Source organism: Thermobia domestica, chromosome 6 (genome assembly GCF_964235325.1).
Source record: "Thermobia domestica chromosome 6, izTheDome1.hap1.1, whole genome shotgun sequence".
NCBI lineage: Eukaryota > Metazoa > Arthropoda > Insecta > Zygentoma > Lepismatidae > Thermobia > Thermobia domestica.
Genome location: NC_137459.1, coordinates 18,080,859 through 18,225,037, shown reverse-complemented (window position 1 = coordinate 18,225,037; position 144,179 = coordinate 18,080,859). Strand labels below are relative to the sequence as shown.

Sequence of the window (144,179 nt, the reverse complement as noted above, 5' to 3'; positions counted from 1 at the left end):
CAATTCCAGTCTGCTCAAGTGACCTTTGGGGTTCATGAATTTTTTTGCGAGTGTTCCGACTTTGGATTCTCTGTTTATACCCTCTGTTTATGCATCGAATATCTTTTCAAGAACATAAATGACATTCTGTATTATGAATATTGAGAATTACTCTCTATATGACAAATAGCTGCAAATAAATACACTACATGATTTATTTATTGCTATTGAACGAGTTTCTTAACTTGTATTTACATCCTCATATATAATACCGACCTACTGTGAAAATTATCTCAGATGTTATATTTTAAACATAATAATTACTATGTTCTGCAATGATTATGTTATATATAAACAACTTATGTATTTTAATGTAATTATTTTATATAATTTTTCATGCATTGCGGAAAATATAATTTTAAAAGAAGTATTGACCCAGATGGGATTCGAACCCACAACCTTATGTGTTGAAATCCGACAGCTTACCAATGAGCTAACACAAGGATTTCTAGAAATAAGCTTCTAGCGATGTATAACGGATCTCAAGATAATTATGACATTCATATTCATTACAAACGCTGTTTCTGTTTTACTTTGACTTTTATTTTAGTACTCAGGCGATAATTATGTTCTATTTCTTAATTTTGAGCATTCTTTTACATATGGAAAGATTCTTTAACGTATTTAAATGTTCCATTACGTATAGAGAGCTAAATGACAAACAAGCATGTGCTCTCATTAATAAAAGGTTTCGAAATATTGTATCATTAAGTATTTCAATCAATGTTGCTTTTTTAAACACTTGGTAATAAGTCTTATTATATTTAAAAGAAGAAAAACACATCTGCAAACTTTTTCCCGATTGCAAAGGCTGGCTTGGAAGTTCGAACCTGGCTTACTTTTTCCCGAAGATACCCGAAGCTGGACTTAGAAAATTTTTGCCTCAAAACACCAATAAAGAATGCGCTCAACCTTTTTGAGACAAGGTGTACATAAGATAAGGATAGATAAAGGAGTCTCTTTCCACCAGAGGTCACCACTCATTCCATTGGCAGTAAGATCGCAAATTGATTTGCAAATTAAACAACTTTTAGAGGCCAATATCATTAAAGAGACTAGTGACAGTTCCAATACCTCGCCACTTCTTATAGTGAGAAAACCAAATAGTTCAGAGTTCCGTCAAGTTCTGAAGCTATAGGTTTGCAACAAATTTACACAGTATTTGAGCATTTCATTCCAGTCCACAGAAGACATTTTACATGTACTTAGAGGCAAATCTTCCATCTCAACTATCGACATAAAGTCTAGTTATTTTCAACAATTATTGCATCCTAAAAGTCAAAAATACATGACTTTTGAGCTTAATCATACTAGGAAGGCGTATAAATTCCAACGCTGCGTAAAGGGGCACACCACGTCGGCGGCAGCCCTGACTATAGCAGTACGCATGCTTTGAGAAGGTTTATCACCTCGCATAACTGTTTTTGCAGATGACCTCGTAATAGGGAGCAAAAATTGGAAACAACAACTATCAGACTTGGAATTGCTCTTTAAAAGACTAAGGAAACATGATTTTAGAGAGAGCCCGAATAAGACCCAGCTATTATACTCGGAATTGGATGTTTTGAGATTTACAGTTAGCGGCAATGATATCAAAATTGCCAATAAAATACAAAATTTTAAGAGACCAACCTCTAAAAGAACGTTGAAGAGTTTCCTTGGATTCTGTTATTTGAGGGCCCATATCAAAAATTTCACGGAAAAGGTGGAACCCTTTAAAATTCTTTTGGACAAGAATTCAAAATTTAAAGGGACAACTCAGCATGACGAGCTATTTGAAAAACTTAAAACGGATATTATACAAGCTCCATCTTTGTTTCATTTTGAACCATCGTTGGAAACCCGAGCATATTCAGATGCATCATCAAACTCCGCAGGCGGCATATTGACATGTTATGATAATAAAACTAATCAGGAACGTGTTGTTCCCTATTTCAGTCGTCGTTTAACCAAAACCGAGGGAAAGGCCTCAACATCGCAAAAGGAACTATATGCACTGATATATGTCCTGCGAAAATTCCGATATTTCTTATTGAATAAAAAATTTAAATTATTTATAGATGCTAAATGCTTAACATCACTCAATACCCAGCCGAACAAAGTAGGGAAATTTAGCCGTTATAAAATATTCTTGGAGAATTACAAGTTTGAAATTCAACACATTAAAAGTCAGCAACATCCTGCAGACATTTTTAGCCGTTTAGAAGACAAGCAAGATATACAACGTGAGGAAAATCAAAAAGTTGATAACTTCTCGGATACAGAGGATGCTAAAGTCTTTGATTCCCACTCATTGGAGCACACCTTTCAAATTGACAGTCCATTATGTTACCCAATTTAGCAGTTGAACAAAGGAAGGACCCTTCATTTTCGGACATTATTACTGTATTGGAAAATAAAGAACCTAACAAGTTACCTACACTCCGTGCGGCGAAATACTTTTCTCTTAGAAATGGACTATTATATAAAACTCAGAAATATCCTCAATTAAAGCCTGTGAAAAACATCTTGGCATTTCAACTAAACGAATAAAATGCAAGCTCTGACGCGACGTTGCTGAGTGGTAAGGGGCGTGGCTATGGGTAAGCAGACAAACTACAGCGTGATCAGGTGGCAGGGGATAGACGTGGATGTGTACAAAATAAACGTGGCAATACCGCTAGCCTTTCATTTGCTAGCAGCATTTAAAAGGAACTTGGAGCGCCGCCTTCAAATGCCAAGATGTTTGTCACGCCGTTTAGGACTGCTGTATTTACTTTGTGTACCGATATCTTTATTGGGCAAATGGTTTGAGGCTATTCATAACAACCCCATGGCACCAAATTTTGGGTATACTAAGACATACCAGTCGGCACTCAGAAAATACTATTTTCCTAATATGAAAGCTTACATAGCAAATAGAATCAAGACATGCAATCTTTGTCAAAGATTCAAGAAGTTTCCAGCTAAGCCGGCAGGCCAATTGCTGCATCACCCATCTAAACTCATTACCACTGCCTGGCAGTATGATTAAATTGTTAAAATCCCAATCGGGCAAGGAAATTTCAGACATGCTAGTTACCATTGAAATGTCTACGCGATACTGTGTGACCAGGATTGTAGACAATATTAGAACAGTCTGCAGAAGAAATTGAACAATTTCTTATATATGACATTATTCAAAAATACGGATCTCTTTCATACCTGTATTTGGACAGAAACCCTGTACATAACGCTAAGAGGCTGCAGAACTTCGAATTTAAATTTTGTCTAGCGTATGACCACAAAACTCTGGGTGTAGTGGAAACATTCCACAAAATCATACAGAACGCTCTTAAATTTTTTGTACAGGAAAATCAAAATCGTTGGCCAAAACTAATTCCGTATATAAAATTCGCAATTAATACATTTGTACAAGCTGGAACTAAATATTCAAGTATTTTTCTTATGTACGGATACAAACCTAAGACTATTTCTGATATAGCATTAGCATCAACTTCGACGTTATGCGTCGACAAAGAACACCTGAATAAGATACGTGGGATCGTACAGGATAATTTAATTGCAAGTTATAACAAACAGAAAAGATATTTCGACCGTAAACATCAACAAACTAATTTTGAAAAGGGCCAGAAAGTACCTGTATTTTTACCAATCGACAAATTGGATTATTTTATTGAAATATATATCTTTCGTGCACATATTTTAGAAACTTTACACCTTATACAAGGTGACCAAGAAATCACGCCGTTCGCATAACGAACTTTCCAATATAAATTATCTTTAATCCCTGTGATAATCGCAACCTTTTTAGTATTGGTAACTTATTATTTTATACAAGCTATGTATCCGTCTTCGCTCAATACCAAAAATATCCAAGAGACCTCCTCCAGTTCCAATGCACACATTTAATACAATTCATACAACTAAAGAGCGACCGAGTCCACATACTCCAAAACACCTCACTATAAGTGAATATATATATATATATATATATATATATATATATATATATATATATATATATATATATATATATCAACGCCAACGCTAAAAACAGCCTTACCTCGAGGGAAATGAAGTGACATAAAAATGCACCGATCCTGCCTGTAATTAGGGAACAACTGTTTAGTGCTTTCTTCGCTACCTTCAAGTGCTCCGATAGGTGTTTTTTTTAGTGTTGCCAGTGTTGATAATGTTTTCAGTGATTTTTTGTGTGATCCCTCAATGTTGCAAACTTCTACAAGAAGAAAAATAACCCTTCGGCTTATTTTCTAAACAAGCCAAGAGGTGCAATATCCCATGTGATGTAAACAAACCATTCCACATGTCAGTGTTTACAAACACCACCACGTACTTCGGCAAAAAGACTTCACACCAGATGAATCTACAATCACTTGCAGACGACGGCTTCTAGCCCCTTCCACGAAACAGAAGACGACATCGGAGCAGCAGCACCACCGCCACCCAAGGAACCCTATAAATTGGATGGACAAAGGCAATTCAGTACCAGTTTTCTGGTGACCTTCCTACTGTCTACTTCGGGACTTTAGGAGTAACCTAACCCCAGGGCCTCTAGTCTGTTTTGGGACTACTCCTATCCTTTCTCCTGGCTTAGCCTGCTCGGGGCTCTGTTGGCCCACTAACCTACCCACTGCTTGCTTCGGAGCTTTGGGCACCTAATTCCACTCCGCTTAGCCTGCACGGGGCTCTGCAGAGATCCTGTCTGCGAGCTTACGGTCAAAGACCACCTATAATTAACCTTTGAAATTAGAGAGATTAATTTATACAGTATTTTTGAAAATACTTTTTATAGAGAAATTTTATAATAAAATTGGTGGTGGGAGATCGATTCCGGACACTCTTTTTATTAACGCTCTACCTATACCTATATGGCACAAAGTTTTACAATATATATAGTTCTATTTTAGAAGAGCACAGACTAAAGGGCGAGGACAGAAATGCTCGAGTCAAAAATGCTCCGCGTCAAAAGGGCCCGAGTCGAAATGGCACTGCAACAAACAGCCCCAAGTCAAAAGGGCCGGGTAAATACAATTCCACGGTTAAAAAACTTGAGATCAAGAGTGGAAATCAGTAGAAAGAGATATGACTAGTGGTGTAACTAATTTTACTGTGCCCTGATCGTTGATCATCTATTTACTCATACCAGTCCCTCCCCCCAAATTTCAGCTGGTGAATGTAGTTCTATGTCAGAAGGGCACGGACAAAATGGCGAACACAGAGATGGCCGAGTCAACAGGTACCGGCGACAAAAGTGCCCAAGTCAAAGAGTTGTCGCGACAAAAGGGCCTTATCTCAAAAATGCCCGGGTCAAAGAGGACCCCGCCTCAAAAGGGCACGGGTCAAAATCGTCCCGTGTCGAAAGGGTACCGCGTTAAAAGGGGAAGTCAAAAGGGCCCGGCAAATACAATTCCACGGCTAAAAAGCCTGAGATCAGGAGTGGAAATCAGGAGAAAGAAAGATATGATCAGTGGCTTAACTAGTTTTACTGCGCTCTGGATCGCCGATTATATGTTTACTCATACCTTCCCCCTGCCCCACACTTTTCAGCTGATGAATATATATTCTATGTCAGAATTGTACGGACAAAAGGGCGAGGACCGAAATGCCTGAGTCAAAAGGGCACCGCAACAAAAGTGCCCGAGTCAAAAACGACCCCGCATCTGAAAGGCTCGACGACAAAACGGTCCAAGACAAAACGGCCCCGCGTCAAAAGAGCCCGTGTGAGAAGGGCTCGGTGACAAAAGGGCCAGAGTCAAAACGGCCCCGCGTCAATAGGGTTCGAGTCGAAAGTACCCCGCGTAAAATAGGCCTGAGCGAAAAAGGGCCCGGTAAATATGGTTCCCTGGGTAAAAAGCAAGAGTGGAAATCAGGCATGCACAAAGGGATAGTGTCCTCTTGGTAAGTCGAACTGTTTGTGCAAAAGAAGGAAGAATATCTGTAGTTATTAGTAACAAATAGGAAATTTGAATGATGATAATAGTTTTGTTTGGTTGTTGATTGTTCTGCAACAATCGCTATTGCTTAAGTCGTTCTCCGTGAAAGTTTGCTTGCACTCCCGTCTTTCTGAATTTGTATTCTCGTGACATAGCCCAATCAAACTTTATCTATTATTGACTTTCCCGTTAGTTCTAAAATTCCATTTCTACCCCTGGATCAAAGTATAGCATGAAAAATATTCTGTGGAAAAGATTAGTTTAATTTTGCTGTGAGAAGACACATGTGGATCTGTATACAGGTTTAGTTAAAAGTATTGGGACAGAACGATAATAAAGACATGCGTGGACAGATGAAATATAAATGTCACAATTGGTATTATTGCAAAAACTGCATTGATTTGGAGTGTGGTCACCATGGAAGCCATCTTGAATTCAGCCATATTGCATATCACACTGTAGCTTTTAAATGTTAAAGTTTACGATTTTACATTTCAACCTAGGCTTGAATATTTCCACAAATGAGAATGTGAACTGATTTTTGAGATAATCTGTTTGAGACAGGGTGTGCTATTTTTGACATATGTATCTAATAGGAATTTATCATGACAAGGCACTAACAGAGACGCATGGACGGAGGAAAAGCAAATTTTACAATTAGCATTGGTGTAGAAACTGCGTTAAATGATTTAGTGTACATCATGGCAGTCATCTTGAATTCCGCATATTGTATACCACACAATATTTTTGAATAGAAAGAGGTGTGTCACATAAATTGATGCTAGAATTTTCCTACTAACGATAATATAAATTGATTTTTGACAGACCATCATTCGTTTACGAGATAGCATATGCTACGTGTGACATTTTTCTAGTAGAAAAATTGTCGGGACAGGCAAGTAATAAAGACAGCGTTCCTCGTGTTTTTCACGTTTCTGTTCGTATACTTGCCTTTGTAAAATATTGTAGAGTAGGGAGGGGCAAAAAGTCAGCTGATACAAATTTAATGAAGATCATTGCTCTTGTATGTGCTAAGCAAAGTTTCAGTAAAATCCCTAAGAAAATCGCACTTCTACGGGTCGCAACTGGTAATTGATGCAGTGATTTTATAATTTTGTGACTTTTGGATTTCTCGCTAGACTGCATCAACATAAGTTATGTAGTTTGATGAAACAAAAGATGACGCGTATAGCTACGGAATTTTCTTGCTGCACATTTTAATTATAATTTTTGCGTTTTTATTTCTCTTTTGTTTTGCATAAAATTTAATTTCTGTTCAATGCAGTATTAACGGTTTTATCTCTACACTCACAACAATTTTTTTACCCAACCTTGTTTTAACATTTACAATATTGTTATATCAAATACAACGAGAAATTGTAAAACATATGGTATCTGGCTGAAAGTGACTATGGCTTCAGCATCTTCAAAGGGGCAGTAACTCGATCAGTATCTGATCATTCTATACAGGGTGGCCCAAAAGTAAGTATACACCCCTCAATTGATCAAGTATAACATTCTAGTTTATGGGTTTATTTGCTACGGCTCTTCCGAACTTAAGATGTAAGTAAAAGCACATTAAGAACAAATAATAAAGAAACTAAGTCTACCTGATTGATAACAATAAGAAATGATATAAAATGCGATGAGCTGATCAGTACGTTACCGTATACCTACTTTTGAACCACCCTGTATTTGGTAAGCCTGAGAACTCCCAACGAAGGAAGAAGTAAAATGCTACCTGTTTTACAGAAAAATGGTACCTGAAGAGGGGAAAGAAACACCTTCTACAAGAGATATTTTAAAATATTTGGCTAATGATCTTGTCATTATTTGGAACAAAGTTAACATTCCAGTCATTGGATATTCCAGTGCTTTGGGTAAACTTCAAAAGCTCATACAGCTTGCCCAACAGCTCCAAAAGTATCCACCAACAAAGCGCGCTACACTTACATTCAAAGTGGACTTTCATGGAGGTATTTGACATCTGTACTTGAAAGTGTATCAGAAACAAAATAGTCGACAGATATTTGTATAAATGCGCTCTAAAAGTACCGCAAATCGAGTGGAACTCCTGGGTAGATCAGGCTTTGCTTCGAAAAATGATAATCGGTCCGATTGATGAGATTGTTTGGAGTTCGCTTCAGAAATTAGCACAGAGGAAGTACCGGGAAGAGCGGTTTAGGAAAAAAGTATTTGCAAAGTTTAACAACCAGTACAACTAGGGCTTGTCAGTTGAGTTTAACGGGAGAAAATGAAGCAAGTGGTGTAGCCTTGGAAGATGAACCACTTTATCAACCAAACACACCAGACTCAGAAAAGACAGATTCTGAAACATCGTTAGTAGAAAACAGATATCACTATCCAAACTTAAGCCAAATTATGGAAAGAACTGGCGTTAATAACCAAGATGCATGCAAGTTAATAAATGCATGCCTGAAAGACCTGAAACTGGATAAACTGTAAAATATACTAGAATCAACAAAGTAGCAGACACACCGAATTTATTGGAGAGGTAAAGGAACAGAATCTCGTATTAATTTGATTTGTGCAAGCTAGTTTGTGTTGGTTTTGATAGGCACTTAGATGAAAGCAGACTTTTTGGACCGGACGGAGGTCAATTAATAAAGAAAGAGGATCACTACGCTATTATAGCATCCTAGTGAGCAATATGTGAATCATATTGTTGCACAAAGTGGTAAGCAGAAGATATTTCAAAGGAAATGTCCTCAGTTATACCTGACACGGATTCGGCTGATACATTGTGTGCTGTAATATGTGATGGAACAAACATAAACACCAGTAAACATTCTGGAATTGTACGTCGACTGGAAACAACTTTAAATCGAATTTTACAGTTTCTCATTTGTATATTGCATCTCAAAGAGCTTCCACTGAGAAAACTTTTTAGGAATATTGATGGAAAAACAACTAGTCCAAAGGGATTTTCTGGGCCTCTCAGAAAAATGCTAAGTTTTGATCCACGAGATTTACCAATAGTTGATTTCCAACCTGTCACTGGAAATGTCAAGGAACTTTGTGTAAATATCACAAAAGATTTTAGTGCTGATCAAAAGTATTTCCTGAAGGCATCTACCGCAATACAGAAGGAAAAGAACTGTGATGATGATCTAAAATTTTTACAAACTGCTTCTCCAGATGCTCTTAATCACGCCAGAGGGGGCGCGGTGGCTCAGTGGTAGAGCGTTCACCTCTGGTGCTTAGGGTCCCGGGTTCGAACCCAGCCCCCGCCAAGTGAACTTTGTGGTGGACAAACACCGTGCTCGTGGGTTTTCTCGGGGTTCTCCCGTTTCCTCTCACTTTCTTCATTCCACCATTTCACTCATCTCTCATCATCACCGTCTCCTTTAGCCTCACCGGCATAACCGTGAGACGTAAAACTTAAAGATTTCATTTCATTTTTTTAATCACGCCAGGTGGTTGACGCTCTCCAATCGAACACTTTGTTTATTTATGGGTACAAAAAGTCCATCGAAAAACCTACTATAGCTTGTAACTTACATTGTTAGAGTGCATGCTCCAAGTTGGTTCGAAATAAAAGCATTCCAACTGCACTGATGGATCACGCAACTTCCACTTTATTTTGGAGAGAGTTCGGAATCTACCCGATAAAGAGATGCAGGAAGTTGTAATAAAATCTCTTAAGTTAAACTGTTATTTTGCCCACAGTTCTTCTTGCAGCTCTTGCAGATCCAGACATTGAGGTGAAAAGAGATGAAGTGAACAAAATTGTTGTCGCAAGGACGATCAATCAAGCTAGAGTGAGAAAATTTTGTAAATCAAATATTATGATCAATCGTGAAGCTGAAACCTACTACATGATTGATTGGGATGCTTCAGCTATAACGCCAGCTCCACTTGTAAACTCAATGTCAGACGAAGAAATATTGGCAAAGATTGAAATAGAACCACTGGAATTTATAGGAATTCAGTTTCATTCACAAGCAGTTGAACAAGTCGTAAAAGGAGTATCCAGGGTTTCCACCAAAGTTTTTGGTCATAAAGCCAGGCATGGAATTATTGTTTCATCAGAGGAATCAAGAAGGAAATTTGGAATCCTGGACACTAAGCATGCGTTTCTTAAAACAGATAATTGTAACAATACACTTACTGAAGAGAAAAGCTATTTTCTGTCATATGTCTGTGTTGGGTTCATTGTTAACCATAGTTGGGACCCTTAAAATAAAACAAAAAATAATTGTCTTCCTCAGTGTAATGCCCGAACCTCATCTCTGTTGTTTGAGATCGGTGGTGTGTTTCAGGGTTAAGTCACACACACACACACACACACACATATATATATATATATATATATATATATATATATATATATATATATATATATATTAAAATGCTTAGAGGATCTATCTATTAAAATGCTACAATAGCAGTAAAAGCACGGTCACGGTAATTTTGTGGTTATGTATAGAGTATCGGGCCGGAGCCTCTGACTTCACGAGTAATATGGTATAAAGAATATATCAAGATGTGCTGGTAGTTTGTTTGGTATTACTATTGTTTTGTTATGTGTGGGAGTCTACATCTGCAACTGTCGCAGAGTACTTGATTATGACTTCTTTATCAGTTCTGGAAAGATGCTAAATGCGTGATGTTCGATGAACGTTCAGTCCCGCAACCAGAGAAGGCTAGGGGGCCTGGTCCCCCTTAAATTTTTCGTGGCCCCTACAGACCTTAATACAAAATGCAATTATTAGTACAAAAACACAATTTAGCTACTTGTAAGAGAATTTTTAATGACTTGGCCCTCCCAAACCTCTGTGGCTGGTTGCGGGCCTATGGATGTTCCGCAGAGTGCATTCGGTGCCGATGTTAGCAATAGCTGAATTTATATGTCTGGGTAAAGTATGCCAGAACTTATTGTGGAAATGCCCTAGAACGTCTCTGACAGTGGGTAGCTCTAAATCTTCCAGGACCTGGCTGTATCGTGTATGTCTGTCTGACCAGTGATTATACCACCAGCTCGAGTTTGCACACTTTCGAGAGTTTGTATGTGATTATGTGAAGCGGCGTTGCCAGGCAGGGCACGCATAAGAGACTGTAGACAGGACTATTATCTTGAAGATGTGAACTCGGACCTCGTGAGAAAGGAAGCTAAAGCGCAAGATGGGGTACAGCGCTGAGACTTTTCGTAATGCTCCTGTTTTATGTCTCTGATGTGGGCGGCGAACTTTAGACCACGATCTAAAGTCACACTCAAGTATTTGGCGTGCAAGCATGAGGAATGCGCGCGTTATCATAAGTTAGATTTCGAGGGGCGTGAATGCGTCTCGGACTGTGGATGACAGCAGTTTTTTTCTGAATTGATTTTGACGTGTTGCCGATTCCTGAAAACCTATGAGTTCACGTTGCATGTAGATGTAAAACTGTGCAGGTGAGCTACTGGTCGTGAAAAAGGCAATATCGTCGACGTACTTTGCAAAAAAGCACTGTGGTAAAGTCGGGAGATCTGCTGTGTACAGATTATATAAAAGCGGTGAAAGTACAGCGCCCTGTGGAACACCTGCTTTAATAGATCTAGACTTGGATTTTACACCGTCAATAGACACATGAAATTTTCTGCCAATGAGGTAGGAACGCAGTAAATGCCATCTGGAAAACCTTTCGTGTATATTTTATATAATAGTCCAGGTAACCAGACTTTATCACTCGCTCTGCTAGATATGGATGTAAGCGTTTGACGAGAATGCGTTCGAATATCTTGCTGAAAGTGGAGGTTAACTGAATCGGTCTGTAGGATGAAGTTTGGGATGGTGGTTTATTCGGTTTTGGAAACATAAGGGTTTTTGATACCTTCCAATCTATCGGAAAAAAGCCAGTGCGAAGTATAAAGGTGTATATCAGTGATAGAAGCATGAGTAGTGTGATGGGTCTCTCTTTAATATGGCGATAGGTGATACGATCGAATCCTGGAGCTGTGTTGCGTTTTCGCCGGACAACAGAAGTAATTTCTTCGACTGTAATCGGAGCAGTGAGAACATGTTCAGAAAGTCTATGAGTCACAGCAGTTTGAAGGGATTTAGATTGAGTATTTACTGCCTCAGCAGGATGAGGGTGGAACATATGATCAGGTGGAGATGGTGTAAAGATAGCTTGAAGATGATTGGCGAAAGCGTTCGCTTTATCCTTGTCGGAATGAATGGCTGTACTATCTAGTAGAAGGGGGTAAGGAGTCTTAGTGAGTTTTCCACAGAGTGCATTAAAGCGTTTCCAGTATAGCGTGGGATGCGATGTTTCAGCAAGATGATTACATGTTTTGATCCATTGACGTTGTTTATAAGCTGTAATATATTTGCGAACAGTTCTCTTTAATTGATAGTGAAATATCGGCCTTGTAACCTTAGTTTCTGATCCTCCCTCGTATATATATCAGCAAAAGGGTTATCAAATCGCAGTTTGCTACATAAAACGATAGAAATTACATCGAAAAATGCGATACATGTATCTATGATCATAATTTATTGTCGAAGTGAGCCACTTTTATGAAAATAATGTCATCTCTTAATGACAACAGTTCTCTTCTCACGTCTCGTATAGTTAAAGTTGAGTCATAAATGCCACTCAAAAAAGCAATGTTTCTCCTGATACTCTCAATAACACAGACCAATCAACTATATAAGTAATGAATTTCCCGACAACGAGACAATGTATCCTCTGACAATTTATTAAATCTGAAAATAAAGCGCCTCAATGGGCTTTCGAGATCCAAGACCGCAACTTACTTTTCGGAATGTAGATCACTAGGAGCATCCATCATAAAAATCTACCCTCTCGTATGCCTATCTATCTGGCGTCCTACTTTCCTTTCTTTCCAGATTTTTTTTTTAAAATCAAAGTTTATTCTTGTATTGCCTAATTTTATACAAATCAAAGAGTTAATACGCTTCGAAAATAAAAAGAAAAATCCCACACGCACTTAAGCATTTTAATATATGAAGTTCTAGACTATGTATACCTGGAAGTGGACACAATTTAGCTTAGGCCTCTTTGACATGATTATGTACAGGGTTATTACAAAAAATTAACCCGATTTCATAAATTCATTGTAGCTTTATTAGTGGACATATTATCACAAAACTTTGCAGATAGATTGAAAAACTCAAAAAATATTTTTTTTTTATTTTGTAGTTTCGGTCTTGATTTCTGCCACGAGAGCCCAGCAAAGTACTTATTCAAGATGGTGACAGGCGCAGAAAAAGCTTATGTTGTGCTCAAGTTTCATTCACATTAATCTGTTCTAACAGTGCAACGACACTTTCAAACGAAGTTCAACAAGGATCCACCAACTGCCAAGTCCATTCGGCGATGGTATGCACAGTTTACAGCTTCAAGATGCCTCTGTAAGGGGAAATCAATGTTCATGAATTCCTAAAGAGGAGACTGAAAAACCGATGGATGATCATGGTGGGAATGACGATCAGCAACTTCTGTCATGGTCTCCACCACTCCACACGCGATTTTTTTTTGTATGAGGTTATATAAAAAAACAGTGTTTACGCCTCATCTACCAACGTAGAACTGAGAGCTCGCATCAACAGTGCTTTCCAGCGGATTAATAGGGGGGCACATATAGAGCACTTGTAATGTGACTATGAAACTTTTCGAGTTTTTCAATACTTCTGCAAGGATTTGTGACAAAATGTCCAATAAAGCTATAGTGAATTCATGAAATCGCATCAATCATTTGCAATAACCCTGTATATTGTATCAATAATTTCATCAAACTAAAGATTGAACGTGCACTATGCTGAGTTGTATGAACGTTAAACTATGTACTTTCTAAAGCTTGAAGCATGTTCTTTCCAGATGTGGCAGGAAAAAGTAGAATTCGGGAGGATACAGTTGAAATATATTTCCCTACAAAGATAACCAAAATTTTGCATCTGCGAGGTTTTGACCAAGTCTGCAAGTGCATGTCTTTGAATGTAGCTGGTGTGTTCAATATGAATTGTGAAAATTGTGCAATTCTGTAGAAACTTTTTTTTTTTTTTTTTTTTGCCAAATTTCAAGAGTTGTATCTACATTGAGATATGCTTAAGCAGCTAATTAACAATATATTCTGAATCAGCGTCAAAAGTTGTCCAAGTGTACAAAGGACAAGTTCTGAAGTGCAAGGGTTCGGAAAAAACATGCTTTTTTTTAAAAAAAAAATCTGCTTTTTCTGTTTCGCTTTTTTGCATGGGAAATTTTGAGCTTTTTTCAAAATTCTGCTTTAAATTGATAAAGTAGACTTTGTTTCGCTTCTCTGCAACACTAAAACTCATTTAATTAGGGTTGATGCAGATAATAATATAAAATCTCGAAAATAAACCATGAATTTCGAAAAGATTTTTCAAACAATTTTAATTCTTAACATATTTACATTATGAATCCCAAAGGATTAACCAATGTATATAATAATTATTTAACCTACTATATACAAAAGTATTTTTTTTTAAAGATATAAAATAACTAGCAAAATTGTATGTAGTATTTTTACTTCAAAATATCCCACACATCTTATGAAACAAAATAAAATTAAAAAATGACAGAAACACATTTATATGATAATCTTAAAGGTTGCAAATTAAGATTTTCGTTTTGGGTGGTTCTGTACATTCTTGAAATTTTGCAGTTTTAACTTCCTGATCACATAATAATTTGTTACCACCTATTAGGTGCTTCGAACCTGCAAAATCGGTGAAGTCCCGAATTCTGAAATCCACTGACTGTTCCTTAAGTTTGTTTAGAATCGAGAAAGTACCGAATTTTCTGTTCAAGATCATATATGTAATAGTCTGTTCATCTGAGCGTGTGGTTTCCAAAGGTCTAGAAAATATAACCACCATCACGGTTTTCCCAGTCCTGAAGGTTTCTGAACTTTTAACAAGAGGAATTCAAACGGAATACATTTAAGAGGAGTGGAAAAAATCAATCATTGTTCTAATTCGCAAGAAATACGACAAAACTGATTGTATTAATTATCGAGGTATTTCTCTTGTCAACATCCTATAAAATCCTTTCAAATATTCTATTAGCAAGATTGACCCCATACGCAGATGAAATTATTGGAGATTATCAGTGCGGATTTAGACGAAATCGATCAACTATCAACCAAATATTTACCATTCGCCAAATACTCGAAAAAAAGTGCTAATACAATACCCCGGTACATCAATTATTTATTCATTTTTGAAAGGCGTACGACTCGGTTAGGAGGGAAGCATTGTACAACATTCTTGCAGAATTTGAAATACCAAAAAAACTAATTAGATTAATCAAGATATGTTTAAATGAATCCCAAAGTAAAGTCCGGGTAGGAAACATTTTGTCCACGAGCTTTCACGTCAAGAATGGCTTGAAACAAGGAGATGCGCAATCACCATTATTATTCAACTTTCTTCTGGAACACGCTATAAGGAAAATAGCAACCAGGGCCTAGAGCTGAATGGTATTTCACCAAGTTATAACGTATGCTGATTATGTAAATCTGATAGGGGATGATTGGAGAACAATCGAAAGAATTGCAGAGACCTTACTAAATGCTTGGAGCGACATTGGTTTAGAAGTAAATTCAGAGAAAACTAAATACATAGAAGTTCACCGGGATCGTAATACGACAAATTAGGGATGCGTCAAAATTACGGTGACCACATGTACTGATTTTCTCAGTACAGTACAGTATTTCAGTCCTGCCTATTGCGAAGACGCCTAGAAAATCGAGAAATGTCCTATTTTAAAATGTCCTGAGTTAACTTATTTCCAATAATTTAATGTTTCATTCTTTATGCACAAAATTTTGAATCACAGGCACTCTTTCTGTGAATGATGAACCGCTGTGTTTATTTTTTTAACACTTCTCAAAAGATTAGGGAAGGAGAACAATCAACAAGCCATTGTTTTGCAATACATTGTTTTTAATGAGAAGGGCTTGTTGAGATATCGGTAAGGTAGGAAAGGTTTCTTTTTCAACTTATGACAGTGGTGTTAACCAAGTTAAGTAGAAGTTCCCTCGTGCCAGTCTATTTTTTTTCTCATTCCTTAAAATAATACCACGCTCCTGAAAATCGATAATAAAAAATATTTAGCCCAACACGAATTTTCACTGTACGTTCATAAAAATAAACCACTTTGTCATTCATCAAAGCATTTAGAGTTGGTTGAATTCCTTCAATACTTTTGTTCAGTATTTCTCTTTTTAACAAAAATGAATGATTAACTTAAGGTTAACGTTAAATTACCTTAAATATAAATAAAAGGATAACGTTAAATAAAAAGGACTTGCGTATTGCCGATGCAGTAAACTATCATATAATATTATATATGTGTCCTACTTTTCGCTTGTCAGTAAGTAGGACACAAATCTGGTCACCCTATTCAAAATATCAAATAATACTTTCGACAAAAAGGATAAATTACTTTCAAATATCTAGTTCAATATTAACAGACCAAAATCATATCCACGAAGAAATCAAATGCCAAATGAAAGCTGGAAATTCGTGTTATTATTCAAGTTCAAAACATTTTGTAGTCGCGAATTCTGTCGAGGAATTTAAAGCTTAAAATGTATAAAACAATAATCATGCCTGTTGTTGTGAAACCTGGTCGCTTACGCTGAGGGAAGAACGCAGGCTGAAAGTATTTGAGAATAAAATCCTGAGACGAATATTTGGACCCAAAAGGAATGGAATAGGGTATGGCGGAAACTTTATAACGAAGAACTGCATAATTTATATGGTTTACTCAACATCGTTAGGGTCATCAAGTCTAGGAGGCTTAGATGGACAGGTCATGTAACGAGAATGGAAGAAAGAAGGAACGCTTTCAAAGTTTTTAACTGGAAATCCAATCGGAAAACGCCCATTAGGAAGGACCTAGGCGTAGATGGGAGGATATTAAGATGGCTCTCGCAGAAATTGGAATACGAAGTAGAAACTGGATCGAATTGGGTAAGGATGGAAGTCAATGGAGAGCTTTCGTGAACGCGGCATTGAACCTTCGGGTTCCATAGGAAGAGAGAGAGAGAGACAATACATTTAAGTCAAGCACAACTAGACAATAAACATGAGTGATTGGTTAGCTTTCCGCTTCTATCGGGAAGTCCGGGATTCAACCCCCATTTGACCATTCTGATCAAAGTTTTTCTTAATTTCATCTGTGAATGTAGAGATAGTGCGTATACTGAGACTCCTGGCCGACTTCGCTTCTTTTTAAATTGTTATTACTAATTACCAGCAGTGACGGATTTGCGAAAGGGATTAGGGTGTATTTCAGATTGAAGCCTGCACTGCGAAATTACGGAATTTCTAAAACAAACGAAATATTAGCTACACCTTTACAAATAAACTTCAAGCTCCTCCCAAATATAAATATAAATATATATATATATATAAAATACATTAATAAGGGAAACCCCTTTCAAAATACTTTTCTAAAGCCGCTACAACCACTATTATTTTTATAAAATACTAGCATTAATTACCCGCTTCGCTGGGTTAAATTAAGAAAAAACAGTAATATGTTTCGTTAGTCAGTCATTTACTTTTTACTATTACTAAAGCGCTCTTTGATATCGGTCATTTTCGATTACTTTTATATATCCCCTCTCCTTCCCGGGTTGCGGGTCACGGCATCGGAAGTGTACTTGTTCATCTCAGCGACCCCGAAAAGTATAAATTCGACACTGATATTGGTCATTTTGACTATATATATATATATATATCCCTCCCACAATTTTTGCGGGGTTTAATTTGGATTTAAATGGCATCAGAACTGTCACTGTTTATCTTAGCGACCTCATGAACTATAGATTCGACACTAATATCGGTCATTTTCGATTATTTGTAAATGTCTATCCTCTCCTTTAAGTTACGTCGTCAAAGTGATATGACAAAAATCATCTCATGTTCGAACTTAATCTAGGTTGGAAATTTGATCGAGATTGGTCAGGTTGTTCAAGAGTAAAGTCACATAGACAGTCACTTTCATTTTTATTTTATTTTAATTTTTTTTACATATATCTCCACCTCCTCCTCCTACTCCCCTACGTTGCGCCGTCAAAGTTAAATGATAAAGATTATCCCAAACCTGAACGTCATCTATGTTGAAAATTTGATAGAGATCGGTTGGGTGGTTCAAGAGTTATTAAGTTTTATTTATTTTTATAGATTTTCCCCTCCCCTAAGTTCTACCGTTAAAGTGATATGATAGAAACCATCTCAGGTTAGAATCTCATCTATGTTGAATTTTTTTTTTTTTAAGATCGCACAGTGGGGCGAAAACGCAAAAAGCTGGCCAAAATATGATAACTATATTCAAATTGAATGAAATTTAGTATTAAGGGGTTGTTGAGATTGCTGATTACGATTCTGCAACTAAAGTTGAAAAAAACAAAATGGCGGAATAAAAAGAATATCAACATATTTCGTAATTTTCACAATGTATCTTTAACAACATTCACTTTTTTCACATATTTTGATGAACAATTACTTGTTACTTACGTTCTTATTTATTAGAAATGTATTATTACTTAAATGACACAAATTATTGGTATTTGATTCGGTTATGATAACTGCAACGGCTTGTCACTAACATTAAATGAACAATAATTAACATCAACACGCTTCGTAATTGGCACGTTTTTGTCGATAGCATTAATTAATATTCAGACTACCATTCTACAAAATATTAACGTGGTGCACGAGGGCGCACACAATGTTTTCAACGCTTTAAGTTAATAAAATATATAAACAATGTGAAAATTTTGTCTGACTTACGATTCAAATTATAAATTATTACATCATTATTATTAATTTTTCACTTCATACACTTATTCTACTTGCCAGTACGATATAGGAAAACTTTACAGATTTAAAAACTATGAACGCGTTCAAAAGTTACAACCGTTTCAACGGACGCGTCACAATTCTTCTATTGTTCTCTACGCATTTGACCTGCTGAAGGGTCTACTTAAGAGTGGTTCAGGTAGTCGGAATAAAGTAAAAACCCTATTCTATTTATGGATTTGGGCCCTTCTAACGTCACTCTAGCCAACTACCTAAAAAAAATTCCTATATTACTAACTTTCGTTTTTTTACTTTTGGCCAGCTTTTTGCGTTTTCGCTAACTGTGGATTGGTCGCGTGTTTTAGGCGTGATGAAGTCAGAAAGGCAGTCACTTTTATTTTGCATCTCTGCTTTATATTTACAGCAACATTCAAAAACATTGGGCAAATTTAGCACCTTTGGACCTCTGCATGCGGAGTGAAGGTGAGTACTCTCTTTGAAAGGTCATATACATGCAATCAAAGCAAATGTTCAACTGACATTTAACAACCATTAAAGACAGTATAGAACCTTCGCAACAGAATCAGAAGAAAAACTCTGGAAGAAACAAATACATAATCATCGGCAGTTTTGCTCCATTGAAAGTTTAGGTGACCCGTATGTGTGTATACTACATGGAATCATAACCAAAGTGGGCTAAAAATTTAATTTCAACTTTGAACCTCCGGAACCATCAGACTTGTCGGAATGAAACTTTCATCTCTTGAGTAGTATTCAAACTTCTCTACATTCACTGTGTCGGTGAGTATTCCTACTTCCCCAAGTCACTTTTCATACAAAATCTTGTTGATTCCGAAGAACAGAGTCGACTTTTAGCTCATCGGTTAATACTTAAAGCCATCTATTGGTGAAGAGAGTACTATCTCACATCCGTTTTACTAAATTACTTCCAGTTTTTAGCTCACTTTGGGATTGAACAATTTCAGCTGATTGTGCTTTGAACCTCTCAATTCACTGAAAATTAGGAAACTTTTTCTTACTATACAGGAAGGCCCAAAAGTAGGTATACCCCCTGCATTGATCAAGTATAACATTCTAGTTTATGGGTTTATTTGCTTCAGCTGTTCCGAGCTTAAGGTGTAAGTAAAAACACATTTAATACAAATAATAAAGAAACTAAGTCTACCTGATGGATAACAATAAGAAATGATATAAAATGCAATGAGCTGATCAGTACGGTACTGTATAGCTACTTTTGGGCCACCCTGTATTAGCATTGAATCTTGTGCTATTTTCCGTATCCTATCTGGTCGTAGTCTTCCAAAAATTCTAGTATCTAGTGGCCATCCACTGCACTTTGATAAAATTAAGAGACTTTACGTAGAGAAGTGTTTGGGTGAGTTACTTTAATACATTAATGAATAAAATCAAGCCCTTCTAAGCAACAGCTCACTAGCATGGATATTTCTGGTACAGAGCCTCTGCTTCGATTGTAGGCCTTGTGAGTAAACGTATCCATGCAAATGGGAGTGCTTTGAGAAAACGGGTTTTGTCCACATGAAGTTCCTTGGGTCGAATCACGGTGTGATCGCTCTAACCACTCGTGCTGTTGAGAACAATGTATGTAGCTAGATACAATTGGGGAGAAGACAACGGGAAATGAAGTAACTCGAGGTGGTCTTGTTCACCTTGGTGGGAAGTACGGAAATTTTAAAACTCTTCTCTCCCTTGGGAGAACTCTGATAAGGTTTCTTCTTCGTAACTGCATATAGATATTCTATCTTTGATGGTTCTCTCTCTTCCTGGTTTTCCTTCTGCCTGTCCCTCTACCAGCACGGTGATCCAATCGGAGTGCCGAATAAGATGACCAAGCATACTGTTTCTCCTTTTCCTATTATCCTCATGATCTGTCGTCCTTCATTAGTTTCCTTTAGTACGTCTTTATTCCTTTTCCTTTTGGTCCATGATATGCGCAGCATTCTGCGCCAACATCACATTTCGAATGCTTGTAGCTTGGACATTTCAGCTTTTCTCAATGTCCACGTCTCTGATCCGTAAAGCACCACGCTCCATACCAGGGTTTTAATAAATCGTTTACGAACGTCCAACTACACATTTCTTGATGTTAGCAGTCCTCTTTTCTTATTGAATGCTTGTTTACCCTATACTATTCTGGAACTTACGTATTTCACTTCTTCCGTCCGAGGACATTAGATTTCCTAAATAGGGGAAAGTCTTCGATTTTCTCTCCATTTAGCCATACGTTTGCCTCTTCCTGCTCTGTTGTTGTGCACGTATCACTTTGGTTTTCTTCTTATTTATCTTCATTTTGCATGTTTTTTCCAGTGGGTTGTTCAAGTTTGAAAGTGTTTCCTGCACGTCCTCTTCGTTCTCCGCTATCAGTGCTGTGTCATCAGCAAACCTCATTGTGCTGAAAACATGGCCATTTACTTGTATGCCTTTCTCGTTTTTATCAAAGAATTCTTTCATAGCCTCTTCTATATACACGTTAACAAGGAGATGGGAAAGTCCACATCCTTGCCTTACTCCTTTACTTAGAGTTGGTATATTAATCTTCTGTCTCTGTAATCCACTTTCAGATTCTTCAACGCACTGAACATGATATTCCAATCTACGTTGTCAAAAGGTTTTTGTATATCTACAAATGCTATTCACAATTGGTTTGTTTATTCTGATCTACTGTTCCATGATCAACCGTAGACTTAGTATTGCTTCTCTTGTTCCCCTTTTCTTCCTGAATCCAAACTGGTCCTCCGATAGCCGATTCGTTGTGCGATCATTTTGCACAGTATTTTTGATGCATGGGAAAGCAAAATATTTTGCCCATTCCTGGGGCTTTACCATGTTGCAGTTTCTCCAAAGCATTGTCAAATTCGCACAGTAAAATTGATGGTCTTAATTCATTTTCATCGACGTCTTCTTTCTTCTCTATCTCTTCTTCGTTCATTCTGTCTCCTTTGTAGAGTTCTTCAATGTGTTCCTTCTATCTTATCTGCACTCTTCTATTAGCGGCGTTTCTTTTTCTCACTGAACTGTTTTCTAACCTTTCTATATGCCGTTTCTGTACTGCCTTTGACTATATTTTCGTCAATTTCCTTGCACAAATGTTTAACCAGTTTTATCTGGTCTTTACTTCTCTGTTGATGTGATTTCTGCACCTTCTGCATTCCTCTCCTTTGGTTAAATTTTTTACTCACTCTCGTAATACTAAAGTTTTTTTTCTTTGCTTCCATTTAATATAATTCAAACGCAGACACAGAAATAAGTTGTTAATTAAAAGTGTGTGTATTGAAAGTTAAATGTAGGTGATGAAAATATTTACGACTTTGAAGGATTATCTAATTTTTCTATCAAATTTAGTTTTCCTCTTATTTGCAGCTCTATCGTAAACTTAAATATTAATTAAAAAGAATACAATTGCTATAGGCGCATGCATCATATCTTACCTTGCAGTTATACCAACAGATCTTTAGCTGTCCAGTAACTTTTACAGTAATCCCTTAGAGGTCAGCACATGTCCGAACATAAACAATACGCAGGAATGACTAACTGCTATACCTTTGCGAGTAAAAGTGGGGAAAGTTTCTCAATCTCCACCCCGTGTACCCTTACACAACCATTAATATTTATAATATTCTATTATCTTTTCTTTGTTTATTTCATAGTTCTACATTTCCTTCATTTCTTCATCGCTTCACGTCGCACGCGGTAGTGAAAAAATGAAATCTTTAAGTTTTACGTCCCAAGATTATGCCGGTTAGGCTAAAGGAGATGGTGATGATAAGAGATGAATGAAATGAAGAAAGTGGGAGGAAACGGGAGAACCCCGGGAAAACCCACGAGCACGGTGTCCACACGACGCGAGCTGGGATCGAACCAGGGACCCCAAGCACCGGAGGCGAACGCTCTACCACTAAGCCACCGCGCCCCCTTCACACGCGGTAGTATCCAATGTTAGTTTCTTCCGTGATTAAATTGTAAGCGTTCTAATTTTCGATGCAGGAGATCTAAGTTGCATTTCATATCGGAGTACCTGGAATTCAGTCCCACGTTAAACTTCTCATACACCTTCGTTGCTAAGGAAAGACGTTATACACAAAACATTTGAGACAGGTTGTCATGTTTGAAAAAAATAAAAATCTTTTAAGAAGATACTTCTCATATTTAGCACCATCAGTGAAAATTTGTTTTGACAATTCGGACATTTTATGTACGAAAAAAAAAATAATTTCAATTTCACTGAAGATGATAAACTCGAACAGCTGTAATGTGCAATTAAAAGAAACCACAGATATCAAAGATTCACTATTTATTCTTATAGCCATTTGATAAATTACATTCAATAATTTGTTATCTAAAATCTGAAAAAGGCATTAAATGATTTTAACAGAGAATTTAAGGTTTGCTATAATTTTATCATTGAAATTAAAATTATCATATTTTAGATCTTCAAGAATTTTCAATACAGAACAACAAGTTTGAAACAATTGTAACACAAAACCAATTTCTTAATTCGAAAAATTAAAGAGATACTTAGATGAACTTATTCCGTATAAAGCTAAAAATTTACCTCACCATCAGTGGTTTCATAAAATGCTTATTTTAAATACAAACCCCCCATCTCAATCTTGCAGAAATAGGTAATAACAGAAAACCAACACCAGATCTAGGTAACTTTTAGAATCAGCTGCAAAACTGTATAGATCGTGTGATTATTTCTTTCAAATCTCCAGTCCTTGCGCGAAGCAAGTTATACGTTATACATATATGTGTATATTACGACTTTGTAGCTTAAAAAAAATGCAGGTTACTCTATGAAAATGACAAGACTTATTTCTAATTTAGAACAAAAAGTTTCCACAAGTTTTTTTAAAAATATAAATATATGTATAAAACAGAATTTACAGTTATTATCAATTAAATAAGAAGTTACCCCTATATTTTTATGGTCTATAATTGCATTTGTCATCATCCAACAATCTCTCACAGTTGTCATTGTTGACGTATATCATACAACTCACATACATTAATTCACAAACGTATTGGACCCAAACTATAACTTTCGTACAATAAAAAAAACAAACTCCAACAGTACAATGAAAATACCAACATACAAATTGTACTGCGCGTTTCCATACCCTTCAATTGTCACAAATTCAACGTTTTTTTTCTTCAATTTATTAACACAAAATAGAAAGAGTTCAACGACTTAAAATTAACATTGAAAGAATTAACAGTATGATTGTTTAAGATACGGGGTTCAAAATGCACTAATTTGTTCTAAGTTGATAGTCCCCATTCTGTGTTATGTACCTCACCCATGGTAGTACTTGATATCCACTCTTTTTCAAATAACGAACCTGAAAGACAAAAATAGAATGAATTATACTTGACTATAGTAGCGAAAGTGTGTTGGGCATCATCAATATAGATTGCTTAATATACATTAATCATAACTAAAGGCGACTTTCCTGAAACGAAATATATTTCTGCAGCGTCTGAACAATATATAACGTATCCTTAACATGTGTGTAAGTTTCAAGTACAAAGTCGATAAAACAAAGGGAATATACCATTATTTGTGTATTGTGTATAATTAATATTCTGTAAAGTGAGAATTTAGAATCAGAAATATGATAATGTATTAATCTTGAACAAGTGTAATCTCCAACGGAGTTCTTTTCTGAACTTAACTTTTGTACACTCCTCCAAAATATAATTGCGTGCCTGAATTTTTCTAAGTCCCTTAAAATTGAGACTTTGGCAAGAACGCACCCCAAGTAATAGAAGGTGAAGTCGTAAGAAAAAATAAGGTAATAGAAGGGGAAGTCGTAAGAAAAAAATAGGTAATGAAGCCTTCCCGACATCCCTTGCTGTTTTCTGTTCGAAATATTCAAGTCCTATTCCATTACTTAATGCAATGTAAGCTTCAGAACAAAATAGAATCTTGGCAAATGCAGAAAACTGTTATTTAAAGCACACACACATATATATATATATTATATATATATATATATATATATATATATATGCGTTTAACCCAAAGAAAACAGTAAAAAAGACGATTTTAATGAGTTCCCTCGCTATCAACACAACTGAAGGACAGTTTGACAGCCGTCATGTGTTTCATTCTTTGTTTCGGTTGGGGTTTAGAACATTTGAACATGTCCAAATCCCACTGGGTGCTTCTATTTATTTTTAAAGAAGTTTTTCCGCTATTCTTAGTTTAGTTTCTGATTTTGATTCCCTAGCGTCAATTAGCCGCTTTGCTGGGTTAAAATAAGGAAAATAATTAATATGTTCCGTTAGTCAGACACCTTTTACTATTACTGAAACGCTCTGATATCGGTCATTTTCGATCATATATCCCCCCTCCCCATTGTGAGGCTGAATTTGGATTTAAACGGCGTCGGAAATGTCACTGTCATCTCAGCGACCCAGAAAACTATGCATTCGGCACTAATATCGGTCATTTACTATAATTTTTAAATATTTCTCCCACCCCTAAGTTGCATCGTCAAAGTGAAATAATAATAAACACTCCAGGCCCAAACCTCGTCTATGTTGAAAATTTGATCGAGATCAGTCGAGTGGTTCAAGAGTTAAGTCACATAGTCACTTTCATTTTTATAGATTCCCGTTTATCTTTCTTTACGAGAAATCATACTTTAGAGAGTTCCTAACTGACTGCCGTTTGTATTCGTCAATTTCCCAAATACCAAGGAAATGAATAATTTGAATATTTTTTTTTCTAAGGGTACGTAGATGCTACTAAATTGTTACTGAAATGAGTTAAAGCATTTACTTTTCCCAGTGTGCGTATTGACGGGGCAATGCAACGGATTTTCCCCTGACAAAAATGTATGCACCTTTGAAAAAGAACATTTTCATCCCTGGCACGGATAACTTTTTCTCCCTGTAGAATTTTTTCGGACCTTCATGAGGAGAGGAACAGAGAAAAACTTTTATTTTGTAGACGAAAGTACTACAAAGATAATCAAGAAAGTTCTGTTGCTTTTTGTGAACGTCTGTGTTCAATTAGCTGTCACATCGTGAGTTGAGTGCGAATGGAGATAAGGCGACGGCCAGTTGTTGGTGTGGGTATATCCAACATTCTACCTGCTTGTGGCAGTTCAGTTATATCGTTAACTTGCGTAAGGAAAGAGTGAACATGGGACCTCCACAGAGCGTCATAAGGACGTGTATGCTGCAGGTAGCGAAACTTATTGATTCAAAAATCTTCAAGCATCGTTTATTCTCCGTTCGCTCTGGGCACTGAAACAGTTGTTTGTTCCGAGCCACCAGCTGTTACATAACAGTTGTTTCTGTGTTCATAGGAAGCCACGCCCCTTAAAGAACTCGTGCGTGCTTCACACGATGACTTAATCTGCCACTCAGCTGCCCGGCTGCTACGAATGTCTCTCGTAGTGCAATACAGGTAATCGTTAGGGAAAGTAAGAAAGGAAGCATTTGTGAACCCATGTTGGTCTATACTTTTCGTTTCATCTTGATGTCAGGAATCACCTCCCAAACTTTGCCGGTGTTGTTTTGAAACACCCTGTACTTTAACTAGTCAGTTCTATACTCAAAGATTTCATAATTTACAACAGCGGTATTCCGTCTCGTTGTCTGGATTATCAAGTGTAAAACAATTCAAATAAAACATTTTCTTACACCAGGAACAGTGAATACGTGCAAGTGTCTCACAATGACAAGTGCCGATTGCAAAGTGGAAAGCAAATTAGCTCGAAGAATTGAAATGACGATGTACACCAGTTTTCAATCAAACTTTTATGAAACCATATTGGTAAAAATGATATGCTGCTCGACTCCCCTTGCCATTTGAAAATTTTCAGTAGAACCCCGTCTTAAAACTCTGCGGAGGACCCAGGGACAAATTTTAAGTTTCAATCACTGTACTTTCGAAATAACATACTTGTTTTCCTGTATTGACAGCTGTCTCGCCGTTTCAGATTTATGGGGGTGGCCATAGACTTTACAATGACGTGTTTGCCGAAATTTTGACCGGCCGCCATTTTGCACAGGGTAATTTTAGAAAGTTGTGACTTGTTCCGTCTTCTTTCATTTCCCAATAGCTTTCCAACGATATGCTACTTGACCCCATTACCATTGGAAATTTTTGAGTTGGAACCCGCCTGGAACCCTGCGGCTGGCTCTGAGACGATACTTATTGCTTTGATACGTTGTAGTTTTAAAATGATTGAACACGTGTTTTCCTGTTTTGGATCTGTTTCACCGTTTGCGATTTCTAGGGGTGGAAACGAATTTTCTAGACACCCTGTATATTCATATAACTCGCACAATATATGCATTCGGAAATTTTTTATTACAGTTTCATAATAGGAGTCATTAGTGCTTTAGATTGGTGTATAAACCATCTTCCACTTCGATATATAATCTCCCTCTCCTCCCTTGTTAGAGTAATACATATTCAAGTTACCTGTATTGCAGTTAGGTAACCAAGGTTAAATGGTTTTACTATAATATTAGATTTGAGTGTTGTTATATAAAAGTACAAGTCAGGCGGCACTACAAATATCAGGCATGCACTCAACTAAATTTCACACACTCTCAATAGTCAAGCACTCCTCTTTGCGAGGAATGGACGGATTAGCGTGAGTCTAGTGTAAACAAGTAACTTAAAAAATAAAATCTGAACGAAACACACAATAATAAACCGAAGACATCTAATTGAAGTAAACTGGAAACGCTGAAACCAATATTAATTTTGGTTATCCACTTCTTTCCTTACCTGGATGCCTGACATAGTGAAGTATGGAATTTCAAATCTAACTTGGATCGGAGGCTTCCCTTCTGTATCTTCACCTTCAACACTGGGTAATCCAAAATGAGCTCGCATCAAATACTCCTTTCCTCCCTGCAACATGGTATTAGAACAATAAGTGCGTAACATATACAGTATCGTCCCTTAAAATACTACAATACAAAGACGTAAGTAAAAAAGACACCTTGTAATACAATGAAATGTAATCATTTGAAGGTCATTAATGACTGCAATTTGTTTATTATTCCAGCTGTGGATAGAGCGAAGGATCCACAACAGAAACGCGATCCAAAGAGTTGAGTGATTTGTAACATGGCCGGATAGTGGGACAATGCGACCAAATCGAAGACAAACTTACCGAAACCTTCAGATTATATTGTCCACCATCAATCAGGTTATTACCCACTTTAAAAGGCATCATGAAGAAAGTGTGAGTCCACGCTCTGATCAACGGTCACTGTCAAAATGTGTGGGAAAAAATCCCAAGTGCAAGGCTGCAGAACATCAGAGCCAGATTACAGTTGTCAGATATCTGAATCACACTATCATGGAAGAGCTGCAAGACGTAAACTCTTGCTTACCACAACAACCAATATTGCTGAGCGAAAACAATGGGCAAAAACATAGTGCGTCATGATGTTAACTTTTCGCGCTAGATAATATTCTCTGATGAGTCCATATTGTAATCTTGTAAGAATTTTGATTACTTAATGTTTGTTAGAATTTCTATGTAAAAAAGAAAGAAAAAAGTAACTGAGTTAATGCTATTGTATTTCAGTTGGATATACTCTAAGTTACCAGAATAATCCGACCAGTCAGTCGGAGGAGTGTACCGGTATAGCAAGAAGTAGGACGATCGTGTTATTGTAGTAATTAGTGTACCTAATAAGAACAAAATATACTCATTAAACATATTCTAAGCTATATTAATTTGACATGTACACTCATGTCCAAAATGATTGTCGCATATTTATAACTGTCTTCTTTTAAGAATATAATTTGATAATTTTGCAGGGTACTTTTAATTATGATACTATGTATATAATCGGGAAATAAGTATTTGTGGTAAGTTCATAGGAAAAGAATTATAAATACGAAAACTAGAATGAGTAACAAAATGTTGCTAAATGGACAAGAAAGTTTTATTTTCGTTTTACTGTTCTTTTGACATGAAATTTGCCACATACAAGTCTGTCGATTATACACATACTAACATTATAAGAAATACCGAGCGAATTCGTTGTCAAATTATATCCGTACAACATATTTATAGACATGCGACAATAATTTTGGACATGAGGTACATTAACATATCAACCCGTTCATGTGAACTGTTGTCATAGTGCGCGATCGGGAGAGACAGAATGAGGTATATAGGTATTTTTTTTGTAGAGTCAGATTTGTGAAGACATTACTACAGCCTCTCGTTAAAACAGAAGGCATGAAATAATGCAATATTTTCTCAATTTTCATCCAGGGGACGCAGACTGGTCTGGACAACCCCTTTAAGAATTCTACTTGGACTACTCACAACCAACAGTCAAACATGGAGCCATTTGGATAATGGTGTTGGAAGCCATTCGGAGCTCTGGGACGTTCCGGGTTACCGGAATGTATTAGTACGCTCGAAAGCACTGGATATATTGACATTTTGCAAAAGAATAGGCTATCAATATTTTCCACTGGATTGCTTCCAAAAACCTGGCAGACAGAAAATACCAACCAAAATATGTAATTACAAAATTCTCACAGCATTAGCATAACAACGATAATAATAGCACAAGCTAGTAATCTACCACCAAACAACAAAAGAGCACACAAATCGACTCTGCCATATTGCAGTTTACATCATCACTATTTGATGTTTAACCGGTATACTTGATACCATGTTTTCCAGCAGAGCTCTTCTCTTAGCAAGTCCGTTCCATTTTATTCCCTGATGTTTTTATTTTTCTTCTTCCTGTTTTTGGATCCACAGATCCAATATGTTTCAATAAACATTTTCTTGTAGGCCTTATGTCTGGGGAGCTACATATAGTGTAGCCAAACCCAAACTATCACTTAACTCAGTGTGCTTACTTATTCCGTACAAAATCGAAAACTCGATTTAGTGGTCGTTCAAAAATTTTGGCTCCTGATCCAAAAACTTACTATTAGGAAAGATCGCAATCTTTTGATCTATTTTTAAGTTTCCTAAAATTCTTGTTATGCTCCGTAAACAAGACTCCAGGGGAGAGTCGAAGGCTCGGAAGTAAAATAACATTGAGAAATTATACAAATCTGTAAGTAGAATGATAAGTTGGAATTGCTGAGCGTGATTTTACATTCTCTAAATTGCACTACTCCATCGCTCTCTGAAAAACTAATCGCTATCACCTTCAAAGAAAGCACAATTTTTCTTTTGCTCCGGAAAATTGGAGTACTTGGACTTTCCACGTGACGATTCAACTGAACTCAGTAACTCCTATATGAAAACAAAGTGTTTACTGATGATAGAAGCTTCTCAATTTGCTATTATAATAAAATTTTAATAAATTAATGTAAAATAACCACTATCACGAATACTCACGGGAAATGACTCAATAGTCCATATGATGGCATTCTGTTCAGGAGCATATTTCACACTTCCTATTGTTGTTTTGAATTTCGGCAAGTCAGCGTCTGCAGGAACTGGAATCACTATCTCTACATTGTTTGCTGTTGACCTTCTCTCAAACTGTGACTTCGCTTTAATCATGTATTCAACTCTACTGTGAGCATGGCGCTCTATTACAGATTCAATCCAAATAAGAGGTTTCACCTGAGGAAAAAGAAAAGTAAACACTCAGTCACATACAAATTCCTTCCATTATACGATAGTTTCTTATGCTTAATTAAATTTAAGGAGGTAATAATGGAATCTTCTCTGTGGCTATAATAATAATTATTATTTAAGCTTTTAACCATAAACAAATACCATACATGTTCAAGTAATTTGCGCCACTGAGTATTTGTGCACTTTTTAAGTATAATATGAATTTTTCATCCGAAAATATATGACTATTGTGCATTTATTGCGATAAAACAAAGGGTATGATAAGGTTATTCTTCACGAAATTATTTAAAAAATGCTTATATAACAAGGTTATGTATACGGGCATACCAGCAGTGACTAGAGCTTCCATATTTCTAGACTAAAGAACCGGGCCATCCTGAGTATCTGCGGATAGGGCTATTATGGACGAGCACGGATGCGATTTTTCGTATTCGCGCAGACCTCTAACAATAGACTCGCATTTAATTACGTACATTTTGAACTTCATAAAACATTTATCATGCCTGAATTTATTATCTTTCAGAGACAATGAAAGGGAAGGAACAGAAGAATATAGGAAATTACGTGAGACTATAACTAATGAAGAGACCGGAAACAAACATAAGATTCAAAACTGCAATTGAAGACTTACGTCACAGAAAGAACATAATCATAGCAACTTTGTAACTCTTTGCTTTTGTTACATTAAAAAAAAAAAAAATAAAAAAATAAAAAAAAATAAAAAATAAAATAAAATAAAAATTAAGGACTACATTTTGCGTTTTATTGTTGGTTTTCTTTAACACCTTAGCATTACTAATTTCAGGCATATCTTTAGGCTGGTTGAAATCACATAGAGTAAACAAACTATTGTACTTATTGCTTACATGCTAACACCCTCCAAAGTTTTACACGTAGATACAGTTTCCGAATGTGAAAAATGGTTACCGGTTACGATTTTATTACTGTGTTTTATAATCCCAAAATTCAGTAACTTTTAGTTTTATCTTTAATTTCTTATTAGAGTCATAGAGAATCAATGGTGTCATTTTTTTCTTCTTGTGATAAGAGTGTAACGGACCTTCTCAAGATTTTATTATAGCTACAACAGTTAAGTCAATTGCAAGTTTTATAGTATAAAAGACCCTCAACTGATGAGTCGATATGAGTTATAGAATTAATCGCTTATCTTCAATAAAGATTACGTTTTCAAATTAGACTGTACATATAAGTCCGGATTACACGACTGAAAAAAAAAAAAAAAGTAGAGCAATGATACAATAAGTAAATGCTAATAATTATGGAAAACAGAAATAAGAACTTACATGTGTATTTAGTCGATAAGACATTAATTCAAACTCTCCATCAGGAGGTATGAAAGATATAGTTCGATCATTTTCAAACCTGTGAAAAGAATTACAACAATGCATTTTAACAAATCTGTTGAACAGAAGTACATTTCTTCCTTTACTTGTAATTCATCATACTTCTTGTTAATTTTATATCAAAAGTAAGTATTTCTCTCAAATAACACAATCGGTATATACACAAAATTAATTATAAGAAAATATTAGAAACAATCACAAAAGAAAACAAAGTACTGTTTTTTACGAACACCTTCATAGAGCTAGAGACAAAAACTGAGGAAATAAAAAAAATGAACAGAAAGAAAGCTGAGAATCGTTCAGATTAACATAATAATAATAATAATAATAATAATAATAATAATAATAATAATAATAATAATAATAATAATAATAATAATAATAATTAGCTCAAGTGGTAGAGCGTTGGCTTCGCATTCGGGAGGTCGCGGGTTCGATTCCCGCTGCCGACCATCCTGATTGAGGTTTTCCAGGGTTTCCCTCAATCCTACCAGGCAAATGCCGGGATGGTACCTACTAAAACAGGCCCTGGCCGATACCTTCCCAAATCCTTTCCATTGTTGTTGTTATTGTTATATATCCAGTATAAAATGGCCTCAGAGCTGTATCTGGTAATTGTTAAATAAATAAATAAATAAATAATAATAATAATAATAATTTTAAGAACAGCGTTTACAAGAAGTATTTACCTGGATAATCTAACACACTGATGGAATTTCACGTCTTCCAGTTCAACAGATTTGGATTTACCACGACCTGTGCTTTCAAACAATACTTTATCGTTTAGACTTAGTCTCAATTCTGGCATCCCAGACAAATACACACGCATCTTTATAGCACCAACTATCTGACTCCAAATGACATTTCCATCTTCATTGGCCTGAAAACAATCAGAGATTAATCACTTAAAAAATGCACAATTTTCAGTGGTATGACATTTGTGAGTATTCTGAATTCCTATAAATGTATGTTCGTATAAGTGGATAGATTATAACTGTATGACTGCGAAGATACGACAAAGGCTTTCGGCAGTGGAAATTATGAACACTGGAAAATCTGATGAGCGAATATTTCCTTCGTAATAAGTTTGAACTTCATAATGGACTAAAAGGGACGTGAATGAAACCTGGAAAAGCCTCTATGAACTGAAGGGAGAAAAAAAAAAAAAAATGAAAATAATAATAATCGCAGGGAAGTATAGGACACGTGTAAGCAGAAAACTTACGGAACTAAACAGAATGTAGTATGAGAACGGAACTGAAATGTTTTTTAACCTATTTCTACCGATCCTGGAAATACTTCTGACAATTTTTAATTCCAAGCACTGAGGACTATGAAAAATCCTCAAAGAAAAATATTCACATATTCTAAGAGAATCGAAAAATTTTCACGAAACTTATCCAAAAACTTTTTAAAGAAATGGAGGAGGAGGGGAGGCTAATCCATTCTCTGCTCTTCCTTGATGTTAGGTTCATTCAGAGGGTATGATTCAGATGCCTCAATAAAATTTTCGGCATATTGCATCAAAACCAAAGACCTTTCAAAAATAAAATTTTCGTGGCTCACACTTCTTAAATCTCGGGGGAGGGATTCACTTTTTCAATTCTGGCAGATTTAACTCCAAGCTATGAAGGTCATCGGAATCCCCTAAAAACTGTACAATACGTTTTGTCGACATCGAATAATTTGCGCGTAGATTATCCTGAAAAATTATCTTTCTATCCAAATGTGAAAACTTCCAACATGGGGTTGATTTTACCCCCTTTGACACTTTATTCTTCGTGGATTGGAATTTCAAAGAATAGGATTATTTCTGCATGTTTGAAGGAAGGCACATAGTACGTTTCGTTAAAATCGGGCAAGTTTGCGAGTTTATCGTGCAACAGACGGACGGACACATACACAAATGAAGAATCGAGTCGAATGAAAGCAGCTTTGCTAACGCTAGCTTCAATAAAGTAGTGAAAACAAGAAAAGTTAGATTAATTAAAATAGATTACTGGCAATAAATGCTATTACCTATACAAAGCCTGTAAAAGATAATTAAGAACTTAAAACTCTATAAAACTATAATTCTATCTTAAAGTCAAGGATAAGGAAGTTGGCCATTAGCATGCAAGAAGAAAGTGTTGAGGAGAATTTCAGGAACGGTGAAGTGCAGACTATAAAGGAATCATCATTATTAGATCGAGACGTCTAAGGATGGAAAATGCACTTCCTGTGAGATACAAGGGAAGTGTATAGGACATAGGTTGAATAAAATCGGTAAAAGGCTTTCAGGTAGGCCAAGATAGGCGGATAACGTAAGGCAAGTTCGGTAAAAGGTGAGTAAGGAACAATCGTAACAGGGGTGGTTTAGGTAGGGGTTTTGTGGGGTGCTGAACCTGAATCTAGTATTTATCAAATTATGTTCCGCGTACCGTAAGTGGTCCTCGATGTCTGCCCTTGTGGTCCTTTTAGATTCAACATTTGTCTAAAAAATAGAAAAAAAAAAAAAGATAAATAAATAAAATGCAGGTGAATCGCTTACCACACACTACAGTTGAGAACGTCAAACAGGTATAGATTATACAAATAACATACTATACACAGTGTTCTTATATTTTTTTTTATTTTTTTATCTTTTTTTCCTGACCTTTCCCTGATTTCCAAGTCCCAGACCACCCATTTTCTCTGACCCGCTGCACTTAAAAAGATATTGGTCCACTAATGAAAAAAAACAAAAACTAAGAGCTAAACAAAGCTTGGTTAATAAATAGAGAAGAAAGACGAAAGCTAATCAAAGAATTTTTATTTGAGCTACTGCATAAATATTTTAAGACATTTTCAAGTTAATACACAAGTTTGAGCTATCAGTTTATCTCAATAAATAAGAGAAAAAATCATTTTCAACACGTGTATCCAATACCAAGAGTGAATGTAATAGATTGTTTCATCTTTAATTATGTCTCCTTCGCAATCCTGTTTAATGTTTTCATTCTACCAGTATTCAATGTATAATTAGTTCCATTATTACACAACCAACTTTATCTATGTACTGTCATAAGCAATCTTTTGACTTCCTTTCTCTCTTGAACTTTCAGAATCACTGATTTTTATACGATCCTCTACAAATCTTTCGTCTCCAAGAAACCATAGTATAATAATAATAATAACTAACTAACTAACTCTATGGCCTATGGAACCCGGAGGTTCAGTGCCGCGTTCACAAAAGCTCTCCACTGACTTCTATCCTTAGCTAATTGCATCCAGTTTCTACTTTGTATTCCTATCTCTGCGAGATCCATCTTAATATTATCCTCCCATCTGCGCCTAGGTCTTCCTAATGGTCGTTTTCCTATGGGTCTACCAGTCAAGACTTTGAAAGCGTTTCTACTTTCTTCCATTCTAGCTACATGACCTGCCCACCTAAGCCTCCTAGACTTGACGACCCTAACACTGTTGGGTAAACCGTATAAACTATGTAGTTCCTCGTTATGAAGCTTCCGCCATTCCCCATTCTCGTTCCTCTTGGGTCCGAATATTCTTCTCAGGATCCTGTTCTCAAATACTTTCAGTCTATGTTCTTCCCTCAGAGTAAGCGACCATGTTTCGCAACCATACAGAACAACAGGCACGATTATCGTTTTATATATTTTAAGCTTCAAATTCCTCGACAGAATTCGTGACGATAATAATAATAATAATAATAATAATAAAATCAAACATAACAAAACGTTCAACCATAACCTTTCTTAATCGATTCTTACCAGGAGATTCACAGATTCTATGACCTCCAGAAACACTTCGTTCTTCCTGTACTTTATTCCCTCTGATCGCCAAGATACAGCATTTGTCACTGCCATGGGTGAACGTGGCTGAACTCCCGAACATCTAAAATTCAAAAATTCACTGTAGAATAGGATACTAGCTGGTAAACAATGGAACTACAGCTACAGTACTGCACAGGATACAACTCATAAAAATGAAATTTCAGGTCTCAGAATGCAATTTTGCAATCTTTTCGTGCGACCAGTTTAAATATAATTGAGGTTTGAACTCGCTGTCAATGTAAATCCCTTGCACTTTAATAACTTGTAACGACGCACGTAATTTTGAAGAAACCGAAACGATCTATTAAGATGTTACAATAAAATAAAATAAAATTGCCTGAGCTCCAACCTCTTAACTTTTGATTTCAAACCTTTAATTTACGGGTCTTGTGATTTCACGTTTAAAAGAACACAAATATTTTAAAGTATGTATAATTTAAATAAATTATTTATTAAATATATCTTTTTTCATTAAGTTTATTTTCTAAAATTATTGAAGCCTTCTCCAAAATCAATGCAAATGAATTGTGCTGCCATCTTTGGAGTTCTTTTATACTATACTTTTGTGGGCTTTATATGTTTGTAGCCAATCCTTTCAACAATGAGATTTCTGAAACTGCAGGCTTTAGAAAGGTGACATTTTCACTAATCGATTGCAAATTTTGCGTAGATTCTAATTGAATATTTAAAAAACCTGTCCATTATTTCTTTATTACATTTTTACGGGTACACTGGCAGTGTTGAAATTAAAAAAAAAAAAAAAAAAAAAAAAAAAAAAAAAAAAAGTAAAGCATCATATCCTACGCATTATACATTCCAACACCAAATAATTGTACACAGGAGTTGCATGTCAGGCGTTTGTTTCATGGCTAAATGACAATGAAAAACGAAGGATAACCATTTCTTCAGTCTAAGAAGAATCTTTATTGTTTGGAATGTTTTGCCCAATGAACACCATATATCATCTACATTATAATTAATTGTGTGTCCAATGTATTTGCTTATTACATACTGCATGCAAGAAGAAAGAAAACAGTGATCATACATGAATTAAAAACTCCGACCAGAAGTAGGCTTAAATCTTGCAAATGGTGCGAGATATTGAAAAACTAATCGAAAAAAAAATCTCCCCTTTACGGTACATGTTGCTGATTTTTATCAAGACGTCTTCCACTTGTGTCTGTAAAGGGACATGTACAGATGTGAGGAATAACAAGGAGATTTATGCTCATATGTGAATGATGCGCTGTGTAGAGAGCGCAGGTTCAGCTAGTTACTCTGAAAGAAATCACTAACCTTTCACGGTCATGTTCTGTCTGCTAACTAAGTGATAGATGATAAGTAAGTGAACCGATAGAACACAGTGGAAAAAATCGGGAGGGCCTCAAGAAAACCAACCACTGGAATCATCCATTAACATACCATTATCATATGTATTCTGCCATTGCTGACAGTTCACTTGCAGCAAACTGAGAAACTATGATCTTTACCAAATTCATTATCCTACATTTGCTGAGTTTCGGTAAGTTCCCGCACTCAAAAACGCAGGTATCCATACACATCAAAATGCAGTTTTCTGCAAACCAAGTCTTCTACGGATGATATGAAAGCAAGTGTTCGCAAACCGATGCCCTTTCAGGTACTCTTGGAAACAACTGTTAGTTTCACGTTTTTTTTTTTTCTACTAATATTCTTTAAATAGTAACGATCTGCGGAAAACAAAGTAAAGTTTGAGTCTAAATAGTTTCTTCAGAGCTAAATTGCTATAATTAAGTATATTTAAATTAATATTAATATTCTTCTCATTTACTAATTATGAAAATTCAAGTTTTTGAGTTAATGTAGTAACCGCTCAGGTAAAATTGATCCCTAAAATCAAGCTTAACATCTTAGCGGCGCACTGTATTGATTGTTGACGGAACTGATCAATCATACTCCAGTGCAGTGAAGAAATCAGCGATTGGGATAAAATTCTTCTCTGTCTCTGGATTCTCGTTATTTGAAGTTAGTAAGTGCTGAGACAAAATAGTTTATGTAGTTGTAGAACTTGGTAGAACTAGTAGGAATGTACTTCGTTTTCGAGAACAACCTTAAATTAAAATTTAAATCATTGATCGTACTTAGACAGATTAAGGGACTACCTTAATTATAAAGATTGTAAGAGACTACTACGAATTGGAACTGTTCTCTTTTGCCTATCTACGAAAGAGTAAGAATTTTACAATTAAGAAGCTGAATTTAAACATAAATCTGGTTGAATAATTCAAATTTATATTCACATTCCTTTCGAAGTAATACTTACACTGTCTAATTAAATGGTAATTGCATCATCGAGTTTCAGTGTTGCCAAATTTTAAAATATCAGATTTATTTTTGAATTTTCAGAAATTTATGTTGTATTTTACTGAAGATTTCATTAAAACTTGTTTTCCATTCAACTTCGAAATGCATTCATTTTTTGTACTATTTACCTTATTTATTTATTTATTCGAAAGGTATATAGGACCATACTTGTGGTTACTGGCTGCCAATGTATACCATAATCTCAAAAAAATTGGCCTTGGCCTTCCGACAAAACACACTGTCGAAGTTCAATCTGAAAAGCGGGGTTAAGAATTGTGACAAGTGGGAGTGCGTGCAAGATCACTAACTAAAACACGTGGGGTTTTGGAGTCGGGACATGTGTATCGGGAACATGGTCCGTCTAGGTAGAAACGTAGAATGTCTGAGTTGCGAATGTTTTCCGTGAAGTAGAGCCTACAAATGCACACGAGGCAAAGAGAGAAGCTAGAATGTTGTCTTTGAGGCGACGCTTGACATGTACTACGGAAATCTTCAACAATCATCAGTTCACGGACACGTTTCTTTCCTTGAAAGATTGGACAGTCCCTTGATAAGCAGAATGATATCTCTTGCAGTTGACTCACAGAGGTTTGGTTCCTGTACAGGCTTCCGTACCATCGCTACCCTGCCCACGATTAGCACAAATAGCAGCACCCACATTACATGACATGCTGGTGCGCTCAAAATGTTAACATTTGAAACAGTACAGGGAACTTGGAATATATTATATATATATAAAGGCTTTAAGATGATGATAACCAACCTTCACGTATTCCGGAATAGTAGGCAAACACAAGTACAAATCAGTGACTGAGTAGTAAATAGTTCACCTGACTTCTTACTTTTGATGCAAGCTACGTCTACATCTTGGTCAGCCAGCTCCAATTAATCTCCTCCTCGGTAACATTTAGGGGATCCTAACATTTCGCTCCTCAAAAAACATCCAGTAAACTCTGGAGTTCCATTGACACGTTCACTGGTCCAAGAGCAGTCAATTCGAGGAGATTCGCTGTTTCCTTTCCGTCGACAGTTTTCACCAATAAAGTGCCGTTCATTAGTATATTTTATCTGTCCGGCGTTGTAATCACTTTATTAATAAGAAAAGGATAGAACTCGGATGTTTAGCTTGGATATTGGTACTATCACCGTCTACGTCCTTAATTACAAGATATCGGATTACAAGAATCGCGATATTTCTTTTCCACGTTCTTTACTTGAAGACTGTTTTTGTCTCACTCTCACCTGGTTTGGGCTTTTAGGAGGGGGTGAGCTTGAGCATGTTTTCAAAGTATTTTTCTCCATAAGAGAGAGATTTTAATGTACAGTTATGAATAGAAAAGTGTGTGAACACCGCAAGTTCACACTGGACCTCTTGCGAGAATTTGCGCTACTCACCTGGCAATGCCATAGGAACGCCCTCACCTAAGAATCAGTGTGAGACCGACGCGATCCATGAAAACCATTCCCATCAGCAAAAGCACGCAGCCCCAGAAAAGGAAGGAATAAACTAAAAAGAACCTCGCCAAATAAAATGATGCAAAAAGTTTATATATAGTCTTTTTCGTTTGAAACGTGTTTTACTGTCAACTGCAACAGTACACAATAGTACAGGGCAGGAACACGTACCTGTGACATCTTAGAGAGTCCCTGCTCTTGTGGATTCTTGAGGAGACTTGATGCCATGGAATGCACATTATTTATGTACTATTGTATACAGCTGCAATTAAACACTTTTGGAACGACAAAATTTTTTCGTCATTTTTCTCGTGCTATATCTTTATGGTGGTGTGTATATTTATCCATCTCCCTACATGTGATGGTCGTCGTATACATCGTATATCGTGTATATATATTATAGGGTGTCAAAAAATTCTACCGACAAACTTCGGGGGGTAAATCCTCTCATACGAAGAAACAAAAAAGCTCAGTAAACATGGGTCCGGAAACGCGTTGTGTCGAAGATATAAGGCGCCGAAACCGTGGGAAATGAATCTTCAAATGCGTATATTTCAGAAACTATTCAACGTAGAGGGTGCGGTTTAAAAACTCACCAACGAAGTCATACCTGCTCTTGTTAAACATGCATGTTTCATAATCTTGCAATGCCTGCGGAAGGGATTCCCCAAAGGAGCATAGGGATTCCCGGATAATCTGCCGAGTGAAGATGGCTCGAAAGGGGTATGAATGGACGACTTCCTCACCTGTTAACAGTACTTCCTTGTACCAAGACGATAACTCAAACGGATACAAAATGGTGGACACTTGTATACCTGCTGTGTGTGGTTGCATAACCGCCACATACGGATGGTGCCCAATAATGAAGTTCGGAATATGAAGTACTGTGAATATGCAGTCGAAGGTTCGTAGTGAGGCACGTGCAGTGTTGCTACAGCATAACACACCAGGCAGAGTGATTGAAATTGTGAAAACACTTAATGCAAAGGAAAACCCCAAATAGCACGATAGCGAATACAGTCAGCACATTTCCAGATATGAGTAATGTTTAGCAATGGCTAGAAATATCGTTATGTCTAGTGAACTGAGTGAATGTCACTAATGAACGAGACCCAATATTAAGTACATTACATGAATGATCTGATTAAATGTATAAGAGATTTGTGATTTGAAATCATATGCATTATCTTAATAAGTCTGCAACCGTCTACCTGATTTTAATGGTACTTGTTCCTTTCAGTTGTTGCACCGTTACGTGGATAAGCAAGGAAGCAACAGAAAGCAAGGTTGCACGTTGACGCGCCGTGTCGCGGGGTCAATCCCCACTAAGAGTCCAAGCTTTGGACTCAACAACCAAGAGATGGATCGGATCGCATTTGAAACTTTAGGTCCCGTCTCCATATAGCGCCGCTGCTGAAAAGGAACGTTGAACATCTTAACAAATAAACGATCAAACAATAAACAATTGAATGATACTGTAGTGCGCGAATATGATATCTAAATGAATTGGTTTAGCTCGTTAAATTAAATGTAAGTCCTGCTACGGTTTCGATTTTTCTTCGGGTACCCAAGCCGCTCGTGTTAACTGATTCCAAAATATGTAAACAGAATAATAAACTACCTTCATATTTTATACCTTGTCTTTATTCCTACATTTAAAGTTACATCAAGATTGTCTTCGTGTCCATTTTGTTAGGTCTATAAGGCGGGGACGTTATTACAAAATAATAATCATAACGTCATACTCTTCACGTTTATTTTTGCTTACAATGCAACTGCTGGAGCCTCAAATCTATACGCCTATTCCAATTTAGCACACCAGAGTAGATTAAGTGTAGAGAGAACCGGGTACGATCCTGGTGTTCAGTAGCCGATCTTGAAAGTAAAAACTGGAGGGGGAAGGGGTGTCAGTATTTTGCTATGTAAAATACGTAATTTGGACTGCGTTTTGGTATTTAGGACATTAGTGATTTTCTAGTAACGCAGCAAAATTGGGGGACCAAGGCCCCCCCGACCCCAGCCTAGATTCGCCACTCTTTGTTCAACCATTCTGAGTGGCTTTCTTCAGTTTCACAAGTCGAATGCCAAGATGGTACCTCTATAAACGCTCTGGCCGCAAGATCGCCTGCATTTGTGTCTGAACTTTAGTCGCCGGATGTAATTAACTCTCATAACGTAAACAGATTTATGCTGCATTCAAATGCACACGCAGGCGAACTCTGGAGAGTATTGTCGATCTTTAAAAACAAAAACAACATTGATTATCATTTTACTGTGTGTAAGGAAATTGGTTTCTGGTCTTCTTTAAATATTAAAACATGTAAAAGGTATTTCAGTTTCACACAATAATTTTAACTGAGTCCAAAATATTCAACAAAAAGACATTGTCCTTGAAATGACAGTACATAGCGTTTTTCTTACGTCCAAAACTGTTTATAGGAACAAAAATACGATAGAAGAGATAAAATAAACACTGACTAACAGAGCCATGCTGTTAGTGGGATTCGGCTCTAAGCCATATGACAGACGAGCACCTAAAGAAGCTAGTCTACCGAAGACTGACGTGTATTCTGGAAGCGACTGTGCTTGTGTGCAGTGCTTACTGTCTGTGCTTTATAAAACACCGTAGTGGGAAATGGAGTTTACTTGGGCAGAATTAAGTGATATGCATCTGGCATATGGTGCAGCTTTGGGAAATGCAAGGGAGGCACAAAGACTGTATAGAGAACGTTTTCCAGAACGACGGTGCCCCCATCACACTACATTTACGTCAATTAATAAGCAGCTGCGAGAATCAGGTTCCTTACATATTCACCGGCCTGATGCAGGAAGACCACGAACAGTGAGAACACCAGCATTCGAAGAGAATGTGTTGGACCAATTTGAACAAAATCCCTCAACAAGCACGCGGGCCGTTGGACATGTGTTGCATGTTCAGCACCAGCAAAGTGTGGAACGTCCTACATAAAGAATACCTCTATCCATATCATCCTCAAAGAGTACAAGTTTTGCGTCCTACAGACTATCCCAAACGTGTGCGATTTGCCCGATGGTACCTGCGGCAGTGTGTGGACAATCCGCAGTTCGCGCGGCATGTTTTGTTCACGGATGAGAGTAGTTTTACTCGTGACGGATGTTACAATGCTCATAATAGGTATGTGTGGGCAGCAAACAATCCGTATGCAATGTTTCGCCGAGGTCATCAAGAACGATTCACAGTTAATGTGTGGGCCGGTTTAGTGGATAATGTCTTAGTAGGACCTTATGTATTACCTCCACGACTGAACATGCATACTTACAGTGTGTTTTTGTTTCAGAGATACTCCCGGAACTGCTAGAAAATGTCATCCTTGCAGTCCGGCGACAAATGTGGTTCCAGCATGACGGAGCTCCACCCCATCGGCCGCGACGTGTTCAAAATGTACTTTCTGATATGTTTGGGAATCGATGGATCGGGCATGGTGGTCCTGTATCATGGCCTCCTAGATCACCGGATGTGACACCTATGGACTTTTACCTATGGGGACACATGAAGGAGTTGGTCTACCAGACACTAGTGGAGAATGAATTTGACCTTGTGGGCTCCATTGTCGAGGCTTCCGCAAGAATTCGTGTTAACCACGACGTTTTTTCTCGTGTGCGAGACGAAGTGCTTCGACGCTATCTCTTGTGCATTGAAGTCGATGGTTCACATTTTTAGTAGATTTCGTGACGTTGTAAGGTACAAGTGAATTACAAACACCATTTCCTGTATTGACTCGTCTTCTTCTGTCTTTGTGCTTTGTGTATTTTATTTGTGTGCCTGCAGGTTATACTTTACAGCATTGCACGCCATCAACTATGCCACTAATATGCGAATCACATTATCGCTGTTCCCAGGAGGTCATTTGTCAGCTGCTTCTTACGTATGTTAATACTATACTCTACAATGCTGAATATGTTAAAACACATTTGTCCACGATAATTTATGTACATTTTGATAGCGGGTTTGCATCTAGTTTCAACAGCTCTCAATCACTCTGCTTTGTGTGTTATGCTGTAGCAACACCGCACGTGCCTCACTACGAACCTTCGATTGCATATTCACAGTACTTCATATTCCGAACTTCATTATTGGGCACCATCCGTATGTGGCGGTTATGCAACCACACACAGCAGGTATACAAGTGTCCACCATTTTGTATCCGTTTGAGTTATCGTCTTGGTACAAGGAAGTACTGTTAAGAGGTGAGAAAGTCGTCCATTCATACCCCTTTCGAACCATCTTCACTCGGCAGATTATCCGGGAATCCCTATGCTCCTTTGGGGAATCCCTTCCGCAGGCATTGCAAGATTATGAAACATGCATGTTTAACAAGAGCAGGTATGACTTCGTTGGTGAGTTTTCAAACCGCACCGTCTACGTTGAATAGTTTCTGAAATATACGCATTTGAAGATTCATTTCCCACGGTTTCGGCGCCTTATATCTTCGACACAACGCGTTTCCGGACCCATGTTTACTGAGCTTTTTTGTTTCTTCGTATGAGAGGATTTACCTCCCGAAGTTTGTCGGTGGAATTTTTTGACACCCAGTCACCCAGTAAATATATATATATATATATATATATCTCACGGCATTTCGCGTCCTCAGGTTGCGGATCGAGAAGAAGGCCTCTAGATATACAGCTTAGCTGCGAATATACTGAAATATACTGAATAAGCAGTTGCGGACAGCCGACTAGGAGTAGTCCTCCAGCTTGGGGGTTTGGGTAAGGCTAACAACCTCTTCCTGTAAAAAACACTTGTTCAGAAACATTCACAAAAGCCTCGGACAAGGACTGATAACTTGGCACGACCTCAGCAAAAGAAAATGGACATGAGATTTAGAACAAGGAATATTAGAAGTCTTTATATAGGGCAGCGCGTTAAAATCCTTAATGAGTGAGTTAGAGAAATACAGGATGGACCTAGTAGGAGTTCAGGAATTTAGATGGGAAGGAAATGGATCTGTGAATTCCGGAAATTTTACGTTCTTTTACGGGGAGGGAAATAAAAATCACCAATTAGGGGTTTTTCGTTCACAAACGAATATTACCAGCAATTAAACGGGTTAAATTTGTTAATTAAAGACTTTCTTTTATTACTCTTAAGGGACGGTGGTGTGATATTGTTTTAAATGTACATGCCCTAACTGAAGATAAGGATGACGATATAAAAGATAGTTTTTACGAAGAAGTGGAACATCTATTTGACCAACTCCCGCGATACCATATGAAAATTCTATTAGGGGATTTCAATGCGAAGGTAGGACGAGAGGATATTTTCAAACCGATTATAGGGAACGAAAGTCTGCATAAGGAAAGTAATGACAACGGTATTAAACTCGTGAACTTCTCAACATCCAAAAACCTAATCGTGAAGAGTACAAAATTCCCACATCGCGACGTTCATAAATACACTTGGACAACACCAGATGGGAAAACACAATCAAATTGATCACGTTTTAGTAGATAGAAGAAGGCAATCTAGCATAACTGATGTCCGGTCGTTTAGAGGGGCTGATTGTGACACTGATCACTACCTGGTAGCAGCGATAATATGAGAGAGGGAGACAGATTATCGTTGAATAAAGGTAATATTCATTGTCCGAAAACGGAGAGATTCAATTTAAAGAAATTAGAAATGAGCCAGGTAAGAGAGGAATACCAGATTAAAGTTTCGAATAGATTCTCGGCTTTAGAAGATTCGGAGTGCACTAGTGTTGAGGATACCTGGATTGAAATTAGAGATAGCATTAAAATTTCAGCAAAAGAAAAACTGGGACACGCGGAAATACGTAGGAACAAACCATGGTTCGACCAGGAACGCATAAAACTAGCAAAGAGAAAACAGGCAAAATTACGCTGGCTACAAAATCCGAATGAAATAACTACACAAAATTTCGAAGATATCAGGGGGAAACTTCCAAAACTTTTAGAACAAAAAAACGCGATTTTCTGAGAGCTAAAATTAAGGAACTTGAAGATAATAGTAAAAATAAAAACATCCGGGACATGTATAAGGGGATCAGCGAATTTAAGAAAGACTATCAACCTCGTGCTTATATATTAAAGAAATCTGACGGTACAGTTCTCACTGATACGGATAGCATCTTAAATAGATGGAAAGATTTCTTTGACGATTTGCTTAACACGCAACCAAAACGTAGTGTGTGTGGAGAAAAGGAGATACACACCGCAGAACCGTATATTCCAGAACCCAACCGAATAGAAGTAGAAACCTCTATAAAGAAATTAAAGAAACACAAATATCCGGGTGTAGATGAAATTCCGGCTGAGTTAATTTTAGCTGGAGGCGAAAAATTGTGGAACAAGATACACAAACTCATTCTCCTTATCTGGAACAAGGAAAAATTGCCACAAGAGTGGAAAGAATCAATCATTGTTCCAATTCACAAGAAAGGCGACAAAACTGACTGCAATAATTATCGAGGCATTTATCTTCTGTCAACATCCTATAAAATCCTTTCAAATATTCTATTAGCAAGACTGACCTCATACGCAGATGAAATTATTGGAGATCATCAGTGCGGATTTAGACGAAATCGATCAACTATTGACCAAATATTTACCATTCGCCAAATACTCGAAAAAAAGTGGGAATACAATACCCCGGTACATCAACGATTTATTGATTTTAAAAAGGCGTACGACTCGGTTACGAGAGGAACATTATACAACGTTCTTACAGAACTTGGAATACCGAGAAAGCTAATTAGATTAATTAAGATATGTTTAAATGAATCCCAAAGTAAAGTCCGGGTAGGAAAATTTTTGTCCACGAGCTTTCACGTCGAATATGGCCTGAAACAAGGAGATGCGTTGTCGCCATTATTATTTAACTTCGTTCTGGAGTACGCTATAAGGAAAATCAAAGATAGCAACCAGGGCCTAGAGTTGAACGGTATTCACCAGGTTATGGCATATGCTGATGATGTAAATTTAGTAGGGGAAGATAGGAGAACAATAGAAAGAAATGCAGAGATCTTATTAAACGTTGCAGGGACATGGGCTTAGAAGTAAATGCAGAGAAAACTAAATAGATGGAAGTGCGTCGGGACCGGAATACAGCAAATTATGGATGCGTTAAAATATTAAATAATAGTTTTGATAAAGTGGATAATTTCAAATATCTAGGATCAATATTAACAGAGGAAAATCATATTCACGGAGAAATTAAATGTAGACTAAAACCAGGGAATTCGTGTTACTATTAGGATCAAAATCTCTTGTTGAGGAATTTGAAGCTTAAAATATACAAAACGATAATCATGCCTGTTGTTCTGTATGGTTGCGAAACATGGTCAGTTACTCTGAGGGAAGAACATAGACGAAGTATTTGAGAACAAGATCCTAAGGCGAATATTCGGACCCAAGAGGAACGGGAATGGCGGAAACTTCATAACGAGAACTACATACTTTATATGGTTTACCCAACAGTGTTAGGGTCGTCAAGCCTAAGAGGCTTAGGTGGGCGGGTCATGTAGCTAGAATGGAAGAAAGTAGAAACGCTTTCAGTCTTGACTGGAAGACCTAGGCGCAGATGGGAGGACAATATTAAGATGGATCTCGCAGATATTGGAATACAAGGTAGAAACTGGACGCAGTTAGCTAAGGATAGAAGTCATTGGAGAGCTTTTGTGAACGCGGCATTGAACCTCCTGGTTCCATAGGCCATAGTTAGTTTACATATAAATATTATCCATAGTCTCAGGAGACACAACAGAAGGCCGGAACGGGTACATGTCTACTTCGGATGAAGACCTCCACTGAGCGTCCACTTCCGAAAACTCCCACCAACTATTCGCGAGTCCGGTAGTGGTATTCGCGGCTAGGTGCGCATGTGCAAACATGCAGATGAACAGATGATAAATGCATGATAAATGAAGCCGCCCTCTCAGCTCCAACTACTCCTTGACAATCCGCTACATGAAGGGAAAAAAAAGAAAGAATTCCCTCTCCCTTTTTATATGCTTTATTATTATTATTATTATTATTATTATTATTATTTCGTTCTCAAAAAATGAACTTGGTTTTGTACAGATAGTTTTAATACTTTTCGACATATCGGTCAAGTTTAGATATTTTATCGATATCGATTTTCGAAATCAAATTTTGGATATTACATAGCTCTAACGTTTTCCTAAATTTCTGCTAACTACTTTTAATAAGCAATCATGAATCACTGTCTTCACATGTTTTAAGTTCATGATAATTTATCGCATAGGCGGCTTTAGCGGGTAGGCCCGGTAGGCACGGGCCTACCTAAAAATTTTGAAAAATGTATAAACACTAAAAGATACAATAAAGAGTAAATATATTTTCCACTATTAAATATTTTTATATTAATGGTAGATAATTATTAAACAAATAGTATCAACAACTACTGTAAAAATAATTTCTTACTGTTATTAATCAATCAAATGTGTATATGTACAGGCACGTAGCCAAGGTGTGGGTCCCGGGGGTCCGGACCTATCTTCGAAACCATAAATGAAAAAAACTTAAGGCATGATGAAAGAAAAAGAAGAATTAGAGTTAAAAATAAAAAACTACAGAATGCGTTTGATTACTTTTCCTTCTGAGGAGTTTTTCTGCAGGAAATGAAGGGGGAGGGGGATAAAGTTAAAAATTGATATTATTGTAACGGAACATTTCGAATTCCATCTAGCTCCATGCTAATTCTATGGACTACAAATGACGATCAACAAATTGTTGCGGTAAGATAAACTGTCAGGTAGAACTTAAGAAATGCCCACAATTACCAATAGTATGAGCCTGGTATCATGGATTTCAGTTACACTTGTTAAAGAATTTTTCAATTTCGCGGCAACATTAATCCATTTTATGGGATGTCTTTACTGCCGAAAGAGATTTCGTTGCTATCTTTGACGGCATTAAACGAAGATAAAAAGAAGAAAGAAGACAAGAAGAACCGAATTCGAATGACCTCGGAAGACTATGGGCCTTATGCAGAGTTGTTTTGACGTATGATTAGCGTCATACTAAAGGCCTGACTACTACAGGAAACATTGGTCGAACTCTTTAGTATGGCACTAATCACGCGTCAGAACGACTCTGCATAAGGCCCTATATCTTTTTCAATACCTTTATTTATTCTTTTACTTTAGATTTCTTCATAGCCTAAAGGACATAATCGTGGGACGTTAAAACTGAAAGATTTCATTTGCATACATTACTATACTTTTTATAGACAAGCACTATGATCCTTTTTACCTGCAAAGTATGCACGGAAATTAAACCTGAAGTACTTCTCCATTTTCTCGAAAACTATTCTCATCCAATTTGTGGAGCTTTATCTTAATCTATTGATTGGTCTCATGTTTGGATATTTATTTCTCTATTCCGTTAAATGCTAATAGTAATAATAATTTCAGGATTTACTCCAACTTTCTTACCTTTTTGCGGCGGAGTCCGAGCATTCGTGAATAACTGAAATAATATTTTTCAGCTGCTTTACGGAAAGACCTCCCTCCACATCAAAAATATTTCGCCACCTTGCGCTGATGAAACTTACATCTGCAGAAGAAAGATAACACCTACATTTACTTGTACAGTTAACACGAAAAAGAAAGAAAAAAAAACCTAAAGAGCTTTTGTAGCCATAAGAAAAGCAACAAATAAATAATAAATAAATTTTAAAGCAGTAGAGAGAAAAAGATGGTATCGAGATCATAAAACATGGACTATCGATGGTTGAAAGACAATATGGTATGATGAGTCACGTTTCTTCTTATTTCTAAAAAGAATATGAGTTAATGCATGCCAGACACCCGAAGACATGTATGCTCCGGAACAAAGCTTTGATCTGATGTGAGCCTCAACTTCATGGTATTTCGTTAGCCTTATTATTCCTCTAAAACAATAAATTATTGCCACTGATTTTGAGGACATTTTAGGTTGCCAAATCCTTCATAAATTTGTAACGTCATGTTAAATTTATTCTTTATTACTGTGTGCTACATTCAGCGATTTGAAGTGGCAAGTGCATGAGTTAAAATGACCAATTGAAAAATAAACATGAAAATCTCATTAATTTCTACAATGGTATCGCTTCACTAGTACGAAATAACATTTGCTATTAATGCAGTGACCTCTAATAGTCTCAATAGAAAAGAATAGAGACTTTTGCCCCATTCTTAGACACAATTCTTCGTCTTGTGCAGTAATTCTCTTTCTGTGCGCTATTTTAACCCAACCTCACACACAAGGGACTACCACATACTAAATTTTATTCTTGAGCACCAAAGATCATTAACCTCTTACAGATGATGAACATTTATCAAACATGGTGTCTACTAAAATTCCAAAATGAAATTTTGTGGCTTTTTCGTGACCTTTTCTTTACCAAATCACACAATTTTCTAAAATTTTCAAGAGCGAATTTGGGTGCGAAATAGGCCGAATTTTCATCCATGCGATAGAAACGTACTTTGCTTGCGATTTGGTAGCGTCTAAAGCCGACCACAGACATTTCTGGTGGTGAATTTTGACGTTTTATAGAACCAAATTTTCCAATCTGTACTTACATTTGTAGTTAAAAAAAATCGTGACCCAAAAACTAAATTTCATGGCCTTTTCGTGACATTCATGACCGTTTTCTGATTTCGTGTCATTCGTGACCGATAGACACCCTGTCAAAGTTTAAAGATACGTAAATCAGTACACAATACATTTCAATAATAAATATGGTTTAAATGTAGTTATATCACACCCTTCGTTGTGTTCTGACACTGAAGGATTTCGATAAACTTTTAGATTAAATTAAAAGGAAAATTTGGGGAAAATCCTAACTATATATAAAATTACATGAACTGACAAAATAAAGAGGTACTTCCGGTTGACGTGGAAAGTTTAAATTTGGCATGTTTGTAGCTTTCCGGGACTAACCCAGAAAAATTGCGAAAAGTGAATTTTTTTAATTTTTAGGGAGTCTAAAAGGGCGATGAAGAAATTCCCCATATTGTTTAAATAGGTCTTTTTTTTAACCTATTATCTCGTATTTCTCATATTTTAGGTACTTGGAATAAAACTAGAAATTCTGTATGCTTGTAAGTTTTCGTTAACGTTATCTAAGTAAATCACGAAAAATAAAAATTTCCAACTGTAGAGTGGTTTTATGGGGAACTGAAAGATCTTTTCCATGTTATTTACATGGGACATCTACACCCCAAAATGTTTAGGCACTTCCGGCAGGATTAGAATAATGAAATTTGGCATGATTATAGCCTTTCGGGATTAACCCACAGGGAAATTGGCAAAAGTGAATATTTTAGTTTTTAAGGGGTCTAAAGGGGGATGATGAAATTTCCATGTTATTTAAATGGACCTTTTCTTGGGATACAAAAGCTTACTGTTTTAGATGGTTGAAGTACGAAAAGAAACTTGAAATCTGGTAGAACTGTGAGTTTAAGAGGTGCGAGGCCGTACGTCAAGTAAACGCGGGGGTCAGGGGACGAAGCCACCAGCTGGCCGAATTCAGGAAATATTAAGAGCAAATGTACGAAAAATACACTCTTCATGCAAAGGCTGATACATAAGAAATGCGAAGCCGTAGGCCGAGCAAACAAGGGGTCTGGGGACCGAGTCCCCAGCTAGGCAAAGGCTAGTTTTTGTATAAAACGAGACAAGAAGAGCTTTCTGAGAACCGAGAGAAGACGAGAATTTGACAACAATTTAGGAGACAAACTTATTTCTCGCCTCGTGGACAACGCTAATTGTACGTTACGATTAACTAGTTTTTCCGACGAACTTCATTGAAGTAGAGAAATTCACGTAAACTTCTAAAACAATCAGTTGGGAAACTGCGAATGTAAAAGCTATATTAGGTTGTAATGTCCAGAGAAAGATTTCTGTTTCGTTCTCCTGGGAGCCCAACATCGGAAACTGTTTCTTCATATAGCGCTTGAAAACTGTTTCTACGAGATTTCACAGTATTTTGCATTCTATTATCTCCCTTCTGCAATAAGCAATATCGAATGAACTTATTGCATTAAGGACACTAAGGAAATCATCAGATCGAGAAAAGTTGCAAGAAGAAACCAAAATTCAAAGTTTTCTAAATAAGTGTTCTTAAATAACAAATATTCCAGTTCTGCTGATGCTCCAACATGGTACGAAAAACTAAGCATATTTTTTTTCTTTTTTCGTAAATATTGACGTGATGACTAATTCCATCCTATTGGATAAACTTGTGGTGGGCGTCGACCTAAAAGTCCATCAAGAAATTTTGTGCGCTTTGCTGATTTGGAGTAAAACATTGCACGTCCACTAAGAGTAGCAAAAGAGATAACGCATTCAGGATTACTTCAAGCACTTTGAGTAGTATTAAATTTAAGCAGTACGCACAGAAGTGAAGAAAGAGCTTCTGGCACAATGCAATGAAGAGACCATTACTGCACTTCCACCGTACCTCTATGTGAAGACTTTCACCATAATTTGAAAAAGTCTTGAATATGCCTTAAAATAAGATTAGAAAGTGCTGTCATGTTTTTGGTCTTCACATCTTTGAAGCATACAAATCTCTTTACCATCATTCCTTCAATCATATATCGATAAACAAAGGAAAACTAATTTATTCGAGACGTTAGTTGTCTGAAGTTAGTATGGCAAGAAGCCAGATTTTTCCAATCACTGTTTAATTTTCTTATTAAGTGCGCCGGGAACAGATTCAATTAAATCATCTTGAATACGGTTTGACACACCTTTAATTAGTGTAAGTTTTCAAATGACTCTTTAGAAGGCAGTCGTACTGGGTAGTGTGCAAAAGATCTAAATAATTACAACGGCCGTTGAACATCTTGAACTCATCGTCTCTTATGAAGGGAAGTTTTACTCCTGCAAGTAAACAAACTATGTTTATAAATAGTATTTTCAAAAGGTCTCGTATTCCGTTTTACCTTTCCCATGTTTAAATTATTGTTCATTAGACAACTACTGCACCCAGGTTCATAATTCAATAATCGAACAGAACATGTACGAAGAGCAACGCTGTTTTGAGAAAAGAAATACAGCTCAACAACAGATCCCATACTGTCACAGAAACAACTACTTGCAAAAAACTAGAAATACGATTAGCACTGAAGAGTTCATAGATCTAGAGAAAGTATATGAACATGTACAGGGTGGTCCGGAAGTTGACGCACACCTAATTGGTGTTTTCTGACGGTTTTAAGTTTTACCCACATTTGTTTGGTAACTGCTTGGCATACCGATGTTTATGACTCCAAGCTAACTGTTATGCTAAAGACTTCAAGCTAACTGTATACAGACATTCTACCATAACTAACACTATACTGTTAAATAAAGGAGGGGGGTACGCCCACTTCCGGACCACCCTGTACTTAAGAACATACGGAAATAACTTTAGCAACTAAGCGAAATGAGAGAAACACGCTAAAATCTAATAGTTCGAAGTGAAGTGTGGTTTGAAACAAGGCAGTATGATGTCTCCCGTATTATTTACTGTAATTATGTGAGACATACTTAGGAAGGTAAAAGAGGGGTAGAAACACATTATGCAGAGATTTGGAGAGAAATCGAAGTAACGACAACTGGATACTCGGGGTTAATGGATCAAAGAATATGGCCTAAGAATAAATCAAGAGAAAAATCGAATTTTGAATATTTCAAGAAACATGGAACAACAAGGAAAACAAATATAACTATGAGGAAACTAATGAAGGAACTTCCAAATATCTGTGTTCACAAGTTAGCAGAATGAGGCAAAAGATTACGACGACGAAGATTTTACCAAAAAGTGAAACAACTGATATCACATACCTAGGAAAGCTGACAATGCCATAATACAAAATATGCTTCATATTATGTTGCAGGAACGTGGAGAATGGGAGAATAGAGCAGAACCCAAGCAACGGAGATAGAATTTCCATGAAGCGATCTAAGAAAATCGAACAAGAAATGAAATCAGGAGGTGCCTTCCATTTCAATTCAGGCAGAGCATGTACCCACATAAAAAAAAAAAAAAAAAAAGCGTATATTGTAACTCACGATTTTTCGCATTTGTTCCATTTTCCTTACGTTTACGAGTAAAATTCAGTTAGTAGTATGTGGAGATGATAGAAAGCTATCCATCTAAGGATATATTTCCAAAAAATATAATAAAATAATAAAAATATAAGCAAAAAACAAAATTACGCTCGGTTTTGTATACACTGGCAATCATGCTTTCGAGGGACTTTTAGTAGCAGAGCACGATTGCGAAGGGAAATTGACAATAGGCAGTGAACGAGGGGCGATAGGCGAAGGGAGGAACTGGAAAGTGGAGTAAAATATTGAATTTATTGGTTTAAACCTAGTTGAGTTGAGTTGATTTTTTAGTTTAGCGTCCCTTTCAGCAGCGAGGCTATATGAGACGTGGACCTACTGATTAACGTGGAATCCGAACCACATGAGCTCCCGCCGGGAATCGAACCCGGGTCTCAGTTTAAACCTAGTGTCTAGATGGTTTGCCAAATATAAATTAGTTTCTGTAACGAAGATGTACGAAAATATAGAATTAAACAGAAAAACTCTTATTTTAAGGTTCGAAGCGATAGGCACCATGGTTATGAGAACTATTTGTTAAGAAAAGAGAGCAAACAAAACGTGAGTGAGTGATCTTGAGTTTTACGTCCCGTTCAGCAGCGAGGCTATATGAGACGTGGACCTACTGATTAACGTGGAATCCGAACCACATGAGCTCCCGCCGGGAATCGAACCCGGGTCTCCCGCGCCAAAGGCGCGTACGGTAACCGCTTAGCCACGGAGGAGCTCACAGCAAACAAAACGTAGTCTCCGTGGTTAGGTGGATAGAGTGGCGGACTAGCAGTTATTTTATTATTTTGACATGAGATCGAATCCCATCCAGTCCCATATATTTTACAAAACATTATAGGAAGTGTATAATTTTGATGTTAAGAACCGAAACAATATAATAAGGAATTAACTTATTGATAGTATCCTTTAATCGACGTATTTATTCAATATTAGAATACGTGTAGGCCTACTATTGGAAACAGCGATTGCTTTCAGTTTACGGTCTTGTATGTTATACTTCCCCTGCCCGTTCTTGAACAGCAGACAACTCACTTCGGATTTGTGTGTCAGGAACAGGAAAAAGAACATATGTGACCTCGACAGTCTTACCCCTTGTTACATCGAACTGATGTCAAATTATCGTTTGTGTGTGTGTGTGCTTGTGGTTTTTGCTTTTTAGAGTATTGACTTTCTCTTTTTTTCATATCCACAAGTGCAAGAATGCTTTCGTTGAATGTAACTAAATTATACAGATCTATGTATGCGGAACACGAATATTTCCAAAATATAGCATGAATATGAACGATAATCATGCCATATTTCTACATTATATAGTAACGTGAAAAACTGATATTAAAATAATATAACAAACAGGCATAAGCTTTTTTTTTCTAGCATGGCAACACATTAAACGTAAATCACTCAATTTTGGGGATTACAAATTATCACCTTACGTGTCGTTGTGTTCCTATTAGTTTTCACGTTCGAGCGACGAAAGAAGAAATTGTAGTGATATTGATAAAAATCGAATTCGAGATTTCAATGAATTCAAGTTTCACGCCCCCACATATCGAAAAAGTGATTTTGATGTCTGTCCATTTGTTCGTCTGTCTGTTCGTCACGCTTTTACATGCATTCAAATAGAGGCCATATTGTTCGACGTATCTGGACCAAATTCTATATCCTCCGACACCTAAAAATAAGGGTAGTTTACTGAAGGATGAAAATTTAAAATATTTAAATTGTTTCAAAAACAGCTGTAAATATTTTGCTTATTTTTTACAAATATATATTTTATTAATAACCCTTCATTGTAGTATGAATCATTGCTTTGAAAAAATATATGAGGTGTAATTTACTGTATGGGACGCGTTTTTTCAAACAATTTTCTCAATCACATTTCGTAAATAAATGTAGCATTAATAACCTAACAATATGACAACTCGTTCATCCTGTAAACATTCAGAAGGGATAGTTTACTCTTCTTCGACGATTTTCTCATTAACGCCTGACGCAATTTTGTTCATATTTCATAAATAAATGTTACATAAATAACCTAACGATATGTTATAATTCCATCATCCTAAAAAGCTAGAACTGGTATATTACTTTTCGGAGTAAGTTTTACCATACAATTTTGTCGAGAACGACTCAGGTATTTTGTTCGTATTTCATAAATAGCATAACTCGTTTGTCCTGAAAAGATATACAAGGGATATTTTATTCTTGGGGATGACTTTTTTAACGATTTTCTCAGAAAGTACTCAGACGCTTTTGCTCATAGTTCACATACAATAATTTCCTTATTAATTCTAATATATGGCATAAGTTATTTCTAACAGAAATATGACCAATGGGTACTTTACTTTTGGACATAAGTTGCTTCGTACAAAGTTTTCCAAAACACATTATTTTCTTCACATTTCCCAAATAAATGTTTCAGTAATAGCTGCAGCCTAACACGAGTCAGTTTAAGAAATTCGAGCGAGAAAATTCAGTGCGTTTCATCCATACTCATTCTTAAATATATTTTTAAATCACAATTTTCCTAACAAAATCGAAACTTGTTTTTAAATGTGCCTCGTTGTGGCCAAATGGTTCAAGTGCATTGGTTCCCGGTGAGAGCTAGTGTATTTTTATCCAACGTTAAGGTATAGGTAATAAGTAGGTGCAAAGAGAAAAGTGTTTAAACAAGCCTAACCAAGCTAATGAATAATACAAAGAAATAATACAATATTACGAAGTTATAGAAGAAACGTTGTTAATATTAGATATTTGCGTGTGAAATTTCCAACCAATGACTGTCAACTCCAAAGGTAAGAAAGTGAAATATCCAATACCAGGTTAATCAGTGGTCTCTAGGTAAAGCTATCCTACTAGGAAGTGATTGAGGTACCAAAAAATATTGTAATCGCTGGGAGACATGTTAGGATAATACAGTGGGTGAGAGTTTAATGCTGCAACTCATGAATAGTCTGCACCTTCGTTGAGTATTGAAGTGTGTAGGCCTATGTAGGTTTGCACTGAAATGAGCATTAATACACAATATCTGTTGAACATTACGGGGGGCTTGCAGACAGAAATGAAATCTTTGAGTTTTACGTCCCACGTTTATGCCGGTTAGGCTAAAGGAGACGGTGATGAAAGATGAGTGAAATGGTGGAATGAATAAAGTGGGAGGAAACGGGAGAATCACGAGAAAACCCACGAGCACGGTGTTTGTCCACCACAAAGTTCACTTGGCGGGGGCTGGAATCGAACCCGGGACCCCAAGCACCAGAGGTGAACGCTCTACCACTGAGCCACCGCGCCCCCCAAGCTTGCAGACAGGTTCGCAGTGCATTTCACGGGGTTCGATATTGTAACGATCCTAGCGAACTCCTGAGCCTTCCCCACTGTACACTAAGTTAAATTCGTGCTTAATTAAAACTATTTGTTTAAATTTAACACTGTTAACCGTCATCACCTGTGCACTATGAGCAACAATCCGCCAGTAATTCTTTATTTTTTTCCCCTCTGTTTTAGCGCCATAAATGTCTTTGTTCATAAATTTCTTTGTCTATGGTTTTGCATATACGTAGCGTGGACATTCAATTTTGACTTCTACGCCATATGCATCTAATTACAAACACACCTATAACACGAACACAACAAACTTGGAATATATAGTTTGTGTATGGAAAATCATACACGAGGCGCTGCACGGGGGAGCCGTGTGTATACATATGGCAGTCAACTTCCTAAGAAATTAATAATAATAATAATAAACAGAAAACGAAACAGTTATTTACATAATTTATTTATTTAAGCATGGAAGTGCAATTGACTTAAGTTCTCTCTCTCTCTCTCTCTTTGAAGGCAACAACCCTTAGGGTGCCAAGACGTAGAAAAGGACTTGTTGCACTCACGACTATAGGGTGGTGTGTGGTTGGCACATCGGGTTCCTTTGTTGTTAGTTCCAGCTTTCTAGACCGGATGCAGTTATTCTCGGTAGAAAACACAAGAAAATATACCTTTCTATTACTATTAAACTAAATAATTACACTCATTCCCTCAATGTAATACTTGTTTAACTGTATACAGACAACTGATCCGTGGAAGAATCGTTGATAATAATAAATAAAATGAACTCGACAAATATTCTTGTAAATAATAGGTAAAAGTTTGCGTCACACTGTTCATTTTGATGGGCACGCCAATGTGCCGTGTTATCCTGTTGTGGCACACTGGAATATAGGGCATGGCTTTCTAATTTTTCCCAGTTATTTTAACTGCTTCAATTGAAATGAATCTATAATAATAAGAGTGAATTTAATCTTCTTACCCTTCGATTTAGCAATAAGGTCCGCTAGAATTGTATATATAAAAATAATAATACTCAGAATTTTATAGAGTAGTTTGTTTTATTCGAAATGACATACTTCCTGCAACTGTTTGGGTTGGAATTATTTGAAATCAAATCTTTAAGTTTTACGACCCACGGTTATACCGGCTAGGCTAAAGGAGACAGTGATGATGAGAAATGAATGAAACGGAATGAAGAAAGTGGGAGAACCCCGAGAAAACCATGCACATGGTGTTTGTCCATCAAAAAATTCACTCATGTGGGCCTCCTTTGTATTTATGAATATACAATATTTGGCATAATTTGAGTGCAATTTGTCTTAAAGTCCTCATATATATATATATATATATATATATATATATATATATATATCTTCTGCATTTGAGTGCACCCCCTCCAAATTTACAGATAAATTGGCGCCCTTGGAAAAAGGTCTAGTGAAATGAATAAAAATGTGATAACGTAATACTTGAACAACTCTATCTAATGGAGGAAAGTAAATTAGTATTCAACACTTCTTTCAATTTTAAGCATTTCAAACATTCTCGTAATTTAGTAGCATCCCGGATTTGCGTTTTTGAAATATGGTAACTCTATCTATACCTTAACGTGGGAATTGGTTTCGGACCATGAACTTAAGCCACTTTGCCACAAGAGGCACATAGGAGTTTTTCTTTCGATTTCCTCAGAAATATTGCGAATGGTATGACTTTTAAAACTATGTTTAAAAAAGAATACACATCGACTCAATAAGATGATAATCTGATACCTAGGAAATATATTGAATTGTTTTTAATTTGTTCTCACGCTACCACAACAGTACTTATGCTTTTTTTTTTTTTATTCCAGCCTTTTAATATAAGCATTTCACACTATTGTCTGTTCTAGGACGATACAATTCTAGTTCATGTATATTCTAGCTTTGGAAATACAGTAGACTTTCGCTTATCCGACATAAAGAGGCAGGCAGAACGCCGGATAATATGAATGTGTTAAGAAAAGAGCTATTAAAAGTAAAACTTGTGATAGAATTCTACATATTACGCATCTAATAATCATGTTTTATAACAAATAAATGCACTGCACTGAATCAGGGACGTATCCAGCGTGAAGGCCTGAGGGCTGTCCCCCTCCGAAACTCAAGCACTTTTTAATAAACTTGCTTTTACCCTTTTGAGGTTCTTTTATATCAGTTTACTTGGAGTCAGTGTCCAAACTTTGGGCAATGTGCTGATGTCTTCTTATAATTCTAAGAATATACCATAATGCTATTATATCAGGTGGATTTAAAGAAGTTTTAAATAGGATTAACATTTCGTTTCCGCTCTGTTTTTAACTTTAATATATTAGAACGATACACTCAATGTCTTCTTACTATTTTTGTTATGTGATATACGTAGCAGACAGTTCTTTAGTTACATTTCTCTCGAAAGTATGTTTCATTTTGTTTGTGCTATAATGCAGTTTCCAAAGTAAACCGGTTTATAAATGAAAAGTAGGAAAAAGTTTAAGAGGAATACAGAACTGTTGCATTATTATTATTATTATTATTATTGATATTTTTTAAAACATTAGAATTACGTGCTTACGAGGATTCATGTTGGGCCCCCTCCGAATAGAAAACCTGGATACGTGTCTGTACTGAATGATAGATATATGAGTCAAGGTGTAGACGGGCGCGCTAGGCGATAGACACCAGAGCATAAAAAAAAAAAAAAAAAAAAAAAAAAAAAAAAAAAAAAAAGACCACAACTTGCAGTTCTTCTTGTCGATTGGTGCTATCTGCAATATGTCGGATCATACGGTATGTGGAACAAAGGAAGGTCAGATAAGCGAGACCATGGTGTATTGGTGTTTTCACGCACCTAAATCTGTAAAATGTTTGTATAAACAATTATCTTTCACTCCCTAGCTAAATTTGTGAGTATGATCACACACCTTGTCTTATAAAGTATAGTCTTACAAAGAAAAAAAATATTTTTAGCTAAAAGCTAGAGAAGCCAACTTCAATAATTTACTTAGTTTTTTTTTTTTTTTTTTTTTTTAAATAATGACAAACTAGTCACGATAAATCACGTTTGGTACTAAGATGTCTTTTTCTGTCCGTATATATCCTTTACACTTTGTTGGAGACAAAATTGTTCTTTTCCCAAGGAAACAGGATGAGAGAAGCTATACAACAGCATGAACTGAAAACAATAGCTATTACCAATAGTACTCTAATACTGGATAAATACGTCATTACAGCAAAATATCAATAAGTTATGTCCTTATTATATTGCTTCGGTTCTTATTAACATGAAAATTATAATTTGTAAGAAAAAAAAAAAAGATGGGATGGGATTCGATCTAGTGTCAAAATAGTGTAAGAACTGCTAATCCACCACGCTACCCACATAACCACGGAAACTGCTTTTTGCTTGCTCTCTTTTTCTTAAGTTTATTTATATCCCTATCTACATACCACAACAAGAATTATAAGTCTACCTGTCTTCATAGCTGAATGGCGGGGCTCCGAAGTTGACCATTTTCCATGCCTTCTACAATTCATAAATTGTACTCCTCGTCTTTGGTGGCCCATTACTTGGCGGGAATTTTTTTTCTCGACAAAACAAAAAAAATATGGGTCTCAAAATCACATCTAGTTGGTATAAAAAAAGTTTCAACAATACCTGAGATGATGGTACAATTTTACTTTTTTTTTTTTTTTTTTTTTTTGCCTGAGTTGAAATGGAAGGCACCAGGAATAAACTCAAAGTGTCCGAAAAAAATGTACAAAAATCTAAGCTACTGCGTTATGAATATATATAAAGAATGGAGAACCTTACTTAAGAAGTTCTTACTCATGAATATAATGGGAAAGCCCATTGAACAGATAGTAGTATGAATTACAAAAGGAAAAGGAAGGGGATAAGTTGGGAAAAAGTTCAGAACGAAAAATGATAATGAAAAAACGGGTTGGAGAGGACCCAGAAGTAACGAAGTACTGAAATGGGGAATTTATTATGATAATGGCTTATTATTTTTTTCTCATTATCAACAGTTAGTCTGTCAGTCAAAAATCAGTGTCCACTAAAATGATAGGCACTGATTTACAGGTGATGAATGTTTCTCAGGTGTGAATATTGGGTCATTTTAAAAGTTCTGTCGTTCCTAACAACTACGGTAAACAACAGAGTAGTGAAGCGTATCCGCCAGCGACAGCAGTAAGAAAGATTAAAAACTTCTGAAGTAACGATTTCTCTTTAGAGGAGGCTACAATGTCGAGACGACCTTTCCATGACGCTTTAGTGTAGTTTCAAGCTATAATGGAAAACAATAAGCAACGGACGTTGGATGAAATCGAAGGAAAATCAGAAGTAAATCGCGTCTAACAGTTTTTCGGTATTTGCATGAAATAGAAAGGGCAATTAAGCTGGAAAATGGGTTCTGCATGCGTTGGAGGAGGACAAGCATTGCGTTAATATTTATGCATACCTTTTGTCTCGACACCAAAAGCACTTTTCTCGATCGCATCATTACATTACAAGTAATGAAAAGTAGGTGTTGTAGCGCAATCCTATGCATAAAACACAGAATTTAACATCTAGTGACACACTGAAAACAGCCACAAAGTCTGATCCGTCTGGTGGGGACGATAGGATTTAATACATCATATGCCTCTTAACCCTGGAAGGACAGTAAGCTCTCAAGTCTACTGTGCAAAATCCATGATCTTACAACAGGAAGACCAGCTCAATTACCTGCACTAGTCAACAGAAAAGGGATTTTATTACCGCGCCTCATGAAGTACAGGAAAAAAGTCAGAATTGCTTGTGAGGTCCAAGCTAGCCTTCGTCATAGCCGAGATATACCGCCGTCTGATTACATTTGCCTCGCTCTATGCAAAAACACTTAGCTGCGAAACTTCCAAACTTCCCTAGCTACGACAGAACAGGGCAGCCTCCTCCAGAGGTCTACCAGAAAGATCTTCACTTAGGGATAATTTTATATTTACTGAGGAATTAGGTAGTTTTGTAGTTACGTTTTATGGAACGGTGCATTTTGCCTGGCACGAGAGGTTAGGCTGGAGACACACCCACGTTTGACTCTGTGATCAATACGTACAAATGATTGTTTAATTTGAAGAAAGAAAAAAGATGGAGATATTCTGACAGCTTAATACACTTACAGGAAGAGCAGTGGTTCGTGTTCCGGTCTAAATCTTTAATACTCTCGGTTTCTTAAGTTTCGTGTTCTTACACTCACAACACACGAAGATGCTTCAGGGCCTTGTAAGGTGCGGAAGACTCCGACAATTGGTGAGTATGTGAACTTTCATTTGTTTTATTTACTTAAATTAAAGCAAACATCTGAACGTAGTTTGTTCCCTCCGAATTTTCCATCTGCCTCCAAGGTAATTCGATTCTGACAAGCAATCACTTGCTTGTCTGAGATTATTTTCTCCGCTCGTGGTAATTTATTTATATATATAGGGTGTTTCAAAACAACACTGACACCAAAATAAGACAAAGAATATAGACTAACCTGGGTGCACAAATGCTTCCTTTCGGAGTTATAGGCTGCCGAAAACGTGAAAAAAATGAACTTTAAAGGTCCATAGCTCCTAAACTATGGGGTCTACCTACCGTAGTCGAACTAATATGTGCTCTATCCAAAAATAGATGCTTCAGAATCCTGCAGTACTTGCGCAACAATTTTTATAGAGGTAGTTAGTGAGTACTTCAGATTATATGTCCGTAACCAAACTGCCTGTACAAGAATTGTTGCGTGAGTACCTTAGGATTCTGAAACATGTATTTTTAGATAAAGTACATGTTAGTTCCTAAGTAGGCCCCATAGTTTTGGAGATATGGACCTTTAAAGTTAATTTTTTGTTTACGGCAGCCTATAATTCCGAAACGAAGCATTTGTGCACCAAGATTGGTGTATACTTTTCATCTTATTTTGGTGTCAGGAATCACCTCCCAAACGTTGTCGGTGTTGTTTTGAAACCACTGTATAAAAGTAATTTTTTGACCCAAACGATTACGATAAAACAGAAGTTAACAGAAACAAGCACGGTTTGATTGAGTAGCTCTACTTTTGCTTTTATTTGTATTTTACTTTATTCTAACCAATAAATTACACATCAAGGTTGCCTCTTCGTACCATTGTCTTTCAAAAGGTAATAGCAGACGCAAAGCAAATCCAAGCTACGGTGAGTTTGGGGTGGACTGAAACACGCGTATTTTTTGGCTCGATTCCGGGGTCGAAACACTCAGTCCTGTGGGTCTACCTTAAAGTGATGTCATAAATGAGGTTGTTAAGACTATGGAACAGTATTCGATTTCCAAATCCCCCCTCTTCCCTCAACGCATTTTTTCAACATAGTATCAACAGCCTGGATGACCCAATAATTTCCAGTTTGCTCACTCCATCGATGCTGCTGTTAACTCTGAACTGAACGTGAATGATAAATACTTCGGAAATTCTACCTATTGTTAACCCCTTGCACTGAAATGACGAGTCTAGCTCGTCATGGCCTCCCGGTGTCAAATCGCACAATGACGAGCTACACTCGTCATAAAATTTAAACTATTGTAGCATCACGTAGGGTTACTATATTGATGTTTTGAAAGTTACATAATTATAAACCATCTATAATACACTTTTATACTTCAACTAGCAGCGTTCACCCCGCTTCGCTGCGGTCACCCCGGAACGCAATAAACTTTGTTACTTAGATAATTTTTACTTTTTCGCTTTCAAGTGATATGATAAAAACCATAGAAGATTGCAGTAAATGTTAACATTATATCGCCTGTCATTTATGTTAACCCGCCCCGCTTCGCTGCGGTCACCCCGGAACGCAATAAACTTTGTTACTTAGATAATTTTTACTTTTTCGCTTTCAAGTGATATGATAAAAACCATAGTAGATTGCAGTAAATGTTAACATTATATCGCCTGTCATTTATGTTAACCCGCCGAGTGACACGGTCATGCGGGTTGCATATAAATACGTTTATTTTTACCTATGATGAACTAACAAAGGATTTGTACGTTATGGACACTTGAATGGTCAATTATCTCAAGACACTGGTAATTAAAAATTAAAGTGATATGATAAAAACCATCTAGGGTCCAAATCCTAATAACCCCCCAAAAATGAAAGAAATTGGTTCAGCCATATTAGCGTGATGAGGGAACAAAGGATTTGTGCGTTCTCTTTTATATATATAGATTGACAGAATTCAGAAAATAAATCGTAGTGGAAGGGGTTAATAGTACAAATAGTGAACAGCTTAGAAAGTGTGAACTAAGACGATTTTAGTGTAAATATTAATTAAATTTGTATTAACCTTCCATTACACATCAACGAAAATGGTGCCAACTACATCAAACAAAACAATCGAATTAACTTACCTCTCCTCATCAAATTTTCAATTTTTTTCTCCAAAATCTCTATCGACGACTGAAAATCATGTACAGCTTCATTGTATTGTTTATCTAAAACTTTTGCTGTCCCTAACATATAATATGTGCGTGCCAAAACTACGTCATCTTTCTGCAGAAAGCTCTTTTGAATACGCAGGCAAGCATGTAGATCACGTATCGCTCTTTTATAGTCCTCACATTCCAAATCGATTTCTCCTAGGGACAGTAGTTTCTCTGCAGATTGCATGGCGAATAAAAATGATTTATTCCTGTACCAGAAATTAAAGAAACATATTAACACTTTATACACTGTGGACCATTTATCGCGAAACGCATTTCTACTGTTAAATTAACACAAAAAACACTACGACTTGCAGATTCGATCTAGTCAGCTTAGCAATGTTTCCAACATAAGTTGTTTTTCAAATATCATTACCTCAAATACATATTATAAATTTACATGTTAAACGAATACGTACAATACCAGGTTTATTACAAACTTAGGACGCTACAATATCACAAAAATTCAAATTTTTCAAAGCTCTTACATTCAGGTAACAGACAATTGGGACAATGCATATCTAAAGTACTTTACTGTCAAATACTAAGGTCGCGATATGACACATTTCAAAAAAAGTTGGCAACAACTGATTTAGGGTATCGATGGGTAGTTTACGACTGTACAATATCATGTACATGTATTGTGGAAGATAGTAGATTTCTACTGACAAGGGTTAGACTCATTACGTGAACGGCACTTTTGCTTATGCACAGAGGCAGTGATAAGAAATTGTGAAATAAAGAAAGTGGGAGGAAACGGAAGAACCCAGAGGAAACTCACGCATACGCTATTTGTCCACCACAAAACCCACTTAACGCGAGGTGGGATCGAACCAGGGATCCCACTCACGAGAGGTGAACAGTCTACCAGTGAGTCACTGCGGCTCCTTGAAAGACAAGAAAGAAAACGATACAACAGTGTAAACAGAGAAAAATATTCCAAACTTCTAGCAATGAGGCATTCATACTATTTACATATTTTTTTTCAACATGAAATGAAATCTTTAAGTTTAACGTCCCACGGTTATGCCGGTTAGGCTAAAGGAGACGGTGATAATGAGAAATGAGTGAAATGGTGGAATGAAGAAAGTGGGAGGAGACGGGAGAACCCCGAGAAAACCCACGAGTACGGTGTTTGTCCACCACAAAGTCCACTTTTTTCAACATGAGACTTACAGATATTAATATAATATAAGCAATGTGGCATGTCCCATCTCTATAGGTCAGGGATCTATTTAAAATTAATTTTCATACTTAAAATAAATTTCTTCCGTTGATCCTACTACTTTCCATCAACAGCATCGAAATAAGAAAACCTACATCAGACGTATAAGATCAATATGAAATACTTTCAAAGTAGTTTCTTTAATACGAAATATCGCGGAGGTACTACAGTATTATTTCACTTCTATTATTCATTAACAGAAGTGCCAGTTCTTTGCACGGAAAGAATAATATTTATGCAAAAATATCTCAAATATACCAACTTCGTTTTTTCTTCTTTCAGGATACTTATTAATGAAAGTTGGATTTCATTTAAGTTACGTAAGTCCTTACATGTTTCCTTATTCGTTATTATATATGATTTTACACATCCAACTTAAGCGAATCCTTACATTGGACATTTTCTGTATAAAGAATCGGCCACCTCAGTGTTGACCCTTTTTGCCTTTAGGAGTGGAATTTAGGAGAACTTATGACCTTGAGTTCTTTCTATTGTTATTAATATCACGTCACGAAATAAAGGAAGGTTTTTATTATTTCACTCTGATTAAAGGGCATATCCTAAGATTGAAAGGGTTTGTTAAAATTTTATGGCAATAAAGAGAGTATCATATGAGTTTTTATCATTCCACTTTAATTGAAATATGTATCCTTAGGGGAAAGGAAAGCATTGGAATATTTTTTCTTAAAACCCTTTCTCTCCGTGCGAAGACCGGACATTTCAGCTAGTATAATATAAATTCAACGGTCAAAAGTGTTGTAATGTAGACACTTAGTTTCGTTCCTGCATATCATGAATGTGGTCTGGGTAGCTGAGCACTGACTTCAAGAGTCGTAGAACGTATGGGTGTTCAGGAAACGGAGTAGGCACCGTAGTGCTTATTGTATCTACACAGGACCTAGGTTTGAATATCGTTTCCAGTCCAGCCGTGCTTTTATTTAAAGGGGGGGCACCCACCCTAGCCCCCCCCCGCGAGGATACGGGCCTGACTTAACACAAATAAAAGTTTTATTTCAATTTCTGAATATATGTATATTAAAAAAAATGTTATGATATTAAAATTTGTCATATCTCGTAGGAAATCCTACCCTTTTGTGCCATAGACGTGCAGATTTTTATCTGTCTGACCTGATTACGTGTATTTGCATTTCTCACACGCATGCAAGTTCAACATGCATTTCTCACGAAATATTAAACTCACAGGTGCAGTGCCCAGATATTTGGATTTCTTGCGAAATATTCTTTCAAAATTATATTATACATTTCTTCCATACACAAATTTGCGAAATCTAAAATACGATAGCACCAGGATAACTACGCCCATGTATGTCAATTGTTAAACTGCACACATCCAAAAAAGCGTACTTTCTCTCACCTGATGTTGCTTAAATCGAAATCGTACGAATTCTCTTTCCGAAAGAGCGTGCTCTTAACAAGAGAAATCTCATAGGATCATTCAGAACATAGGAAATGACATGAAATCTGATGCCATACACGCTGAGATTTTGACTCTAGAAACATTCGTAAGAGATTTTCTAACATCTATCCTATAGTACATAGCAGGTCTTACTTACCTGATTGCTTGTGTTCCCTCCGAAGCTAAAAGACGGTTTAGATCATCATCATCATAACTTCCCCAAATTTGCTGATTACCTAAGAAACGCAATACATATAAATAAAAGATGTACGTGACATTAATCATACAGAAACGTTATACAATGCTTTCGCAATTAATAAAAATGCCTAGTAAGTTCTCCTATAGACGAAAATATCGTTATTCATTGATTTCTAAAAAAATATTTTTTTATAAATACCCACAACAAATTCCTTAAATTCAAATTTGAACTTTGACGTCCATAACTCGAGAACGATAGGTTTCCACTTGACCAAATTTAAAATGTTGTGGGAGGGAGCGGTGGCTGAGTGGTCGAGTGCTTACTTCTCGTGCGTTGAGTCTCTGGTTTGATTCAAGCTCGTTTCAAATGAATTTCGCGCTGGACAAACACCACGTGGATGGGTGTTCTCGGCTTCTTCCGTTTTCTCATTCCATTCATCACCACAGTCCCCTTTAGCCTCGGAACATATACGTGAGACGTTAAACTAAAGATGTTATTTGATTTCATTTGAAATATTGGTAGGCTACACATACGATATATAATGGTGTGCGGATCTTTGGTTCTTGAGTTACTGACTACTATCCATTTCATAAAGATAGGCCCCTGACTTCGCGGTGGTGCCGTGACGTCCAGTCAAAACTTATATTGCATTGGCGTACCTCGTTAGAATTGTTGGAATGTTGTCTTTTCAATACTTAAGACATACAAATTTTCTTTGTACTGTGTAGTAAGAAAAAAATATAAATTAATGAAAAAGTGCGTATTTTTTCGTACTTTTTTGGTAAATCAATGTTTATAGGACTAGGAGAGGAGAAAACATGAAATAATTTTCTGTGCACGATCTGTAGATGCATATATTACCTGTAAGTTCTGAAAATTTCATTACTCAACACGTAGTAATTTTCTTGTTATTCACTAAAAAGTGAGACATCATTATCTCTGAATTGCTGCAGTGTATTAACAATCTGAAAAAACTTAGGAAGATCTTAAAGTAGCTTTTTTAACCAAACTGTTTTGACTTGTTTTAAAAGATAAACAATCATAAATATGACATTATGATTTTCTCTGTTTTGCGCCCTTCGCTATCACAGTTTATACGGAGTGCTACGTTGCCACATTTTCCTGGCGCGTATACACTCAGCCGGACGGGTATTTAAACTTGTCACGCACACTGTCCGGCACTTTTTAGAGATATTTTTAAAATTTAGTGTCTCCACAGATTTTAAACCAATTTCTTAGAAATTAACAGGATATACAGTAAATGTGCCAAATGTTCAAAATTATCTTGTTTGGATTTGCATGCGATGGTCTTCGAAAATGTGTTGCTTTTTGTCAGTTTTTCACTTACTGCACGCAGTACAAAATACACTTGCACAGAAACAAATACACGCACAAAGTTTATTATATGATACAACCTTAGTTGATATGTAATATTGAGTTTACACTTCACAGAAAATCTGTTTTCAGATCTAGGAGTCCCAGTACTTCTCTTTAGTGTTGTACATTTCGAAGCACTTTCCCACCCAAAGTCCAACTTTATATATCAGACAATAAACCAGGGATGCAAATAAACAACAAAAGTTTACTCGCCCAAGAAAAAAGTTACTAGCTCACATCATATAATAAAAATAATTTACTTAACTTCCGTATATTAAACACTCGCCCGCACCGATGAATCACATGCCCCAGGCGAGTGGTTATTTGCATCCCTGCAATGAACGCTAATATTTATTGAAAATTTCCTTTCACCGTGCAGATGCTACGCACTTTGCATCTCCTTTGTCCTACTCTGTTAGAATTTGCAGATATTGGGGGGAAACTCTCTATAGGTAATGGCCCCTTGCTACCAGCCTTCTACCGGGTGAAGGTCTTTGTACTTCAATGCCTGCTGAGTGCAGCATTTTATCTGCTACATTCGCATAAAAAGTTCGAAGTGCGATATGTTTTCCTGCTTTCTTCCTGTACAGCATTGACATGTGTGATAAGTCAAACAGCAGAAAAAACAGCTTCTTCTACCACTTGACAGACATACTAATCGCTCTTGCATAGTTGATTTGTAAAAATCGCGTAAAGCTGGCTTCCGTACAAGACATATGTGAATAATTAGTGAAAAAAGTTCCTCGTTTTTAATTGAAGTAATACGCTTTCATTTAAAAAACAAAGATTTTTGTTTTAGTAATTTTTCTTTTTCTCAATCTGCTGTTTTGCGTATTGATTCATTTCTTTTACTACTATTCCTGGCCGGAGCTCATGTAGTTTGGATTCCACGTTAATCAGTAGGTCCACGTCTCATATAGCCTCGCTGCTGAACAGGACGTTAAACTCAAAATCAACTCAACTTTTCTTTTTACTATAAAACTTCATCGGTAAAAACAGCTGAAATATTTTATATGCGGAATATTCTGTAATCCCAGCATTTTGATCAATTCCCGGAACACCACTAAACAGGGGTTTTGCATTTACTTGAATTTTATCGCTCCAAGCTACATCAGAATCTGCCTTTTGAATAGGAACGACGCGTTTTTTTCTCTCTTTCCCGGTGCAGCCTCAGGTTTACTTGAAACAGAGTTACTATCTTGTTCACTCCCGGATACGCCACTGAGCACAGAATAATCAATGCCATTACTATTAATTACTAACTCATAACCGTCTGACTCGGAGTCACTCATCAGTTCTGCAATTTCATCATCGCTAAACATTTTGCCTCTTCTTTTTGTAATACCGCCGCTCGTAAAGGAATATCCATATTTTCTTTTCAATCAAAAAGTGCGAGATATACTCAGGAAAATATAAATGCCCATTCGTCCGTCTCATTGCAATGAACCCATATGATGTTGAATGCGTGTGTAAGTTTTTGACGCCTACGAACCGAAGGGAAGTGTTGAAGACGTAATCAGTGCGACGTGATTACACGCAAATACAGCCCTCGTCACCTACTCATTGCTTTGTTTTCTTTCGTTGAAAAAAAAACAACAAAACAAAACAAAAACAAAAACAAATGACACATTCTGTGTTACTGTACATTCGGCAGGGGAATTGATCGCAAAACTTGGGTGAACACGTGATTGCCAAGGCTACAATACATTTCTTTTTAACCTTTAACATGTTCGTAATCTGAAAAGTGTGTATACTGATAGATCTAGAGGTAGAAATGGAGCCATTGTTAATAAGTATTCAGGAAGATAGCAGGAGCAGCGATGAGTCAACAAAGCTATGACGAAAGTGAATGAAGTAAATAGATTAAGAGATGAGTTTTTGGATGTGTTACTTTAATGTTTTATTTCAATTACATTGAGATGTGCACACTCATGTTAAAAATTATTGTCGCATATCTATAACTGTCTTCTTGTAAGAATATAATTTGATAATGATTTTGCAGGGTACTTTTAATACTGATACTATATGTAGAGTCGGGAAATGTATATTTGTGGTAAATTTCATAGGAAAAGAACTATAAATACGAAAATTAGCACGAGTAAAACAAAATGTTGCTAAATGGGTAAGAAAATTTTATTTTTGTTTTATTGTTCTTATTTACTGCTCTTTTGACATGAAATTTGCCACATACATGTCTTTGCCGATTATACACATACTAACATTATAAGAAATACCAGGCGAATTCGTTATCAAATTATATTCCTACAATAACATATTTATAGACATGCGACAATAATTTTGGACATGAGTGTACATGCATTATTATTATTTTTATGATGTTGTGAAAGGTTAGAATAAATACTTTTCCCTAATACATTCTTATGAAGTAGGCTTCGCGCTACGAACTTCCTGAACGCGACAACACTGCACGACAGCGTTGCCGCACTTCCAATTACTGTATGCTGTTTCTTCATATAAGCGCGGGGAATTTAAAGATTGGGCTGCAACATGGCTCACCGCTTAACGCAGAGAATATGTTGAAGTAAACATTTTTTTTTAAAAAACAAATACTCTAGCAACTAAACCCTTTTTTGTTAATAGTTCCAAATATTTGGAACACTAGACTTCCAAATTTTCGGACAGTGTTTTGTACGTTTCTCTACCTACCATGGTAAAGGAGATCAGAGCGTCGTGCATTTGTTTTAATTACACAAAAAGTATCAAGTGATGAAAATTGAACTTTTCACAACTTACAGTTAATGGATGCATCTACATATTGTACACAGGAAATTATTTCACGTGATCTCTTTTCTGAGATACAGTCCTATAAACATTGATTTACCAAAAAAGTACGAAAAAATACGCACTTTTTCATTAATTTTTATTTTTTTCTCACTACGTAGTACAAAGAAAATTTTTATGTCTTAAGTATTGAAAAGACAACATTCCAACAATTCCAACGAGGTACGCCAATGCAATATAAGTTTTGACTGGACGTCACGGCAGCACCGCGAAGTCAGGGGCCTATCTTTATGAAATGGATAGTAGTACACATGGTCGTGGGCGAAATTTCCGGTGCGAAAAAAAAAAAAAAAAAAAAAAAAAAAAAAAAATCATGATATCCACTTGACCATTCTGAAATGGTAGTATGCTTTAATGAACGTAGTGGATAAACGATTATGTTGTTTTGCAGGTTTTTGATTACGGAATTATTGGACATCAAAGTTGAGGATTAGATTTAGTAAAAATCTGGAGTTCCAGTGTTGAAAAGTTTCTTCGATTTTTAAAAAATGTTTTTTAAAAGTTTAAAAGCTTTTCGAAATAACCGGTTGACCTCTCTTTAACCCTATTTTCACCGGTAAGCACAAATTCTGGGTTATTTTTCCTTTGTTTAATATGAGTTATTGCCTTCTCTAGCTTTTGCTAACCAGTATAGTTTCTTTACTCCACCTGTTGTCTCAAGTTCATCCTAGGCTTGCGCTTTTGCTCTAGCCACTGCCCTCTTTCCTGCCTTATTAGCCACAATTATCCCCTTTTCCAGAAGCATTCCACTTTCTTCGCTTCTTCCACTGTCTTGTCCCATTTCCTGCATGAGGACTCTTCCCTCAAGTTCTACGCGAAGTTTTCTCTGTGGTCATTAGTATAATGTAGTGTTTACGCTCCTCCATTCATGTACATCATCATCTTGCAGATTTACTCCTTATATAAAACTATCTGAACAATCTCCTTGATTGCTTCTCCTTCAATCGCCACCACCTGTTTTTTACCCCCCTTCCCCCTTTTACGGCCTCCTATTTATTAAGTCACCACTCACAATTACTATATTCTCTACCGGGATGCTGCAAAGTTCGTGGTCCAAATCCTCCCAGAATTCTGTATTTTCTTCCTCCTCGCAGCTTACCTGCGGAGCATATGCGCACACTAAATTGATAATTTCGCATGCATACCCATCACTCTGTCACTTCTTTTAATTCACACCTACCACACTCAGATCACTAGAAAGAAGAATTCTCACGCCGTTTCTTCCTTATTAGTTTGCTACACTATATAGCAACTTAATCAACCATATGTTTAAAAAGACTGAAGTTGAATCTTCTCTGAATTGTGAGTACCGAATCTTCATCTTTCTTCTCGTTTACTCTTCAACTGTTTAAAACTATTTTAATTTTCAGCACAGAGTTACATGAGAAGTGGTCCTAAGTTCAATGTGACGTTCACTGAGCCTTGCACACTAAAAATGACAACGCTAACAATGTAGCTTCGAAAGGGTTCTTAATTTTATTTTCTTTCTTTCCTAACTATACAGTATGTTTCAAAACAACACCGACAACGTTAGAAAGCATATTCCTGACACCCACATAAGACAAAAAGCATTGACTAACCTCGGTGCACAAATGCTTTCTTTCGGAGTTATAGGTTCCAGAAAACATGAAAAAATGAAATTTTAAGGTCCATAGATCCAATATTATCGGACCTACCGTAGTCGGGTCAAGACTTACTTAGGAACTAGTATGAGCCCTATCCAAATATCCAAGTTTCAGAATCCTGTGGTACTTCGGCAATAATTTTTTGGAGGTAATTTGTGAGTATTTCAAATTATATGCTCGTAGCCGAACTCCTTGTATAAAAATTGTTGCATGAGTATCTTAGGATTCGGAAACATGTCTTTTTGGATACCGTACATATTAACAGGAAAATTACCAAAAGTGAATATTTTTTAATTCTGAGGGGGTCTAAAGGGTAAATGAAGAAATTCCCCACGTTATTAAATGGGCCTTGTTTTCGGACCTATAATCTCAAATTTTAGGTACTTGGAACTGGAATAAAATTTTGAAATTCTATATGCTTGTATGTTGTCTTACAAGTTGGCCAAAGGCTAGTATATGTTTATAAAGGTTCAACGCAAGTTAAGTTCTTCCGCAAACAATAAAGCCTGTGCCTACTTTTTATATGCGGAGAAAGATAGACATACACACGTAGTATATTGTATAATTTTGAAATGCTGAAGGTACAATACAACCATGGAATAACGAGAGCTTGAATATTTTCAGTCTCATTAGAAATATACATAGGGAGAGAAAAAGAAACTTTGGAAATTATGAAAAGTCTACTTTGTGCAAGCTTTCACAATAAGAGAGAAGTTCACCGTACCTTCAAGAATTATAACTTTGATTAGATACGGAGAATTTTTTTTCTTTCTTTTTTCACTATAGCATATTAGGTGAATTATTTGTATTAGTTCAGTGCTTGTTAGTGTAAAGAACAGATAGTTTGATAGACATTTTTCCTACACATGAAATGATGAACTCTCTCTTACAACTACGCAAGACAAAGATTTAACTTATGAAACGTCTTTTACAAAGGTAACAAAGAAAGTTCTGTCGCTTTTTGCGGAGGACTGTGTTCAAGGTATCGTTCATGTCTGTGACACTTAGAACGGGTACTAGGGCCGCCAACGTAAAGTTCTACGATTTTCTTGAAATCTCTATCCGTCCTGTAAAGGATAATGATCCTGATAGCGCAACTGACATATTCTATCCTATGGAATTTAGTAACGTGCTTCAAGAACAAGTCACATTTTATGTGGAAGCAAACGCCGAGCACGTATTTACGTCACATTCATAAGTTTTCACAACGTTCATATTTCAAAGACTTCTCCGTTCAAAATAGTAAAGAAAGAGTTAAGTTCTATGAACACAATAAGTTGTCAGCGTACTTACAACAGTTCATTTTGTTAATTTCGAAAACGGAACTAGTTTGTTTCATAAACCGAATATTTGAGAGCTCACAGAAAAATGTATTGCTCTGAGATCATGATATAAACCTGAAATCGTACGTTTAGTTCTGGGGGACGAAAAAGAGAAAGCATGAAAGAAAGAACGAACGAAAGAAAAAGAAAGAAAAAAAGGATATCTGGTTTTCGTGTTTTTCTATATATATTTGTTGTGTTCAAACTAGTACTGTTTTCCTTACAAGTTTGAGGATAAGCAAACCAAGAAACCCAAATAATAAGATGTAAATTTCAGGTATTGGTAAGGTTGAAGTTATTACAATCCAATCGAATTTAACCTCACAAGGCAATGCTACTTTCACAACCAAAGCAATCAAGAAAAGTGTTCCCGCATACAAACCAGAAGTTGTCAGTACTGTACATACTAAGCCTGTGTTAATTTACGACCACCTGGTAGCTGAATAATGAAAATTTTCCTTTTGTTAATAACTGTACAAACGTTCTCTGTTTAGTGCTAAGGTTTTAAGCATTATACAGTAGTGAATGATGCATTATTTTCAGGTTAGTCAACACATTTGCAATTACAGGGAGAGACAAAGTAAGATGCTATAAAACTCACAAGCTGCGCTCAAAGTAAAACCGCCACCCACGTTACACCTCAGAAAACACAAAATAAAAAGTACTTCATAACATAAGGAGACAGGAAGCTACATGCTATGAAATTTACAAGCTGCGCCATTCAGTTTTTTTTCTTCTTATCAAATTAAGTAAAACCGCCACCAACATACACATCAGAAAAAAATAAATAGCTCACAACATAACATCATAAGCATTAAAGGCCTGCTAGATCTATATCTACTAGAGCACAGTCATTAAAAAGGAAAAAAAAATCACAAAAGGAAAAATAGTTTAGAACATAAAATCATAAGGATTAAAGATTTGTTAAGATCTATACCTACTACTGTAAAGTCATGTTAAAAAAAGAGCTTTTTTTCTTTTTTGTTTATTCGTCGTAAAATAGTATAAAACAATGCTAACATCTTTATATTTATTTTCGTTATTTCAAGTGAACTTCTCTTAACTTTTTAGCTTAGGATTTCTGAGTACCACTTTCTCCCTTCTGCTCCTCTTTTTTCAAGTTTCTATACTCACGTTCAAAATTGGAATTCTTCACTTAAAACTTTCTTTACCAATTACTTCGAATGAATAAGCTAATTTCAGTACAAGTTAACTGCAAACGCTGTATTAATTGATCAAAATTCCGTGAAATAAATTTTAAAATAGTTTGTCCCTGTACTTCAAAATTAAAACCAAGCTGAAAAAGGTTACATCTGTTTATATTAACAACATATTGTACAGAGTGATTCAAGTAACAGAAATAGGTATAAAGTAACAGGTAATTCTCACACAGGTCATAGCTGAAAAAGGTCGAGCGCGTTTCGTAATAATCGGGATCAGCTCTAGACAATACTGACGGAATGCAATTCTTTTCTACAGTTACAAAACCATATATTGGTCACATGGAACAATCAAATGCAAATATTGAAGAAAAAAAAAAAAAAAAAAAAAATAGAATGTTCACTATTTTCGTTAAAGCAAACTGAATATTACAGTGAAGTTTAGCAACATTAAGTAATCATTAATCAAACGAAGCCACTATTACTTAAATGAAATCTTAAGTTTTACATTCTCCACGCTTATGCTGGCTAGACTAAAGAAGACGGCGATGATGAGAAATGAATGAAATGGTGGAATGAAGAAAGTGGGAGGAAACGGGAGAACCCCGAGAAAACCCACACACAAGTCCCCACCACAAAACTCACTTGGCGCGAGCTATGATCGAACCAAAATCAAAGATAAATGCTAACTGTCTATGAGCATGGAATCCCGGTATTTCACATAAAGGACAACAGAGCTCGCCATTTAGCCACGAGTAGATACCGAGTAGGTACAACTAAGGTGATAACATTGAAAGTGATTTATCAGATTTTGGACTTCCCTTGGGTGAATTAGATGCTTTTATGTTAGAGTATACAGCAACATATAATGTTAAACCTATATAAAGTTCTGAATGCACTGAATGAATAAAAAAAACGAGATAATTATAAGAAGAAATTAATGTATAGATTGTGTTTATAGCTTATTTGAAGTAAATTACGCAATTTTGTATTTTAGAAAATATTTTCCGTGAATACTGTGCTCGGCGACGCCGTGGGATGTTATCCCTCATACATTTGACGAGTTTAAGGCTATAGGTGCCTGTACCACCAGTACATATGTAAATACATTAGTAAAGCTATTCGTATTATTTCATACATTAGATGGTAACACAAGTATTCTTACGTAAAATTTTGTTTTCCAACAACAACAGTTTAGTTCAGTCATTAAATGCTACTCTTTAAATAAGCATTCTGGAGGATCAACACCAGGAACAGCATAAAAATTCTTGCCAGATTTAAGAAGCTTAACGCTTGGAGTTCCGAAGACTATGTAACCCTACTATTTTAGGTGCTGAATTTAAACTTCCGTACTAGTGGAAGTGTCGATGTACAGTCAAGAAAGTTGCATTTTCGGGGAAAACCCGTTATGAAAAAAGTGCACGGAAAATTCCTGTAATTGAACGCACAAAACAATGGAAGTGGATACTTGCACAATAGAACTATTTTAAGTTGGAAGATATTTAATTTCGTTTAAGACATTTACCTTATAAAATAGGAATTACTTCTTTGTTAATTGTTTTAAATTCATTTTTGAGAAAGAAGAGTCTTGTTAGTGCTAGGGAAGTTCCCGTAATTGAACATGCAAAGTATCGGAAGTGAACTTCAACAATAAAACCATTTACTTTACGATGGAAAATATTTGCCATATAAGATATTTTGAAACCTTTATTTTATAATACGTGAATTATATCTGTTTTAAATTAATATATTTGGTATTCATACTGTATTTGGCGAACGTTACTGAGGCTCCTGGAATGATTCGATCTACATTTGTTCGTTTGTCTGCCACTACCACACACAAACATTACAGAGTACAACTTTCGGTCTTTTAAGTTTAAATTTTCAGGGTATAAGCACGAGATACACTAAATTTCCTGCATAGATTTTGGCGGCATACCAACGTAAAATTTCAAAATGGCGGCTTTTTTTCTTCAAAATAGCGGGTATTCACGCTACAAAGCGCGATTTTCGGTCTTTTTTTAAAAACACATTTTCAGAGAGAAGCACAAAACACTAAATTAGCTTGGCGGCGATCCAACGTAAAATTTCAAAATGGTGGCCATTTTTCAACTAGCGTGTATCCACGCTACAGAGTGCAATTTTCGGACTTGCAAGTTAAAATTTTGAGGGTAGAAGCACGAGACATTCTAACTTTGCTGTATAGATTTTCTCGGCGATTCAATATAAAATTTCAAAATGGCGGCCATTTTTTCAAAACAGTAGTGAACAGAGAATTCTTGCAAGTTGCGACAATGATAGTCTTAAAATATAAATCACATTTTAACGCTTTTACCCCAAAGACATTGAAATATTTCGGGGAAAAAAACGAATAATAATAATAATAATAAAACCCATATGGGCCCAGGTGGTTGCGTTTTGTCAAACCCTGCGCTTAGCCACTTTGTAATAATAGTAGAACAAATAGTAGTAGTGGTAGTAGTAGTAGTAGTAGAACAAACAGTAGTAGTAGTTAGTGGTGCTATTATTGTACAAATAGTAGTAGTAGCAGCTCGGATTTGGTTTGGTTAGGTTAGGTTAGGTTCTGTTGTCTGGCTCCCATCATCTAGACATAACCCCACCATTTTTCTTTCAAAACATTAAATAGGTTGAGAAGAACCTGAGCATAATGATACCTGTAGACTTTAATAAAAATGACCCCCTATTCTTAATGTGTACTTTTCTAGTGGTGCACATTCTAGAACGTTTTCGAACTTATAGGAAAACAATATAATATGCTGGCACATTCTACAACAATTTCGAACATTGTGGAACATTCTAGAGCATCCTGAAAATTCTCGAACCTTTGGGAAACTTCTATAAGTCTAACATTTTCCAAGATTGTTGATAGTTCTAGAACATTCTGGAATATTCGATCAATAATAATTTGTGTAGAAAGAAAAGTAACATTGAAATTGAAAATAAAGAAATGCACGCATTGTCGGTTTTTTTTTTTTTTTTTTTTTAAAGCACAGTAACACCGTTGCTAGGGCGTTTTCTCCCTCTAGGACCCCTGCTGGTCCAAACCGAAACCACCTTCATGGATGGGAAATACAGGGCTACAATACCATATAACTCCCATGGGGCTACGGGTCTTGGTTTCGGAGCCTTTGTGGTACGCACGGACAAACCACACTTTATATATATATATAGGAAACCTTAACGCCGAAGGGTATCTTGACATGTTGAAAAATGACATCTTCATGTCAATCTTGGATGAGAGTGGGGGCTTCTCTGCATTTTTTCAGCAGGATAGAGCACCACCCCACTACGGCATTGAAGTGCGCCGATGGCTGGACCAGCAGTTCCCTGGGCATTGGATCGGTCGACGTGGTCCTGTGGAGTGGCCACCAAGGTCACCAGACCTCACTCCCATGGATTTTCATTTGTGGGGCCACCTGAAATCGACTGTGTACCAGGAGAAAATTCGGGATTTGGATCATCTTAAACAAAGAATCAGTGCAGCTTGCAAACAAGTAACAAGTGCAACATTGACAAATGTTCGTCGGAATTGGTTGGAGCGCCTGTCATTTTGTCTCGACATGCAAGGGAAATATGTGAAACATATTTTATAACTGTAGTGTAGTATTATCATCATTCGTATGGAGACTTATGACTCACCTTGTATATTGATTATTCACTTACTCGAAGCCCTCTGAAACTGTTATAGAACTCAGATAGCAGACGTTAAGTAACCGATGTACGGCCAAGCCCATGCCACCGGTTTTCTTGACAGAAAATCACACAATTCCTCGTGATAAGTGTGTCAAGATGAGATGTGTGCGCGCACACACACACACACAAAGGAAGGAATGGACTTTCTGAATCACTCTGTACAATGGTAATAAAAATCATGTGTTACTCACTTGTCACTTTTGATCACGAATATCCTTTCCAATGTTAAAGCAAAGAAAACTTCCTTCCCACCCCACTAGGAAAAGCCTTCTACCTACAATCGCACGCGAAATATTTTAATACTAAAATATTCGACTGAAGGTTTGAAGAGGTCAAAAATAATGTACCTCTGTCCAATAAAATTTTAAATATGGGCAAGAGTACATGGTTTTTCCAAAAATGAAGTGTGGAGAAGTTTTAAAAAATATACAGTCGGCTGTACTCGTCCCCATATATTAAAGCTCAACCAGTCATTTTTTATTAGTGTAATTCTCAGTTTATTGTTACGACGTTAGTATATCCTGAAAGTTCTTCAAATTGATAGGGAATTGAAAGAAAAAAAAAATGTACAACCAACAAGGCATGTGGATTTTCTTCTTCACAGGCACTACAAATGATACGGGCCCAGAGTTGAAATGAGATCCGAAATGCTCTCGTGGGGTACCGAAGCCAGGAAACTAGTATCGTACTAGCCTCTCGATTACTCGAGGACCTAGTAAGGACTTTTGTTGCCGACTGTACATTTGTCACCCAAAATAAACAAAAAGTAACAGAAAAAAATACTTACCACGTGTAGGTGATAAAACAGTTGGGGAAGAAGCAGTAACGTTATCGCTAACAGGAACTTGGACTTGCGGTGTAGAACCGTAAGGCCTTCCAGGGGTTGGCACTGATATAGGACTCGGAGAAGTAGTGGTCAACGTAGGCCTTACGACAGGTGTTGCTGGAGATACTCCAGGCAATGCAGTCATAGCTGCTGTCGGTGGCATGTCGTACTTCTGAATTTGCAAGAGATAACCTTCCGCTGAGGACACACCAGTGCAACAAACTTCCAATGAATGTGTCGACGCTCTAACTAACTGAAATCTTCCAGGAGCGGGAGGTTTCTCCACTTCTAAGTACCATAAGTCTTTGCAGCAAACCTACAATATTTGAAGAATACGCTGATTATAAGGAAAGAGAACACTTTATATTTAAAAGAATAAACTGGAACGCGTAAGCTAGTGGTTAGTGTTTTTGCATCGCAATCGGGAAGTCTAGTGACCGTCCATCCTGACAGGTTTTTCCAGGACTTTTCCTCATTTCTGCCAGACGAATGCCGTGACGGTATCTTTACATATAGGCCTTGGCCAGTTTCCTTTTACTTCCTTTCCCATTGTTGTAGGTTTATACAATTCCAGATGAAATTGGATTTGGAAGTTCTATCTGGAACGTAGTTTTATTTTATTATTTTTTTTCTTAAAAAAAAAAAGCCTTCTACTGTTAGTCCTATAGTCAGGTTTGTTGAAATTTTTCCTAGTCCAAAAGTTTTTTTTTGGTAAAACGCTTAAAAAACCCCACGATAAAAAAATCTCCAAATACATACTTCCCAACTTTGGATTGCAATAATAATCTTAACGTGATAATTCTTTCTTTAATCGTGGTTTTCAGTATACGCCTAGTTTCAGAATTGGCTTAAAATATGTATTTATCAAGAGATTAACACCACAAGAACAGAATACCATTGAAACAAATATAACGAATTTTGTTCGCCTCATCCAATTCGCTGCAACGATATTCAACTGTACCCTGGAACAAAAGCCAATGCAACTATATTCCCTTTATTTTTTTATTTTATTTTATTTATTTATTTATTTTTTTTTATAATACATACTCAAGTATTACCAAAAACAAATCGAAAACGCTTCACTTAAGAAAGGAAATTACTAAAGATATAGCTTTATCTTCTCAACACTAACGGCAATCAGATCGGAAAGCTCCTGAATTATTCTTGCATATCTGGAGTATTTGACGTATAGTACGATTATCGCACGTTACAAAGACCCTTTACTCGTAAAATATACGAAAGCAAATTGGCGACTGGAAGTGAAGGTTTCCAACATTTCAGTTCTTCCAAAAAAAAGCCTACAAGCCGTTTCTCTCTGGCCCCAGAGCTTGAGGTACTATCCCAGTATTTGAATGGTGTGTTTTGAGGAATCTTCAGTCAGGCAAGCTGACTCAGGTATTTTAATCCTGGGTGTAATAGGTGCCTTTATTTCTATTCCACATTATTTAGAATTAGCCACCTCTTTATTACTCTACAAAATTGTCTATTTCTTTCTAGAAATTGAAATATAAGCGAGTGTTAATGGTGCGAAGTGTGTCCCACGAAACGCAGATATGGCTTCACGGATTTTCTTTCCACGATTTTTTCTATTTTCAGATTAGTTCAATATCTCACGATGACAGTGATGATGAGACGGACGATAATAGTGACATGAATAAAGTGAGAGAAAACAGGAAAACCCTTATAAAACCTATGCACACTGTGTTTGTCCACTGCAAAGCCCACTTGGTGGGAGCTGGGATCGGACCAAGGACTCTACATGCCAGAAGTGCGCGCTCTACCACTAAGCCATGGCGCCCCTAAAAGCGAGTTTAATAATTTCATGTGTACGATAGAATATGAATACTTAAATCATATTTACATATGAACATGGATTTAAATGCACATATAAAATACATCCAAATTCTGACCAATAAAATCCATTTTTACCCAATTAAAATAAACTTTTAAAAAACTGAGTTTTGGTTATACTGCTACGAGTATTATCTGAAGACAGGATCATTGTGCAAATGAATTCACTTACTCAAACTGTTTCTGGAGTTCCTCTATATAAAATACTTATTCGTTAGTTGTGAGAAGTTAGCGAAAATGAGTACTCTAATTAGACACATACCTTTTACATTTTAAACTTTTAACACTTCCAACTCATCCAGCTTATGCAAATGTAACAGAGTTGAAAAACTTATACCATACTACACTATCAGATACAACCATTCTGCTGACTCCTATAGCAAAGCTTCACGTTAATTAAACTGTCAACTATACGCAAAGTATATGTTAAACTAATATGGAGCGATACACAATTCAACCAGACGAAGTAAGTTGCCACACAGCTCGTCCAACTGTATTTACTGCACGAAAGGTTCCTAGGAAGCGTTCTGTCGAGAAATTGGGTTGAGTTGATTTTAACGTCCCTTTCAGCAGCGAGGCTATATGAGACGGGACCTACTGATTAACGTGGAATCCGAACCACATGAGCTGCCCGGAATCAAACCCGGGTCTCCCACGCCAAAGGCGTGTACGTTAACCGCTTATGTCGAGAAATTGGTGCGAAATGTCCGCCTGGATCATGTGATTTCTCTGGGTTCCCCTGGATTATTATCTATGGGGTGATTTCAAGTCTCAGGTTTATGAGAATAAGTCACGAACAATTCATGCACTGGAGAGGAACACTGAACGCACCATTGTGAATTCACAGCCCAATATGTGCGTGAATGTGCTGCAAAATTGGATCTTCAGAAGCCACTGCACCCACCAAAGCAGAGGACATTTGAACATCTTCAAAACATAGTACAATTGACTGATTTTCGCAATAATAATATATTTCATTTTCACTTGTAGCTTTCATTCTCCCGTAATTTAAAAGTTTTGGCGTTCTCATTTGGTACAGCTTTTATTATCGTTAATGTATAGCCTTCTTTACAAAGAAACCAAAAGTAAAAAAAATGTATTGAAAAGGTCATATTCTCGCACCCATCGAAAGGAAATGTTATGCTTTAGCTTGAAATAAGATCTAAATTGCAGGAAGGGCACTCACAATTACTTGATTTAATTTTATTTATGGGAAATATCGAGTTCTCCAAGAAAGACAAATGTCCAGGATTTCTCTGAACACGACTATATAAAGGTACAAGTTTACGAGAAAGCTCCCAGCGTCAAGGCACCATTCAGGCTTATCCCTGACACCTATCCCTAAATTCCTATGAAACGGGAATTCAAGAAGTATACTCTCCGAATTTCCTCAAACTGCAAATCACAGAACTTCTTGCTTCGACTTCTTTTCATTTGTTTCCTCTGATATTTAGTGACAAAGTATACGAAGAAGGTTATTTTACGCTGTGAAAATATTCGAGGAAACAGAAAAGAATTCGGTCAGTCCTACATATTACTGGTACATTCAGGGATCCGCATCTTAAGACAGACCAATTCTGAAAAAGGCGGTCAAGGTGTCCATCATGTGACCTCCCGATTCCTAGGCGACACAACTAACCTTTCACATACGCAGGATCGTGTTATCGTAGGAAGTTTCTATTAGGCTTACGCCTATTGTCTTACATCCAGTGGTGTAATTCAGGCGGTTCGCCGAACCGGTTAATATTTTCCAGGTTCCTGGAACCGGTTGTTAAAATTGCCTCTCCATTTCTAGATCCAGTGCGTACGAATCTTGTACATACATTTTTCTTTTCCAGCTGTTGAAGAGACAAAGTAAGACATGCTGCAATTAATAATTTTATACAGCGTTTCATCAATGGAAATGTAATTCTGCTGATGTGCATTTAATTTCTGTAACAAATGTTACAATTTATATCAGATAGAAATTCAAATTTTGCATTGCGCGACACAAACCGACATACATTGGGCCTCTAACGTCTGATTAGGAAGTAAGCAACCCCAAGTTGAGTTGAGTTGATTTTGAGCTTAACGTCCCTTTCAGCAGCGAGGCTATATGAGACGGGACCTACTGATTAACGTGGAATAGGAACCACGTGAGCTCCCGTCGGGAATCAAACCTGGGTCTCCCACGCCAACGGGGCGTACGCTAACCGCTTAGCAACCCCCAAGTATTCTAAACAAACTAGACTTTTAGTTTCTATAATTCTAGGCATATTTCAACACTTGCTGAGTTTTGCCAACGAAGTGTTAATATAAGCATGCACCACTTTCCCCATTAGTAACGTTATTAGCACAAATAAGACTAATATATTCATTACAGCAACCCGAAAGTACAAAAAACAGATACAGAATAATTCTTGGAAAATTAATTGTTAGTCTAATTATTGTAAGCAAAAATTACATTTATCATTTTACTTCATTTTTATTGCCAGTAATAAAAATCTAAGCATTTCACCAATGGATATTTTAAAAGATATCTACATATCTGTATTGAAGTTTCAAACTTAATTTAAAGATATTACTGCAGTTCTGTAAGGAACAGGAAATCAATTAACATTACAGTATGTAAACTTCAATGATTTCATGGGCAATGACTTTGGGTCACAGCAATTAATCATCTGCTTGAGTTAAAGCAAGCTTATCTACGCTCAACTGGATTTTGAATTCTAAAACGTTGTGACAGAAGAAAATATCGACTCACCTAGTGGCGCAGATGAAGTAAATGTATGTCGCATGTATCTCATGTGACATACAGATGACTAGAATGTCATTCTTTAGCACTGCTTTATTATTATTGCCATGTATACTTGGATAACATTATATCGATATTATCTTACAAACTTACTTTACTGACACAAAATTTCAATTCATAATATTGATAAGCAGTATTTTATAAGGCATTTACAATAAGGTTTGCATTGCATTATTTATGTAATAAACAAACTTAAGAGGCCCCATCACGGCAGGGTTTGCCCAAATGGGTCCAGCCCGAAAAAACCCACCGGTTTTTTCGGGTTGGACCCACCTGAAAAAACCTACTTTAAAACCCACCTGGGTTTTTGAGCTTTTTGTTAGTATATTATTGGTACAACTAAGGTGATCACATTGAAAGTGATTTTTATCAGATTTTAGACTTTCCTTGGGCGAATTAGATGCTTTCATGTTAGAGTATACAACAGCATTCAACATTAAGACCTTTACAAAGTTCTGAATGCACTGAATGAATTAAAAAAAAAAAAAAAAGAAAAAACATACCTTAGCTTGAGATAGTTATAGAACAAATTAGTATATGGATTATGCTTATAGCCTATTTGAAGTAAAATATGCAATTTTGTACTTTAGAAAATACTTTCCGAGAATAGTGTGCTCGTCGACACGGCGACACCGAGGGACATTATCCCTCATACGTTTGACGGGTTTAAGGCAATAGATGTTGGTACTAATAGTAAATATGTAAATACATTAGTAAAACTATTAGAATTACAGAGGTTGTTCAGCCTACGTTTGGCCGATTTCGTTCCTTCCCCCTCCCGGGCAGAATGGACTCACCCGACCTGGCTCGTGGCGTCCTGCAATGTTATGCAGTGGCTTCATGGGAACAGAGTTGTTTTTTCGCTCGGACGACAATAACGCACAAAACAGGACCTTTGTTGTGAGTGTTGTGTTACATTTGTTTCCAAGTGTGTGGGTTTTCGCTCTGTGACCAAAATGCCGCCCAAACTAAGCCGGTTTTGGGAAGGCTATGTTGCGGCTCTTTATGACGCGCACTTTAGTGTTTCTGTCATTAGAAAACAGTGCAAGAAGAATGGTTGAAACATCACTTTAAGTGGAATAAAAAATGTTATTAAAAAGTACAAGGACAACGAAGCTGCACCATTTGGATCACCAACGAAGTTGCCTAGGAAGCGGGAATGCACCAAGGTCACCTCCACCATGCAGAGGAAACTTCGCAAAGTGCCAATGCAAGAAAATCCACCAATACAAAGGTGTATGGCTAATCGTCTTGACGTGTCTTTGGGGACTGTGAGCCGGACGTTACACCATCAACTCAAGCTGGAAAAAGTCATGAAAGCTCGCAGTCATCTTCTCACGGATGCCCACCAAAAGGAATGAAAGTGTAACGCCCGGAAGCTGTACGAACGGCATCTGGCAAAACAAAGTTGGATGTACGTCGTAACGCTCGATGAAGCATGGATTTAAATTTCCGACTACGGCAAACCGAGAGCCATCATGTACCAAGAGAAAGGCGCCAAGAACTTCAGAAGGTGGGTCCGTGTCTGTAAAGAATCCTTCCGAAAAGGATGCATGATCGTTACTGGCTACTGTTACCGAGGCAAACTGAAGACTTGTAGGGTGTCGAAGAACTGCAAAATAAATTCGCAGTATTTTCAGGAGCAGATCATGCGAGCATGAGATTCCAACAATGTACAGAAATGACGCCAATCTGGTGCGCATTCACATGGACAAGGCCTCATCACATACCTCACGATCGTCCCTCGCATTCTACAGGGAGATGGGGCAGGCAAGTGGTATACAGGTTATATCTTTCAATGAGGTACCTGTTAAATCTCCAGACGCAAGTCCTATGGACTATTGTGGATTTGGATTGCTTCTTTTAAGTTTTACGTCCCACGGTTATGCCGGTTAGGCTAAAGGAGACGGTGATGATGAGTAATGAATGAAATGGTGGAATGAAGAAAGTGGGAGGAAACGGGAGAACCCCGAGAAAACCCACGCACACTGTGTTTGTCCACCACAAAGTTCACTTGGCGGGGGCTGGGATCGAACCCGGGACCCCAAGCACCAGAGGTGAGATTTGGATTGCTGAAGCGGGTTTTGTGAAAACTGCGTGTGACAACTGTGGAAGGACTTTGGAAAGCTGTGCAAAGGGAATGGGACAAGATTCCCGTCCCAGTTCTTCAGAGAAGCCTATTACAGTGGAAATTACGCTGTCGGGCTATTGTTAGAAACCAAGGAAAACACATCGAACACTTACGGACCTGGCGCAATGAATTCTTCTAAATTTTTAGATGAGTCGAAATTAGCCAAATGTAGACTGAACAACCTCTGTATTTCTTACCTCTGATGTAAAACACAAGTATTCTTCAGTAAAATTTGGTTTTCCAACAAGAACAGTTTAATTCAGTCATTTGTTGCTTCTCTTCAAACAAGCATTCTGTAGAATCAACACCAGCAATAAGCGTAAAAATTCTTGTCTAATTTAAGATGGTTAATGCTCGGAGTTCCGAAGACTATGTTACGCTTACTATTTCAAGTGCTGAACTGAAATTTCAGCACTAATGGAAGTTTCGATATAAAGAAACCTGTATTTTTGGAAAAAAATTGCCGTGAAAGAAGTGCTCGGGAAATTCCCGTAATTGAACGCAGAAGCATCAGAGATGAATACTTCAACTATAAAACTATTTATTTAACGATGGAAGATATTTAATTTCATTAAGACATTTTGAAACAATTACTTTATAAAATATGAATTATATCTTTGTTAATTGTTTTAAATTAATTTTGGGGAAAGGATAGTCTTGCAACAGGTGCTCGGGAAATTTCCATAATTGAGTGCACAAAGTATCGGGAGTGAACTTCAACAATAAAGCCATTTATTTTACACTGGAAGATGTTTATTTTATATAAAACATTTTGAAATATTTATTTCATACAACATGAATTGTATCTTTGTTTTAAATAAATAGACCCCTTTTGGTATTCATATTTGCCGAACGTTTGTCAGGCTCCTGTATGACTTGATCTACATTTGTTCGTTTATCTGCCGAGCTCCTTCATGGCTAAGCGGTTAGCGTACGCGTCTTCGACGTGGGAGACCCGGGTTCGATTCCCGGAGGGAGCTCATGTTTGGATTCCACGTTATCAGTAGGTCCCATATCATATAGCCTCGTTGCTGCAAGGGACGTTAAACAGAAAATCAACTCAACTCGTTTGTTTGCCTCTACCACACACACTACAGGGTACAACTTTCGGTCTTTTTAAGTTAAAATTTTCAGAGTACAAGCACGAGACACTCTAAAGTTTCTTGTATAGATTTTGACGCCATACCAACGTAAAATTTCCAATGGCGGCCATTTTTCAAAACAGCAAGCATCCACGCTATAAGGCGCAATTTTCAGTCTTTTAAGTTGAAATTTTGAAGGTGGAAGCACGGGATATACTAAATTTGTTCTATAGATTTTCTCGGCGATCCAATGTAAAATTTGAAAATGGCGGTCATTTTTTTAAAACCGCAGTGAGTAGAAAATTGTAGCAAGTTGTGACAATGATAATTTTGAAATATAAATCACATTTTGATACTTTTACCCCAAAGACATTGAAATATTTCGAAAAAACCCGATTAAACCCGAAAAAAACAAACCCGAAAAAACCCATATGGGCTCAGGTGGGTTGGGCTTTTTCAAAAAAAAGCCCGGGTTTTTTCAAACCCTGCATCACGGCGAAATTAAAATACCGCTAATTTTATGGTAATTATGTGATATTTTCAGATAGATAAAAAGATAATCGGAAAGTGGAACAAGAGCTCGCTAGACAATATTATTTTACCTGAGATACATTATCACGACTCACTTATCTCCTTTCAATTTCCAGCCATTTACAAAACCTGCATTTATTTTCGCGTTTATAAATGGCTGCCAAGGGAAAGCTACTAGGTGACTCGTGATAACGGTACTTCATGCAAAATAATATTGTCTAGTGCGCTCTTGTTCCACATTTCGATTATCTTTTATCTATTTGAAGATATCACATAATTACCATAAAATTAGCGGTATTTTAATTTCGCACTGATTAGGACACTTATAATAATAAAGCGTATTATTTGCAAAAAAAGTAAACAATGTGGGTTGCTCTAATGATCATATAGTGTTAATATTAATACTATACTAATGAAAGAACCGCGAATGACACCACTGCCTACATCTAAAAGGAAGAGATACCTGGTTGTTACATGCCTTACGATAACCATCTCGACCAGACCAAATGTACAATCTCGAATGAACCGCCACAGCGCAGTGTCCTGCTCTCGCACTGGGAACAGAATCCTCGAACACGTCCATCGTTAAGGGTTCCCAAGAAAGGTTTTCTGAAAAAAAAAAAAAAAAAAAAAAAAAAAAAAAAAAAAAAAAAAAAAAAAAATTATATATATATATATATATATATAAATCTAAACGTTTCTCCTTAACTGTAATCAAATACAAGTCACATGTGAAAGGCACTAACAAGTATTTTCGCAGAAAAACTCAAACCTCTTTCATTATGAAAATGTTCCGTACAAATAAGAAATTATATCTATGTTTCAAATAAGAAATTATATCTACGTCCCACGGTTATGCCGGCTACGCTAAAGCTGACCGTGATGATAAATGAATGAAATGGTGGAATGACGAAAGTTGGTGGAAACAGGAGAACCCGGAGAAAACCCACGCACACTGTGTTTGTCCACCACAAAGGTCACTTCCGCGGGATGGGATAGAACCAAGGACCACATGCACCAGAGCTGAACGCTCTACCACTGAGCCACTGCGGCTCCCGTACAAGTAAGAATGCAGTTACAAAATAATGTGCTAAATTGAAATATCTACATCATTAGAGTAGTAAAATTTTAGTTATCAACATTCAACGAATCATATCCAAAACATCCTCATTTAGACTTTCTTACGCTCGAGGATAAAGTTTCATAAAAGAACAAATATTTACTCCTTCCGTTTCAGAAGCTGTTAAACCGAGTACAATTAAATCTTATTAAGATCCGCAGTTTTCATATTACGCCTTCAAGTTGCGAATTTTGTCGCACGTTCTACAAACCCGTTTCAAGTAAAACCTATTCAATCAATTACATTAACCTTTTCAGGACGAACGGCTCAACCCTTGACCCAGCAATTCAAACCTCTCTAGCTCAGCTCCTAATTAACCTAGAGATATGATTTTGGTATGTATCTCTTTAAAAAGGATGGAACTTTCTAATCCTGTGTATATCATTCATGTAATGGGTCCCGCCGTGAAGGGGGAGGGGGGCAAATTTAGGTGTTTATAGTTTTCCCTCTCTCTCTTCAGAATTTGGGGGGAGTTACACCCCTGATGGAGCTACAAGGATAAAAAATGGCATCCATAGAGACAAATGAACATACATACTAGCCATACCCAGTCCATCACTTTTGAGCTTGAGAGGGGTGAGAATAGGAAGGTATTGAATTTACCCTTTTTCTTATTGTATATTTTCTTATAAAGACAAAAAGTATTTCAAATTTGAGGAACTCTGGCAACATTGTTAATCATCGTACGCAAGAAAAAAAAATCTCACATTTACGACAGATATTTGGGACAATGATACACAAAAGTCAAACCCGTCGGTTCAATACGAATGGAAAAAGAAATTCGGAACCTCACACCTACGTGACACATCCTGTATATTATTCAATATCCACTGTAATGTACTCTAACGTTGACTGCCCTAGCGACATTCCTAATTATCACAGACTCACAAACCATACCTCGTTGAAAACCTTATAGACCAGCTATTCCAACAACGTAACTTTTGTGTATCTCGGGCCAAACTAGTAAAAGAAGAAGACGAAAGTCAAAATTTTGGGTGGAAAATCAAATTTTTCCAAATTTGTCCGACTATGGCATCACTGGTATTTGTCGTACGCAAGGAAAAAAATTCTCACATTTACGCCAGACATTGGGAACAATGATACAAAAAAATGACGGGTTTAGGTACAATAGGAATGGAGAAAAAAATTCGGAACATCCAACCTACGTGAATCATCCTGTATTTTGCTCGAGAGATTGTGGTATACGCTGACATTGGCAGACTTGGCCACGCTCCTAATTGTCACAAACATATCAGCTATACCTCGTTGGAAAGCTTATGGAACAAACATTCCAACAAGGTAACTTATTGAACAAACACACACACAGAGAGAGAGAGAGAGAGCGAAAGGAAAACAGTTATCACCTCAGAACGCACCGTTCTATTTTTAGCCTGGTCAAGGTCAGCTATAGTTATCAGTTGAACCTAAGGGTCGTAAATATGCAATATATTTCTTTCAACTACAAAATCTTCCTGCCGAAGCAAAAGGAAAGAAAAGCAATGATCTTTCGACGAACAATGTTAGGTGGACCAATGCGAGTTTATTCTCTGCGAGTTAGTAATATAGAATTGTTTTGCATTCCTACTGCACTTACACGGTTTATTTTTTGCTCAATTGTTCACAATAACGGGGATAAAGGTGAGAATTATTTTTCTTGCATACGACAAACAACAGGTTGCCATAGTCCGTCAAATTTCGAAAAAATTGATTTTCCTCCAAGAATTTTCATTTTCGTCTTCTTTTTCTTTTACTAATTTGGCCCGACAGACACGAAAGTTACCTTGTTGGAATGTTTGTTCCATAAGCTTTCCAACGAGGTATAGCTGATATGTTTGTGACAATTAGGAGCGTGGCCAAGATTGCCAATGTTAGCGTATACCACAATCTCTCGAGCAAAATACAGGATGATTCACGTAGGTTGGATGTTCCGAATTTTTTCTCCATTCCTATTGTACCTAAACCCGTCATTTTTTTTTATATCATTGTTCCCAATGTCTGGAGTAAATGTGAGAATTTTTTTCCTTGCGTACGACAAATACCAGTGTTGCCATAGTCGGACAAATTTGGAAAAAATAGATTTTTTCGCAAAAATTTTGACTTTCGTCGTCTTCTTCTTTTACTAGTTTGGCCCGAGAGACACGAAAGTTACCCTGTTGAAATGGGTGTCTCATAAGGTTTCCAACGAGGTATAGCTGATATGTTTGTGACAATTAGGGGCATCAGCAGACTTGCCAATGTTAGCGTATACCACAATATATCGAAAAAATACAGGATGATTCACGTAGGTTCGGTGTTCAGAATTTTTCCCTCCATTCCTATTGAATCTAAACCCTTCATTTTTTGACATCATTGTCCCCAGTGTATGGCGTAAATCTTTTTTTTTTTTTTTTTTTTTTTTTTTTTTTCTTGCGTACGGTATATAACAGCGTTGCGACAGTCTGACAATCTGAAGAAATGTATTTTTTAAAAAAAAAATGATTTTCGTCTTCTTTTACTGGTTTGGTACGAGAGACACGAAAGTTACTTTGCTGAAGTGTCTGTTCTATAAGGTTTCCAACGAGGTATGGTTTGTTTATGTGTGACATTTAGGGGCGTCACCAAGCCTGCCAACGTAAGAGTAGACGAAAATTTCTCGGGAAAATAGGAACAGGATGATTCACCTAGACTATCTTCCGATTTTTTTTTTTTTACCTAGCTACTTACCTTTGCCCTTCATTTTTTGGTATAATTATTATCAATGTCTGGCCTACAGGTCAGGATATTTTTTCTAGGGTACGACTAGAAACGGTGTTGCCAGACTCACAAATTTCGGAAAAATAAATTTTTCACTTTTTCTCTTTCTTTCTTTCTTCTTCTTCTACGGGTTGGGTACGTAGCCTCAAAGGTTATCTTACTAGAATCTTTGTTTCATAAGCTTTCCAACAAGGTATAATTCATACCCATGGAAGAATTAGGAGGGGTGCTAGGACCGCCAAAGTAAAAGTCTACGATTTTCTTGAAATCCCTGCCCGTCCTGAAAAGGTTAACGTTCTGTAACGAAAATTTCTTGATTATTGAGGGTTGTCTTTCTACTCCTGCTCTTAGTTAGAAGCAGACAAATTTTTTTCTCCCAAGGCATGAAATAGAACACAAGAAGCCTTCTAGAAATGTTTCAGGTGTCCTACACGCTAGGTAAGTGCTAATATGTAACACTGTGACGTCGATCGAGCTGCAGCTCGCTGCCTTCAGTTGATTACGAACAAGTATGTATTCCACTATGTAGCCGAAGACAAAATGAGACCATCCCGTAAGAGAGTATGTCACTTCACAATTGAAACCATGAAAGTGTATATATGCATATTTTATATGTAAAGGATTAGCCATGTCTTGCAACATTCTGGTACAATTCGCGGCAAAAAAACCTGCAACATGAACATATAAGTTTATTGTGAAATGAAGAAGTGTTTTGCTCCAAAATAAGTGTGCACGGGAGGAGGCTGAGGTTTATTCTGGCGTGATTCGTTCCACTTAGACGTTATGTTCATTCCCTGTGCTGTTAGGCATAGTTTCACAATAAACTTACATCCTCATGTTGCAGGTTTTTTGCCGCAGATTGTACAAAACATACCAGTATTTTCTTACAGTAAAATGGAAGAAGGTTAACGTTCGAAGTATAGGCTCCTCCTGTTGAAATGTCTGCAGCTACCTTCCTGCCAGTTCCTTGATTCCAGCTGGTAACCTCATCGGTCCGCGGAGAGAGATTATTTCCAGCAAGATAGTGCACCATCTCGTTACCATGATCTTTCCAGGGAGTTTCTCAATGAAAATTTACTCGAACGCTAGATAGGTCGAACAGGGTTTGTCGAGTATCCCCCACGTTCCCAAAATCTAACTTCTCTAGACTTTTTCTTCTGAATGATTGTCTAGAACGTTGTTTATGGACAACAGCCTCGTATACTGTATGACCTACAAGCAGCCATATTCCTGTGTAGATACAAAACTGGGCACGCTGCCATCTGTAGTTAGTGCAGCAGTTCAGTTTGGCGGCATCATCAGTGTGTGGATGTTAACGGCCAACACTTTAAACACATGAACTAATGTCAGTTTCTCACGTTTTCGTCAATCAATTTCAGTTATTCACAATAAAACAGCGTTATACATTTTTGAGCCACTTTGTATTAATTGTATTTTGAACAAGTAGAAGAATCTTTTTCGTAAAGTCATCTTAACGTTATGGCCAAATTCTGACAAGTACATGCCACAAACAAAACTATTCAATTCGAACTAATGTTTTTTTTTCTTTCTTTCTTTCTTTAACAAACTTACTTCTCCATATACTTACCTAGATTTAAACACGCAAGCGTGTTTGTACACTTCCACTCCTTTTCGTGGGTTGCTACTTTAACATCATCCATTACAAGAGGTACCCAACCGCCAAATATAAACATTCGATGGCCAATTAATGTAGCACTGTGAAGTGATCGTGGCAATGGAGGAACTCCACTAACAACGGGTTTGCTCCAAGTCATTGAGTCTAAAAGTAAAAACAAAATTTATATTTAATACACAGTTCATTCTGCAATATTCACAGCCAGTCTCTATACATAATCGCATGTTTAGTACCCAATGTGTGCACATATTAATTCTACACAATTGTAGAATAAAAGGATTTAAAAAAACCTGAAATATATAATTAGAACGCCTAAATCCAACGTTTTTTTTTTAAATAAATATAGGGAATATTCCATAATCGGAAAGTACTTAGACTCTACAAGTTATTAATTTTTCTAAAGTCCACTGACACAGGACCAACAAGGAAATGGTCATCTCTCTCGTAATTATTACCGTATTTACGCGAATCTAAGAACAGCACACCCAATTTTTGAAATTAAAAAGAAAAAAAAATACATGAATGTAAGACGAAAATAAACTATAAAAAAATAAATGGTGAAAATAAAACTGCACCTGCAAATATTCGGGAAAGCAGGTTGTCATTCCCAACTACTTACTCACCTGCGCCACTCTCCTCCTTTCCAAACCTGTTTGTGTCTCCAACTTCCAGATTCGCAGCATTTTTAAAGTCCTTTATATATATATCAATTGTCGTGCTTCAAGATGTGTGACTCACTTGTTTGTGCTCTTTACGGTTAGGCTATTCGAGGACGCGTTTCCGATGAGTTATCCCCGGCAGCGAACGCGACCTAGGTGGCTACTCGGTAATTTTAGTTTCGCCAGAGTTATATTGTGAGCCAGTCAGGGTTCGCAGGTCTTTTTTGCCAGGTCCAGCTCTATAATAGCAGAGTTCCAATACTCTGCACAAAGCATCTTTCAAGCAGCTGTTTCTTGCTAAAATTCCCTTGCCTGGCAACAAGTCTTTCCTTTTTTTTCCCTCCCTTTTGACATCTTTTAAACAGCAGGCGGTCTATTGTTCCGAAACGCACCAAATACGCTTGAGCCGACGTTTTATGCGCGTCTTTATTGCTTTTGCGTTTGCAGCATATTGTGATTAGCCATCCACATTTAAATACATGGTCAGCGTATTCCAAGCGTAGGCATGAGCAATAAAAACGCTTTGCGAACGCTTCAAATAGCCGCACACTTAAATGAAGGAAGATACCAGCCACAGAATGTGGGAGGGAAAGGAACAATCTCCGCTGTCGTAAATTCACCAAGAATGATTATCTCTCATTTGCCACTAGTTTGCCGGCTAATTTTAAAGGGAGTTTATTTCGAGTAAAATGCACGATTTTAGTTCTGCATTCTGTTCGTACACAAAATACACATTCTTTACAGAATCGTGACTAACAGGATTAGCAATTCTTGGCAAAATTTCATCTAATCTGGCCTAAAATTGCATAACTCAAATCTAAGACGCAGCTTGATTTTGGAGAAAAGAATCGACAAAAAAATCGCGTAAAATACAGTAAATACGACAGATTTAGAAAAATCGTAGTCTAAGAACATACATACGTATACAAGATTAAGAACATACGTAGGTCTCACGTATACGATTTTCTTTTAACTTAATCATAACTCCAACGGATATTCCAGCAACGTTGGGAGTCCAAGTGATTGTTTAAAGAAATAAAATATGCACACAAAGTAATGTGTATTTCACTTTTATATGTAACAGAACAAGTTTACTGCCAAGGGTGATATAGTAACAACATTTATTAATATTTTAAAAATAATGCATGAATTTGTTCTCACATTACGTGTTCTAAACCCGTAAAATTCGAACTATCGCAGCTAACATTAATAAAGACTGAAATCCACTTTGAGTATTGAGACGACGTGGAGTAAATACACAATTCACAAGGCAGATATATGGGTACCACGTCTAAGACGATATACAAAATGTCATGGTGTCATGAAGAGGAGGAGTTGATACTCATTGTGGTCTCACGATAATTAATCTTTTAAGGCAATCACAGGAAAGCAAATCAAGCAAAGTTACGTTAAATGTGACATACTATGATACAACTATGAAACAGATTCCTTTTGGCTACATAGTCAGCTTTCTAGCCTCTGGTACGGGACACTCGAGTTCTATCCTCGAGAGTGTATCTGGCTTGGATTCCATGTTAAGATAAGTCACCCCATATAGGGTAAATAACGAGAAGGGATGTTAAAACTTGGATCATACAAGGAATTGTGAAAGAAGCTATTTAATTTGCTATTAAAATCAAGGACACTTACTTTTGACATAAAATTATTTTTGGAAAGAGCTAGAAGTCTTTGACGATTTGCTGAACACGCAGCCAAAAACTAATGCGCGTGGAGAAAAGGAGATACACACCGCAGAACCGTATATTCCAGAACCCAATCGAATAGAAGTAAAAGCCGCTATAAAGAAATTAAAGAAACACAAATCTCCGGGTGTGGATGAAATTCCGGCTGAGTTAATTTTAGCTGGAGGCGAAAAATTGTGGAACAAGATACACAAACTCATTCTCCTTATCTGGAACAAGGAAGAATTGCCACAAGAATGGAAAGAATCAATCATTGTTCCAATTCACAAGAAAGGCGACAAAACTGATTTTAATAATTATCGAGGCATTTCTCTTCTGTCAACATCCTATAAAATCCTTTCAAATATTCTATTAGCAAGACTGACCTCATACGCAGATGAAATTATTGGAGATTATCAGTGCGGATTTAGACGAAATCGATCAACTATTGACCAAATATTTACCATTCGCCAAATACTCGAAAAAAAGTGGGAATACAATACGCCGGTACATCAACTATTTATTGATTTTAGAAAGGCTTACGATTCGGTTAGGAGAGAAACATTGTACAACGTTCTTACAGAACTTGGAATACCGAGAAAACTAATTGGATTAATTAAGATATGCTTAAGTGAATCCCAAAGTAAAATCCGGGTAGGAAAATTTTTGTCCACGAGCTTCCACGTCGAAAATGGCCTGAAACAAGGAGATGCGTTGTCGCCATTATTATTTAACTTTGTGCTGGAATACGCTATAAGGAAAATCAAAGATAGCAACCAGGGCCTAGAGTTGAACGGCATTCATCAGGTGATGGCATATGCTGATGATGTAAATTTAATAGGGGATGATAGGAGAACAGTAGAAATAAATGCAGAGATCTTATTAAATGCTTGCAGGGATATGGGTTTAGAAGTAAATGCAGAGAAAACTAAATACATGGAAGTGCGTCGGGACCGTAATACGGCAAATTGTGGAGGCGTTAAAATATTAAATAATACTTTTGATAAAGTGGATACTTTCAAATATTTAGGATCAATATTAACAGACGAAAATCATATTCACAAAGAAATTAAATGTCGACTAAAAGCAGGTAATTCGTGTTACTATTCGGTTCAAAATCTCTTGTCTTCGCGAATTCTGTCGAAGAATTCGAAGCTTAAATTATATAAAACGATAATAATGCCTGTTGTTCTGTATGGTTGCGAAACATGGTCACTTACTCTGAGGGAAGAACATAGACTGAAAGTATTTGAAAACAAGATCCTGAGAAGAATATTCGGACCCAAGAGGAACGAGAATGGGGAATGGCGGAAACTTCATAACGAGGAACTACATAGTTTATACGGTTTACCCAACATTGTTAGGGTCGTCAAGTCTAGGAGGCTTAGGTGGGCAGGCCATGTAGCTAGAATGGAAGAAAGTAGAAACGATTTCAAAGTCTTGACTGGAAGACCCATAGGAAAACGACCATTAGGAAGACCTAGGCGCAGATGGGAGGATAATATTAAGATGGGTCTCGCAGAGATAGGAATACAAAGTAGAAACTGGATGCAGTTAGCTAAGGATAGAAGTCAGTGGAGAGCTTTTGTGAACGCGGCACTGAACCTCCGGGTTCCATAGGCCATAGAGTTAGTTAGTTAGTTAGTTAGTTAGTTAGCTAGAAGTCTTATGGTATTAAATCCGGTGAGGAAGGCGGATGTGGACAAACAAATATTTTTTCAGCCAAAAACTCGCGAATCAAAAGCAAGGTGTGGCACGGTGCGTTTTCGTGGTGAAGAAAGAAAGCCATTTGTCCAGTTAATTGCCGGTTAAAATGCTTTTCACAGACTTATACGAGATGTTTACGTAGTTCTTCGGAAAGCTCTCGAATAGTCATTCGCCTGTTTGAACGAATCATTTCTGCCACTTTTTGTACGTTTTCATCTGTTTTTGACGGCGAAGGGCGTCCCGATCGTTGCTATTTTTCAACCGCCTATTTGCCGATTTGAATCGATCATATCACTTGTGAATAATGTTCAATGCCATCCCTTCATTGCCATACACTCATTTTGACATTTCGTAAGCTTCTTTGACACTTTTTTGCAGCTTAGAATAAAACTTAATGTTGACATGACACAGACACTCTTAACACGTCCTCACTCTTCTGCCTCTGGAAACCAACTAACATGTCACAACTCGTTCCAACTCTACAATAACTATACCAAAGGTTTAGGCTACCGGGCTTACTAGTTGAAATGGATATAACGTCGATAGATGGCACTGTGTAACTACAATCACCGTACTTTTTGGTCACACCTTGTATTAGAACAATTAATCAAATAATGAATTTTGTTTGAATTATGAATATTAGAAGAATCTATTATTCGAATATTTGAATAATGAATTATTTGGATTTTAACAACTAATCTGTGCCATTCAATGCAAGTCTATTTGTATACTTTTATTATCCATACTTGCTATTTCTTAATATTGTCCAGATGACATTTCAACACATCTAAGGGAGATGACTACAGTCTATATTAGCAATTTTTACTATTATTACCACCAGCAGCAATCAAACTCACCTATATCCAAGAACCACAGGTCACCTAATTTCCTTCCACTCATGCCTCCATATATCACGAGTTTTCCTTTCCCTGCTTCTTTATCAACATAAGCAACTCCTGTGTGCGATTCTCTTGGGGGAGGAGGTTGACCATAAGTCGTTGGCACTTCCCATGCTACTGTAGAATTCGAGCGGAGTTCCAAAATGTACAAATCGTTTAGATACCTGAAATAAAACATTAAAAATAAATAAAATAAAATAAACGCATGATAAGTACACAAAATGCTGTCATACTTACATACAACACAGCTATGAAAGCTATTTGTACCTCGCTAGCAACAATTCATCCCATTATTTCATGAAATTTGGATGATTCATAGTTTGAATTTGCAGATGAGATCGATACGTGATGTTTATTCTATTCTGTCAACGCCAATCAAGATTATTCCTACGAAATATTTATATTTCAAGTTAATATAATATAATGGTTTTACCTAAAGCAAATAGTGCATGTCGCACTATTTTCATTTATATGAATGTGCGCTTTGTACAAAACATGAAAATTAACGTTGATTATATATATATATATAGAGAGAGAGAGAGATAGATAGATAGATAGATATACATACAAACAAACAATAGAGGTATAAACAATCGTGGTCTATCCCTGAAAAATATCATAAAACGGCCACGGATAATCATTCCGCCTACCTTTCTCTACATAAAGACGTGAAGAAAAAAAAAAAAAAAAAGGAACACTTAACTTCCTGCTACGGAAGCTTAATATTTCTTTAATATTATTATGAAATATGACTCTTCTCTATAATGTCATAACTAACTTCACAAGCAAATGCAAGACAGCTTACAAAGCTGGACTTTTGTAGATCACAGTAACATTGTTCTCTGACTTCTGCAAACTTTAAAAAATGTTAAAAGCTAGAAATGATATACTATTTTTTATTTTATTTTTAAATTTCCAAGTCATGAGGATTACGAATGGCACTGGTACTGTTAGTAGTCTTTAACATCCCTCTAGTAGAATAACAGATAATTAAACGTCAAGGTTCATGAAATACTCACAAAAATTCTAACTTTTAGCTTGCGTCAAAATCAACGATCTACATTAAGGGGATGTTTACATCACGGCAAAGTCGCCCTGAACTGACTACACTTACAAAACACTTAACTACATATTTCACGTATACCCTTAATTCTTACAGGAACCACATCTATCTACTTGTTATATTCATGTCATTATACGTAACTGATACCATAACTGCTGCATTTAGAATCACCAGCTAAAGCAGAAATCTGTTCATCATCCTTTGTTATTTCAAAGTCGTAGGTCCTTGTCGTCAGGACTTGGCATTAGTGAGTTGTGTCTCACTTTAGACAGATCGCTTACAGTTTTCCGTCATACTACTGGAAAACTTCTAAAAAATATATTCTGAAACTGTTCTACTCGTGGTATTTTTGTTAATACAGGGGTCAATAGTACTGAAATGAACACCAGTCGAAAGAGTCACGCTGAAAACTACTTCTTTATTAAGTTAACGAAAGAAACAACTATCGCTTTTTAATTTATGAATGCCATAACGAAAACATACAATTGACGTCATGAATTTGAACTTCGGATATTCTATAATATAAGGCTCTGGAGTGCTACCCAAACAAGCTAGCTTGGATAGACGTGTCCACGCCTCTACTCACCCCACTACCACTACTGAGTCACAGAGCAGACCGCCACATTTAACCACTGAAAACTATAAATGATATATGTATTACAACAAATTGGCAACATTGTTGCACAAAATCTTTTAGCTGCTTAAGTTAAGAGATAAAAACGGGCACTGTATACGTACAATCAAACCTACTATTTTTATTATAATTCTTCATCTTTAGTAACAGTGCCACTTGTTGTAGCAGGACGCGCCTACGTAAGAAAAATGCATGAATGATATCTGCCAGGAATAGCTAAGGACTATTCTGTGTGAAAATCACTTAATTCGGAAAACATGCATCCGATGTAGAGTTAATAGCAGTACTGATGGAGTAGATGGTCCCTTCCCTAATCACATCATAATTTCGATAAGCAAACTTACAAACTGACTCCCAGACACACAGTGCGGCAACACGAATATTAAAATATAGTATTTTCTAAATTTTCCTTACCTGGGTATATTATTCTTTGGATCATCACTATCATTGGCTAATCCACCAAACAGAAACACTCGATTTCCAATTAATGTGAAACTATGTCCCAATCGTGGGCAAGGAGGCGAGCCATGTTTTGGTGGTTTCGGTTTTAACCTTTTCCATTCCCATCTGCTAGCCTTAAAAAAAAAAAAAAAAAAAAAAAAAAAAAAAAAAAAATAAATACACTTCACTACACTCTACGTTTATATCTATTTTATTTTACTATTTACAGGTGGAAAAATAACAGGTTTATAGATAGAACTTGTGCCTGTGTTTGTCTTATTTACTCATATTAAAACAAATGTGAAACGACGGTGAAAAACAAACCTTTACAAAGTAATACTTCATGTATCCGAGGTAAAATACTGCTTAATCCTTCGTAAGTGTGGCACGGTTTCAGATTCCGGGTGGTGTTCATTTTCTTAAGTTATGACGTCAACACCCGTTATGTCTACGCAGAAAATGCGTGAATCCATACGTACCGTTCTTCAATGCTTCCATGCTTGAAGAAAGCTAGTTTTATAGGTTCTTTCTTAATGAAGACACTACCCAATATACTAAAATTCAGGGTTGGCTGGATGAAACCAGCAGGTTTTTTTTCAAAAACAACCAACTGGTTTAAACCAAAAATCGGTCGTAAAATCTTGATAAACACACATTTGTGGGTTATCACGTTTCACTCCCACATATTATTCGTATTATATTCAGACCTAAATTCCCCATTAATTACTCAAAGAGATTACTACAAAAGCATTTTTTTTTAATTTTATAAATGTTCCTTTTGATTTTTTTTATAGTTTGTTGTTATTGTTTCGCAATTGCAATCAAAGAAAAATTCTAAATATTGTTTCGCTTTAATAATGTTTATTATTGATAAAATACATCGAAATGTAGTACTTTTCGGGAGGAGGGAAGGGTCATACAAACCCCACGAGAGGCATTTATTGAAATCAGAAGTATCTTTGGTATCTATTTATGTATAAATGGGTCAGAGCCAAAGTGGACTCAAATAATTCGTATCTTTATTCCTTTTCTTACTGATATGCAAATTAAGTCGTCGTATTTCTTTAACTTGGACTAATACAAGTTGTAGTGAACTAACTTGTACTAAATTAGTTCTTCTGTGCTCTGCACTATTTTGAAATTGTCCATATGTAATTCTGTATAATGGTTTCACTTGTAAAATTGTTTATCTTTTTGTCTTTCTGAAAAGACTCTGGACAATTATATTAAAAAGTAAGTAAAGATCAGTACAACCTATTTTTATCAGAGTCCTTCGTGAGTGAGTCGGCAGACTCATATCATTTGCGGACAGTAAGTTCCGGTTTCGAGTCCAAATGGAGGACAATTTCTCACGGATGTAAGAAAAGCGGTTTGGATTTCGTCCTAAGCTCATATGACCCCTTCCAACATAACCCCGTTGTTGCATAACAACACCACGGTGAAACAAATTTATTTTTGTTCATTTGTAACATAAATACATAGAGCAAATTATTTTAAAAAAACTGCTTTAAACAAAAAAGTTAAAACAAAAAAACAGGTTTTTCGTTTTTTTCAATAAAAAACTTGGTTTTTGCCAACCCTGCTAAAAATCTATCTATTAAAATGCTGCAACTATTTAAAAAAAACTGCTTTAAACAAAAAAGTTAAAACAAAAAAACAGGTTTTTCGTTTTTTTCAATAAAAAACTTGGTTTTTGCCAACCCTGCTAAAAATCTATCTATTAAAATGCTGCAAAAAGCTAAACTTTGGCTTTCAAATCTTTCATTTACGGTTATGTGTGATTTCACGTTTAACAGAGACAAACATTTTAAGTGCGTGTACTTTAAATAAATTATTTAAATACATCTTTTTCATAAAGTTTATGTTTTAAAATTATTGTTCAAAGCCTTAGTATTTTAATAAGCCTTCTCCAAAATCAATGCAAATGAACTGTGCTGCCATCTTTGGAGTTCTTTTAAACTATACTAGCTGAACCTGCGCTCTCTACACAGCGCATCATTCATATATGAGCGTGAATCTCCTTATTCCTCACATCTGTACATATTCCTTTCCAAGACAAGTGAAAGACGTCTTGATAAAAATTGGCAAGAAATACCGTAAAGGGGAGATTTTTTTTCGATTACTTATTTTCATATCTCGCACCATTTGCACAATTTGAGCCTACTTCCAGTTGGAGTTTTTAATTCTGTATGATCAGTGTTTTCTTTCTTCTTGCATGCAGTATGTAATAAGCAAATACATAAACTAACTCTATACCCTATGGAACCCGGAGGTTCAATGCTGCGTTCACAAAAGCTCTACTGACTTCTAACTTCTATCCTTAGCCAATTGGATCCAGTTTCTACTTTGTATTCCTATTTCTGCGAGATCCATCTTAATATTGTCCTCCCATCTACGCCAAGGTCTTCCTAATGGTCGTTTTCCGGCTGGTCTTCCAATTAAGATTTTGAAAGCGTTCCTTCCTTCTTCCATCCTGGCTACATGACTTACCCACCTGAGCATCCTAGATTTGATGACCCTAACAATGTTGGGTAAACCGTATAAATTATGTAGTACCTCGTTATGAAGATTCCGCCATTCCCTATTCCCGTTTCTCTTGGATCCAAATATTCGTCTCAAGATCTTATTCTCAAATACTTTCAATCTATGTTCTTCCTTCCGAATAAGCGACCATGTTTCGCACCATACAGAATAACAGGCATGGTTATCGTTTTATATATTTTAAAATAAGCTAATACATTACACATACAATCAATTGTAATGTCAGTCATATATGGTGTTCATTGGGCAAAACGCTCCAAACAATAAAAAATCAACTTAGACTGGAGAAATGGTTATCCTTCGCTTTTCATTACATTTGGCCATGAAACAAACACCTGAAAGATATGCAACCCGCGTATGCAATTATGTGGTGTTGGAATGTATAATGAGTAGGTATGATGCTTTTTTTTTTTTTTTTTTTAATTTTAACACTTCCAGTGTAGCCGGAAATATGTAATGAAGAAATAGTGGCCATGTTTTTTTAAATATTCAGTTAAAACTGGACAATCTACGCAAAATTTGCAATCGATCAGTGTAAACGTCATCTTTCAAGAGCCTGTAGTTTCCGAGATCTCACTGTCGAAAGGATTGATCACAAACATAAACGTCTACAAACCTATACTTAAAAAAGATGGCAGCACAATTCATTTGCATTTATATTGGAAAGAATAAAATGAAATGAAATTTGAGTTTTACGTCCCACGTTTATGCCGGTTAGGCTAAAGGAGACTGATGATGAGAGATGAATGAAATGGTGGAATGAAGAGAGTGGGAGGAAACGGAAGAACCCCGAGAAAACCCACGCTCACGGTGTTTGTCCACCAGAAAGTTCACTTGGCTGGAGCAGGGTTTGAACCCAGGACCCCAAGCACCAGAAGTGAACGCTCTACCACTGAGCCACCGCGACCCTTGCATTTATATTGGAGATGACTTATTAAAACGCAAAGTATTTGAACAATAATTTAAAAGGATAAACTTGATGAAAAAGACCTATAAATAATTTATTTAAAGTACACATACTTTAAAATATTTGTCTTTGTTATAAACATGAAACCACAAATAACCGTAAATCAAAGGTTTGAAATCCAAAGTTAGAGGTTGGAGTTCAGGCGTCTTTATTGCTATTGTAGCATTTTAATAGATAGATGTTTGTGGCCAATCCTTTCGACAATAAGATCTTGGAAACTATAGGCTCTAGAAAGATGTCGTCTTCACTGATCGATTGCAAATTTTGCGTAATTCTCCAGTTCTAATTGAATATTTAAAAAACATCGCCATTATTTCTTTATTACATTTTTACGGTTACACTGGAAGTGTTGAAATTTAAAAAAAAAAAAAAAAAAACTAAAGCGCCATATCCTACGCATTATAATTCCAACACCACATAGTTGTATATTCGGGTTGTATATATCACAGGTTTGTTTCATGGCCAAATAATAATGAAAAAGGAAGGATAATCATTCCTCCAGTCTACGATGAATCTTTATTTGTGGAGTGTTTTGCCCAATGAACACCATATATAACTGACATAATTGTGTATGTAATGCATTTGCTTATTACATACTGCATGCAAGAAGAAAGAATACACTTCTTATACATGAATTAGAAACTTGCTACTACCGGAAGTAGGCTCAAATCTTGCAAACGGTCCGAGATATTGAAAAAATAGACAATCTCCTTTTTATAGTATCCTTTACGATTTTTACCACGACGTCTTTAACTTTGGTCTGTAAAGGGACATGTACAGATGTAAGGAATGGCAAGGAGATTCATGCTCATTTACGAATGATACGCTGTGTTGAGAGTGCAGATTCAGCTAGTAATATATATAATTTATCTGAACAAAAACACCAGAGGTGCAAAAAAGTGCAGCCAAGTTCGTCAGCCTCAGTGTTGAGATGAGGATGGATGAGCCAAGTTCCTTGGTCACTGCATCTGAAACGAACATTCAACTTGGAAAAAATTAAATGAAATCTAAGTTTAACGTCCCATGGTTATGCCGGTTAGGCTAAAGGAGACGATGATGAGAAATGAATGAAATAGTGAAATTAAGAAAGTGGGGGAAGCGGGAGAACCCCCAAAAAAACCCACGAGCACGGTGTTTGTGCACCACAAAGTACACACGGCGCAAGGTAGGATCGAACGAGGGACCCCAAGCATCGGAGGTGAACACTACCACTGAGCCACCGCGCTCCCAACATTGGAACTTGGCGCGAGGTGGCTAACATATTCGAATACACCAAGTTCCTAGTTTCAGGTCCGGAACATTTCAGCCCTAAGCCTAGTGGTACTCCCAAACCCACCACACTCAAGCACCAGCAGGTTCGTCAACATCATTTTCCTTGACACTTCATGAGGATTAGAAGTTATTCTTGTCTGGGTTTCGAACCACCACCCTTACTGCAGTACATATTTAAATACAGGGTGTTTCAAAACAACACCGACAACGTTTGGGAGGTGATTCCTGACACCAAAATAAGACAAAATGTATAGACCAACCTGGGTGCACAAATGCTTCCTTTCGGAGTTATAGACTGCCGAAAACATGAAAAAATGAATGTAAAGGTCCATAGCTTCAAAACTATGGAATCTACCGTAGTCGGGTCAAGACTTCACTTAGGAACTAATATGTGTACTATCCAAAAATACTTGTTTCAGAATCCAAGGTACTCACGAAGCAATTTTTATAGAGGGAGTTTGGCTACGAGCATGTAATATTAAGAACTCAACAACTACTTCTATAAAAATTGTTGCGGAAGTATCGCAGGGTTTTAAACTTGAATATTTGGATAGGTCACATATTAGTTCGTAAGTAAAGTCTTGACCCGACTAAGAAAGGTCCCATAGTTTTGGAGCTATGAACCTTCAAATTTCATTTTTTCGACAGCCTATAGCTCCGAAAGGAAGCATTTGTGCACCCACAATGGTCTATATTTTTTTGTCTTATTTTGATGTCAGGAATCATATATATACAGGGTGACCCAAAAGTAGGTATATACCTCTGCATTGATCAAGTATAACATTCTAGCTTATAGGTTTATTTGCTTCGACTGTTCCGAGCTTAAGATAGAAGCCCTTTATGAAGTTTCACGTCTCTATTCTATTGGAAAGTACCTAATCAATTTGATCAGAGAATCAGTGAGCCTGAAAAGAGCATATTTTAGTAGTCCAGTACTCGAATGAGAGATCTGGTATATGAGCACATCTCTCGGATATCTCCTTTAATTCTAAACTTTTTTTTTTTTTTTTTTAAAACCTCGAAATCGGCGATTTTACTCAAAGCTCTTGTTCGTGTATAACATGCTTACAAGAGTGCAGGCCAGTTTTTATTTCTGACGTATCTTCTTCGCGAAACTTGGCTGCCACGCACTGCCGTGCATGTTGAAAAGGTTAATGGTAATTCTAAATTTCTATCTACTGCAATGACAGTAAGTATATTCACGATTTCCACTAAGGATTCCCTCAAAGCAACAATTTCACTGTAGGTAATATTTTGTAAACCAACTTACTTGTAGTTCGTATAACTCGTTTGAATATTTCCCATAGTCAACCATTCCACCGAAGACCAAAATCCTCGTTCCATCTACTACAAACCCATAGGCAGCACATCCTGGTGGAATGTCGCCCTTCACAGAAGGAATAAACCACGTATTATTTGCTGAAAAGAAAAAAAAATCCGATGTAATGACATTTCATATAACCAATTACATCCTTTAAAACCTATTTACAACATAAATCAGGATTGGCAAAAACCATGTTTTTTATTGAAAAAAAAATTTTTTTGTTTAAACCAGTTTTTTTTTTTTTTGTTTTGTTTAAATAATTTGCTCTATGTATTTATATTACATGTGGACACAAATAAGTGTTTCGCCTTCGTGTTATTGTGCAGAAGGTGTTGTGCTGGGAGGGTTCACATAAGCTTAAAGCGGAATCCAAACCGCTTCTCGGCTTACATCCGAGAGAAAGTGTTCTCCATTTGGACTCGAAAGCGGGATTAATTGGCCACAAATCCAATGAGTCTGCCGACTCACTCACGAAGGACTCCTGATAAAAAGACGCTGTACTGATCTTGACATACTTGTTAATTGTCAAGAGTCATTTCAGAAGGACAAAAAAATAAACAGTTGCACAAATGAAACCATTATACAGAATTATATATAAATCGGGAAACTCCCGCCTTAGCCATTGGGAAAATCCTGTTATTACTTTAAATGCAAAAGCAATAACAGAAAGATCCGATATTGCTTGGCATGTAAAATTTTATGGTCAACGTATCATAATCAGTACGCTAAAACTGAAGTATTAAATTACAAATTTAGTATGTAGATATCACTCAATGAAAGTAAAACTGGAAGCCCAATCCGAGCTAATGTTGGAAGCTACATAGGCAGTCGATAAATCTCGCAATTTCTATCAATATATTTAAGCAAGCGTGGCTTCTTAATAAAACAACACATTCAGGCATACAAATTGGTTTCCTTTCGTGTGTTTAGGCGTAACATCATTATGTAATACCGAGGTTTATTAGGGAGAAGACTTTTGCTTAAAGTAACATCGGAACCGCTACTTGGTTTACATTTAAAAGAAGGGTTGTGGTTAGACCAAGAATTGAACATGGGACGCCTTAATTAAAAGGTGAAAAGGAGATAAAAGTAATGCAGATGATATGACATATGGAAACGTCACCATGAAGTTCATACGATTTAAAGCATTTTAGTTTTATTTTTGTTTGTTTGTTTAAACCAGTTTTTTTTTTTTTTTTTTTTGAAAACCAGCCAACTCTGACAAAATACTTTAAAATTTTACATGAAATACTTGAGAAACTTAAGTACCCGAAAGTGAGTTCAGTGAGAACAAAGACTGTTTTACTTTGCTCCTGCCGATGTATGTGTGTTCTCTTAACAAGAATGAAAGTACAGTACTACTGCAATTTGAACAATTTTGTTATTCAATTCTAAAATTAATGTGTCCGAATTCGAAACAAATAATTGCCGAAATAGCAAATGACAAGAGTAGTTTAACTGACCTGACTGAAGTGCTATATTCACTGGCGAGTACAGGATTTTAAGCATGGCAACTGATTCAAATTAATGCAATTTCTGCGTCAATGAATGCCGAAAATGTAACAGATTTAGAAACAAAACGGTCATTCCACGTCACTATCTGGATATTTAAATATTTATTTTTTTCCAAAGCTGGAAAACAACACCTTTCAGCAATCCTCAAGCATCTATATTTTTTTTTAGAGATAATTATATTTTTTAAGGCTTTGAATTTGTCTCTACTCTTTCAGGTGTTCATATCTTACGTGAGCAGCTATAATAATAATAATAATAATAATAATGATGATGGTGATGATAATGATAATAATAATAATGATGATGATAATGATAATAATAATAATGATGATGATAATGATAATAATGATAATAATAATAATAATAATAATAATAATAATAATGATAATAATAATAATAAACTTCTGTGAAATGTAGTAATCTCTGTAACTCTCGGTATACTTTCAAGGTCAGTGTAAACCCTGATATACGAGGAAGGATTAGAAACTAAGGTTCGAAGGCTGATACTTCTGGAATTTCGTCTGTTATAGAGGAGTGAGGAGTCTGAGATAAATGTAATACATGGAGTTGACAAGTGTGTAGTTTCAACTACCCGCTACCTACGGTGCTAGTTATAGGTACACACAAATAGCGACTCGTTTGGAAAACTGGTCTCGCGAAGAAGTTCGCTCAGTTATTGGATTTTTGTGGGCAAAATATGAAACAGCGGTTGGAATTCACCGGCAGAGGTTTACGGGAGACTAATGTATCATCAGCATGTCGCAGAATAGTGCCGAATAGTTTAGTAATAACTTGAGCATACCATGATTTAAGAACTTGGAGCAGAAAGTTTAGTGCAATTGCCCGTGCTTTTTATTATTTTTTCTTGACAGAACACTTCTAAAAATATTCAAGTTACGTAGGGTAAGTTTTTCAGGATCAAATATGAAAAAAGGATACAGTTCCGCGGTTCAGTAAATTTACCCTAACCGCACCTGTAAATAACACTCCAAACAAGCTATAAATGGCACGAGTATGGTATCAACAGGACGAATTTTTCTTATCGTTAAATTTATATGAAAATGGAGATGCTAATACGTATTCATAGTAACAGAATCATTGCCATAAAAAAACAATACGACACACACTGAAGTAGTCATTTTAAAGTAATCCAATATATTAGATATCAAAATATGAAGCTACAAAGGTCGAAGAACGTCTTTAAAGTTTGTACATCGCTTTCTTTGCCAGCAGGTCATTCGGAAGATCACTCTCAACAACGCAGAACGACTTGTTAGAATATCCTCTCATATAACGAAGAAACAGGTGAGTTACTTCAATGGTGTTCTGATTCCTTTGAAGCTGCCTGAGGATGATTTGACCGCGTTGACTTTAAGTGATGGCGCCCGCGGTACATCCTGAATCTGCTATACACTGTGTTCAAGAAACATATGATAGATACTACCCTTATTATCACGTAAATCACCCCGAGTGGTAATATAATCAGTTATTTGGGTTAGTTGGTTGTACACATTCAAAATATCTAGAACAGTGGTTCCCAATCTGTGTCGCGCAGTCCCACAGTCCCAACCTGGTCGCGAAATTTTAGAATTTAAAAATAATGAAGCATTTAATAATTAGGTAAAATCAATTTGGAGACTGAACGCCTCCAGTATCAACGACAATTCTCAATACTATATAGATTCACTACTTTATAGAACCTTATAATCTGACACCATTATAATTCATAGTATTGTTAATAAAAGGAATCAAACAAGTGTGTCCAAATATCGTACGTGTTATCTCACGCTCGCTTTAGATATTTGAGTAGCTGGAAGATGGTAGTTGCCAGAGTTTAAGTCCAAAAGCTAAGCAGGCCAGATTGCCTGCGCAGTGGTATGGGGATGGGTATTATCCTGCTGAAGGTGAAGTCCCGCAGTGTCCACGTAAGGTCGGAGGACAGATTAACGTAAGGACGTCATGATATGACGCATTAGTCATATTCCGCTAAATTAAGGCTAGAGCTCAGCTCGATGTTTAACTTATAACTAGAGGCATGCATTTTTCGCACTAAGAATTTGAAAATTTCGCGTTTCGTCGCATTTTCCAAATAAAGTTTCGCATTTTGTAACTATCGTGGAAAAGATATTCCATGACATTTTTTACAACTGTTCCTTTTATTTATAGATCAATAAAGATATAAATCATTAATAACCTAAAAAGATAACACATTGAATATTTCACTTGACATTGTAAATTTCACTTATAGATTTTTTTAAATCAAACTGAAGGAAAATCAATAATTAAATTTACTACGAGTAGGAAAGTTTTCTTGTCTTCTGAAAACATATAGGCCCAAGTTAATTTAAGCATTAAACATAAGCATGTTACATGTTTCCACACATTCCTCCTCCACTGTTGTACATTTATAACTTATCAGTCCATATTTGAAAAAACTTTCAGAATTGGCACGGCTTGTTGGAAGCCACACACATGTAACTGCATTTACAACAAACTTCAAGCAATTATCACTTCTAAACTCCCCATCCCGCTGCGATGGTGATAGCTAAAGCGCAACAAGTTCTCTATAGCCGTATCGAAATCACCCAAATTCACCGTTCATACCACGTTATACCGTTCAGTGAGCTGAAAACTAGCATTTTTAAATTAATAACTGAAAATTACTTAATTCTGACGCATTTCGTTTTATCACACATTACGAAAAACTCGTGCCTCTACTTATAACCCACTTCCACTACAAAAACAAGAAGTGCAAACGCACGCTCGATTTTTCCGCTCATTCCGATTGGCATTGTGACGAGTGAATCTCAGAATAGTGTAAGAAGAATGCGTGAACGTAGAACTAACTACCTCAAACTTCAGTGTTCATGCACTTACACAGAAGGCCACGGTGGCCGGTAAACTTCACTGGCGGTCGCCGTGTGATTAGTTACGGCGGCCTGAACTATCCTTCTTTCCAAGCGCTCCCCGATGCATAGCGGGGTATTCCTGCGGTGGGAACCTTCTTCCTGCAATTTAGTACATTACCGACCGACCTTTGGCACATGACTCACAGTACAGGCAATTCTAGGGAATAACTAAGCGGTCTCTCACAGCCTCATTACAGGTTACACTCGAAGCCAAGTAATTGCACAACAGGAGATTGCGGGGTACTACTGACATTGCAAACACCAACTTGTCCCACACAGCTACAAATTGTGTTGTTTGACGACCTTCAAAATTAATAATAGCATACCCTCCACATACACACAAACGCATTATATGGTGTGAATTCTGTTCGAGTCGGATTATGTATACAGAGTAGTTTTGTATGCATTTTTTCAGTATATACAGGGCAGTGATGGGCACTATAGTACTTTTTCCTATCGAATGATCATTCCATAGTTGTTTTTAACTATAGATAGTTTTTATTCGATTGTAAGATTTTTTTTTATTCATTCAAATACTGTGTTTCTACGTGCTTCTCTGCTACCTGAACGTTGATTCTATAGTCTGGCTGAGAAGTATACACTGGACTAGACTCCCTGGAGTCTCTAGATAGGTCCGCCGATTAACAAGGCAGATGAGGAGAGAAAAGCGTTGCTTACATGTAGAAGCAGAAGCACGCTACCGCGTCGCTCGAATGAAAAGTCCGCGGCAAAAGAAATTCGTTTCTCCTTTGCAATGTTTATGACAAATTTTTCCCTCAGCTACTATTCAACTCAATCTCTTGGTTCTTTATCTTATGATGCTCATGCTATTATATCAAACATGATTGATAATAAAAATGGGACAAAAAAAAAAAAAAAAAAAAAAAAAAAAAAAAATCGAGAATGCAAAGATTGTTTTCTTCTCTGAAGTGTCTCTTCACTTTGAGTTCAAGAACATACTAAATTCTACAAAATAGTAATAATAACGTTTTCCATCTTGTAGTGTTTTAAAAGGCGCCTCAACTTCTGGTGACACGATAACGTTGCAAAATGAACATACGTATGCAGTCACTTCTTTCCTCAATTCTCCATTGTCTGAAATTCATGCGATAGTTTTTAACAGTTTACTATTGTTGAAATTCATTCGGTAGCGAAAAAGTAGTAGTGATACTAAGCCTTCTTCAGGGTCTCATAGCAATACACTACCGCTCCTTAAGTCTTAATATAACTATCGATAGTACACCAAACATTTCACCAGGCTGGAAATTCACTCGCTGCTGTTCAAAAACATTTTCACGTGGCTAGTTCTACTAGGCCCGGAAGAGGGCTAGTAGCACTGCTGGTTTCTCCCTTTCAACATACAGCAAGGAGGCAGGGCCGCTGAAACGGTAAACTATCGACAGTTTGGTCTGGAGAACGAAAGCAGTCTATCAGCGCGTGTTGCTTCCACAAAGAAAAAAATCATTCGATAGTTCTCATCACTAATACAGGGTGTCCGGTAACTAATTACCAAAACTTCAGGTGCAAATTTCTGAGGCCAACAGGAGTGAAAAGCTATAAGCACAGGTGTTTAAAAGCCTGTTGAAAGGATATACAATGTGCAGTAATTCATGTTTTGCTGACAGAAGGTGTTAGTGGTAATGAAATATACCGTCGAATGAACGATGTTCTCGAATACTGTCTTCCAATGGTGTCGTGAATTTCACCATAGATTTGCCAGTACAGCAGACATGTCACGCCACAATCCCTCACAAGTAGCTGCCACTGAAGAATCAATTGCAGCAGTGAATAACCCTTTGATTGAGAATCGGCGAATAACAAACCCGGGAGAACGCAGAGAACGTGTCGATTAGAAAGGGATATGTTCACACTATCAATTATCATCATTTGCAGTACAAGAAATGTGCACAGTGCAATGATGGCATACATCGACTAGTGCAACAATGGGACAACTGCCTAAATCGGTATGGTGATTATGTGTCTAGACATTGTGTGTGCTTGACATTCCACCCTATATACCACTCTTCCTAACTGTAATGTACACTCATGTCCAAAATTATTGTCGCATATCTATAAATATATTGTTGTAAGAATATAATTTGATAACGAATTCGCCCGATATTTCTTATAATGTAATTATGTGTATAATCTGCAAAGACATGTATGTGGCAAATTTCATGTCAAAAGAGCAGTAAATAAGAATAGCAAGAAGAAAATAAAACTTTCTTGTCCATTTAGCAACATTTTGTTTTAGTCATTCTAATTTTCCTATTTATAATTCTTTTCCTATGCACTTTACCATAAGTATACATTTCCCGATTATAAACTAACTAACTAACTAACTCTATGGCCTATGGAACCCGGAGGTTCAGTGCCGCGTTCACAAAAGCTCTCCACTGACTTCTATCCTTAGCTAATTGCATCCAGTTTCTACTTTGTATTCCTATTTCTGCGAGATCCATCTTAATATTGTCCTCCCATCTGCGCCTAGGTCTTCCTAATGGACGTTTCCCGATTATACACATAGTATCAGTATTAAAAGTACCCTGCAACATCATTATCAAATTATATTCTTACAAGAAGACAGCTATAGATATGCGACAGTTATTTTGGACATGAGTGTACATATGCAGTGAATAAACGTTTGAAAAAATTAACCAGTTCCATCCACTTTCTACTGGCTATACTGTATCTAATATGATTGATTTCTGTAGAGAAGAAAAATCCTACACTGTAGATGCCTTAATAATTTATTAATGCTTTCTAAAATATTGTTAAATGTTAAAAGCTGTACATATGACAATTAGTCATCATTCAATACCAAATGACTTAATGTACAGCTATCACTCGTGTTACACGATTAATTCGTTCGCACGTGTAGCAGGAAAGCGCGTAAAATGGACATGATTAAGGGTAGGCAGGCGAAAACAAAATAACTGAACTTGAATATTTACAGCGAAATACACCCTGTTTCAAAAAGAATAAACGTATTACGAATACTTATTTTGTCCGAACTATCGATCGCTGCGCCTCGGCTCGGCTATTGGAGAAACGAATACATAGTTTAGTTTATATTAATAGCCGCTAGATGTCAGTTGTCTTCTGTTTTGCTTGGTAAACGTCATATGTTTAAAATGGATATTCCGCAGCAGAAATCATTTTGTGTTCTCGAGTTTGTGAAGTGCAAAGACGTTTCAGGTTGAGGTACCAAATTGATCCTCCGAATGCGTGGAACATTCGCAGATGGTATCGACAGTTTGTAGATACAGGATGTGTATGTAAAGGAAAGAGTCCTGGCCGCCCTCGTGTTCCTGAAGAAAATGTTGCACGAATTCAAACTGCTTTCCAACGTAGTCCTTCAAAATCAATTCGTCGTGCCAGTCGGGGGTTACAAGTGCCCACAACAACATTTGGCGTGTTTTGAGACGTCGGTTGGTTATGAAGCCGTACAAGTTACAGCTGTTAAAAGCTCTGCGTCCTGATGACAAACGCAAACTTGTGACATTTTGTAACGAGATTCTGGATGCTATTGACAATGATAACACTTTTGCACAACGCATCGTGTTCAGTAATAAAGCGACTTTTCGTGTTAGTGGTCAGGTAAACAACAAAATGTTCGAATTTGGGGCCTACAGAACCCACATGCAGTCATTGAACATGGACAAAGTCAATGTGTTTTGTGCGATATCCCGATCATGTTTACGGCCCATTCTTCTTTAATGGAAACACGGTTAACAGTCAGCAGTATCTCGCTATGTTACAAAACTGGTTGTTTCCGAGGCTGTGACTATCTGAATGAAACTCTACCGAACCGTTGGATTGGTCGTCAAGGAACTGGCGACTTAGCATGTCTCAGCTGGCCTCCACGGTCACCGGATTTGCCACCCTGTGACTTCTTCCTGTGGGGTTTCGTTAAAGACAACGTTTATGTACCACCACTCCCACAGAACCTGGAAGAGTTGAAGAACCGGATCCATACTGCCATAACATCAGTGACGCCAGGACATGCTTGCCCGAGTATGGGAGGAATTTGAGTATCGATGTGATATTGTTCGTGTCGCTGATGGGGGACATATTGAACATCTGTAATTTGAACTTGAGAGGTTCGTAAATATGTGTGTAAAATTTCATATTCTTATGTTTTAAAGTTTAATAAATATATGCATTCGAAATACGTATATTCTTTTGGAAACAGAGTGTACTTTATTAAAGCAAACTAAAGAATTTTCAATCTCCTAACAAACTTTGCATTTCCTTCGATATTTAGATATCTTGATAGTCTTTTCTTTTCTAAATCGCATTAAGCATTTGTAACGACGGATACATGTACACCACTACTCTCACGAAATTTAATTAACTACAACTTTTCATTTTTGATTTCTTGAGAAACTTCTATACATGAAAGAAATTTCATGTGAAAACACTGCCTCTGAAAACAGTCATATGACTGACGTCACTTGTGAACAAGAAATTTGTTCGCGATCTTATCTGTAGGCTATAGATATATCACAGCCACGTAGCACTGGTCATTACCTACTTTGAAGAAAATGTGATTAACCGAATGATCAACGTACAGTCAGCGACAAAAGTTCATTTCGTTTGATGAAACTTATTTTGGGAATAATTGTGGTATAACAAACATACAACGGTAGTACAGCTGGAACGTACAGAAAATTACATTCTTTTTAATTTACTGAAAACCGTACTCAAATTGTCCTTATATTCTGAAGTTACTTACCAAACTAATTTTATCAAACAGAAAGAACTTTTTTCTTTGACTGTACAAAGTTACCAAAGGATTGGATGTCCCGCATAACCAACTTAATATGCTCTACTGGAAGGACGATTGTTTACCCAACAGAAAATCCGATAAACCTCATCTTGCATATCTCAAAATTAGGCCCAACTTTTCTTTCAGAACGCTTGTATTTACTTCCGTAGGAAAAGTTGTACTACTGGCAGGCTATTAATGAATTGTTCAATTAATAAAGTTCAGCGTCCCTCTTCAGCATCGAGGCTACATGAGACGTAGACCTATAGTTTAAAGTGGATTCTGAACCACCGTAATGCATTCAAATTGCAATGCACTTCCACCAGGAATCGAACCCATGACCACGTGCACTACAGACGTGCGCGCTAGCCAACAGACCAACGGGGAAGGTACATTTTCTATTATTTTACGCTGGTCCTTAGAGATTACGTTGGACTTCTTTTCTGTTATATGATGAAGCTCCAAACACTGAATGAGATTAAAGAATACCCGCTGCATTCTTTTCCTTTAAATTCTTCGATATCAAAGAATATTAATTTTGAAGAGATTATCCGAGGAACTCGGTGGCAAGGGCACCACGGATAGCAAAATCGCGTATAACCCAAAAGAAAGCCTTAAAATGAGGTGTGACTTACTACTTCGCAAATGACTTTTCAATTCCTGTTTTTCATACCTTACAACAATAGGCTTCTGCTTATCAGAATAGAATTGCAACTCGAAACGTGGACTATTATTCGAAATATTGATTTTTACAATACAATTTATTTTTATGTTTGAGAGCATATAGTTTCTGTTTGCATGCGGAGTATCAGTCCGCAGTGACTACTTATGAAAAATAATTGAGCGCGACTGCACCAGGGTATTAAAAAAAAAAAAAAAAAAAAAACGCGACACTCTCGGATAATCGGGGCTTTACTGTACTTACAAGGTGTCTTTCAATATATTCTTGAAGACTATGCAAGACATTGTTGGGTAGTTCGTCACGTAATACAGAAGTATTAAACATTATAATTGATTTGGATAAGATTATGAGTTGAATTGATTTTAACGTCGCTATCAGCAGCGAGGCTGTACAGAATGAAATGTTTGAGCTTTACGTCCGACGGTTATGCCTGCTAGGCTAAAAGAGACTGATGACAAGAAATAAATGAAATGGTGGAATGAAGAAAGTGGGAGGAAACGAGAGAACCCTGAGGAAACCCACGCACACGGTGTTTCTCCACCACAAAGTTCACTTGGCGCGAGCTGAGATCGAACAAGGGATCCCATGCACCAGAGGTGAACGCTCTACCATGAGGCCCCGCGAGGCTATATGAGACGGGACTCACTGATTACAGTGGAATACGAACCACGAGTTACCACCGGGAATCGAACCCGGGTCTCCCACGTCAAAGGCGCGTATACTAACCGCGTCACGAAGGAGCTCCTTGCGTAACATTTCTCATAATGAGCAGCATCTTGATAGAAATTGGGATAAACTAATTAACATTACACAGAAGAATCATTGCATAGCATGTAAAATTTGTTTAAAAAACAGACAAACAAACACACACACACACACACACAAAAAGGGGGTAGACTAAATTCATATTTTTAGCATTATCATCTTTTTCATCGTGTGTATATATAAGCAGAAAAAATTTACGCGTGCTGGGAAATTGGCACTCGTTAAAAAAAAAAAAAAAAAAAAAAAAAAAAAAAAAAAAAAAAAAAAAACTCACGACCTTAGTTTAACGTTTCACAGTGCTTTATGCACTAAATGAGGCAGATTATACATTGAAATTAGTAGAATAAAGAAACGGAAAGAATCAGAGGATTCTTAAAGAGATTAATGGGCTCGATGTTGACCGCAACAGAAGCTGCCATAGTCTCAGATCGAATCTGCCTGGAGTTGTTCTCTTCTGCCAGACGAGTCTCGGCGTGGTGCCCTTAGATCCTTCGACTCTCAGAAATTCCTTCCAGACTTGAAATAGAAGTTACACTGCATACATTAATGGACATGCACGAGCCCCACAGATTCAATATCGGGATCATGAATACTACAAATTAATTGCTCGAACACACTACATCCATTTTACAAGAATCAAAAGTAACTGAAATGTCCTCAACTTGAAGAATGAAGGTGGCAGCTGCCATGAATTACAACGTAATCTTAAACGTGAAGTATCCTTTTCTGAATTTGCTAGAATTCAGGCGTTCCGTGTAGTAAGGGAGGACTCCATAAGTCTGTGCAATCTGGAAGTTAAGAAATTATATTTCTGGTGTTGGAAATAAGAAATAAAATCATTCAGTTTTACGCCCCATGGTTATGCAGTGTATGCTAAAAGGAGACAGTTAACATACTAAACATGAATGTGTCGCCATTAAAACGGACGTTATCGATGAAACCTCGACTACGGTGAAGGATTCACCTCTTAAAATTTTTCATACTGCCTTTCAAATCGACTTGTGTACAGGACACAAATAATCATCCTCCCCTAATAGTAAGTTTTGTCAGACACGCTGTACGCGATCTATATATTTTACCACAAGATAAAATTTTTGTCGAGAATTCTTTCTGCACAATCCTCTTCTGACTTTTAGCATAATCAACACATTTAATACGGTCCTTACTGTAATAGGACTTCTCCATTGTTATTCACACGAACACTTAACTAGTGCACCACAATGTCATGTTACCAGTGAAAACAATTTTCATGGTTCCAAAGAACACTAGGACGATGTTCACGACACTGAATTAGTTAATGAACTGTTTCGTGGTTGCAGCAGAACTTCTTTAACAAGTTCGAACGTGATGCGTAGAGTTACGAGAGGTGTTGCAATAATAAAAAATACATTTTCTTCATTATTATTATTATTATTACAACAACTTACACAGACGTAGTTTTTATTCGACATTTCGGTTTTACTAATGATGGCACACATCAAGTGAAATTCACCCTCAATGTTGCACACTATCAATAACGCACGAGATAAAACCTTTTAATGAAATGCATGTAAATTTTCGAAAACTGTGGTGATGTGGGGAAAATTGTGCTTCATGTGATGTTTACAATCATTAATGAATACCAAATATCAAATAAAAACCACGTAGTCATTCAGAAACAAATAAAACTTCTACCAAGTTGGCAACACTGCCAACCGAATTGCAACGCACGTAAAAATTATCATATTGATACAAATTAACTTTCCGAACTTCATCATAAGTTTAACACACAGTTTCTGATTTAACGCGAAATTTTATATTTTATTTTCCATTGTCGCGAGCCGATTTTGGGTCCCGAGTTAGAAACTCTGCAACTCGAAAACGAAGCGGAATTCGACTCATGATTAAAGGAACTTTTCTACTGGATTTGATGTCAGGATTCATCTCTCAAAATCATCATACTCCCTTTCAAATCGCCTTGTGTATAGGACCTAAATGCCCATAGGAAATATTTACATTTCAAGTACAAAAATTGAAATTTCAATTATTAATTGCGAATGTTAGGGGCTGCAGCCGCATGAACGGTTAACGGATATTAAATACTTAGGTACTTCCCCAATAATTGTGTAAAAAACCAGATTTTTAAAAGGTGGGGTTTTGGAGAAAATGGCGTCCAAACATGGAGTCTTAATGGAATTTTTCAGCTTTTCATCATGCTATAACGTGGGATGTAATAATCAGAAACTTAAGTCCTTTATATTTTCAAGAGACCTTACGGAGTAGGTTTCGATGCTAGAAGCAGATGGTTGATATTGCTCGTGAGGACAGAAAAAAAAATGTTTGAAGTTAGCAAAAATTTCACCAAAGTTGGCAACATTGCGAGTGAATTGCGCGATTCCTATTGAACCAATAGACGAATTTTGGCCCTCCACCGAAACATACAACTTTATACTCTTCTTGCTATTGCGATTATGTTACTAAGTACACTCGTTTCTCTACAACAGAACTTCTAATTTGACATATTTATAAGTTTTTCGTGCAATCCAAGAGGAGGACAGCCATCTTGGAGGGCTGTATATCGAAGGAATTTTTTTTTTCAGCAAAAAGAAAAAATATGGGTCTAATAATATTGCATGTAGATATATATATATATAAAAAAAAAATGAAATCTGAGACTATGATGGCGACCAATTGTGGTTTGCCTGGACGATTTCAAATGGAATCGGTCGCAATCAATAGCTTCCACCTAGTAATTTCTTTCACTCGTTCAGGTTTTGATGCTTGTCCTCGCAGCAACTTAAGTTCCTTTCAATGAAAGAGAAGCAGTTTACTTATTTTTCCGTGAATATCTGCAGGAAAATAGTCTCGTAGCTGCGCGAATGTGAAAGGAGGCTTTGTCATATAAACCTTATAGCACCATTATCTAAGTGTCTGTGCTGGGCGGACAAACTATTAACTGAGAATCAGAACAGTAGAACTACCCCTTACACAGTTTTACTCTAGCAAATATGTGGATTCATGATTGTTCTGAGGTGATATCAAAAGCAAGAAGCAACGAAGATGTCGGACTATGTATTACAAATGTGCAAGTAGAATAAAAACATACGCGATGAGTACCGACACCTTGTCTTCCAGAGAAAAAAACCTTCTCTAACGCAGAAATAGCAAACCAAATTTCAATGTTAATCACAATTTTATTTTTGATACCGTTATTCACAAATCTTCCAGTTAATGTCCACTGTTAGTATGGAAAACTGGAAAACTTCTAGAGTAATAAACAGTGAACGCTACGAGAACATACTCAGCTCAGCGTTTTCCTCTAGTAAAAGCAGCGTAGTGTCTTAAGACGTATATCTCCGCTTTAGTATTCCACCATTTACTTTCTCACTTGGTAACAATTATTTGACTATCATTCCATCTTCGTCCTACTGCAGATTAACAATAACAGTTTGCTAATATAAAATTAAAACGGCCAAAATGATGAAATAATCAGCGGGATAATAAAGAGGAAGAAACAAGAAGAAATTTACGAAATTGATTCCAATTACAGTCACTTAAATCAGCTAGTGATACTTTACAGAATTGTCCGAGATTCCCTGACAGATCATTCAATAACTATTAAACAGATAAATTTACGGACAGTATGAGGAACGTTCTGGAATATTCTCAACCAATCACCCAAATTTCTGAATAATCCATGCACTTCAAAGTTTGTCACTACTGCAGAGCGTTGTTTACGGAGGATAAAAGTAAGATTAATTAAAACATAGAAGAAAGAAGAAAAAAAAAAAAAAAAGGGGAAAACCACTGCAGACACCTTTCCTACAAAGTGTTTTCATTCGCTTGTTAAGTGACGTAATTCACTGTAAAATGCTGTCAGTCAGTGTTCCACTGTCAAACGTTGGTGTTATTATTGTACCTGTACTCCATGTATTTTCTTTTCTTGTAATCACTGTCTCCAAGCTATTACCTAAGAAACCTCTATTGACTGTTTTAAGAAAAAACATACTCGCAAGAAAAACAGCCTCTAGGTGTCACTTTTGGCCCCAAATAAAATTCCTGAATCTATATTATGATGATGTGTTTCATAAGGTATTTCAAAATATCCCAAAACCGCATTTTCTGTTTTCTGCAACCGTAAGAAGTTCTGTGACACGATCTTTTAAATTTATATTACCCTCTCGGCAATCGAATTTTAACTCAGACCTCAGACTTTTTAATTCGGAACCACGTAATAGTATTTTCAATGTATACTGGATAAGGCTGGTGTGGTACTTTCTGGGTATCTAGAAGTGCAGTGTTTGTATTATTTTCATTCAGATTCTTTACCGAGTTATTTGCCCAATACCTTATCTGTAAATAATTATAAATTTCATGTAAACATTACTTCAATCCCTGCGTAATAAAATTTGACAGACTCGCGCAATGCTGATTGTTAACATTTTAATGGATATGTGCACGCATGTAGCAGAAGATATAACCATGGTCAGAAAATACATGACGGAACACTTAAACTAAAATAATAATAGTAAAACAAAGTGACGATCAAACAAGTGCAAATAGTGTATATTTTAGTGTTTGAGGATACTCTGTGGTTTCAAATTTCATTGGTGTCGAAAATGTCATAGGTCCACTTTATTTACGTAGTAGGTACCCTAAAGCTTCAATTAGTAAACATTCGCAAGTAGTTTGTTGTATACTAAGGGGTCACATAACACAGTATAATTATTTTTCGTTGAATTTTTTAAATGTTAAATGGTAACAGGTGTTTGGTTCAATTTGTTTTGGGTTTAGCATCCTTTCAGCAGCGAGCCTATGAGACGTGGACTTACTGCTTAATGTGGAATCCGACCCATGTTAAGTTGCTCAAGAAATCGCACCCGGATCTCCTATGCCGAAGACGCGCACGCTAACTATACAGGCACGCGGAAGCTCGATAATACATGACATGAAATGTGATAACGTAGATTCAATTAATTTTAGTTTTTAGTGTGAATTGTACTGGTTACTTGGAGCTGGCCTTGTCGTATGTATGGCCACTGCACGCGATGTCTGCGAGTTGACCAAATACAACGTCGCAGAAACGTACCATTGGAAATTCGACGAGAGTTTTCTACTTCCAATGAAGCTTTCTTTGGTAGAACACGAAGCTCAACTATTTTAGTTGGATGCGGTAATTGAGTGTTGCTTGAAAGTTGTCCATCAATAATGCTTGCTAGAATCTTCGTATCCCGACAAAAACTTGTCATGTGCTACAAAGCTAAGTATACCAGATATATTTATATGTTTAGAATTTGCTGACGCTGTCTGCTATACAATGTATGATATGAAAATGTCCGAACTATATTTCTCTTAAAAAGTAATCAACAAGAAAAAAACAAAGCTTGCATGAGAAAAAAAAAAAAAAAAAAAAAACGAAACAAGCGCACTAGCAACGATGGGTATGCGATTAAAAGAAGTTTCGTTTCTAACGTTATTGTTAAAATTTCTGTATGAGGGAAGATTCAATATTCTTACGTTACGTGCCTTCGTTCTTCGACGTATAGTGAGAAGAGTAACAAGATACGCTGTTGGTTACCAAGATGTCATGCTATCTTATCCTTGCTATACAATAAGTACCAATAATACATGTGACACAAAGATATGAGATCTCCACATATGCCAGATTCCAATATTAGTACAGGTATTTAAGTTATATGGGGTAACAATGTCACGTGTAATCCGCCCATTGAAAAAAAAAAAAAAATCCTACTCGATGCAGTCGTCAATGTAGAGGATAGAGTAGCACACATCATTTCCTCCCTACTGTCTTGAACCGTGTCTAAGAGTGCGAAGTGCACACTTTGAGCATGCAAGTTTTACGTACACAATTGGAATGCACATTTTGACTTCTGATCCGCACCTTACTGTGTAGTACGTAAAACATTGCTAACTAAAGAATTTCGCGTGCTGGAGAAGAAAAAATTAATAAATAAATAAAATAAAATGCATGCTCCAAGTTTTCAGTGGAATGACGTTCCGGTTATATTCAGAGGAATGAAGATAAAAAATATAGTGCAGATTGACAATATGGGGCTTCAAAAGTTGTATTTGCACGTTACGCACAAAATAAGAGCGGAGCGTAAAAGCAATGATTATATTGATATTGTGCTATGTGCAATATAAATTCATATTAGCAGAAAAGCCACCAAACTACTTGCGATGTTCTATTGTATTTGGCATTATTGCTCGAGTGAATATTTCATAACTTACCGGGAAGAGAGTAACACTGGAAGTTACGGCGCCGATGACACTGATGATGGCACTACCGTATACGCTCCTGTAATGTCCGCACCCCAACTTCAGATCTGTGAACAAACCATTTAAGATTGCATTCAGGCGCAGCTACCGTGATTGGACGGCTTCTGGAGGGGGTACAACGGCAACTGGACGTCTAAGAAGGGCGTCAATCTCGGAAGTTAGTACGTGGATTCTTGCTGCGTGAAAAAGAATATCCAGTGATCTCACTGTTAAAAGTTTTACGGTAACTAGTACATGAAACGCACTTGATGGATCGGAAGACGATCTCCTTTGAGAAGATAAAGTGAACGAAGAAAACACCGATAACGCCTCGGACCTTATCGACGGTCGTCAGATGAGTAAAAGAGCCAAAGGTGCCGAACTACTCGTGTATTACAATTTGTTTCTTTCGAGTGGAAAAAACTGCTTACAAATAATTTTAATATTTTTACATTTACGATTGTGTTGTGTTTCTGACTTTACATCAAGTGCGTGCTGACGTGGTTGAAAATTATGTTCGAGGAGAAAATAAAGGTAAGATTTACATAATTTGTTTAATGATTTTAAATGCCATAAATTTGTTTCAATCAGTGGTCCTCATCTGGTTTTCATTCAATTATTTACCGATATTATGTAGGAAGTTCAAAATGAAATTTACTTAAAAAAAAAAAAAAAAGACAAAATTGAGTGTTTTTTTGAACGAGCCGTGTAATGTCCGCACCTGCATTTTGACACCGAGATTTTAGTAAAAAAAAAAAAAAAAAAAAAAAAAAAAAAAGCGAACATTACGAGTGTGTGTACGATATTTACAAGCAATGTGACTTAAATTCTTAGACCTTAAATGTAACTTAAAAGGAAATTTGGACTGATTTTGTTAAAAGTAATCCAGTGTAATTTCTCGACTACGTACGGATATCAACTGGAGCGGGTATTGTAAAGTTAACCAAAAATATCTTTTTTAAAAATTAGAAAGCGCATAACAGCAACTGAGATAATGAGAGGTTAAGTTCCTTTTAATACACCCCACTATAATATGTGTGTGTTTCACAAGAGTAACGTAAGAGCTAGACCTGATCTTACCAAATACATAAGGAAACCGAACTACCCCTAATTCTAGCAGCTTCCATTAGGAGAAAATAACGCATGTTTTTAATCATGACATTAGTACTCGTTTTTTGTGAGCACGTAGCAGATTCAAACCCACGTAGGAGCACGCAGTAGATTCAAACCCACGTAGGGGCACGTAATCTTCGACAAAAACAAGAGCTGTAATTTGCCCCGTCCTTCATAGCCCAGACATACTTCAAGTGTGTATATATATATATATATATATATATATATATATATATATAACATCAAGTGCAACTTTTTACTTCCTAAACCAGAAAGCAATGCAAGGTTATAAAATAACCCCGAAAGTTAGTTAATAGATCTGAAAATACCGTGTCCATGGGTTTTCTTGGTGCCCTCCCACTTTTTTCATTCATTTCTAATTATCACCGCCTCCTTTTGCCTAGCCGGCATAAACGTGGGACGTAAAACTGACAAAGTTTCATTTCAATAGATCTGAAAATTTACTACTAAACCTTCAAAAATAATAATAACAATCCAAAGTTTGTGCCCTGGAGACAATTTCCGGAAGTTTACTGCCTACCACACACCGTCGGTACCCTACCAGTAATTTCACATCAACGCCCGTCTAACCCGCCGATGCCCTAATTCTTTTTGCTACTACCAGCAATATGTTACTCAGGCTCCCACACTCGTAGTGGCATATGACGAAGTGCTCTAACGCAAACATGCTTTACTAAAACTATTAATATGCTAACAGAACTAAGTTCAAGGTAGAAGAAGTAAACTTTATGCAAAAGGCAATATATTTATACTCAATACGTGGTGATCCCTTCAGTAATTAATTTACTAAAGAAATGGGTTGAAGTATATTCTGTGGAAATAAGGAAAGCGAAATGCTGTAGAAACTGTATGTACTTACCGAAAGCGCACATAAGGGATACGAATACAATGATACAAGGGTTATAGTTAAGGAGCCGTACTTCCCATTTAGGGAAGGACGAGAAACTCCATACTTTCAGGAATTATTCATTGACTATCTAGGATGTTAAAAAGTAGGTAATAGACTGAGTTCTTGCCCTTGTACTTAGGGTGTTTAAATAGTGCAACAGTAAGATGTATCCTCGTGCACGGGAGATGAGAAGTAGCTGTTCTTAACTATTACCGATACAAGTACATAGCCCTAACGTTAACAGAAATCAGCAAAGCTAACATTTTTCCTTTAAAAAGCCGGTCCCCTTCAACTAAACTTTGGTCCCCAATCCTTTAAAGCTACTGCTATCACGAAGCCTCTTAAATTAATTTCTACGTATACCCGAACCACAACACATTCTCTTAGTGTAGACTGTAATTTTTCCGCATTTTACTTATCACACTTAATTTCAACGATTTTTTAATGGACCCTTAGGTATACAAAATACTAAATGTAATCCTACTTTACGAGGTAGATATTACCTCAAATTGCTCTTATGAACATGTGTTATACCTCAAAAAGTGATATGATGGCATTTACAGCATCCATTGTAATCGAATCTTACTTTGTTGCAACGATTTACCATTCTACATTGTTATACATATCAAAAAAACATAGCTGAAATACAGATAATGTTTTTCACTTGGAGGCCGCCATATTGGAAAAATACATAGAGAGTAATAAACAAATAAACTAAATTATCATATATATTTTTAAGCATTCGTAAAAGTTCAAAAGACACTCCACACCATACTGACACATATAGCATGAAATTACTATTGGATTTACCTTATTACATATGTAAATCTATGTGATAACTATTTGAAAACAAAACTGGCCATTTCAAGAGAAGCGTAATGACCATCACAGAAAATGCTTACTTGTATTGTAAACATGCAATTCTTTGAAGATGGCTTCATTACCACCGCCAAATATCACCATTAAATCTTTGATTGCTACAGCACGGTGACCATGACGAGGTCTCGGCTGTGGGCCTGCCGAATTTAAAATTCGATTCCACTTCAGCACGTGAGTCTCCATGATAGATCCTCTTCTGCTGCTTCAAGGTATACCCAGAATGCTTTGCATGAACGAGTTACAAGTCTAGGAATGAAAATTTACGCGTACAAATTACTAACATTAATCGAACAATTTATAGTATATTGTAAATAATAAAACATTCGCGAAGGTTTTAAGAGCAATGACTGTTTTATAATAAATTATCAATAAAAACTGTGAATCTTACAAAATATGACATTGAAAAATTGTAGATCGTTTCCGAGAGTAACAATCAACAAAGGCGGCCATTTTTTTCTTACTGCTGCTACGAATATATATTTACAGTAAGGTTTTAAATACAAAGATGAGAAATTGTATATTCGACTAATATATTTTATTAAACATTTTGAAAGAAGCAGGAAAAATCATAACATAAAAAATTCATGCGTTTGTAAGTTGCATGATTAAGCGTTAACAGAAACAATGAAAAAACAGAAAACGTTGCATTTTGTAAGACCCAGTGGCGGAACCATGGTGGAGTGGCAAGGCAATTTCTCCTTCCCCTACAACAGGGGTGCCCACAAGGGGGGGCTATGACGCAAACTGCGTCATTGAAATATTTGGGGGGGTTAAAATCTATATAAATATGTTTGATGAGGGGGGGTAAAATTAATCGAAAAGAAGATTTTTTTCATGGAAGAACACCTACGGATAGACAATTGGGGGGGTGCGTCATACACATAAGGGGGGGTGGGCACCACTGCCTACAAATTAAGTTATTTGTAGATACAGCATTAATTCATTAGGGAATACAAACAGGGACCCCGTTAAGTAACGGTTTGAGTCAACGCAAACTGAATATCTGCATTTTAGTGTGCAATAATAGGCATAGTAGTTTTGCGTTGCGTAAAGTTTTATATGTTTTGCGTTGCTTTAAGCTCATTAATTTTTGCTAAAGCTGGTTCGGAATAAGATTCACTCTTCCAACCTTATTTGGCTTATGTCACAGAAAGAATAAGCAATGAAATAACGACCAGAACGTAAGGTCCATAATTCATTTCCTCAAAATAAAAGCAATTTTGAGCACTCCTTACCGAAAATGTCACAGAATCAAAGATATTGGGTCGATTAGTCAATGGAATTGTGAGCAGCGAAGTAAAGCGAGACCTAGTTTCTACTGGGATCTGAACCATTCTAAAGATTTGAACTATTTCCCACCAGGAATTGATCACATAACATTGCGCATAAAAGGCATGCACTCCAGACGCTACACAGAGAGAAGGGCTTGAATTTAGGAGTTGAGCGAAGAATGACTCTTTATAATTTTCATTATTCTTGCCGTATTCCTTTTTGAGGGTGGGCTTAGTCAGTGTTTCTTTCAGAAACAATGTTCCGGGGGGGCACTGCTGATACTATTCTATTTATTATTATATTATAGACGTAATACTTCGATCTGCCCCGGGGGGCAGTGCCCCCCAAAGAAACAGGTCTGGAAGAAACAAGGGCTCAGTCAGCATGTATCATGATGTGCGAATGTAATGCACTACCTATCATTTTGTGCTGTATAAAATCGGACTTCATTATTGTTATAAGTGTTCCTATAATTCTAACGTGGTCTTAAGGGTTACAATTAAGAAATACTTAATACCTTTCAAAACAGGTAAAGACCAATTGAGGGGGTGAGCGCAACAGTGGTCTAACCCACATTTTTTTAAAAAATAGAGAAAAATCAAGTTAAAGTGAAACACATGTGCTTTTTGTACTATTTCTGAAGCTTTCACTTGTAGTTACATTATGTACTGTTAGGAAAATCGGTGTGGATGATCCAAATTATTTTCCTAATTGCATGTGAGGTGAATGATTTCTTTACGTAGTACATGTATCACTTGATATTTTTATTTTTATTATATTGCTGCGTAAACGTATATGTAACGTCATTTTTATCATGGTCCCTGTAGAAGAAGGAGAATAATGTTCCCTACTGCACCTGTAGAAGATATAATGGTTCCTATAGAAGAAGAAAAATAACCCTGTAGAAGAAAGAATGATCCCTGTTGAAGAAGAAAAATGACCCCTATTTCCATTGTAGGATTTTTATTATCACGTAATATTATTTATTGAATCGTATACATAGCCTACCCTGTAGAGCAGCCATGCTGGGAGCGCATGAAATTAATGTTGAAACCAGAAGTTTTTATTTTATATTCAGGGGCGTCAATTAGGAGGGGGCAGTTGCCTCCCCAAGAGTTTGAGGAATACATATACTTTACTAGATTGTGTACTAATATGCTGGTACAAAACGTGAAATTCTTATGTAAGTGGTGCTCTTGGCCCCCCTCAAGCAAAGTGTGAAATGACGCTCCTCTTTATATTATCGTTAGAAATTGATTGTGACGTAATATTTATTGGATTGTCTGCGTAGCATATTCCGTAGAGCAGTTATGCTCTGATCGCATAAAATTAATTGGGAGGGAATAAACTTTATTCACTTGAGTAGAGATCAGGCACTCTGGATGAAATTTGATCCCTCCCGTTCCTAGAATCTGAAGGCAAGTTTCAACAGGCCTTTAGTTGTTATGAGTAGGTTGTTATGCTCACTACGAGCGCAATTCCCCCTCTACTCCCTAACTGCCAAAAAATTACAAACCCGCCACTGACCATAGTACTTTAACAAAGTCACATGGCGCAAAGTATTCCCATAACTACAATGTTAAAGTGAGACTGAATATGCTTTTATGACATTTAAATCATAAAAACTTACATCTAAAACTTATAACTTATAGGGCTGTCTTTGATTGAAAAAATAGCTTCTGTTTGATCGAAATTGGTTCAGAAATAGCTGAATTATAAGAAGATAAAGTTTAGTGTGTCGCATAGGCTTTTATGACATTTAAAATCATAAATAAATTTTCAAAGTAAAAAGCAGCAAAACCTGTGCACAGGTGGACCTTACGCCTTTCTCTTATTTGTTTGTTTGGTTTGCTTTTGGCTGCCTCTCAGGCTCCTTTTTCTGTTTGTTTCTCTTTCTGCTGCTGCTTCTGTTGTGCCTCCGTTTCTCTTTCTGCTGCTGCTTCTGCTGCTGCTTCTCTTGTGCCTTCGTTTTCTTTTCCCGACTAGCGCTAGTCTCCATTCACGTCAACTCAATCTGATTTGCTTGGCTTATAGATGAGAGAGTGAAAATCCTTCTTCTGACTTGGAGGCGACTCGAACCTGCGACGGCCACGCCGATAACGACTCATAGCTGGCCAGACCATGAGCGAGCACACTCGGCTAACATGTACTCAAAGAAATCAAGTGAAAATTAGTCCTTATATATGAACAAATACTTCTACAAGCAACGCCATCTATTAGCAAAGTGATAAACTACACGATATACAGCACTATCTACTGAGTAACTGAGTAACTTCTTAGAATGTCCACCTAGCTAGCAAATATAACTAAAACATCAATGTTCAAAAAAAGAAAAAATGTCAGTGTTGCCAACTCACTTGCCCAATATTATAGTGTTTACCCAAAATATTTTTAATAGGGTAGTCTTACGTCCCCATAGTTATAATGTGCTAACTCATCAAATAAAAAAGTTGGCAAATTTCTGAAAAAAATTATAAGTTGTATACACTGCAAAAATAAAAATTCAGATATTTGAAAAATAAAAAATACAAGCATAATCTTCACAAAATTCTAAGAATTTTTTAAAGAATAACATTTTCCCGAAAACTCAAAAATAAACCCGTGAAAAATTCCCGAAATTTTGAACTTGCTGTAACTTCGTCAAATATTAATCGATTTTCAAAATTCAAACGGCAATCAATAGACAAATAAATTTCCTATCTATCGAATGTCTTATAAATTGCATAACTCTAAGGATATAATTACAAAAAACTCAAATAAATCTCTTATTTATACATGTATCTTTAAAATTTAAATGACATTCAAAAGTACTGCTTCTCCTTATGCATTGTGTATGTTTAAAGATCTCAGTTTTATGGCTTTATAACCATAAAACACTTAGAACATACTTAAAATTACAAGTTCGGACACTGATAATGGAATCTTCTGTTAACTTCGTTCTCTATAGGAAACAATGACTTCTTAAACTCTGTCCACTGATCGTAATTCAAGCTGAATAGACAGCCGTTAATATCAAAAATCACTTGAACTTCGGTTTGCACATTTTTCACAATTACATTAAAGTTATTAGTAAGAATGAACTTTTTTTGGGAATCCATTTCTAAACACTCCATTTTTTGGTTCTGACAACATATTTTTGTTCATTTTTGTTCATTTTTTGGATTTACATACAGAACTCAACAGTTGGATAGTTACCTTTTAGACCAGTGTATTTGATTTTTATTCCATCTTTAACGATCTCATCAATCATTTTATCTGTTAAGTGTTTTGTAAATCTAGGTGGAAGAAAAACCTTGAACTTCTCACATTCGGCTAATATGCTCTTCCCAAACTTAGTTTTAATCTTTTCCATTTTTACAATTTTATATTCCGTATTTAATTCTAATTCTCTTAATCCAATAACCTGTTTTTGTTCAATACTTCCAAGGTTGTTTAAAAAATCAACGTGTTTTGCCATCGTATTTATTATATAGAAAATCAATGAACACTTTTCAATTTTTATCTTCACCAGAAAATATTTAATCATTTTCGTCAATTTCGTTTGATGGAAAAACCTCCATAAAACAATCGTTGATCAAAACAGTTTGAGGGTGACCAACTGATAAAGGGCCAGTGATACTGGCTCTTAGATCCTTGAATTGTTTTTGATATTTTGTTAACTATCTAAAACTCTTCTACTACTTTCTCATTCTTAGGATCATATGTAAAGTTCTTTCGCCCAATTAAAATCGCATAACATATAGTATCAGCAGCCACAGCTTCTGCAAAGTTTACAACAATCTTTATGTTTGTTCTCTCATTTACCGATACATTCTTCCTCTTACTACAATTAATCACATACATTGGTCTGTTATCTATAAACTCTTTAGGGTCATAGTACATTTCGGTGTTGCCACACGTTATTCTCTTAAACGCAGTATAATCTTCATACATCTTGAAATAATCCTTGTTAGCAATATCTAAGTTTCTTGATTCTTTTGGAAATACCTCATTCCTCCCATTCTTAAGATAGATGTTCTTTACCTTACAATGATCAAACTTACTTGCATCTACTGTTTGTTTGCCACTTCTATCAGTTTGGAACATTACAACTACGAAATCAGGCATATCAAATTGTCTAGAATTAAATTGAGTAGTAACATCAAACTCCAAGAAAGAACCTACAACAGTCTTTTGAACACATTGATAAGTATGGAATGAAAACATGATTTTTGGTTCTTTAAGAATATTCAACTTTAACTTGTTTTCATAATTAGATTCGTATTCAACAATAGGCATTCTTATCTCCATACTTTTTATTGTTATTTTTCCATCATGAGCAGTTGCTCCTGATCCAGTCCATTTGTACAAAACATCGTTATTGTTGTTAGCTTTTGTAAATGTTATTCTCAATCCACCTTTCCACATAACCTCTTTATAATCACTTAAGAAGCCTGGAATTAATCTTAATGGGTACAAAACGCTAAAGTCCTTTCTTAGACCAAGTTTATCATCTGTTTCAAATCCTGCTTGTTTTAGATATTCAACTTCTGGCTTGGAAATCTTTAATGTTCCGACAGCTGTAGATGTTATTCCTGGTAGTTCGATCTTATCTATAACAACACCATGCTTTCTAACCTCAATTTGAGAAAAGAAGAATGGGAAGAAGTTATCTACAAGTTTTATAGTATCATTTGCACCAAATGTTCCTCCAGCTGATGCACCAACAACTTCAAAAGTCATATGACAATCTGCTTTGTGTGGATGTACGAACCCTTCACCCACGTCGAAATCGAACTCAATATCTTTGTTAGCTTCATTCAAATTATTAAATGTTCTTGTGTTAGCTTTAAAACTCTGTAACTCATAACTCTCAACACTATCCATTTATTATAAAGAAAATCTTGAAACAACACTTTTATGGGGCGTATCCATAAAAGAATCATACATAATAACAATTAAAAACTTATAATCCCCATCCCAACTTAACCTTAGCATTCATAGCAGTACCAACCCCAAAAGCAGCTAATCGTTCACCAATTGATGCGTCACTACTAAATGCTCTCTTCCATGCTTTAGTTTCTAGTTCCTTATCTGCAATATGTCTCGACTCTGTATCTTTATTGTCTCTGTAGTATATATCGTGTTCTTTACAAGCCTCATCTAATGGGTTAATACCTTCATCACCTCTCTCTAACCTTTCTTGAAGCTTAGTCCCAGGCCCGCAAAATCTGAAACCTGGAATATGTAATTCAAATGGGAGTTTATTAATCAAATCATTTACTAATCCTTTTCCAAGCTTCTCATCATTCCAGAATCGTGGTGGTAACGTATTTAAGATCTTAATCAAATAACCTATACCTTTTGGATCATTAGGAATAAATTGTGAAAGCTTATTATTAATCATACTCACTATACCTACTTTCTCATTGTAAAAGTTATGATTACCAGCCTTTTCTTCTCCATCTATAACTATTAGCCGATCAATTAACTTTCTCACATCATCCATCCATATATATTCTTTAGGTATCTCTGTATATTGTTTAATTCCTTCACCAGTCCTTTTAGGTGTCGTGTTCTTTTTAGGAGTTGGAGGTAAAGTTGGTTTAATATAATTATCCCAAATAGGCTTGATAATATTAATGTACTTTGAACCTCTACTAGATGCTACCTTTTTATCTCGATTATATTTTTGGAAGGCGGCATCTGAGTCTATAATTATTTCCTTGTACTGTTCAAAATCATCATCATCATAATCTTCAATGGTTTTACTAGTATTCGTCGTTAACAATTCCCATAGACCTTCTGTTCCTTTATAAGTTTTACCATTAATTATCAAATCATCACCATTCACTTTAACTTCCAAATTTCCTATCTTGTTTATTATTTTTCCATCTTCTTCTACAGTTCTTATTCCAAACACAGTATCATTTCTTTTACTATAATATTTCGTTGCAATCTTACCAAATGACTGTGCTGTTGTTAAAGGTTCTACTCCTTCCACTTTGTCTTTAATTTGTTTCCTCATTTGTTTTATTTTTCCCGTTATAGGCGTATCACTACTGCTTGGAGAACTATCATAAGTTATCTTTTTAGGTGTTTCTAGTAGACTGGGATCTATTGAAGCCGTCTTATGTGCAACTGGAACAAGTTCAGTTATTAGATTTTTATTTTGTTCTGCTACTTCTTTGATCTCACTCCCTAAGTTTTGAATAGCATCAATTACAGGTTGCTCTTGTGTCTTAAATTTATCGTATATACCTGCTCTTTCTTTCTTCCAAGATTTGAAGCCCTTTATCAAGAACTCCTTCAACTTAATATTCTTATCAATTTCTTTCTCATCCATTTATTGTATAGCAAACGAACGAACGTCAATAATCGTCAAAGAACGTCAATAAACGTCAAAGAACGTCAAACGTTAAAACGTCAAACGTCAATAAACATCAAACGTTCAAGAAGTGTTTTATCTTGTTCCTATACTTACCATTGTTTACCTTCCTTGTCATATCAATTACTATGAAACCATAATCTTCTTGCCAACATTTTGAACACATCTCTTTAAATTTATCATAAGACATATCTCCTCCAACAAACTCATTATACACATGTTTAAGATTAGTATCATCTTGTCTGAATATGCATAGGAAGTTAACGTTATCTCTTATAAGCTGTTTAGGTACTTTTGAATATGTTTGTGCGAGATAGAAACAGTCTAAATGTCTATGCCTACCTCTTGTAAAGTAATTTCTAACAGTATCTTGATTCTCCAAAATGTAATCGTCAAACACAACAACAGAATATTTTTCACATTCATCAATAGGCACAATAGAATCATTACCGCTTAAGAACGTTGCTATTTGCTTCTTAAACTTTAGTTCTGCCTTTTCAAATCGATCTTTTAACTGCTCATACTTCGGTTGATTCATGCTTTTAGAATATATGTAGAAGTAATTATTGTTTAACCAACCTGGCTGTAATAAGAAGTTAAAGAGCAAAAACGTTTTACCAGACCCCGACGAACCTACGATAAGACATCGAACATCATCAGGTATAAGCTCTCCATTTCTTTTCTTAGCTGTTGTTTCTTTTATCATCTCTTTTACATCCCAATTAATAGTTTTCTTACTCATTTATTATAGAGAAAATCAGGGGTCCACCAGCACTGGACCCCTTTCAAACAGTTTGAGGATGAACTGTAGGGCGAGCGTTTTGCTCACCCTTAAGAACATTTTGAACATTCAAATACAGCGGGACACCTTTTATGATCTTATATCTTTAAGTTGTTCTCTGATCTTAAGCAACGTATCTTTCATATATTCGCCATCCATTTCGCCATTTAATGTTATTATCATCTCCAACTGTTCTTTAAATGAGTTAATACAAGTGACAATGGTTTTATATTCGTCTTTTCTTTTGCTTATGTTTAACTTCGAAGACAAACCTGTTATTATAGCACTTCCAGTTGCAAGAGACGTTGTTAATATCGAGTAAATTGTTACAGGTATAAAAATATTAATAAACCCAGTTGTCGCAGAAAGTATAACCGACAACGTGATCAAAGTGTAGTATGCATATTTAACAATTCGTAGTTTTCTCTTTTTCTTCTTTAAACTGTATTCTAACTTTCGAATGACATCTTCTATTAACTTGATTACTTTCTCTCTCGGAATATCTCTAGGTAAATCAAACTCATTCATTTATTATATAATAAATGGCTAAGGTATTTAAGCTAACGAGTGATACTTCTGTTTTAAAGAAGAAACTCCATTACGAATTAGACAACAAGAGCAGCTATTTAAGTATAGGACTAGTTGGGTTTTACAGTACATATCTGACACCAAACATAATAACACAAAAAAACAGTTTCTCATATGGTGATAGACAAGTTTTTATACCAGAAGGGCAATACAGCTTAAACAGTCTTAATGAATATTTAAAATCTCAATCCATCAACATAACATTATCAGAAGATCATTTAAGAAATAGAGTTAAAATTGAAACTGATAGTAATGATGTTACAATTGGGAGTATAGGCACTGTCCTCGGGTTTAATGTTTTTGAAGTTTTAGAAAAGAACAAAACACATATTGGAAGTAAGTTGCCAAAGTTTCATCCGTTTGATACTATAAATGTTCACTGTAATATAGCAGATGGCATGTTTGTTAAAGATACAGAATACACACATAGAGAAACAGGAATTATAGCATCATTCAAAACAGATGCTGCGTTCAAACATAGTATTATTTACGAGCCTACTTATCAATTATTTTTCCCTATATCCAAAGACAAGGTTGACAATTTTGAGATAAGGATAACAGATGAGAATGATTCCCTAATTGATTTTGGTGGAGCAACAACAACTGTTCTTTTGCAAACCAAGATTTTCTCTTAGATAAATAGAGAAGATGTGCTCCATTAAAGGTTATATGTTTAGTGTTCCTTATAACGAACTAAAGGATTTAAATATTGATCATGTATTAACAAAGAAACAACTTAACGATAAAGCCAAGAAAATTAAAGAAGGTAAAGGAATGGATTTAACTTTAACTACTGCACAAATGAAAAAGATTAAGAAAGAGCATATTGGCGGTTTTATCTTTACAACTCCAGCCATTCTAGCAGCTTTAGGAGCAGTTGGCTCATTAGCAGGTGGTGCAGCAGCGATTACTAAAACTATACTTGATGCTAAGAAGAATAAACAAGAACTTGAAGAACAAAAAAGACACAATATCGCTATGGAAGAAAAGCAAGGGGCAGGTAAACCAAAGAAGTCAAAAAACTAAAACCATTGACCAACTTCGATATAGAGAGGTTGGTTAAAGAATTAAAGATAAAACGATTTAGAGGTGTATTTATGAGTGATGAACTTCCACAAAAACCTTATGTAAATGAGTGTGGTGTAGTTAACCTTGATAAATCAGAAAACATTGGTACTCATTGGATATGCTATTGGAAAGATAACAACATAAAGTACGTGTTCGATTCTTATGGTGGTGTTCCTCCTAAACAACTGGTACAATATCTTGGTACCGAAAACTTACTTTACAATGACGAACGAATACAAGACTTTAACTCAGTTATATGTGGTCATCTTTGTGTTAAGGTCTTAAATCTTCTAAATCAAGGACATTCTTTTAGCGACGTTATGTATATGATTAAAAATGATTAAGTGCTTTTATGGTTTGTATCCATAAAAGTTTTGCTTTAAGATAAATATGGAAGGTATACACAATAGATTTTTAGATTATTTTGAGAAGCATGAGGATGAACTAGATGCACTAGATAGATATAATTTTTATCAGTATTTTCAGGATGTTAGCGAGATAGACTTAAAAGATAAAGACAACGTATATAATGTTATCGATTTATGGAAAAGGTTAATACCAAAAGTTTTGTACACGGAAGAAGAGTTGGAAAAGTTACGTCCAATAATTACCTTAAAGGACTTGTTGTCGAGTTATAGCTCTAGACCATTACAATGCAGTTATTGTGGTAGTAAGTCATTAACAAAAGGTATGAGTAGTTACATTTGTGACGATTGTTCTGTAGAGAGTGGTTGGGTTTACAGTACTTGTGAAGAAACGAAAGCTGCTTGCGTACGAAAACCATGGTATGATACTATAAAAAGATTTAAGTTACAGCTATCTCGTTTGCAAGCTTTACAGGATAGAATTATTCCCGAAGAGGTGCTCAAGATGTTAAATGATGAACTTAGAGATATACCAAGAGATTTAATATCAACAAAAGATGTTCTAAAAGTACTAAAGAAAAACAAATACACGAAATATTATGACGATGTCTATTTAATACACTATCACCTTACCGATCAAAAACCATTAAAATTACAACATATGGAGAAAGCACTTATAGACGACTTCGAAAACTTACACGAGGTCTTTAGGGAGCTGTATCCGAAAAGAGCATTGTTTATTAACTTGAAATGTGTATTGCACTATCTGTTGAGAAAGCATGATGTTCATGTTGATATTGATTTTAAACGCTCACCTAGACAAGTAGAGATGTTAAAGAAATGTTTTGAAAAACTAGGATGGGCATTTTCTGTATAATAAATGAGTATGGACATATTTGGTAATGTTAAAGATAGAAAAGGTGATGTTGATATTCGTGAAGAAAAATTAAAATTGTTGGAGAATTTAAATGATGTTGTTAGCGTAAGTCAACTTAGATCAATAGAAGCCCAATTAGAGAACGATAGAAAACGATTTGAAGATGCATTAGAAACGTTACAAGACACATACATAAAGAAAGAAGATTTTCAAAAGATTAGAATGGATACTACTAAACTGGTTATGCAGAAAGAAACCATGCCTCTACTATATCGATTAAGAGCTAAAAACGTTAAGGAGGCAATCTTTAGAATATTTAATCTCTCTAACGGTTTCAAATTTCTCTATAATGGGAAAATAATGCACATGGACTTAAGTTTGGATAAATACTTTCTAGATATATATTTGGGTGATACTTTGGTTAAAGAGATACCTTTTGACTTTAAGAAGAACGATATAATTACGATTAAACCAAATAAAAATTCTGCTATGGAAGAAGGACAATTATTGTTTGTTGTAATGTACATAGAGAGAGAGCTTTCCTAAAGACGTTTGCTATATAATAAATATGGATATCTTTGGTAATGTTAAAATGACATCAGAGTTAGATAATACAGTTGTGAGAAAGGATATTGCTATGTTGAAAGAAGAGCTTAACTTCATCAAACGGAGTTATGTTATAGAGCTTCATAGTCGATTGATATCAGAAAATGTTGAAACTCCGTTCTTTTTAATACATAATGTCTCTATCACATACAAATTTCTTTATAAAGGTAGGTTAATGCATATAGAGTCATCTTACAATACGTATTATATAGATATATATTTAAATGATTCTCTAGTTGAAACTTTTACATTGCACTTTAATACAAATGATAATTTGGCAATTAGACTATCTAAAGATTCTGATCTGAAACATGGTAAATTACTATTGCTTCTTATGCATGTAGAAAGAGAAGACGAAGATAGTGATGATGATGGTGAGAATGTTGATAGCATAATATTAAACAGCGATAGTTATTGATTTTCTATATAATAAACAGGATGTATTGTGTTAAGTGCAAGAAATCGACAGATACGAAGAAAGATACTATTAGAATTGAACAAACAAAGAATGGAAGATATCTAAAGAAAGGTATTTGTTCTGTATGTGGTGTTACTAAAACCCAATTCGTTAAAAAGCCTGATTGACTAGAAGAAGGTAAAGGTGTTAGAGAAGACATTGTAGAAGAAATTCACAAACCATCTAGAAAAAACTTTGACAGATTAAGCGTAGTTATAAAAGGTATCGATGATCTTTGGCAGGCTGATCTTGTAGAAATGGATAGCGGAGTATTAAAAGGCGTTTCCAAAATCAATAAAGGTTATAAGTATTTGCTAACGATTATAGATGTGTTCTCGAAATATGCGTTTGCTGTTCCTGTTAAAGATAAGAGTGGGAAGAATGTTACAGAAGCATTCGAATCCATATTAAGAACGAGAAAACCTAGCAACTTACAAACTGATCAAGATAAAGAGTTTTACAATAAAGAGTTTAAGAAGTTGATGGAGGAAAATAAGATTAATCACTACTCAACCTATAGTGGTAAGAAAGCTTCTGTTGTTGAGAGATTTAATCGAACACTTAAGCAGAACATGTGGAAAAGGTTCACGACACAAGGGAACTATAAATGGATAGAGATATTACCAACACTAGTTAAAGGGTATAATCATCAAATTCATAGAACAATTGGTTTAAAACCTATAGAAGTTAATAAGAAGAATGAGCAAACAATATTGGAGAAAGTGTATCAAAAAGAATATAAGCGTGTTAAGCCCAAATACAAGTTAGGTGATCATGTTCGTATAAGTAAGTCGAAAGGGTTATTTGAGAAAGGATATACACCTAATTGGTCAACAGAAGTATTTGTTATTAGCGAAGTTATTCCATCTAATCTGCCTACATATAGAATTAAAGATTTAGAAGAAGAGGATGTGCAAGGTAGATTTTACGAACCAGAACTATTAAAGACGAAACATAAGGATGAATACTTGGTAGAAAAGGTGTTGAGAAAGAAAGGTGATAAAGTATATGTCAAATGGCTAGGGTTTGATGATTCGCATAATAGTTGGATAGATAAGAGTAATGTTGTAGTGTAAATATAGATGTTTGTCTTTTATGGTTATTATGCCATAAAAGGTTGGTTTAAATGAGATAAGGGGGTAACGAAACGATACCCCCATAACATATATTTCTAGCGCTCGTATTCGAGCTGTGGAAATTATCAAAAAATTAGCAACACAACAAACTTCGAAGTGGCCGGGAAGCTGGCCACTTCAGAAACTCATCTTACACAGTAACGAAACGTTACTCTCATAGCATATATTTCCAGGGCCGGTATTCCGGCTGTGGAAATTATCAAAAAATAAGCGAGGGGTCGCTCCAAGACAAAGTTACATACAAACAAATCAAGGTCCCGTTTTCCAGGACATTGTCAAGTGTACATCCTCATACAATCTTCATCAATACGTTGAGTTTTGCTGGCTTGGATGTAAGCCAGCTAATTTTTGAATTGATAAGATAATACTATAATGAAAAAACCGGTAGCCGGAATCCCGTCGGGCGCTCTACATATCAAATAGGCCCTAATACACGCGTTTAACGAAGAAATACAAACTTCCGAACGGAAGATTTTCCGGTTGCAAAATACACCATCATGACACAAAACAAAACATCAGAAGACAAGCGGTCTAGATATAGGCCACTTCAAAATTCCTCCGAAGCTAGGAACTTCAGAAACTCATCTTACACAGTAAAAACTTGCTGGTAACGAAAATGAAGTTAAAAAATAAAGATTTTCTATATAATAAATATGAGTATTATGGATAATTCTCCTAGTTTAAACGATATTTGTTACGAGCAGATTAAAGATGATTACTGGTATGGTCTGTTTGGTGATTTCAAGTTGATTATAGATAAGAGTACAGGATACTTCAATGCTACCAAGTTGTGTCAAGATGGTGGGAAAAGATTCAAAAAATGGTTAGAAAACAAAGAATCAAAAGAGCTAATAGATTATATTTCCAGGGACCGAATTCGGGCCGATGAAATTATTAGAAAAGTAACAGGAGGTAAAGGTGAAACATGGAACGAAATAAGAGGGACATATGTATGTAAAGAGTTGATTTTGGATATATCTCGATGGGTTTCTCCTGAGTTTTACCTTAAATGCAATCAAATCATTATCGACTATTACACAAAAGACTTTAGACAATATAGAGAAGACCAAGAAGAGTTACAATCAAGAGTAGAAGAGATAGAACAACAAATGGTGCAATTACGATTGTACAATCAAGAACTAGAAAGCAAAGTTGATTATCTTAAAACAGTTGCAGCACCATATACAGAAGATCCAGGTAAGATACATAGGCTATTCATTATCAAGAAAAACCTTACTAAAGAACAACTTGAGAATATACTATTTTACTATGACGAAGAAGAACGAGATCAAAAAGAAAGAATAGAACGATATAAGTATTGGGTTGGGAGAGTACAAACTTGCAATTACGAAAGTAGGATTAAACAACTCAAACTTAAGTATCCAAGTATGAGTATTCTGCTTAACGTCGACGATCCAAACTCTGTCAACTTATACAACAGAGCTAAAGAAAGATATGATGATAGAATAACTTGGCACGGTTCGCATATGAACACAGATTTAAGTGATATAGATCTTGTTGACAGGTTTATTCAGTTAAGAGACATTTAAGTACGAGAAAACTAAATATACCATTGCTTTTATGGGTTAGCCCATCAAAGTACGAAGCGTTGTATTAGAACAAACAAACCCCCAAAAGCCGGTGCGGGATATCTGGCGTCGGTAACGAAAATGAAGTTAAAAATAAAGATTTTCTATATAATAAATATGGGTACTATGGATAGTCCTCTTAGTTTAAATGACATTTGCTATGAACAGATCAAGGACAACTATTGGTATGGTATATTTGGTGATTTCAAATTGATTGTAGATAAGAGTACGGGATACTTTAACGCTACTAAGATGTGTCAGAGTGGTGGTAAGAGGTTTGACAACTGGCTGAAAAATAAAGATTCTAAAGAACTGATAAAAAAATTAGAAGAAAAGTATCAGTCTAAAAAAATATATTACATGATTTTAGGAGGAAGACAAAGGATAATCACGGGTACATATGTTCACCCAGACTTGTTCCAAGAAATAAAAAGATGGTCTCAATTGAAAAAAGATAATGATAAGTCAGGTTTTGTTTATATAGCAACTACCAAACAGCACCAAGAGAAGAGTATATATAAAGTGGGTTATACGAAAAACCTTGAACAACGCCTAGGTCAGTTTAATGAGTTTAGACTTGACTTCGAGCTATTTTATTACGAAGAAACGTATAAGACAAATGATGCTAAAAAAGTTAGAGTCACTTGTACATAAACAATTAGATGAATTTAAATATAAAGGTGAATTTTCCAAGTGCGAACTCAACACGATCAAAGAAGTTATAGAAGAAATTCAAGATGATGAAGTAATCGAAAAATTAAAAGGATTGGAGTTAAAAGATGAATAGGCGTAAAAAAAGGTAAAAGGTAATGAGTTTCGGACGTTCTTATAAGAAGAAGATTTGGTTACAACTGGGGTCCACCAGCACTGGACCCCTTTCAAACATACAACCTCATACAATTTTCAACAACGAGTCCGGTCTCTACTCATTCTTATTACAACTTTTATGGTTTAATAGCCATAAAAGATAATTAGTTATGCATTAACCCTCTGCTGCAACAGCGAATGCTACATTCAACATATCACCTAAATTGGGATTATTATGATATTTTCTTATTATAGCTCTCCAATCCACAAAATATTTATATGCATATATAAAGTCTATAGATAGGTCTTGATAAGTTGAAATGTTAGTCCAATGAACTCTGCTTTCAAACTCTGCAATAAATTCTTCTGTTAAATTTTGTGACATTGAAATCATTTCCCAATCTACTTTGTCAGCGTAATCTCTTATAAAGTTTTCTGATAATTGACGAGTTCCAGATATGTACCACCAATTAACTCTATCTGCATGTTCTCGTATAAAAGCCTCAGAGAGTTCGTTTTTGTAAGATATAGCATCAAAATCAACTTTATCTATAAACTCATTAATAAATTCTTCAGATAGCTTTTGGTGATACGATACTTCTTTCCAATCAACTCTATCTGCAAATTCTCTTATAAAGTCTTCTGATAAGTCTTGGCTTCCTGAAATAATCTCCCAATCAACTTTATCAGCTAATTCTCTTATAAACTCTTCCGATAAATTTTTCCATAAACATATTTCACTCAAATTAACTTTCTGCAGATATTTGCGTATGAAGTCTTCTGTAATGTGATCATAGTTATATTCCTCCTCATAATCATCATAGCCTATAGATAACCATTGTTCATCAGTCAGTGAATCTAATATTTCATCAGACAAGTTCATAACGTTCGCATAGAGAATGTTTTGTGTAAGAAATGAGTTGTTTTCTTTAGTGGCTTTCTTGAACAAATGATCTAGCATGCCAATGGACACGCTAAAATTTATTTTGTCTTTATCATTATAACCACCAATATCTAAATGTTTACATACACAATCAAATACAGGTTTGTAAGATAATATTTCCTTAGCACTAGTCATGTTTGTTTTTATTCTTAGATTTTTAAATTTATTTCATTTTTTGTTGGTATATTTTTGGTAGCACCGATCGATCAGAGCTCCCTATTTGTTAAGTATTTTCTCGCATCTAAAGGGGCGTTGAATCAACGCCCCCGCGTTAATCCACAACCACATTTTTTTAAATTTATCTCATTTTTGTTTGTTTTCTATATAACAAATATGGAGAAAGAATTTGATTTATTACATGATAGACTTGAACTAATTCATCATGATCTTAAACTCTTAGCAACACTACTAGAGAAGCAAATACTGTTAAAGGAAAAAGAGTTATTAGTAATGCAACAAAAAACATCTGAT

At 36.3% G+C, this 144,179-nt stretch overlaps 1 protein-coding gene across 4 annotated transcripts; it reads right to left on the bottom strand.

Annotated features, from left to right (window-relative positions):
* Window positions 1-23,093: 23,093 nt before the first annotated feature.
* On the bottom strand, window positions 23,094-127,056 carry LOC145687860 (uncharacterized). 4 transcript variants are annotated; one of them, XM_081761353.1, is made up of 17 exons: window positions 126,876-127,015; window positions 123,924-124,147; window positions 106,997-107,145; window positions 100,920-101,080; window positions 98,767-98,972; window positions 93,814-94,005; window positions 88,836-88,981; window positions 79,945-80,299; window positions 67,116-67,194; window positions 64,245-64,525; window positions 48,853-48,973; window positions 35,534-35,657; window positions 32,474-32,664; window positions 31,725-31,803; window positions 30,175-30,405; window positions 27,573-27,698; window positions 23,094-24,159 (listed from the first exon to the last, which is right to left on the bottom strand). In XM_081761353.1, the coding sequence occupies exons 3-17, from the start codon at window positions 107,039-107,041 to the stop codon at window positions 24,070-24,072; spliced, it is 2,427 nt and encodes an 808-aa protein (XP_081617479.1). In that variant the 5' UTR covers window positions 107,042-107,145; window positions 123,924-124,147; window positions 126,876-127,015; the 3' UTR covers window positions 23,094-24,069. The 4 variants fall into 4 exon arrangements, with proteins under 4 accessions (XP_081617479.1, XP_081617477.1, XP_081617478.1 ...); XM_081761351.1 differs by lacking the exon at window positions 123,924-124,147 and having other exon boundaries at window positions 126,876-127,056; XM_081761352.1 differs by lacking the exon at window positions 123,924-124,147 and having other exon boundaries at window positions 88,851-88,981; window positions 126,876-127,056.
* Between the last annotated feature and the right edge of the window lie 17,123 nt (window positions 127,057-144,179).

What these genes read in the sequence shown, in the direction of transcription:
- LOC145687860 (XM_081761351.1), bottom strand. Translation starts at nt 127,035, where the DNA reads ATGGAGACTCACGTGCTGAAGTGGAATCGAATTTTAAATTCGGCAGGC. An exon ending in GTAAGGCATGTAACAACCAG is followed by an intron (nt 80,300 to 88,835) that starts GTATCTCTTCCT and finishes CAAATATTGTAG; the next exon opens with GTTTGCTGCAAAGACTTATG. An exon ending in TGAAAATTTGATGAGGAGAG is followed by an intron (nt 48,974 to 64,244) that starts GTAAGTTAATTC and finishes TTTCTTCTGCAG; the next exon opens with ATGTAAGTTTCATCAGCGCA.